The 121896-nt window shown below is 39.4% G+C and overlaps 2 protein-coding genes across 14 annotated transcripts; both read right to left on the bottom strand.

Moving 5' to 3' along the window:
- Positions 1-61317: 61317 nt before the first annotated feature.
- sonb (SON DNA and RNA binding protein b) lies at positions 61318-96573 on the bottom strand. 3 transcript variants are annotated; one of them, XM_083758853.1, is made up of 23 exons: positions 96490-96573; positions 93212-93264; positions 92621-92840; positions 89636-89670; positions 87802-87983; positions 86911-87242; positions 84668-84824; positions 82924-83108; positions 82194-82396; positions 80938-81292; positions 79764-79963; positions 79220-79402; positions 78089-78273; positions 77111-77245; positions 76634-76720; positions 75326-75556; positions 74882-74992; positions 73490-73606; positions 68085-68232; positions 67541-67609; positions 65242-65357; positions 64928-65029; positions 61318-63984 (listed from the first exon to the last, which is right to left on the bottom strand). In XM_083758853.1, exons 1-23 carry the CDS (start codon positions 96570-96572, stop codon positions 63907-63909), a joined length of 3567 nt encoding a protein of 1188 aa, XP_083614979.1. In that variant the 5' UTR covers position 96573; the 3' UTR covers positions 61318-63906. The 3 variants fall into 3 exon arrangements, 2 of the variants coding, with proteins under 2 accessions (XP_083614979.1, XP_083614980.1); XM_083758854.1 differs by lacking the exons at positions 61318-63984; positions 64928-65029; positions 65242-65357; positions 67541-67609 and adding an exon at positions 68768-68842 and having other exon boundaries at positions 68100-68232; XR_014568888.1 differs by lacking the exons at positions 61318-63984; positions 64928-65029; positions 65242-65357; positions 67541-67609; positions 68085-68232 and adding an exon at positions 71232-72537 and having other exon boundaries at positions 72781-73606.
- A 1165-nt stretch (positions 96574-97738) lies between these two features.
- Positions 97739-119016, bottom strand: LOC310854435 (pregnancy-specific beta-1-glycoprotein 8). 11 transcript variants are annotated; one of them, XM_083759087.1, is made up of 13 exons: positions 118933-119016; positions 117732-118046; positions 115622-115855; positions 113955-114062; positions 102917-102994; positions 102509-102592; positions 102163-102225; positions 101817-101879; positions 101200-101262; positions 100869-100931; positions 100437-100499; positions 100162-100201; positions 97739-100033 (listed from the first exon to the last, which is right to left on the bottom strand). In XM_083759087.1, the coding sequence occupies exons 1-12, from the start codon at positions 119006-119008 to the stop codon at positions 100197-100199; spliced, it is 1215 nt and encodes a 404-aa protein (XP_083615213.1). In that variant the 5' UTR covers positions 119009-119016; the 3' UTR covers positions 97739-100033; positions 100162-100196. The 11 variants fall into 11 exon arrangements, with proteins under 11 accessions (XP_083615213.1, XP_083615210.1, XP_083615215.1 ...); XM_083759084.1 differs by lacking the exons at positions 113955-114062; positions 115622-115855; positions 117732-118046; positions 118933-119016 and adding exons at positions 103426-103527; positions 105176-105463; positions 105940-106245; positions 108236-108403; XM_083759089.1 differs by lacking the exons at positions 102163-102225; positions 113955-114062; positions 115622-115855; positions 117732-118046; positions 118933-119016 and adding exons at positions 103426-103527; positions 105176-105463; positions 105940-106245; positions 108236-108403.
- Between the last annotated feature and the right edge of the window lie 2880 nt (positions 119017-121896).

Raw genomic sequence — 121896 nt, forward strand, 5'->3', positions numbered from 1 at the left:
CAAACAACTCCAATTTATGAGTAAAATAATTTTCAACAAAAACGTACTGACTCAAAATTTATGTAATGTTCTCAACTGCATTTCTCATGCATATGTGGCTGAAGAGTAAAATCCAGAGTTCATTTCTGCGACAGAACATTTTCACTGTCCATCTAAATTCTAAAAGGTGGGTTAAATATAAGTCCCAGATTGTACCTTACAGCCCAGCGTGGCTCAAAAGATAAATCTGAGGTTTACAACCCAAAGGTTAATGGTTCAATACTCAAACAAAACAAACTCAAACAAAACTAATAATCAACAAAAAACTCAAACAAAACAAAAAGAAACTCAAACAAAACTAATAATCAACAAAAAACTCAAACAAAACAAAAAGAAACTCAATCAAAAATAATACTCAAACAAAACTAAAAGAAACTCAAACAAAACTAACAATCAACAAAAAACTCAAAAAATATTCAATATAAAAACTGAAACAACAAATCAAAGCCTCTTGAATAACATTGTCCTTCTGAAAGGTGCAGTGTTTGAACCTCCTAAAGTGTGCATTGTTTTTTAACATCCTAATGGAACTCCTAAAGAACCTCTATATTCTGAAAGGTGGGTTAAGTCAGACATTCTCAACTGCATCACTTATGCCTGTGTGGCTCATGAGTAAAATCCAGTGTTTGTACACCAAAGGTTGCGAGTTCGAACCTGCCACAGGACATTTTCAGTCCATTCTTTATTCTGACAGGCTGGTTAAATATAAGTTCCCGATTATACCTTACATGCCTGTGTGGCGCAGGTGATAAGCCTGGGGTTTATAAACAGAACATTCTGGGTTCAAGTCCCCTGAAGTACATTTTCACTGTCCTTCTAAATTCTAAACAGCTGGTTAAATATAAGTTCCCGATTATACCTTACATGACTGTGTGGCGCAGGTGATAAGCCTGGGGTTTATAAACAGAACATTCTGGGTTCAAGTCCCCTGAAGTACATTTTCACTGTCCTTCTAAATTCTAAAAGGCTGGTTAAATATAAGTTCCCGATTATACCTTACATGACTGTGTGGCGCAGGTGATAAGTCTGGCGTTTATAAACTGAACATTCTGGGTTCAAGTCCCCTGAAGTACATTTTCACTGTCCTTCTAAATTCTAAACGGCTGGTTAAATATAAGTTCCCGATTATACCTTACATGCCAGTGTGGCTCAATAGATAAAAACTAGGCTTCATAAACCAAACGTCATAGGTTCAAACCTCAAATAAAACCAATACTCAACCAAAAGGTCAAACAAAAACAAAAACCAAAAAGAAAAAAAAAAAATCAAACAAAACATCTGAAATAAAGTGTCATAAAAAAACTCAAATATCTCAATAAAAACTAAAAATAAACTGGTTCAATCAAATTAATGTGAAAAGTACAAAAATCACTTTGCTTAATATGTACATTTCTTAAGCTCCGCCCCCAGTAGGCAGGCTCATAAAGAAAATCCCGCCCCAGAGGCGGGTTCCCAAAAAAGATCCTCCCCCTCCCACCGGAGCCAAAAGAGGGCGTGAGGAGGGAGGCGGCCTGCCTCGGCACTTTGGCCTTAAAAAGCCAGAAAATTAAGGTTTGCTCTGAGCAAGATTCAAACCCACCACCTTCAGCTTGGGAGACCTATGCTTTCCTCTTGCGCCACTAGGCATTTCACACTAATCAGAATTTGGAGGTTGTATTTAATGTTGAAGGCAGAGGTGACAGGTCAAGGGATGAAAATCCTTTTCAGACACCTCTACCCCTTGCCAGAATGATTGAATAGAAAGGTGATGATCAGGGTTCATGACGACTCAACTGAGATTTAGGTTATTGTTTAAAACCACCTGTGGGAACATTTTTACTCTGTTTCCCACATTTACTCTTTCATTGAGCAAACAAGATGTTTAGTTTGCCATAATGTAATTACATTGCATACCAGTTATTGTCATCTCTTACTCTTAGTCTTAGTTTTAGATGACCAAAACTTTTGCACTTTTAATCAACCAGAAATATAATTGTTTTGTTTAATACATTACTTTTGCTGTTCTCACTCCAGACTTTATTTAAACAATTAAGTTGGATATAAAGTTTTCAACTAGTTTCTCAAACAGTGCTGTGACCACAGCACTTCTTTGATAAGCTGAATAAAATAAATAAAATAAACTACTTTAAAGTGAGAACAAATGCACTATAGCCTGTTTATCAAAACCTAAAGTGTTTGTGACTAGTATATATATTTTTTTACACTTACACATTTTTGTTAAAGAACATTTGCTGTTCTCACTTTAGACTGTTAAACGTCTTTAAAGTTTTCAACTCAAACAGTGCTGTTATGACCACAGCTCATCTTAGAATAGCTTATTTAATTTAAAAAGAAATACCACTTTATACACTCATGGCATGCAGCATGTCAATCAAATCAATTATAGGCTGAGCTCCATACTTGTGAACTGCATTCTGTTTTGAGCTAGTGACGCAAGGATACCTTTTTTAAATTGAATCCAACAAATTCCATTTCATGTATTTATTGCAACAAACACCAAACAATTAAATACAAAAACAAACAACAATTTGGGGTAAGAACAGGACTATGGAAATTGTATACATGTGACCATGGCAGAGTAAGAACAGCTCAGTAAATTCAACTTGATGGTATTCCATCTTGGGAATCCATTAAAAGTGCTAAGGTGACCACACTGTTGTGTTCCACAATGGCAAGAGTAGACAAGCCTATAAGTAGAACTCTGTTAGAACCACAATGGCGAGAGTAGACAAGTCTATAAGTAGAACTCTGTTAGAACCACAATATGAAGGTACAGATCACAAAGGCAACATTTCTGCACATTTGGTCATCAACACTGATGTGTAGAGAAGGGAGGCCTGCGAAACATACATTAGGACCACCAAGTCCAAAAAGAATCAATGGCCTAAACTCAAAAAGTGCTAAAGCAATTACAAGCAGTTTCCTACTTTGCTCAGTCAGTGCAAACAAAGAAAGACCAAACAGGAAAGCTAGCATGGCCAGTATGCTTTATAGGGGAGGGGCTAATCAGTGACTACTTACACCTGGGTAATTGGGGGAAAGGTTAAGTGTATGGTTATCAGAGGCATCTTCCATGCCTTTGTGGCATAAGTATAAAAACAAAGGTATATAAACCAAAAGTGATAGGTTCAAAACTCAAACATGACTCAATATTAAAACTAAAAGAAACAATACCATTGAAGATGTCAAACAACTCCAATTTATGAGTAAAATAATTTTCAACAAAAACGTACTGACTCAAAATTTATGTAATGTTCTCAACTGCATTTCTCATGCATATGTGGCTGAAGAGTAAAATCCAGAGTTCATTTCTGCGACAGAACATTTTCACTGTCCATCTAAATTCTAAAAGGTGGGTTAAATATAAGTCCCAGATTGTACCTTACAGCCCAGCGTGGCTCAAAAGATAAATCTGAGGTTTACAACCCAAAGGTTAATGGTTCAATACTCAAACAAAACAAACTCAAACAAAACTAATAATCAACAAAAAACTCAAACAAAACAAAAAGAAACTCAAACAAAACTAATAATCAACAAAAAACTCAAACAAAACAAAAAGAAACAAAACAAAAAGAAACTCAATCAAAAATAATACTCAAACAAAACTAAAAGAAACTCAAACAAAACTAACAATCAACAAAAAACTCAAAAAATATTCAATATAAAAACTGAAACAACAAATCAAAGCCTCTTGAATAACATTGTCCTTCTGAAAGGTGCAGTGTTTGAACCTCCTAAAGTGTGCATTGTTTTTTAACATCCTAATGGAACTCCTAAAGAACCTCTATATTCTGAAAGGTGGGTTAAGTCAGACATTCTCAACTGCATCACTTATGCCTGTGTGGCTCATGAGTAAAATCCAGTGTTTGTACACCAAAGGTTGCGAGTTCGAACCTGCCACAGGACATTTTCAGTCCATTCTTTATTCTGACAGGCTGGTTAAATATAAGTTCCCGATTATACCTTACATGCCTGTGTGGCGCAGGTGATAAGCCTGGGGTTTATAAACAGAACATTCTGGGTTCAAGTCCCCTGAAGTACATTTTCACTGTCCTTCTAAATTCTAAACAGCTGGTTAAATATAAGTTCCCGATTATACCTTACATGACTGTGTGGCGCAGGTGATAAGCCTGGGGTTTATAAACAGAACATTCTGGGTTCAAGTCCCCTGAAGTACATTTTCACTGTCCTTCTAAATTCTAAAAGGCTGGTTAAATATAAGTTCCCGATTATACCTTACATGACTGTGTGGCGCAGGTGATAAGTCTGGCGTTTATAAACTGAACATTCTGGGTTCAAGTCCCCTGAAGAACATTTTCACTGTCCATCTAAATTCTAAACGGCTGGTTAAATATAAGTTCCCGATTATACCTTACATGCCAGTGTGGCTCAATAGATAAAAACTAGGCTTCATAAACCAAACGTCATAGGTTCAAACCTCAAATAAAACCAATACTCAACCAAAAGGTCAAACAAAAACAAAAACCAAAAAAAAAAAAAAAAAATCAAACAAAACATCTGAAATAAAGTGTCATAAAAAAACTCAAATATCTCAATAAAAACTAAAAATAAACTGGTTCAATCAAATTAATGTGAAAAGTACAAAAATCACTTTGCTTAATATGTACATTTCTTAAGCTCCGCCCCCAGTAGGCAGGCTCATAAAGAAAATCCCGCCCCAGAGGCGGGTTCCCAAAAAAGATCCTCCCCCTCCCACCGGAGCCAAAAGAGGGCGTGAGGAGGGAGGCGGCCTGCCTCGGCACTTTGGCCTTAAAAAGCCAGAAAATGAAGGTTTGCTCTGAGCAAGATTCAAACCCACCACCTTCAGCTTGGGAGACCTATGCTTTCCTCTTGCGCCACTAGGCATTTCACACTAATAAGAATTTGGAGGTTGTATTTAAGGTTGAAGGCAGAGGTGACAGGTCAAGGGATGAAAATCCTTTTCAGACACCTCTACCCCTTGCCAGAATGATTGAATAGAAAGGTGATGATCAGGGTTCATGACGACTCAACTGAGATTTAGGTTATTGTTTAAAACCACCTGTGGGAACATTTTTACTCTGTTTCCCACATTTACTCTTTCATTGAGCAAACAAGATGTTTAGTTTGCCATAATGTAATTACATTGCATACCAGTTATTGTCATCTCTTACTCTTAGTCTTAGTTTTAGATGACCAAAACTTTTGCACTTTTAATCAACCAGAAATATAATTGTTTTGTTTAATACATTACTTTTGCTGTTCTCACTCCAGACTTTATTTAAACAATTAAGTTGGATATAAAGTTTTCAACTAGTTTCTCAAACAGTGCTGTGACCACAGCACTTCTTTGATAAGCTGAATAAAATAAATAAAATAAACTACTTTAAAGTGAGAACAAATGCACTATAGCCTGTTTATCAAAACCTAAAGTGTTTGTGACTAGTATATATATTTTTTTACACTTACACATTTTTGTTAAAGAACATTTGCTGTTCTCACTTTAGACTGTTAAACGTCTTTAAAGTTTTCAACTCAAACAGTGCTGTTATGACCACAGCTCATCTTAGAATAGCTTATTTAATTTAAAAAGAAATACCACTTTATACACTCATGGCATGCAGCATGTCAATCAAATCAATTATAGGCTGAGCTCCATACTTGTGAACTGCATTCTGTTTTGAGCTAGTGACGCAAGGATACCTTTTTTAAATTGAATCCAACAAATTCCATTTCATGTATTTATTGCAACAAACACCAAACAATTAAATACAAAAACAAACAACAATTTGGGGTAAGAACAGGACTATGGAAATTGTATACATGTGACCATGGCAGAGTAAGAACAGCTCAGTAAATTCAACTTGATGGTATTCCATCTTGGGAATCCATTAAAAGTGCTAAGGTGACCACACTGTTGATGTGTTCCACAATGGCAAGAGTAGACAAGCCTATAAGTAGAACTCTGTTAGAACCACAATGGCGAGAGTAGACAAGTCTATAAGTAGAACTCTGTTAGAACCACAATATGAAGGTACAGATCACAAAGGCAACATTTCTGCACATTTGGTCATCAACACTGATGTGTAGAGAAGGGAGGCCTGCGAAACATACATTAGGACCACCAAGTCCAAAAAGAATCAATGGCCTAAACTCAAAAAGTGCTAAAGCAATTACAAGCAGTTTCCTACTTTGCTCAGTCAGTGCAAACAAAGAAAGACCAAACAGGAAAGCTAGCATGGCCAGTATGCTTTATAGGGGAGGGGCTAATCAGTGACTACTTACACCTGGGTAATTGGGGGAAAGGTTAAGTGTATGGTTATCAGAGGCATCTTCCATGCCTTTGTGGCATAAGTATAAAAACAAAGGTATATAAACCAAAAGTGATAGGTTCAAAACTCAAACATGACTCAATATTAAAACTAAAAGAAACAATACCATTGAAGATGTCAAACAACTCCAATTTATGAGTAAAATAATTTTCAACAAAAACGTACTGACTCAAAATTTATGTAATGTTCTCAACTGCATTTCTCATGCATATGTGGCTGAAGAGTAAAATCCAGAGTTCATTTCTGCGACAGAACATTTTCACTGTCCATCTAAATTCTAAAAGGTGGGTTAAATATAAGTCCCAGATTGTACCTTACAGCCCAGCGTGGCTCAAAAGATAAATCTGAGGTTTACAACCCAAAGGTTAATGGTTCAATACTCAAACAAAACAAACTCAAACAAAACTAATAATCAACAAAAAACTCAAACAAAACAAAAAGAAACTCAAACAAAACTAATAATCAACAAAAAACTCAAACAAAACAAAAAGAAACTCAATCAAAAATAATACTCAAACAAAACTAAAAGAAACTCAAACAAAACTAACAATCAACAAAAAACTCAAAAAATATTCAATATAAAAACTGAAACAACAAATCAAAGCCTCTTGAATAACATTGTCCTTCTGAAAGGTGCAGTGTTTGAACCTCCTAAAGTGTGCATTGTTTTTTAACATCCTAATGGAACTCCTAAAGAACCTCTATATTCTGAAAGGTGGGTTAAGTCAGACATTCTCAACTGCATCACTTATGCCTGTGTGGCTCATGAGTAAAATCCAGTGTTTGTACACCAAAGGTTGCGAGTTCGAACCTGCCACAGGACATTTTCAGTCCATTCTTTATTCTGACAGGCTGGTTAAATATAAGTTCCCGATTATACCTTACATGCCTGTGTGGCGCAGGTGATAAGCCTGGGGTTTATAAACAGAACATTCTGGGTTCAAGTCCCCTGAAGTACATTTTCACTGTCCTTCTAAATTCTAAACAGCTGGTTAAATATAAGTTCCCGATTATACCTTACATGACTGTGTGGCGCAGGTGATAAGCCTGGGGTTTATAAACAGAACATTCTGGGTTCAAGTCCCCTGAAGTACATTTTCACTGTCCTTCTAAATTCTAAAAGGCTGGTTAAATATAAGTTCCCGATTATACCTTACATGACTGTGTGGCGCAGGTGATAAGTCTGGCGTTTATAAACTGAACATTCTGGGTTCAAGTCCCCTGAAGAACATTTTCACTGTCCATCTAAATTCTAAACGGCTGGTTAAATATAAGTTCCCGATTATACCTTACATGCCAGTGTGGCTCAATAGATAAAAACTAGGCTTCATAAACCAAACGTCATAGGTTCAAACCTCAAATAAAACCAATACTCAACCAAAAGGTCAAACAAAAACAAAAACCAAAAAAAAAAAAAAAAAATCAAACAAAACATCTGAAATAAAGTGTCATAAAAAAACTCAAATATCTCAATAAAAACTAAAAATAAACTGGTTCAATCAAATTAATGTGAAAAGTACAAAAATCACTTTGCTTAATATGTACATTTCTTAAGCTCCGCCCCCAGTAGGCAGGCTCATAAAGAAAATCCCGCCCCAGAGGCGGGTTCCCAAAAAAGATCCTCCCCCTCCCACCGGAGCCAAAAGAGGGCGTGAGGAGGGAGGCGGCCTGCCTCGGCACTTTGGCCTTAAAAAGCCAGAAAATGAAGGTTTGCTCTGAGCAAGATTCAAACCCACCACCTTCAGCTTGGGAGACCTATGCTTTCCTCTTGCGCCACTAGGCATTTCACACTAATAAGAATTTGGAGGTTGTATTTAAGGTTGAAGGCAGAGGTGACAGGTCAAGGGATGAAAATCCTTTTCAGACACCTCTACCCCTTGCCAGAATGATTGAATAGAAAGGTGATGATCAGGGTTCATGACGACTCAACTGAGATTTAGGTTATTGTTTAAAACCACCTGTGGGAACATTTTTACTCTGTTTCCCACATTTACTCTTTCATTGAGCAAACAAGATGTTTAGTTTGCCATAATGTAATTACATTGCATACCAGTTATTGTCATCTCTTACTCTTAGTCTTAGTTTTAGATGACCAAAACTTTTGCACTTTTAATCAACCAGAAATATAATTGTTTTGTTTAATACATTACTTTTGCTGTTCTCACTCCAGACTTTATTTAAACAATTAAGTTGGATATAAAGTTTTCAACTAGTTTCTCAAACAGTGCTGTGACCACAGCACTTCTTTGATAAGCTGAATAAAATAAATAAAATAAACTACTTTAAAGTGAGAACAAATGCACTATAGCCTGTTTATCAAAACCTAAAGTGTTTGTGACTAGTATATATATTTTTTTACACTTACACATTTTTGTTAAAGAACATTTGCTGTTCTCACTTTAGACTGTTAAACGTCTTTAAAGTTTTCAACTCAAACAGTGCTGTTATGACCACAGCTCATCTTAGAATAGCTTATTTAATTTAAAAAGAAATACCACTTTATACACTCATGGCATGCAGCATGTCAATCAAATCAATTATAGGCTGAGCTCCATACTTGTGAACTGCATTCTGTTTTGAGCTAGTGACGCAAGGATACCTTTTTTAAATTGAATCCAACAAATTCCATTTCATGTATTTATTGCAACAAACACCAAACAATTAAATACAAAAACAAACAACAATTTGGGGTAAGAACAGGACTATGGAAATTGTATACATGTGACCATGGCAGAGTAAGAACAGCTCAGTAAATTCAACTTGATGGTATTCCATCTTGGGAATCCATTAAAAGTGCTAAGGTGACCACACTGTTGATGTGTTCCACAATGGCAAGAGTAGACAAGCCTATAAGTAGAACTCTGTTAGAACCACAATGGCGAGAGTAGACAAGTCTATAAGTAGAACTCTGTTAGAACCACAATATGAAGGTACAGATCACAAAGGCAACATTTCTGCACATTTGGTCATCAACACTGATGTGTAGAGAAGGGAGGCCTGCGAAACATACATTAGGACCACCAAGTCCAAAAAGAATCAATGGCCTAAACTCAAAAAGTGCTAAAGCAATTACAAGCAGTTTCCTACTTTGCTCAGTCAGTGCAAACAAAGAAAGACCAAACAGGAAAGCTAGCATGGCCAGTATGCTTTATAGGGGAGGGGCTAATCAGTGACTACTTACACCTGGGTAATTGGGGGAAAGGTTAAGTGTATGGTTATCAGAGGCATCTTCCATGCCTTTGTGGCATAAGTATAAAAACAAAGGTATATAAACCAAAAGTGATAGGTTCAAAACTCAAACATGACTCAATATTAAAACTAAAAGAAACAATACCATTGAAGATGTCAAACAACTCCAATTTATGAGTAAAATAATTTTCAACAAAAACGTACTGACTCAAAATTTATGTAATGTTCTCAACTGCATTTCTCATGCATATGTGGCTGAAGAGTAAAATCCAGAGTTCATTTCTGCGACAGAACATTTTCACTGTCCATCTAAATTCTAAAAGGTGGGTTAAATATAAGTCCCAGATTGTACCTTACAGCCCAGCGTGGCTCAAAAGATAAATCTGAGGTTTACAACCCAAAGGTTAATGGTTCAATACTCAAACAAAACAAACTCAAACAAAACTAATAATCAACAAAAAACTCAAACAAAACAAAAAGAAACTCAAACAAAACTAATAATCAACAAAAAACTCAAACAAAACAAAAAGAAACTCAATCAAAAATAATACTCAAACAAAACTAAAAGAAACTCAAACAAAACTAACAATCAACAAAAAACTCAAAAAATATTCAATATAAAAACTGAAACAACAAATCAAAGCCTCTTGAATAACATTGTCCTTCTGAAAGGTGCAGTGTTTGAACCTCCTAAAGTGTGCATTGTTTTTTAACATCCTAATGGAACTCCTAAAGAACCTCTATATTCTGAAAGGTGGGTTAAGTCAGACATTCTCAACTGCATCACTTATGCCTGTGTGGCTCATGAGTAAAATCCAGTGTTTGTACACCAAAGGTTGCGAGTTCGAACCTGCCACAGGACATTTTCAGTCCATTCTTTATTCTGACAGGCTGGTTAAATATAAGTTCCCGATTATACCTTACATGCCTGTGTGGCGCAGGTGATAAGCCTGGGGTTTATAAACAGAACATTCTGGGTTCAAGTCCCCTGAAGTACATTTTCACTGTCCTTCTAAATTCTAAACAGCTGGTTAAATATAAGTTCCCGATTATACCTTACATGACTGTGTGGCGCAGGTGATAAGCCTGGGGTTTATAAACAGAACATTCTGGGTTCAAGTCCCCTGAAGTACATTTTCACTGTCCTTCTAAATTCTAAAAGGCTGGTTAAATATAAGTTCCCGATTATACCTTACATGACTGTGTGGCGCAGGTGATAAGTCTGGCGTTTATAAACTGAACATTCTGGGTTCAAGTCCCCTGAAGAACATTTTCACTGTCCATCTAAATTCTAAACGGCTGGTTAAATATAAGTTCCCGATTATACCTTACATGCCAGTGTGGCTCAATAGATAAAAACTAGGCTTCATAAACCAAACGTCATAGGTTCAAACCTCAAATAAAACCAATACTCAACCAAAAGGTCAAACAAAAACAAAAACAAAAAAAAATCAAACAAAACATCTGAAATAAAGTGTCATAAAAAAACTCAAATATCTCAATAAAAACTAAAAATAAACTGGTTCAATCAAATTAATGTGAAAAGTACAAAAATCACTTTGCTTAATATGTACATTTCTTAAGCTCCGCCCCCAGTAGGCAGGCTCATAAAGAAAATCCCGCCCCAGAGGCGGGTTCCCAAAAAAGATCCTCCCCCTCCCACCGGAGCCAAAAGAGGGCGTGAGGAGGGAGGCGGCCTGCCTCGGCACTTTGGCCTTAAAAAGCCAGAAAATGAAGGTTTGCTCTGAGCAAGATTCAAACCCACCACCTTCAGCTTGGGAGACCTATGCTTTCCTCTTGCGCCACTAGGCATTTCACACTAATAAGAATTTGGAGGTTGTATTTAAGGTTGAAGGCAGAGGTGACAGGTCAAGGGATGAAAATCCTTTTCAGACACCTCTACCCCTTGCCAGAATGATTGAATAGAAAGGTGATGATCAGGGTTCATGACGACTCAACTGAGATTTAGGTTATTGTTTAAAACCACCTGTGGGAACATTTTTACTCTGTTTCCCACATTTACTCTTTCATTGAGCAAACAAGATGTTTAGTTTGCCATAATGTAATTACATTGCATACCAGTTATTGTCATCTCTTACTCTTAGTCTTAGTTTTAGATGACCAAAACTTTTGCACTTTTAATCAACCAGAAATATAATTGTTTTGTTTAATACATTACTTTTGCTGTTCTCACTCCAGACTTTATTTAAACAATTAAGTTGGATATAAAGTTTTCAACTAGTTTCTCAAACAGTGCTGTGACCACAGCACTTCTTTGATAAGCTGAATAAAATAAATAAAATAAACTACTTTAAAGTGAGAACAAATGCACTATAGCCTGTTTATCAAAACCTAAAGTGTTTGTGACTAGTATATATATTTTTTTACACTTACACATTTTTGTTAAAGAACATTTGCTGTTCTCACTTTAGACTGTTAAACGTCTTTAAAGTTTTCAACTCAAACAGTGCTGTTATGACCACAGCTCATCTTAGAATAGCTTATTTAATTTAAAAAGAAATACCACTTTATACACTCATGGCATGCAGCATGTCAATCAAATCAATTATAGGCTGAGCTCCATACTTGTGAACTGCATTCTGTTTTGAGCTAGTGACGCAAGGATACCTTTTTTAAATTGAATCCAACAAATTCCATTTCATGTATTTATTGCAACAAACACCAAACAATTAAATACAAAAACAAACAACAATTTGGGGTAAGAACAGGACTATGGAAATTGTATACATGTGACCATGGCAGAGTAAGAACAGCTCAGTAAATTCAACTTGATGGTATTCCATCTTGGGAATCCATTAAAAGTGCTAAGGTGACCACACTGTTGATGTGTTCCACAATGGCAAGAGTAGACAAGCCTATAAGTAGAACTCTGTTAGAACCACAATGGCGAGAGTAGACAAGTCTATAAGTAGAACTCTGTTAGAACCACAATATGAAGGTACAGATCACAAAGGCAACATTTCTGCACATTTGGTCATCAACACTGATGTGTAGAGAAGGGAGGCCTGCGAAACATACATTAGGACCACCAAGTCCAAAAAGAATCAATGGCCTAAACTCAAAAAGTGCTAAAGCAATTACAAGCAGTTTCCTACTTTGCTCAGTCAGTGCAAACAAAGAAAGACCAAACAGGAAAGCTAGCATGGCCAGTATGCTTTATAGGGGAGGGGCTAATCAGTGACTACTTACACCTGGGTAATTGGGGGAAAGGTTAAGTGTATGGTTATCAGAGGCATCTTCCATGCCTTTGTGGCATAAGTATAAAAACAAAGGTATATAAACCAAAAGTGATAGGTTCAAAACTCAAACATGACTCAATATTAAAACTAAAAGAAACAATACCATTGAAGATGTCAAACAACTCCAATTTATGAGTAAAATAATTTTCAACAAAAACGTACTGACTCAAAATTTATGTAATGTTCTCAACTGCATTTCTCATGCATATGTGGCTGAAGAGTAAAATCCAGAGTTCATTTCTGCGACAGAACATTTTCACTGTCCATCTAAATTCTAAAAGGTGGGTTAAATATAAGTCCCAGATTGTACCTTACAGCCCAGCGTGGCTCAAAAGATAAATCTGAGGTTTACAACCCAAAGGTTAATGGTTCAATACTCAAACAAAACAAACTCAAACAAAACTAATAATCAACAAAAAACTCAAACAAAACAAAAAGAAACTCAAACAAAACTAATAATCAACAAAAAACTCAAACAAAACAAAAAGAAACTCAATCAAAAATAATACTCAAACAAAACTAAAAGAAACTCAAACAAAACTAACAATCAACAAAAAACTCAAAAAATATTCAATATAAAAACTGAAACAACAAATCAAAGCCTCTTGAATAACATTGTCCTTCTGAAAGGTGCAGTGTTTGAACCTCCTAAAGTGTGCATTGTTTTTTAACATCCTAATGGAACTCCTAAAGAACCTCTATATTCTGAAAGGTGGGTTAAGTCAGACATTCTCAACTGCATCACTTATGCCTGTGTGGCTCATGAGTAAAATCCAGTGTTTGTACACCAAAGGTTGCGAGTTCGAACCTGCCACAGGACATTTTCAGTCCATTCTTTATTCTGACAGGCTGGTTAAATATAAGTTCCCGATTATACCTTACATGCCTGTGTGGCGCAGGTGATAAGCCTGGGGTTTATAAACAGAACATTCTGGGTTCAAGTCCCCTGAAGTACATTTTCACTGTCCTTCTAAATTCTAAACAGCTGGTTAAATATAAGTTCCCGATTATACCTTACATGACTGTGTGGCGCAGGTGATAAGCCTGGGGTTTATAAACAGAACATTCTGGGTTCAAGTCCCCTGAAGTACATTTTCACTGTCCTTCTAAATTCTAAAAGGCTGGTTAAATATAAGTTCCCGATTATACCTTACATGACTGTGTGGCGCAGGTGATAAGTCTGGCGTTTATAAACTGAACATTCTGGGTTCAAGTCCCCTGAAGAACATTTTCACTGTCCATCTAAATTCTAAACGGCTGGTTAAATATAAGTTCCCGATTATACCTTACATGCCAGTGTGGCTCAATAGATAAAAACTAGGCTTCATAAACCAAACGTCATAGGTTCAAACCTCAAATAAAACCAATACTCAACCAAAAGGTCAAACAAAAACAAAAACCAAAAAAAAAAAAAAAAAATCAAACAAAACATCTGAAATAAAGTGTCATAAAAAAACTCAAATATCTCAATAAAAACTAAAAATAAACTGGTTCAATCAAATTAATGTGAAAAGTACAAAAATCACTTTGCTTAATATGTACATTTCTTAAGCTCCGCCCCCAGTAGGCAGGCTCATAAAGAAAATCCCGCCCCAGAGGCGGGTTCCCAAAAAAGATCCTCCCCCTCCCACCGGAGCCAAAAGAGGGCGTGAGGAGGGAGGCGGCCTGCCTCGGCACTTTGGCCTTAAAAAGCCAGAAAATGAAGGTTTGCTCTGAGCAAGATTCAAACCCACCACCTTCAGCTTGGGAGACCTATGCTTTCCTCTTGCGCCACTAGGCATTTCACACTAATAAGAATTTGGAGGTTGTATTTAAGGTTGAAGGCAGAGGTGACAGGTCAAGGGATGAAAATCCTTTTCAGACACCTCTACCCCTTGCCAGAATGATTGAATAGAAAGGTGATGATCAGGGTTCATGACGACTCAACTGAGATTTAGGTTATTGTTTAAAACCACCTGTGGGAACATTTTTACTCTGTTTCCCACATTTACTCTTTCATTGAGCAAACAAGATGTTTAGTTTGCCATAATGTAATTACATTGCATACCAGTTATTGTCATCTCTTACTCTTAGTCTTAGTTTTAGATGACCAAAACTTTTGCACTTTTAATCAACCAGAAATATAATTGTTTTGTTTAATACATTACTTTTGCTGTTCTCACTCCAGACTTTATTTAAACAATTAAGTTGGATATAAAGTTTTCAACTAGTTTCTCAAACAGTGCTGTGACCACAGCACTTCTTTGATAAGCTGAATAAAATAAATAAAATAAACTACTTTAAAGTGAGAACAAATGCACTATAGCCTGTTTATCAAAACCTAAAGTGTTTGTGACTAGTATATATATTTTTTTACACTTACACATTTTTGTTAAAGAACATTTGCTGTTCTCACTTTAGACTGTTAAACGTCTTTAAAGTTTTCAACTCAAACAGTGCTGTTATGACCACAGCTCATCTTAGAATAGCTTATTTAATTTAAAAAGAAATACCACTTTATACACTCATGGCATGCAGCATGTCAATCAAATCAATTATAGGCTGAGCTCCATACTTGTGAACTGCATTCTGTTTTGAGCTAGTGACGCAAGGATACCTTTTTTAAATTGAATCCAACAAATTCCATTTCATGTATTTATTGCAACAAACACCAAACAATTAAATACAAAAACAAACAACAATTTGGGGTAAGAACAGGACTATGGAAATTGTATACATGTGACCATGGCAGAGTAAGAACAGCTCAGTAAATTCAACTTGATGGTATTCCATCTTGGGAATCCATTAAAAGTGCTAAGGTGACCACACTGTTGATGTGTTCCACAATGGCAAGAGTAGACAAGCCTATAAGTAGAACTCTGTTAGAACCACAATGGCGAGAGTAGACAAGTCTATAAGTAGAACTCTGTTAGAACCACAATATGAAGGTACAGATCACAAAGGCAACATTTCTGCACATTTGGTCATCAACACTGATGTGTAGAGAAGGGAGGCCTGCGAAACATACATTAGGACCACCAAGTCCAAAAAGAATCAATGGCCTAAACTCAAAAAGTGCTAAAGCAATTACAAGCAGTTTCCTACTTTGCTCAGTCAGTGCAAACAAAGAAAGACCAAACAGGAAAGCTAGCATGGCCAGTATGCTTTATAGGGGAGGGGCTAATCAGTGACTACTTACACCTGGGTAATTGGGGGAAAGGTTAAGTGTATGGTTATCAGAGGCATCTTCCATGCCTTTGTGGCATAAGTATAAAAACAAAGGTATATAAACCAAAAGTGATAGGTTCAAAACTCAAACATGACTCAATATTAAAACTAAAAGAAACAATACCATTGAAGATGTCAAACAACTCCAATTTATGAGTAAAATAATTTTCAACAAAAACGTACTGACTCAAAATTTATGTAATGTTCTCAACTGCATTTCTCATGCATATGTGGCTGAAGAGTAAAATCCAGAGTTCATTTCTGCGACAGAACATTTTCACTGTCCATCTAAATTCTAAAAGGTGGGTTAAATATAAGTCCCAGATTGTACCTTACAGCCCAGCGTGGCTCAAAAGATAAATCTGAGGTTTACAACCCAAAGGTTAATGGTTCAATACTCAAACAAAACAAACTCAAACAAAACTAATAATCAACAAAAAACTCAAACAAAACAAAAAGAAACTCAAACAAAACTAATAATCAACAAAAAACTCAAACAAAACAAAAAGAAACTCAATCAAAAATAATACTCAAACAAAACTAAAAGAAACTCAAACAAAACTAACAATCAACAAAAAACTCAAAAAATATTCAATATAAAAACTGAAACAACAAATCAAAGCCTCTTGAATAACATTGTCCTTCTGAAAGGTGCAGTGTTTGAACCTCCTAAAGTGTGCATTGTTTTTTAACATCCTAATGGAACTCCTAAAGAACCTCTATATTCTGAAAGGTGGGTTAAGTCAGACATTCTCAACTGCATCACTTATGCCTGTGTGGCTCATGAGTAAAATCCAGTGTTTGTACACCAAAGGTTGCGAGTTCGAACCTGCCACAGGACATTTTCAGTCCATTCTTTATTCTGACAGGCTGGTTAAATATAAGTTCCCGATTATACCTTACATGCCTGTGTGGCGCAGGTGATAAGCCTGGGGTTTATAAACAGAACATTCTGGGTTCAAGTCCCCTGAAGTACATTTTCACTGTCCTTCTAAATTCTAAACAGCTGGTTAAATATAAGTTCCCGATTATACCTTACATGACTGTGTGGCGCAGGTGATAAGCCTGGGGTTTATAAACAGAACATTCTGGGTTCAAGTCCCCTGAAGTACATTTTCACTGTCCTTCTAAATTCTAAAAGGCTGGTTAAATATAAGTTCCCGATTATACCTTACATGACTGTGTGGCGCAGGTGATAAGTCTGGCGTTTATAAACTGAACATTCTGGGTTCAAGTCCCCTGAAGAACATTTTCACTGTCCATCTAAATTCTAAACGGCTGGTTAAATATAAGTTCCCGATTATACCTTACATGCCAGTGTGGCTCAATAGATAAAAACTAGGCTTCATAAACCAAACGTCATAGGTTCAAACCTCAAATAAAACCAATACTCAACCAAAAGGTCAAACAAAAACAAAAACAAAAAAAAATCAAACAAAACATCTGAAATAAAGTGTCATAAAAAAACTCAAATATCTCAATAAAAACTAAAAATAAACTGGTTCAATCAAATTAATGTGAAAAGTACAAAAATCACTTTGCTTAATATGTACATTTCTTAAGCTCCGCCCCCAGTAGGCAGGCTCATAAAGAAAATCCCGCCCCAGAGGCGGGTTCCCAAAAAAGATCCTCCCCCTCCCACCGGAGCCAAAAGAGGGCGTGAGGAGGGAGGCGGCCTGCCTCGGCACTTTGGCCTTAAAAAGCCAGAAAATGAAGGTTTGCTCTGAGCAAGATTCAAACCCACCACCTTCAGCTTGGGAGACCTATGCTTTCCTCTTGCGCCACTAGGCATTTCACACTAATAAGAATTTGGAGGTTGTATTTAAGGTTGAAGGCAGAGGTGACAGGTCAAGGGATGAAAATCCTTTTCAGACACCTCTACCCCTTGCCAGAATGATTGAATAGAAAGGTGATGATCAGGGTTCATGACGACTCAACTGAGATTTAGGTTATTGTTTAAAACCACCTGTGGGAACATTTTTACTCTGTTTCCCACATTTACTCTTTCATTGAGCAAACAAGATGTTTAGTTTGCCATAATGTAATTACATTGCATACCAGTTATTGTCATCTCTTACTCTTAGTCTTAGTTTTAGATGACCAAAACTTTTGCACTTTTAATCAACCAGAAATATAATTGTTTTGTTTAATACATTACTTTTGCTGTTCTCACTCCAGACTTTATTTAAACAATTAAGTTGGATATAAAGTTTTCAACTAGTTTCTCAAACAGTGCTGTGACCACAGCACTTCTTTGATAAGCTGAATAAAATAAATAAAATAAACTACTTTAAAGTGAGAACAAATGCACTATAGCCTGTTTATCAAAACCTAAAGTGTTTGTGACTAGTATATATATTTTTTTACACTTACACATTTTTGTTAAAGAACATTTGCTGTTCTCACTTTAGACTGTTAAACGTCTTTAAAGTTTTCAACTCAAACAGTGCTGTTATGACCACAGCTCATCTTAGAATAGCTTATTTAATTTAAAAAGAAATACCACTTTATACACTCATGGCATGCAGCATGTCAATCAAATCAATTATAGGCTGAGCTCCATACTTGTGAACTGCATTCTGTTTTGAGCTAGTGACGCAAGGATACCTTTTTTAAATTGAATCCAACAAATTCCATTTCATGTATTTATTGCAACAAACACCAAACAATTAAATACAAAAACAAACAACAATTTGGGGTAAGAACAGGACTATGGAAATTGTATACATGTGACCATGGCAGAGTAAGAACAGCTCAGTAAATTCAACTTGATGGTATTCCATCTTGGGAATCCATTAAAAGTGCTAAGGTGACCACACTGTTGATGTGTTCCACAATGGCAAGAGTAGACAAGCCTATAAGTAGAACTCTGTTAGAACCACAATGGCGAGAGTAGACAAGTCTATAAGTAGAACTCTGTTAGAACCACAATATGAAGGTACAGATCACAAAGGCAACATTTCTGCACATTTGGTCATCAACACTGATGTGTAGAGAAGGGAGGCCTGCGAAACATACATTAGGACCACCAAGTCCAAAAAGAATCAATGGCCTAAACTCAAAAAGTGCTAAAGCAATTACAAGCAGTTTCCTACTTTGCTCAGTCAGTGCAAACAAAGAAAGACCAAACAGGAAAGCTAGCATGGCCAGTATGCTTTATAGGGGAGGGGCTAATCAGTGACTACTTACACCTGGGTAATTGGGGGAAAGGTTAAGTGTATGGTTATCAGAGGCATCTTCCATGCCTTTGTGGCATAAGTATAAAAACAAAGGTATATAAACCAAAAGTGATAGGTTCAAAACTCAAACATGACTCAATATTAAAACTAAAAGAAACAATACCATTGAAGATGTCAAACAACTCCAATTTATGAGTAAAATAATTTTCAACAAAAACGTACTGACTCAAAATTTATGTAATGTTCTCAACTGCATTTCTCATGCATATGTGGCTGAAGAGTAAAATCCAGAGTTCATTTCTGCGACAGAACATTTTCACTGTCCATCTAAATTCTAAAAGGTGGGTTAAATATAAGTCCCAGATTGTACCTTACAGCCCAGCATGGCTCAAAAGATAAATCTGAGGTTTACAACCCAAAGGTTAATGGTTCAATACTCAAACAAAACAAACTCAAACAAAACTAATAATCAACAAAAAACTCAAACAAAACAAAAAGAAACTCAAACAAAACTAATAATCAACAAAAAACTCAAACAAAACAAAAAGAAACAAAACAAAAAGAAACTCAATCAAAAATAATACTCAAACAAAACTAAAAGAAACTCAAACAAAACTAACAATCAACAAAAAACTCAAAAAATATTCAATATAAAAACTGAAACAACAAATCAAAGCCTCTTGAATAACATTGTCCTTCTGAAAGGTGCAGTGTTTGAACCTCCTAAAGTGTGCATTGTTTTTTAACATCCTAATGGAACTCCTAAAGAACCTCTATATTCTGAAAGGTGGGTTAAGTCAGACATTCTCAACTGCATCACTTATGCCTGTGTGGCTCATGAGTAAAATCCAGTGTTTGTACACCAAAGGTTGCGAGTTCGAACCTGCCACAGGACATTTTCAGTCCATTCTTTATTCTGACAGGCTGGTTAAATATAAGTTCCCGATTATACCTTACATGCCTGTGTGGCGCAGGTGATAAGCCTGGGGTTTATAAACAGAACATTCTGGGTTCAAGTCCCCTGAAGTACATTTTCACTGTCCTTCTAAATTCTAAACAGCTGGTTAAATATAAGTTCCCGATTATACCTTACATGACTGTGTGGCGCAGGTGATAAGCCTGGGTTTTATAAACAGAACATTCTGGGTTCAAGTCCCCTGAAGTACATTTTCACTGTCCTTCTAAATTCTAAAAGGCTGGTTAAATATAAGTTCCCGATTATACCTTACATGACTGTGTGGCGCAGGTGATAAGTCTGGCGTTTATAAACTGAACATTCTGGGTTCAAGTCCCCTGAAGAACATTTTCACTGTCCATCTAAATTCTAAACGGCTGGTTAAATATAAGTTCCCGATTATACCTTACATGCCAGTGTGGCTCAATAGATAAAAACTAGGCTTCATAAACCAAACGTCATAGGTTCAAACCTCAAATAAAACCAATACTCAACCAAAAGGTCAAACAAAAACAAAAACCAAAAAAAAAAAAAAAAAATCAAACAAAACATCTGAAATAAAGTGTCATAAAAAAACTCAAATATCTCAATAAAAACTAAAAATAAACTGGTTCAATCAAATTAATGTGAAAAGTACAAAAATCACTTTGCTTAATATGTACATTTCTTAAGCTCCGCCCCCAGTAGGCAGGCTCATAAAGAAAATCCCGCCCCAGAGGCGGGTTCCCAAAAAAGATCCTCCCCCTCCCACCGGAGCCAAAAGAGGGCGTGAGGAGGGAGGCGGCCTGCCTCGGCACTTTGGCCTTAAAAAGCCAGAAAATGAAGGTTTGCTCTGAGCAAGATTCAAACCCACCACCTTCAGCTTGGGAGACCTATGCTTTCCTCTTGCGCCACTAGGCATTTCACACTAATAAGAATTTGGAGGTTGTATTTAAGGTTGAAGGCAGAGGTGACAGGTCAAGGGATGAAAATCCTTTTCAGACACCTCTACCCCTTGCCAGAATGATTGAATAGAAAGGTGATGATCAGGGTTCATGACGACTCAACTGAGATTTAGGTTATTGTTTAAAACCACCTGTGGGAACATTTTTACTCTGTTTCCCACATTTACTCTTTCATTGAGCAAACAAGATGTTTAGTTTGCCATAATGTAATTACATTGCATACCAGTTATTGTCATCTCTTACTCTTAGTCTTAGTTTTAGATGACCAAAACTTTTGCACTTTTAATCAACCAGAAATATAATTGTTTTGTTTAATACATTACTTTTGCTGTTCTCACTCCAGACTTTATTTAAACAATTAAGTTGGATATAAAGTTTTCAACTAGTTTCTCAAACAGTGCTGTGACCACAGCACTTCTTTGATAAGCTGAATAAAATAAATAAAATAAACTACTTTAAAGTGAGAACAAATGCACTATAGCCTGTTTATCAAAACCTAAAGTGTTTGTGACTAGTATATATATTTTTTTACACTTACACATTTTTGTTAAAGAACATTTGCTGTTCTCACTTTAGACTGTTAAACGTCTTTAAAGTTTTCAACTCAAACAGTGCTGTTATGACCACAGCTCATCTTAGAATAGCTTATTTAATTTAAAAAGAAATACCACTTTATACACTCATGGCATGCAGCATGTCAATCAAATCAATTATAGGCTGAGCTCCATACTTGTGAACTGCATTCTGTTTTGAGCTAGTGACGCAAGGATACCTTTTTTAAATTGAATCCAACAAATTCCATTTCATGTATTTATTGCAACAAACACCAAACAATTAAATACAAAAACAAACAACAATTTGGGGTAAGAACAGGACTATGGAAATTGTATACATGTGACCATGGCAGAGTAAGAACAGCTCAGTAAATTCAACTTGATGGTATTCCATCTTGGGAATCCATTAAAAGTGCTAAGGTGACCACACTGTTGATGTGTTCCACAATGGCAAGAGTAGACAAGCCTATAAGTAGAACTCTGTTAGAACCACAATGGCGAGAGTAGACAAGTCTATAAGTAGAACTCTGTTAGAACCACAATATGAAGGTACAGATCACAAAGGCAACATTTCTGCACATTTGGTCATCAACACTGATGTGTAGAGAAGGGAGGCCTGCGAAACATACATTAGGACCACCAAGTCCAAAAAGAATCAATGGCCTAAACTCAAAAAGTGCTAAAGCAATTACAAGCAGTTTCCTACTTTGCTCAGTCAGTGCAAACAAAGAAAGACCAAACAGGAAAGCTAGCATGGCCAGTATGCTTTATAGGGGAGGGGCTAATCAGTGACTACTTACACCTGGGTAATTGGGGGAAAGGTTAAGTGTATGGTTATCAGAGGCATCTTCCATGCCTTTGTGGCATAAGTATAAAAACAAAGGTATATAAACCAAAAGTGATAGGTTCAAAACTCAAACATGACTCAATATTAAAACTAAAAGAAACAATACCATTGAAGATGTCAAACAACTCCAATTTATGAGTAAAATAATTTTCAACAAAAACGTACTGACTCAAAATTTATGTAATGTTCTCAACTGCATTTCTCATGCATATGTGGCTGAAGAGTAAAATCCAGAGTTCATTTCTGCGACAGAACATTTTCACTGTCCATCTAAATTCTAAAAGGTGGGTTAAATATAAGTCCCAGATTGTACCTTACAGCCCAGCGTGGCTCAAAAGATAAATCTGAGGTTTACAACCCAAAGGTTAATGGTTCAATACTCAAACAAAACAAACTCAAACAAAACTAATAATCAACAAAAAACTCAAACAAAACAAAAAGAAACTCAAACAAAACTAATAATCAACAAAAAACTCAAACAAAACAAAAAGAAACAAAACAAAAAGAAACTCAATCAAAAATAATACTCAAACAAAACTAAAAGAAACTCAAACAAAACTAACAATCAACAAAAAACTCAAAAAATATTCAATATAAAAACTGAAACAACAAATCAAAGCCTCTTGAATAACATTGTCCTTCTGAAAGGTGCAGTGTTTGAACCTCCTAAAGTGTGCATTGTTTTTTAACATCCTAATGGAACTCCTAAAGAACCTCTATATTCTGAAAGGTGGGTTAAGTCAGACATTCTCAACTGCATCACTTATGCCTGTGTGGCTCATGAGTAAAATCCAGTGTTTGTACACCAAAGGTTGCGAGTTCGAACCTGCCACAGGACATTTTCAGTCCATTCTTTATTCTGACAGGCTGGTTAAATATAAGTTCCCGATTATACCTTACATGCCTGTGTGGCGCAGGTGATAAGCCTGGGGTTTATAAACAGAACATTCTGGGTTCAAGTCCCCTGAAGTACATTTTCACTGTCCTTCTAAATTCTAAACAGCTGGTTAAATATAAGTTCCCGATTATACCTTACATGACTGTGTGGCGCAGGTGATAAGCCTGGGGTTTATAAACAGAACATTCTGGGTTCAAGTCCCCTGAAGTACATTTTCACTGTCCTTCTAAATTCTAAAAGGCTGGTTAAATATAAGTTCCCGATTATACCTTACATGCCTGTGTGGCGCAGGTGATAAGCCTGGGGTTTATAAACAGAACATTCTGGGTTCAAGTCCCCTGAAGAACATTTTCACTGTCCATCTAAATTCTAAACGGCTGGTTAAATATAAGTTCCCGATTATACCTTACATGCCAGTGTGGCTCAATAGATAAAAACTAGGCTTCATAAACCAAACGTCATAGGTTCAAACCTCAAATAAAACCAATACTCAACCAAAAGGTCAAACAAAAACAAAAACAAAAAAAATCAAACAAAACATCTGAAATAAAGTGTCATAAAAAAACTCAAATATCTCAATAAAAACTAAAAATAAACTGGTTCAATCAAATTAATGTGAAAAGTACAAAAATCACTTTGCTTAATATGTACATTTCTTAAGCTCCGCCCCCAGTAGGCAGGCTCATAAAGAAAATCCCGCCCCAGAGGCGGGTTCCCAAAAAAGATCCTCCCCCTCCCACCGGAGCCAAAAGAGGGCGTGAGGAGGGAGGCGGCCTGCCTCGGCACTTTGGCCTTAAAAAGCCAGAAAATGAAGGTTTGCTCTGAGCAAGATTCAAACCCACCACCTTCAGCTTGGGAGACCTATGCTTTCCTCTTGCGCCACTAGGCATTTCACACTAATAAGAATTTGGAGGTTGTATTTAAGGTTGAAGGCAGAGGTGACAGGTCAAGGGATGAAAATCCTTTTCAGACACCTCTACCCCTTGCCAGAATGATTGAATAGAAAGGTGATGATCAGGGTTCATGACGACTCAACTGAGATTTAGGTTATTGTTTAAAACCACCTGTGGGAACATTTTTACTCTGTTTCCCACATTTACTCTTTCATTGAGCAAACAAGATGTTTAGTTTGCCATAATGTAATTACATTGCATACCAGTTATTGTCATCTCTTACTCTTAGTCTTAGTTTTAGATGACCAAAACTTTTGCACTTTTAATCAACCAGAAATATAATTGTTTTGTTTAATACATTACTTTTGCTGTTCTCACTCCAGACTTTATTTAAACAATTAAGTTGGATATAAAGTTTTCAACTAGTTTCTCAAACAGTGCTGTGACCACAGCACTTCTTTGATAAGCTGAATAAAATAAATAAAATAAACTACTTTAAAGTGAGAACAAATGCACTATAGCCTGTTTATCAAAACCTAAAGTGTTTGTGACTAGTATATATATATTTTTACACTTACACATTTTTGTTAAAGAACATTTGCTGTTCTCACTTTAGACTGTTAAACGTCTTTAAAGTTTTCAACTCAAACAGTGCTGTTATGACCACAGCTCATCTTAGAATAGCTTATTTAATTTAAAAAGAAATACCACTTTATACACTCATGGCATGCAGCATGTCAATCAAATCAATTATAGGCTGAGCTCCATACTTGTGAACTGCATTCTGTTTTGAGCTAGTGACGCAAGGATACCTTTTTTAAATTGAATCCAACAAATTCCATTTCATGTATTTATTGCAACAAACACCAAACAATTAAATACAAAAACAAACAACAATTTGGGGTAAGAACAGGACTATGGAAATTGTATACATGTGACCATGGCAGAGTAAGAACAGCTCAGTAAATTCAACTTGATGGTATTCCATCTTGGGAATCCATTAAAAGTGCTAAGGTGACCACACTGTTGATGTGTTCCACAATGGCAAGAGTAGACAAGCCTATAAGTAGAACTCTGTTAGAACCACAATGGCGAGAGTAGACAAGTCTATAAGTAGAACTCTGTTAGAACCACAATATGAAGGTACAGATCACAAAGGCAACATTTCTGCACATTTGGTCATCAACACTGATGTGTAGAGAAGGGAGGCCTGCGAAACATACATTAGGACCACCAAGTCCAAAAAGAATCAATGGCCTAAACTCAAAAAGTGCTAAAGCAATTACAAGCAGTTTCCTACTTTGCTCAGTCAGTGCAAACAAAGAAAGACCAAACAGGAAAGCTAGCATGGCCAGTATGCTTTATAGGGGAGGGGCTAATCAGTGACTACTTACACCTGGGTAATTGGGGGAAAGGTTAAGTGTATGGTTATCAGAGGCATCTTCCATGCCTTTGTGGCATAAGTATAAAAACAAAGGTATATAAACCAAAAGTGATAGGTTCAAAACTCAAACATGACTCAATATTAAAACTAAAAGAAACAATACCATTGAAGATGTCAAACAACTCCAATTTATGAGTAAAATAATTTTCAACAAAAACGTACTGACTCAAAATTTATGTAATGTTCTCAACTGCATTTCTCATGCATATGTGGCTGAAGAGTAAAATCCAGAGTTCATTTCTGCGACAGAACATTTTCACTGTCCATCTAAATTCTAAAAGGTGGGTTAAATATAAGTCCCAGATTGTACCTTACAGCCCAGCGTGGCTCAAAAGATAAATCTGAGGTTTACAACCCAAAGGTTAATGGTTCAATACTCAAACAAAACAAACTCAAACAAAACTAATAATCAACAAAAAACTCAAACAAAACAAAAAGAAACTCAAACAAAACTAATAATCAACAAAAAACTCAAACAAAACAAAAAGAAACAAAACAAAAAGAAACTCAATCAAAAATAATACTCAAACAAAACTAAAAGAAACTCAAACAAAACTAACAATCAACAAAAAACTCAAAAAATATTCAATATAAAAACTGAAACAACAAATCAAAGCCTCTTGAATAACATTGTCCTTCTGAAAGGTGCAGTGTTTGAACCTCCTAAAGTGTGCATTGTTTTTTAACATCCTAATGGAACTCCTAAAGAACCTCTATATTCTGAAAGGTGGGTTAAGTCAGACATTCTCAACTGCATCACTTATGCCTGTGTGGCTCATGAGTAAAATCCAGTGTTTGTACACCAAAGGTTGCGAGTTCGAACCTGCCACAGGACATTTTCAGTCCATTCTTTATTCTGACAGGCTGGTTAAATATAAGTTCCCGATTATACCTTACATGCCTGTGTGGCGCAGGTGATAAGCCTGGGGTTTATAAACAGAACATTCTGGGTTCAAGTCCCCTGAAGTACATTTTCACTGTCCTTCTAAATTCTAAACAGCTGGTTAAATATAAGTTCCCGATTATACCTTACATGACTGTGTGGCGCAGGTGATAAGCCTGGGGTTTATAAACAGAACATTCTGGGTTCAAGTCCCCTGAAGTACATTTTCACTGTCCTTCTAAATTCTAAAAGGCTGGTTAAATATAAGTTCCCGATTATACCTTACATGACTGTGTGGCGCAGGTGATAAGTCTGGCGTTTATAAACTGAACATTCTGGGTTCAAGTCCCCTGAAGAACATTTTCACTGTCCATCTAAATTCTAAACGGCTGGTTAAATATAAGTTCCCGATTATACCTTACATGCCAGTGTGGCTCAATAGATAAAAACTAGGCTTCATAAACCAAACGTCATAGGTTCAAACCTCAAATAAAACCAATACTCAACCAAAAGGTCAAACAAAAACAAAAACCAAAAAAAAAAAAAAAAATCAAACAAAACATCTGAAATAAAGTGTCATAAAAAAACTCAAATATCTCAATAAAAACTAAAAATAAACTGGTTCAATCAAATTAATGTGAAAAGTACAAAAATCACTTTGCTTAATATGTACATTTCTTAAGCTCCGCCCCCAGTAGGCAGGCTCATAAAGAAAATCCCGCCCCAGAGGCGGGTTCCCAAAAAAGATCCTCCCCCTCCCACCGGAGCCAAAAGAGGGCGTGAGGAGGGAGGCGGCCTGCCTCGGCACTTTGGCCTTAAAAAGCCAGAAAATGAAGGTTTGCTCTGAGCAAGATTCAAACCCACCACCTTCAGCTTGGGAGACCTATGCTTTCCTCTTGCGCCACTAGGCATTTCACACTAATAAGAATTTGGAGGTTGTATTTAAGGTTGAAGGCAGAGGTGACAGGTCAAGGGATGAAAATCCTTTTCAGACACCTCTACCCCTTGCCAGAATGATTGAATAGAAAGGTGATGATCAGGGTTCATGACGACTCAACTGAGATTTAGGTTATTGTTTAAAACCACCTGTGGGAACATTTTTACTCTGTTTCCCACATTTACTCTTTCATTGAGCAAACAAGATGTTTAGTTTGCCATAATGTAATTACATTGCATACCAGTTATTGTCATCTCTTACTCTTAGTCTTAGTTTTAGATGACCAAAACTTTTGCACTTTTAATCAACCAGAAATATAATTGTTTTGTTTAATACATTACTTTTGCTGTTCTCACTCCAGACTTTATTTAAACAATTAAGTTGGATATAAAGTTTTCAACTAGTTTCTCAAACAGTGCTGTGACCACAGCACTTCTTTGATAAGCTGAATAAAATAAATAAAATAAACTACTTTAAAGTGAGAACAAATGCACTATAGCCTGTTTATCAAAACCTAAAGTGTTTGTGACTAGTATATATATTTTTTTACACTTACACATTTTTGTTAAAGAACATTTGCTGTTCTCACTTTAGACTGTTAAACGTCTTTAAAGTTTTCAACTCAAACAGTGCTGTTATGACCACAGCTCATCTTAGAATAGCTTATTTAATTTAAAAAGAAATACCACTTTATACACTCATGGCATGCAGCATGTCAATCAAATCAATTATAGGCTGAGCTCCATACTTGTGAACTGCATTCTGTTTTGAGCTAGTGACGCAAGGATACCTTTTTTAAATTGAATCCAACAAATTCCATTTCATGTATTTATTGCAACAAACACCAAACAATTAAATACAAAAACAAACAACAATTTGGGGTAAGAACAGGACTATGGAAATTGTATACATGTGACCATGGCAGAGTAAGAACAGCTCAGTAAATTCAACTTGATGGTATTCCATCTTGGGAATCCATTAAAAGTGCTAAGGTGACCACACTGTTGATGTGTTCCACAATGGCAAGAGTAGACAAGCCTATAAGTAGAACTCTGTTAGAACCACAATGGCGAGAGTAGACAAGTCTATAAGTAGAACTCTGTTAGAACCACAATATGAAGGTACAGATCACAAAGGCAACATTTCTGCACATTTGGTCATCAACACTGATGTGTAGAGAAGGGAGGCCTGCGAAACATACATTAGGACCACCAAGTCCAAAAAGAATCAATGGCCTAAACTCAAAAAGTGCTAAAGCAATTACAAGCAGTTTCCTACTTTGCTCAGTCAGTGCAAACAAAGAAAGACCAAACAGGAAAGCTAGCATGGCCAGTATGCTTTATAGGGGAGGGGCTAATCAGTGACTACTTACACCTGGGTAATTGGGGGAAAGGTTAAGTGTATGGTTATCAGAGGCATCTTCCATGCCTTTGTGGCATAAGTATAAAAACAAAGGTATATAAACCAAAAGTGATAGGTTCAAAACTCAAACATGACTCAATATTAAAACTAAAAGAAACAATACCATTGAAGATGTCAAACAACTCCAATTTATGAGTAAAATAATTTTCAACAAAAACGTACTGACTCAAAATTTATGTAATGTTCTCAACTGCATTTCTCATGCATATGTGGCTGAAGAGTAAAATCCAGAGTTCATTTCTGCGACAGAACATTTTCACTGTCCATCTAAATTCTAAAAGGTGGGTTAAATATAAGTCCCAGATTGTACCTTACAGCCCAGCGTGGCTCAAAAGATAAATCTGAGGTTTACAACCCAAAGGTTAATGGTTCAATACTCAAACAAAACAAACTCAAACAAAACTAATAATCAACAAAAAACTCAAACAAAACAAAAAGAAACTCAAACAAAACTAATAATCAACAAAAAACTCAAACAAAACAAAAAGAAACAAAACAAAAAGAAACTCAATCAAAAATAATACTCAAACAAAACTAAAAGAAACTCAAACAAAACTAACAATCAACAAAAAACTCAAAAAATATTCAATATAAAAACTGAAACAACAAATCAAAGCCTCTTGAATAACATTGTCCTTCTGAAAGGTGCAGTGTTTGAACCTCCTAAAGTGTGCATTGTTTTTTAACATCCTAATGGAACTCCTAAAGAACCTCTATATTCTGAAAGGTGGGTTAAGTCAGACATTCTCAACTGCATCACTTATGCCTGTGTGGCTCATGAGTAAAATCCAGTGTTTGTACACCAAAGGTTGCGAGTTCGAACCTGCCACAGGACATTTTCAGTCCATTCTTTATTCTGACAGGCTGGTTAAATATAAGTTCCCGATTATACCTTACATGCCTGTGTGGCGCAGGTGATAAGCCTGGGGTTTATAAACAGAACATTCTGGGTTCAAGTCCCCTGAAGTACATTTTCACTGTCCTTCTAAATTCTAAACAGCTGGTTAAATATAAGTTCCCGATTATACCTTACATGACTGTGTGGCGCAGGTGATAAGCCTGGGGTTTATAAACAGAACATTCTGGGTTCAAGTCCCCTGAAGTACATTTTCACTGTCCTTCTAAATTCTAAAAGGCTGGTTAAATATAAGTTCCCGATTATACCTTACATGACTGTGTGGCGCAGGTGATAAGTCTGGCGTTTATAAACTGAACATTCTGGGTTCAAGTCCCCTGAAGAACATTTTCACTGTCCATCTAAATTCTAAACGGCTGGTTAAATATAAGTTCCCGATTATACCTTACATGCCAGTGTGGCTCAATAGATAAAAACTAGGCTTCATAAACCAAACGTCATAGGTTCAAACCTCAAATAAAACCAATAGTCAACCAAAAGGTCAAACAAAAACAAAAACCAAAAAAAAAAAAATAATCAAACAAAACATCTGAAATAAAGTGTCATAAAAAAACTCAAATATCTCAATAAAAACTAAAAATAAACTGGTTCAATCAAATTAATGTGAAAAGTACAAAAATCACTTTGCTTAATATGTACATTTCTTAAGCTCCGCCCCCAGTAGGCAGGCTCATAAAGAAAATCCCGCCCCAGAGGCGGGTTCCCAAAAAAGATCCTCCCCCTCCCACCGGAGCCAAAAGAGGGCGTGAGGAGGGAGGCGGCCTGCCTCGGCACTTTGGCCTTAAAAAGCCAGAAAATGAAGGTTTGCTCTGAGCAAGATTCAAACCCACCACCTTCAGCTTGGGAGACCTATGCTTTCCTCTTGCGCCACTAGGCATTTCACACTAATAAGAATTTGGAGGTTGTATTTAAGGTTGAAGGCAGAGGTGACAGGTCAAGGGATGAAAATCCTTTTCAGACACCTCTACCCCTTGCCAGAATGATTGAATAGAAAGGTGATGATCAGGGTTCATGACGACTCAACTGAGATTTAGGTTATTGTTTAAAACCACCTGTGGGAACATTTTTACTCTGTTTCCCACATTTACTCTTTCATTGAGCAAACAAGATGTTTAGTTTGCCATAATGTAATTACATTGCATACCAGTTATTGTCATCTCTTACTCTTAGTCTTAGTTTTAGATGACCAAAACTTTTGCACTTTTAATCAACCAGAAATATAATTGTTTTGTTTAATACATTACTTTTGCTGTTCTCACTCCAGACTTTATTTAAACAATTAAGTTGGATATAAAGTTTTCAACTAGTTTCTCAAACAGTGCTGTGACCACAGCACTTCTTTGATAAGCTGAATAAAATAAATAAAATAAACTACTTTAAAGTGAGAACAAATGCACTATAGCCTGTTTATCAAAACCTAAAGTGTTTGTGACTAGTATATATTTTTTTTTACACTTACACATTTTTGTTAAAGAACATTTGCTGTTCTCACTTTAGACTGTTAAACGTCTTTAAAGTTTTCAACTCAAACAGTGCTGTTATGACCACAGCTCATCTTAGAATAGCTTATTTAATTTAAAAAGAAATACCACTTTATACACTCATGGCATGCAGCATGTCAATCAAATCAATTATAGGCTGAGCTCCATACTTGTGAACTGCATTCTGTTTTGAGCTAGTGACGCAAGGATACCTTTTTTAAATTGAATCCAACAAATTCCATTTCATGTATTTATTGCAACAAACACCAAACAATTAAATACAAAAACAAACAACAATTTGGGGTAAGAACAGGACTATGGAAATTGTATACATGTGACCATGGCAGAGTAAGAACAGCTCAGTAAATTCAACTTGATGGTATTCCATCTTGGTATTCCATCTTGGGAATCCATTAAAAGTGCTAAGGTGACCACACTGTTGATGTGTTCCACAATGGCAAGAGTAGACAAGCCTATAAGTAGAACTCTGTTAGAACCACAATGGCGAGAGTAGACAAGTCTATAAGTAGAACTCTGTTAGAACCACAATATGAAGGTACAGATCACAAAGGCAACATTTCTGCACATTTGGTCATCAACACTGATGTGTAGAGAAGGGAGGCCTGCGAAACATACATTAGGACCACCAAGTCCAAAAAGAATCAATGGCCTAAACTCAAAAAGTGCTAAAGCAATTACAAGCAGTTTCCTACTTTGCTCAGTCAGTGCAAACAAAGAAAGACCAAACAGGAAAGCTAGCATGGCCAGTATGCTTTATAGGGGAGGGGCTAATCAGTGACTACTTACACCTGGGTAATTGGGGGAAAGGTTAAGTGTATGGTTATCAGAGGCATCTTCCATGCCTTTGTGGCATAAGTATAAAAACAAAGGTATATAAACCAAAAGTGATAGGTTCAAAACTCAAACATGACTCAATATTAAAACTAAAAGAAACAATACCATTGAAGATGTCAAACAACTCCAATTTATGAGTAAAATAATTTTCAACAAAAACGTACTGACTCAAAATTTATGTAATGTTCTCAACTGCATTTCTCATGCATATGTGGCTGAAGAGTAAAATCCAGAGTTCATTTCTGCGACAGAACATTTTCACTGTCCATCTAAATTCTAAAAGGTGGGTTAAATATAAGTCCCAGATTGTACCTTACAGCCCAGCGTGGCTCAAAAGATAAATCTGAGGTTTACAACCCAAAGGTTAATGGTTCAATACTCAAACAAAACAAACTCAAACAAAACTAATAATCAACAAAAAACTCAAACAAAACAAAAAGAAACTCAAACAAAACTAATAATCAACAAAAAACTCAAACAAAACAAAAAGAAACAAAACAAAAAGAAACTCAATCAAAAATAATACTCAAACAAAACTAAAAGAAACTCAAACAAAACTAACAATCAACAAAAAACTCAAAAAATATTCAATATAAAAACTGAAACAACAAATCAAAGCCTCTTGAATAACATTGTCCTTCTGAAAGGTGCAGTGTTTGAACCTCCTAAAGTGTGCATTGTTTTTTAACATCCTAATGGAACTCCTAAAGAACCTCTATATTCTGAAAGGTGGGTTAAGTCAGACATTCTCAACTGCATCACTTATGCCTGTGTGGCTCATGAGTAAAATCCAGTGTTTGTACACCAAAGGTTGCGAGTTCGAACCTGCCACAGGACATTTTCAGTCCATTCTTTATTCTGACAGGCTGGTTAAATATAAGTTCCCGATTATACCTTACATGCCTGTGTGGCGCAGGTGATAAGCCTGGGGTTTATAAACAGAACATTCTGGGTTCAAGTCCCCTGAAGTACATTTTCACTGTCCTTCTAAATTCTAAACAGCTGGTTAAATATAAGTTCCCGATTATACCTTACATGACTGTGTGGCGCAGGTGATAAGCCTGGGGTTTATAAACAGAACATTCTGGGTTCAAGTCCCCTGAAGTACATTTTCACTGTCCTTCTAAATTCTAAAAGGCTGGTTAAATATAAGTTCCCGATTATACCTTACATGACTGTGTGGCGCAGGTGATAAGTCTGGCGTTTATAAACTGAACATTCTGGGTTCAAGTCCCCTGAAGAACATTTTCACTGTCCATCTAAATTCTAAACGGCTGGTTAAATATAAGTTCCCGATTATACCTTACATGCCAGTGTGGCTCAATAGATAAAAACTAGGCTTCATAAACCAAACGTCATAGGTTCAAACCTCAAATAAAACCAATACTCAACCAAAAGGTCAAACAAAAACAAAAACAAAAAAAAATCAAACAAAACATCTGAAATAAAGTGTCATAAAAAAACTCAAATATCTCAATAAAAACTAAAAATAAACTGGTTCAATCAAATTAATGTGAAAAGTACAAAAATCACTTTGCTTAATATGTACATTTCTTAAGCTCCGCCCCCAGTAGGCAGGCTCATAAAGAAAATCCCGCCCCAGAGGCGGGTTCCCAAAAAAGATCCTCCCCCTCCCACCGGAGCCAAAAGAGGGCGTGAGGAGGGAGGCGGCCTGCCTCGGCACTTTGGCCTTAAAAAGCCAGAAAATGAAGGTTTGCTCTGAGCAAGATTCAAACCCACCACCTTCAGCTTGGGAGACCTATGCTTTCCTCTTGCGCCACTAGGCATTTCACACTAATAAGAATTTGGAGGTTGTATTTAAGGTTGAAGGCAGAGGTGACAGGTCAAGGGATGAAAATCCTTTTCAGACACCTCTACCCCTTGCCAGAATGATTGAATAGAAAGGTGATGATCAGGGTTCATGACGACTCAACTGAGATTTAGGTTATTGTTTAAAACCACCTGTGGGAACATTTTTACTCTGTTTCCCACATTTACTCTTTCATTGAGCAAACAAGATGTTTAGTTTGCCATAATGTAATTACATTGCATACCAGTTATTGTCATCTCTTACTCTTAGTCTTAGTTTTAGATGACCAAAACTTTTGCACTTTTAATCAACCAGAAATATAATTGTTTTGTTTAATACATTACTTTTGCTGTTCTCACTCCAGACTTTATTTAAACAATTAAGTTGGATATAAAGTTTTCAACTAGTTTCTCAAACAGTGCTGTGACCACAGCACTTCTTTGATAAGCTGAATAAAATAAATAAAATAAACTACTTTAAAGTGAGAACAAATGCACTATAGCCTGTTTATCAAAACCTAAAGTGTTTGTGACTAGTATATATATTTTTTTACACTTACACATTTTTGTTAAAGAACATTTGCTGTTCTCACTTTAGACTGTTAAACGTCTTTAAAGTTTTCAACTCAAACAGTGCTGTTATGACCACAGCTCATCTTAGAATAGCTTATTTAATTTAAAAAGAAATACCACTTTATACACTCATGGCATGCAGCATGTCAATCAAATCAATTATAGGCTGAGCTCCATACTTGTGAACTGCATTCTGTTTTGAGCTAGTGACGCAAGGATACCTTTTTTAAATTGAATCCAACAAATTCCATTTCATGTATTTATTGCAACAAACACCAAACAATTAAATACAAAAACAAACAACAATTTGGGGTAAGAACAGGACTATGGAAATTGTATACATGTGACCATGGCAGAGTAAGAACAGCTCAGTAAATTCAACTTGATGGTATTCCATCTTGGGAATCCATTAAAAGTGCTAAGGTGACCACACTGTTGATGTGTTCCACAATGGCAAGAGTAGACAAGCCTATAAGTAGAACTCTGTTAGAACCACAATGACGAGAGTAGACAAGTCTATAAGTAGAACTCTGTTAGAACCACAATATGAAGGTACAGATCACAAAGGCAACATTTCTGCACATTTGGTCATCAACACTGATGTGTAGAGAAGGGAGGCCTGCGAAACATACATTAGGACCACCAAGTCCAAAAAGAATCAATGGCCTAAACTCAAAAAGTGCTAAAGCAATTACAAGCAGTTTCCTACTTTGCTCAGTCAGTGCAAACAAAGAAAGACCAAACAGGAAAGCTAGCATGGCCAGTATGCTTTATAGGGGAGGGGCTAATCAGTGACTACTTACACCTGGGTAATTGGGGGAAAGGTTAAGTGTATGGTTATCAGAGGCATCTTCCATGCCTTTGTGGCATAAGTATAAAAACAAAGGTATATAAACCAAAAGTGATAGGTTCAAAACTCAAACATGACTCAATATTAAAACTAAAAGAAACAATACCATTGAAGATGTCAAACAACTCCAATTTATGAGTAAAATAATTTTCAACAAAAACGTACTGACTCAAAATTTATGTAATGTTCTCAACTGCATTTCTCATGCATATGTGGCTGAAGAGTAAAATCCAGAGTTCATTTCTGCGACAGAACATTTTCACTGTCCATCTAAATTCTAAAAGGTGGGTTAAATATAAGTCCCAGATTGTACCTTACAGCCCAGCGTGGCTCAAAAGATAAATCTGAGGTTTACAACCCAAAGGTTAATGGTTCAATACTCAAACAAAACAAACTCAAACAAAACTAATAATCAACAAAAAACTCAAACAAAACAAAAAGAAACTCAAACAAAACTAATAATCAACAAAAAACTCAAACAAAACAAAAAGAAACAAAACAAAAAGAAACTCAATCAAAAATAATACTCAAACAAAACTAAAAGAAACTCAAACAAAACTAACAATCAACAAAAAACTCAAAAAATATTCAATATAAAAACTGAAACAACAAATCAAAGCCTCTTGAATAACATTGTCCTTCTGAAAGGTGCAGTGTTTGAACCTCCTAAAGTGTGCATTGTTTTTTAACATCCTAATGGAACTCCTAAAGAACCTCTATATTCTGAAAGGTGGGTTAAGTCAGACATTCTCAACTGCATCACTTATGCCTGTGTGGCTCATGAGTAAAATCCAGTGTTTGTACACCAAAGGTTGCGAGTTCGAACCTGCCACAGGACATTTTCAGTCCATTCTTTATTCTGACAGGCTGGTTAAATATAAGTTCCCGATTATACCTTACATGCCTGTGTGGCGCAGGTGATAAGCCTGGGGTTTATAAACAGAACATTCTGGGTTCAAGTCCCCTGAAGTACATTTTCACTGTCCTTCTAAATTCTAAACAGCTGGTTAAATATAAGTTCCCGATTATACCTTACATGACTGTGTGGCGCAGGTGATAAGCCTGGGGTTTATAAACAGAACATTCTGGGTTCAAGTCCCCTGAAGTACATTTTCACTGTCCTTCTAAATTCTAAAAGGCTGGTTAAATATAAGTTCCCGATTATACCTTACATGACTGTGTGGCGCAGGTGATAAGTCTGGCGTTTATAAACTGAACATTCTGGGTTCAAGTCCCCTGAAGAACATTTTCACTGTCCATCTAAATTCTAAACGGCTGGTTAAATATAAGTTCCCGATTATACCTTACATGCCAGTGTGGCTCAATAGATAAAAACTAGGCTTCATAAACCAAACGTCATAGGTTCAAACCTCAAATAAAACCAATACTCAACCAAAAGGTCAAACAAAAACAAAAACCAAAAAGAAAAAAAAAAAATCAAACAAAACATCTGAAATAAAGTGTCATAAAAAAACTCAAATATCTCAATAAAAACTAAAAATAAACTGGTTCAATCAAATTAATGTGAAAAGTACAAAAATCACTTTGCTTAATATGTACATTTCTTAAGCTCCGCCCCCAGTAGGCAGGCTCATAAAGAAAATCCCGCCCCAGAGGCGGGTTCCCAAAAAAGATCCTCCCCCTCCCACCGGAGCCAAAAGAGGGCGTGAGGAGGGAGGCGGCCTGCCTCGGCACTTTGGCCTTAAAAAGCCAGAAAATGAAGGTTTGCTCTGAGCAAGATTCAAACCCACCACCTTCAGCTTGGGAGACCTATGCTTTCCTCTTGCGCCACTAGGCATTTCACACTAATAAGAATTTGGAGGTTGTATTTAAGGTTGAAGGCAGAGGTGACAGGTCAAGGGATGAAAATCCTTTTCAGACACCTCTACCCCTTGCCAGAATGATTGAATAGAAAGGTGATGATCAGGGTTCATGACGACTCAACTGAGATTTAGGTTATTGTTTAAAACCACCTGTGGGAACATTTTTACTCTGTTTCCCACATTTACTCTTTCATTGAGCAAACAAGATGTTTAGTTTGCCATAATGTAATTACATTGCATACCAGTTATTGTCATCTCTTACTCTTAGTCTTAGTTTTAGATGACCAAAACTTTTGCACTTTTAATCAACCAGAAATATAATTGTTTTGTTTAATACATTACTTTTGCTGTTCTCACTCCAGACTTTATTTAAACAATTAAGTTGGATATAAAGTTTTCAACTAGTTTCTCAAACAGTGCTGTGACCACAGCACTTCTTTGATAAGCTGAATAAAATAAATAAAATAAACTACTTTAAAGTGAGAACAAATGCACTATAGCCTGTTTATCAAAACCTAAAGTGTTTGTGACTAGTATATATATTTTTTTACACTTACACATTTTTGTTAAAGAACATTTGCTGTTCTCACTTTAGACTGTTAAACGTCTTTAAAGTTTTCAACTCAAACAGTGCTGTTATGACCACAGCTCATCTTAGAATAGCTTATTTAATTTAAAAAGAAATACCACTTTATACACTCATGGCATGCAGCATGTCAATCAAATCAATTATAGGCTGAGCTCCATACTTGTGAACTGCATTCTGTTTTGAGCTAGTGACGCAAGGATACCTTTTTTAAATTGAATCCAACAAATTCCATTTCATGTATTTATTGCAACAAACACCAAACAATTAAATACAAAAACAAACAACAATTTGGGGTAAGAACAGGACTATGGAAATTGTATACATGTGACCATGGCAGAGTAAGAACAGCTCAGTAAATTCAACTTGATGGTATTCCATCTTGGGAATCCATTAAAAGTGCTAAGGTGACCACACTGTTGATGTGTTCCACAATGGCAAGAGTAGACAAGCCTATAAGTAGAACTCTGTTAGAACCACAATGGCGAGAGTAGACAAGTCTATAAGTAGAACTCTGTTAGAACCACAATATGAAGGTACAGATCACAAAGGCAACATTTCTGCACATTTGGTCATCAACACTGATGTGTAGAGAAGGGAGGCCTGCGAAACATACATTAGGACCACCAAGTCCAAAAAGAATCAATGGCCTAAACTCAAAAAGTGCTAAAGCAATTACAAGCAGTTTCCTACTTTGCTCAGTCAGTGCAAACAAAGAAAGACCAAACAGGAAAGCTAGCATGGCCAGTATGCTTTATAGGGGAGGGGCTAATCAGTGACTACTTACACCTGGGTAATTGGGGGAAAGGTTAAGTGTATGGTTATCAGAGGCATCTTCCATGCCTTTGTGGCATAAGTATAAAAACAAAGGTATATAAACCAAAAGTGATAGGTTCAAAACTCAAACATGACTCAATATTAAAACTAAAAGAAACAATACCATTGAAGATGTCAAACAACTCCAATTTATGAGTAAAATAATTTTCAACAAAAACGTACTGACTCAAAATTTATGTAATGTTCTCAACTGCATTTCTCATGCATATGTGGCTGAAGAGTAAAATCCAGAGTTCATTTCTGCGACAGAACATTTTCACTGTCCATCTAAATTCTAAAAGGTGGGTTAAATATAAGTCCCAGATTGTACCTTACAGCCCAGCGTGGCTCAAAAGATAAATCTGAGGTTTACAACCCAAAGGTTAATGGTTCAATACTCAAACAAAACAAACTCAAACAAAACTAATAATCAACAAAAAACTCAAACAAAACAAAAAGAAACTCAAACAAAACTAATAATCAACAAAAAACTCAAACAAAACAAAAAGAAACAAAACAAAAAGAAACTCAATCAAAAATAATACTCAAACAAAACTAAAAGAAACTCAAACAAAACTAACAATCAACAAAAAACTCAAAAAATATTCAATATAAAAACTGAAACAACAAATCAAAGCCTCTTGAATAACATTGTCCTTCTGAAAGGTGCAGTGTTTGAACCTCCTAAAGTGTGCATTGTTTTTTAACATCCTAATGGAACTCCTAAAGAACCTCTATATTCTGAAAGGTGGGTTAAGTCAGACATTCTCAACTGCATCACTTATGCCTGTGTGGCTCATGAGTAAAATCCAGTGTTTGTACACCAAAGGTTGCGAGTTCGAACCTGCCACAGGACATTTTCAGTCCATTCTTTATTCTGACAGGCTGGTTAAATATAAGTTCCCGATTATACCTTACATGCCTGTGTGGCGCAGGTGATAAGCCTGGGGTTTATAAACAGAACATTCTGGGTTCAAGTCCCCTGAAGTACATTTTCACTGTCCTTCTAAATTCTAAACAGCTGGTTAAATATAAGTTCCCGATTATACCTTACATGACTGTGTGGCGCAGGTGATAAGCCTGGGGTTTATAAACAGAACATTCTGGGTTCAAGTCCCCTGAAGTACATTTTCACTGTCCTTCTAAATTCTAAAAGGCTGGTTAAATATAAGTTCCCGATTATACCTTACATGACTGTGTGGCGCAGGTGATAAGTCTGGCGTTTATAAACTGAACATTCTGGGTTCAAGTCCCCTGAAGAACATTTTCACTGTCCATCTAAATTCTAAACGGCTGGTTAAATATAAGTTCCCGATTATACCTTACATGCCAGTGTGGCTCAATAGATAAAAACTAGGCTTCATAAACCAAACGTCATAGGTTCAAACCTCAAATAAAACCAATACTCAACCAAAAGGTCAAACAAAAACAAAAACAAAAAAAAATCAAACAAAACATCTGAAATAAAGTGTCATAAAAAAACTCAAATATCTCAATAAAAACTAAAAATAAACTGGTTCAATCAAATTAATGTGAAAAGTACAAAAATCACTTTGCTTAATATGTACATTTCTTAAGCTCCGCCCCCAGTAGGCAGGCTCATAAAGAAAATCCCGCCCCAGAGGCGGGTTCCCAAAAAAGATCCTCCCCCTCCCACCGGAGCCAAAAGAGGGCGTGAGGAGGGAGGCGGCCTGCCTCGGCACTTTGGCCTTAAAAAGCCAGAAAATGAAGGTTTGCTCTGAGCAAGATTCAAACCCACCACCTTCAGCTTGGGAGACCTATGCTTTCCTCTTGCGCCACTAGGCATTTCACACTAATAAGAATTTGGAGGTTGTATTTAAGGTTGAAGGCAGAGGTGACAGGTCAAGGGATGAAAATCCTTTTCAGACACCTCTACCCCTTGCCAGAATGATTGAATAGAAAGGTGATGATCAGGGTTCATGACGACTCAACTGAGATTTAGGTTATTGTTTAAAACCACCTGTGGGAACATTTTTACTCTGTTTCCCACATTTACTCTTTCATTGAGCAAACAAGATGTTTAGTTTGCCATAATGTAATTACATTGCATACCAGTTATTGTCATCTCTTACTCTTAGTCTTAGTTTTAGATGACCAAAACTTTTGCACTTTTAATCAACCAGAAATATAATTGTTTTGTTTAATACATTACTTTTGCTGTTCTCACTCCAGACTTTATTTAAACAATTAAGTTGGATATAAAGTTTTCAACTAGTTTCTCAAACAGTGCTGTGACCACAGCACTTCTTTGATAAGCTGAATAAAATAAATAAAATAAACTACTTTAAAGTGAGAACAAATGCACTATAGCCTGTTTATCAAAACCTAAAGTGTTTGTGACTAGTATATATATTTTTTTACACTTACACATTTTTGTTAAAGAACATTTGCTGTTCTCACTTTAGACTGTTAAACGTCTTTAAAGTTTTCAACTCAAACAGTGCTGTTATGACCACAGCTCATCTTAGAATAGCTTATTTAATTTAAAAAGAAATACCACTTTATACACTCATGGCATGCAGCATGTCAATCAAATCAATTATAGGCTGAGCTCCATACTTGTGAACTGCATTCTGTTTTGAGCTAGTGACGCAAGGATACCTTTTTTAAATTGAATCCAACAAATTCCATTTCATGTATTTATTGCAACAAACACCAAACAATTAAATACAAAAACAAACAACAATTTGGGGTAAGAACAGGACTATGGAAATTGTATACATGTGACCATGGCAGAGTAAGAACAGCTCAGTAAATTCAACTTGATGGTATTCCATCTTGGGAATCCATTAAAAGTGCTAAGGTGACCACACTGTTGATGTGTTCCACAATGGCAAGAGTAGACAAGCCTATAAGTAGAACTCTGTTAGAACCACAATGACGAGAGTAGACAAGTCTATAAGTAGAACTCTGTTAGAACCACAATATGAAGGTACAGATCACAAAGGCAACATTTCTGCACATTTGGTCATCAACACTGATGTGTAGAGAAGGGAGGCCTGCGAAACATACATTAGGACCACCAAGTCCAAAAAGAATCAATGGCCTAAACTCAAAAAGTGCTAAAGCAATTACAAGCAGTTTCCTACTTTGCTCAGTCAGTGCAAACAAAGAAAGACCAAACAGGAAAGCTAGCATGGCCAGTATGCTTTATAGGGGAGGGGCTAATCAGTGACTACTTACACCTGGGTAATTGGGGGAAAGGTTAAGTGTATGGTTATCAGAGGCATCTTCCATGCCTTTGTGGCATAAGTATAAAAACAAAGGTATATAAACCAAAAGTGATAGGTTCAAAACTCAAACATGACTCAATATTAAAACTAAAAGAAACAATACCATTGAAGATGTCAAACAACTCCAATTTATGAGTAAAATAATTTTCAACAAAAACGTACTGACTCAAAATTTATGTAATGTTCTCAACTGCATTTCTCATGCATATGTGGCTGAAGAGTAAAATCCAGAGTTCATTTCTGCGACAGAACATTTTCACTGTCCATCTAAATTCTAAAAGGTGGGTTAAATATAAGTCCCAGATTGTACCTTACAGCCCAGCGTGGCTCAAAAGATAAATCTGAGGTTTACAACCCAAAGGTTAATGGTTCAATACTCAAACAAAACAAACTCAAACAAAACTAATAATCAACAAAAAACTCAAACAAAACAAAAAGAAACTCAAACAAAACTAATAATCAACAAAAAACTCAAACAAAACAAAAAGAAACAAAACAAAAAGAAACTCAATCAAAAATAATACTCAAACAAAACTAAAAGAAACTCAAACAAAACTAACAATCAACAAAAAACTCAAAAAATATTCAATATAAAAACTGAAACAACAAATCAAAGCCTCTTGAATAACATTGTCCTTCTGAAAGGTGCAGTGTTTGAACCTCCTAAAGTGTGCATTGTTTTTTAACATCCTAATGGAACTCCTAAAGAACCTCTATATTCTGAAAGGTGGGTTAAGTCAGACATTCTCAACTGCATCACTTATGCCTGTGTGGCTCATGAGTAAAATCCAGTGTTTGTACACCAAAGGTTGCGAGTTCGAACCTGCCACAGGACATTTTCAGTCCATTCTTTATTCTGACAGGCTGGTTAAATATAAGTTCCCGATTATACCTTACATGCCTGTGTGGCGCAGGTGATAAGCCTGGGGTTTATAAACAGAACATTCTGGGTTCAAGTCCCCTGAAGTACATTTTCACTGTCCTTCTAAATTCTAAACAGCTGGTTAAATATAAGTTCCCGATTATACCTTACATGACTGTGTGGCGCAGGTGATAAGCCTGGGGTTTATAAACAGAACATTCTGGGTTCAAGTCCCCTGAAGTACATTTTCACTGTCCTTCTAAATTCTAAAAGGCTGGTTAAATATAAGTTCCCGATTATACCTTACATGACTGTGTGGCGCAGGTGATAAGTCTGGCGTTTATAAACTGAACATTCTGGGTTCAAGTCCCCTGAAGAACATTTTCACTGTCCATCTAAATTCTAAACGGCTGGTTAAATATAAGTTCCCGATTATACCTTACATGCCAGTGTGGCTCAATAGATAAAAACTAGGCTTCATAAACCAAACGTCATAGGTTCAAACCTCAAATAAAACCAATACTCAACCAAAAGGTCAAACAAAAACAAAAACCAAAAAGAAAAAAAAAAAATCAAACAAAACATCTGAAATAAAGTGTCATAAAAAAACTCAAATATCTCAATAAAAACTAAAAATAAACTGGTTCAATCAAATTAATGTGAAAAGTACAAAAATCACTTTGCTTAATATGTACATTTCTTAAGCTCCGCCCCCAGTAGGCAGGCTCATAAAGAAAATCCCGCCCCAGAGGCGGGTTCCCAAAAAAGATCCTCCCCCTCCCACCGGAGCCAAAAGAGGGCGTGAGGAGGGAGGCGGCCTGCCTCGGCACTTTGGCCTTAAAAAGCCAGAAAATGAAGGTTTGCTCTGAGCAAGATTCAAACCCACCACCTTCAGCTTGGGAGACCTATGCTTTCCTCTTGCGCCACTAGGCATTTCACACTAATAAGAATTTGGAGGTTGTATTTAAGGTTGAAGGCAGAGGTGACAGGTCAAGGGATGAAAATCCTTTTCAGACACCTCTACCCCTTGCCAGAATGATTGAATAGAAAGGTGATGATCAGGGTTCATGACGACTCAACTGAGATTTAGGTTATTGTTTAAAACCACCTGTGGGAACATTTTTACTCTGTTTCCCACATTTACTCTTTCATTGAGCAAACAAGATGTTTAGTTTGCCATAATGTAATTACATTGCATACCAGTTATTGTCATCTCTTACTCTTAGTCTTAGTTTTAGATGACCAAAACTTTTGCACTTTTAATCAACCAGAAATATAATTGTTTTGTTTAATACATTACTTTTGCTGTTCTCACTCCAGACTTTATTTAAACAATTAAGTTGGATATAAAGTTTTCAACTAGTTTCTCAAACAGTGCTGTGACCACAGCACTTCTTTGATAAGCTGAATAAAATAAATAAAATAAACTACTTTAAAGTGAGAACAAATGCACTATAGCCTGTTTATCAAAACCTAAAGTGTTTGTGACTAGTATATATATTTTTTTACACTTACACATTTTTGTTAAAGAACATTTGCTGTTCTCACTTTAGACTGTTAAACGTCTTTAAAGTTTTCAACTCAAACAGTGCTGTTATGACCACAGCTCATCTTAGAATAGCTTATTTAATTTAAAAAGAAATACCACTTTATACACTCATGGCATGCAGCATGTCAATCAAATCAATTATAGGCTGAGCTCCATACTTGTGAACTGCATTCTGTTTTGAGCTAGTGACGCAAGGATACCTTTTTTAAATTGAATCCAACAAATTCCATTTCATGTATTTATTGCAACAAACACCAAACAATTAAATACAAAAACAAACAACAATTTGGGGTAAGAACAGGACTATGGAAATTGTATACATGTGACCATGGCAGAGTAAGAACAGCTCAGTAAATTCAACTTGATGGTATTCCATCTTGGGAATCCATTAAAAGTGCTAAGGTGACCACACTGTTGATGTGTTCCACAATGGCAAGAGTAGACAAGCCTATAAGTAGAACTCTGTTAGAACCACAATGGCGAGAGTAGACAAGTCTATAAGTAGAACTCTGTTAGAACCACAATATGAAGGTACAGATCACAAAGGCAACATTTCTGCACATTTGGTCATCAACACTGATGTGTAGAGAAGGGAGGCCTGCGAAACATACATTAGGACCACCAAGTCCAAAAAGAATCAATGGCCTAAACTCAAAAAGTGCTAAAGCAATTACAAGCAGTTTCCTACTTTGCTCAGTCAGTGCAAACAAAGAAAGACCAAACAGGAAAGCTAGCATGGCCAGTATGCTTTATAGGGGAGGGGCTAATCAGTGACTACTTACACCTGGGTAATTGGGGGAAAGGTTAAGTGTATGGTTATCAGAGGCATCTTCCATGCCTTTGTGGCATAAGTATAAAAACAAAGGTATATAAACCAAAAGTGATAGGTTCAAAACTCAAACATGACTCAATATTAAAACTAAAAGAAACAATACCATTGAAGATGTCAAACAACTCCAATTTATGAGTAAAATAATTTTCAACAAAAACGTACTGACTCAAAATTTATGTAATGTTCTCAACTGCATTTCTCATGCATATGTGGCTGAAGAGTAAAATCCAGAGTTCATTTCTGCGACAGAACATTTTCACTGTCCATCTAAATTCTAAAAGGTGGGTTAAATATAAGTCCCAGATTGTACCTTACAGCCCAGCGTGGCTCAAAAGATAAATCTGAGGTTTACAACCCAAAGGTTAATGGTTCAATACTCAAACAAAACAAACTCAAACAAAACTAATAATCAACAAAAAACTCAAACAAAACAAAAAGAAACTCAAACAAAACTAATAATCAACAAAAAACTCAAACAAAACAAAAAGAAACAAAACAAAAAGAAACTCAATCAAAAATAATACTCAAACAAAACTAAAAGAAACTCAAACAAAACTAACAATCAACAAAAAACTCAAAAAATATTCAATATAAAAACTGAAACAACAAATCAAAGCCTCTTGAATAACATTGTCCTTCTGAAAGGTGCAGTGTTTGAACCTCCTAAAGTGTGCATTGTTTTTTAACATCCTAATGGAACTCCTAAAGAACCTCTATATTCTGAAAGGTGGGTTAAGTCAGACATTCTCAACTGCATCACTTATGCCTGTGTGGCTCATGAGTAAAATCCAGTGTTTGTACACCAAAGGTTGCGAGTTCGAACCTGCCACAGGACATTTTCAGTCCATTCTTTATTCTGACAGGCTGGTTAAATATAAGTTCCCGATTATACCTTACATGCCTGTGTGGCGCAGGTGATAAGCCTGGGGTTTATAAACAGAACATTCTGGGTTCAAGTCCCCTGAAGTACATTTTCACTGTCCTTCTAAATTCTAAACAGCTGGTTAAATATAAGTTCCCGATTATACCTTACATGACTGTGTGGCGCAGGTGATAAGCCTGGGGTTTATAAACAGAACATTCTGGGTTCAAGTCCCCTGAAGTACATTTTCACTGTCCTTCTAAATTCTAAAAGGCTGGTTAAATATAAGTTCCCGATTATACCTTACATGACTGTGTGGCGCAGGTGATAAGTCTGGCGTTTATAAACTGAACATTCTGGGTTCAAGTCCCCTGAAGAACATTTTCACTGTCCATCTAAATTCTAAACGGCTGGTTAAATATAAGTTCCCGATTATACCTTACATGCCAGTGTGGCTCAATAGATAAAAACTAGGCTTCATAAACCAAACGTCATAGGTTCAAACCTCAAATAAAACCAATACTCAACCAAAAGGTCAAACAAAAACAAAAACCAAAAAAAAAAAAAAAAATCAAACAAAACATCTGAAATAAAGTGTCATAAAAAAACTCAAATATCTCAATAAAAACTAAAAATAAACTGGTTCAATCAAATTAATGTGAAAAGTACAAAAATCACTTTGCTTAATATGTACATTTCTTAAGCTCCGCCCCCAGTAGGCAGGCTCATAAAGAAAATCCCGCCCCAGAGGCGGGTTCCCAAAAAAGATCCTCCCCCTCCCACCGGAGCCAAAAGAGGGCGTGAGGAGGGAGGCGGCCTGCCTCGGCACTTTGGCCTTAAAAAGCCAGAAAATGAAGGTTTGCTCTGAGCAAGATTCAAACCCACCACCTTCAGCTTGGGAGACCTATGCTTTCCTCTTGCGCCACTAGGCATTTCACACTAATAAGAATTTGGAGGTTGTATTTAAGGTTGAAGGCAGAGGTGACAGGTCAAGGGATGAAAATCCTTTTCAGACACCTCTACCCCTTGCCAGAATGATTGAATAGAAAGGTGATGATCAGGGTTCATGACGACTCAACTGAGATTTAGGTTATTGTTTAAAACCACCTGTGGGAACATTTTTACTCTGTTTCCCACATTTACTCTTTCATTGAGCAAACAAGATGTTTAGTTTGCCATAATGTAATTACATTGCATACCAGTTATTGTCATCTCTTACTCTTAGTCTTAGTTTTAGATGACCAAAACTTTTGCACTTTTAATCAACCAGAAATATAATTGTTTTGTTTAATACATTACTTTTGCTGTTCTCACTCCAGACTTTATTTAAACAATTAAGTTGGATATAAAGTTTTCAACTAGTTTCTCAAACAGTGCTGTGACCACAGCACTTCTTTGATAAGCTGAATAAAATAAATAAAATAAACTACTTTAAAGTGAGAACAAATGCACTATAGCCTGTTTATCAAAACCTAAAGTGTTTGTGACTAGTATATATATTTTTTTACACTTACACATTTTTGTTAAAGAACATTTGCTGTTCTCACTTTAGACTGTTAAACGTCTTTAAAGTTTTCAACTCAAACAGTGCTGTTATGACCACAGCTCATCTTAGAATAGCTTATTTAATTTAAAAAGAAATACCACTTTATACACTCATGGCATGCAGCATGTCAATCAAATCAATTATAGGCTGAGCTCCATACTTGTGAACTGCATTCTGTTTTGAGCTAGTGACGCAAGGATACCTTTTTTAAATTGAATCCAACAAATTCCATTTCATGTATTTATTGCAACAAACACCAAACAATTAAATACAAAAACAAACAACAATTTGGGGTAAGAACAGGACTATGGAAATTGTATACATGTGACCATGGCAGAGTAAGAACAGCTCAGTAAATTCAACTTGATGGTATTCCATCTTGGGAATCCATTAAAAGTGCTAAGGTGACCACACTGTTGATGTGTTCCACAATGGCAAGAGTAGACAAGCCTATAAGTAGAACTCTGTTAGAACCACAATGGCGAGAGTAGACAAGTCTATAAGTAGAACTCTGTTAGAACCACAATATGAAGGTACAGATCACAAAGGCAACATTTCTGCACATTTGGTCATCAACACTGATGTGTAGAGAAGGGAGGCCTGCGAAACATACATTAGGACCACCAAGTCCAAAAAGAATCAATGGCCTAAACTCAAAAAGTGCTAAAGCAATTACAAGCAGTTTCCTACTTTGCTCAGTCAGTGCAAACAAAGAAAGACCAAACAGGAAAGCTAGCATGGCCAGTATGCTTTATAGGGGAGGGGCTAATCAGTGACTACTTACACCTGGGTAATTGGGGGAAAGGTTAAGTGTATGGTTATCAGAGGCATCTTCCATGCCTTTGTGGCATAAGTATAAAAACAAAGGTATATAAACCAAAAGTGATAGGTTCAAAACTCAAACATGACTCAATATTAAAACTAAAAGAAACAATACCATTGAAGATGTCAAACAACTCCAATTTATGAGTAAAATAATTTTCAACAAAAACGTACTGACTCAAAATTTATGTAATGTTCTCAACTGCATTTCTCATGCATATGTGGCTGAAGAGTAAAATCCAGAGTTCATTTCTGCGACAGAACATTTTCACTGTCCATCTAAATTCTAAAAGGTGGGTTAAATATAAGTCCCAGATTGTACCTTACAGCCCAGCGTGGCTCAAAAGATAAATCTGAGGTTTACAACCCAAAGGTTAATGGTTCAATACTCAAACAAAACAAACTCAAACAAAACTAATAATCAACAAAAAACTCAAACAAAACAAAAAGAAACTCAAACAAAACTAATAATCAACAAAAAACTCAAACAAAACAAAAAGAAACAAAACAAAAAGAAACTCAATCAAAAATAATACTCAAACAAAACTAAAAGAAACTCAAACAAAACTAACAATCAACAAAAAACTCAAAAAATATTCAATATAAAAACTGAAACAACAAATCAAAGCCTCTTGAATAACATTGTCCTTCTGAAAGGTGCAGTGTTTGAACCTCCTAAAGTGTGCATTGTTTTTTAACATCCTAATGGAACTCCTAAAGAACCTCTATATTCTGAAAGGTGGGTTAAGTCAGACATTCTCAACTGCATCACTTATGCCTGTGTGGCTCATGAGTAAAATCCAGTGTTTGTACACCAAAGGTTGCGAGTTCGAACCTGCCACAGGACATTTTCAGTCCATTCTTTATTCTGACAGGCTGGTTAAATATAAGTTCCCGATTATACCTTACATGCCTGTGTGGCGCAGGTGATAAGCCTGGGGTTTATAAACAGAACATTCTGGGTTCAAGTCCCCTGAAGTACATTTTCACTGTCCTTCTAAATTCTAAACAGCTGGTTAAATATAAGTTCCCGATTATACCTTACATGACTGTGTGGCGCAGGTGATAAGCCTGGGGTTTATAAACAGAACATTCTGGGTTCAAGTCCCCTGAAGTACATTTTCACTGTCCTTCTAAATTCTAAAAGGCTGGTTAAATATAAGTTCCCGATTATACCTTACATGACTGTGTGGCGCAGGTGATAAGTCTGGCGTTTATAAACTGAACATTCTGGGTTCAAGTCCCCTGAAGAACATTTTCACTGTCCATCTAAATTCTAAACGGCTGGTTAAATATAAGTTCCCGATTATACCTTACATGCCAGTGTGGCTCAATAGATAAAAACTAGGCTTCATAAACCAAACGTCATAGGTTCAAACCTCAAATAAAACCAATAGTCAACCAAAAGGTCAAACAAAAACAAAAACCAAAAAGAAAAAAAAAAAATCAAACAAAACATCTGAAATAAAGTGTCATAAAAAAACTCAAATATCTCAATAAAAACTAAAAATAAACTGGTTCAATCAAATTAATGTGAAAAGTACAAAAATCACTTTGCTTAATATGTACATTTCTTAAGCTCCGCCCCCAGTAGGCAGGCTCATAAAGAAAATCCCGCCCCAGAGGCGGGTTCCCAAAAAAGATCCTCCCCCTCCCACCGGAGCCAAAAGAGGGCGTGAGGAGGGAGGCGGCCTGCCTCGGCACTTTGGCCTTAAAAAGCCAGAAAATGAAGGTTTGCTCTGAGCAAGATTCAAACCCACCACCTTCAGCTTGGGAGACCTATGCTTTCCTCTTGCGCCACTAGGCATTTCACACTAATAAGAATTTGGAGGTTGTATTTAAGGTTGAAGGCAGAGGTGACAGGTCAAGGGATGAAAATCCTTTTCAGACACCTCTACCCCTTGCCAGAATGATTGAATAGAAAGGTGATGATCAGGGTTCATGACGACTCAACTGAGATTTAGGTTATTGTTTAAAACCACCTGTGGGAACATTTTTACTCTGTTTCCCACATTTACTCTTTCATTGAGCAAACAAGATGTTTAGTTTGCCATAATGTAATTACATTGCATACCAGTTATTGTCATCTCTTACTCTTAGTCTTAGTTTTAGATGACCAAAACTTTTGCACTTTTAATCAACCAGAAATATAATTGTTTTGTTTAATACATTACTTTTGCTGTTCTCACTCCAGACTTTATTTAAACAATTAAGTTGGATATAAAGTTTTCAACTAGTTTCTCAAACAGTGCTGTGACCACAGCACTTCTTTGATAAGCTGAATAAAATAAATAAAATAAACTACTTTAAAGTGAGAACAAATGCACTATAGCCTGTTTATCAAAACCTAAAGTGTTTGTGACTAGTATATATATTTTTTTACACTTACACATTTTTGTTAAAGAACATTTGCTGTTCTCACTTTAGACTGTTAAACGTCTTTAAAGTTTTCAACTCAAACAGTGCTGTTATGACCACAGCTCATCTTAGAATAGCTTATTTAATTTAAAAAGAAATACCACTTTATACACTCATGGCATGCAGCATGTCAATCAAATCAATTATAGGCTGAGCTCCATACTTGTGAACTGCATTCTGTTTTGAGCTAGTGACGCAAGGATACCTTTTTTAAATTGAATCCAACAAATTCCATTTCATGTATTTATTGCAACAAACACCAAACAATTAAATACAAAAACAAACAACAATTTGGGGTAAGAACAGGACTATGGAAATTGTATACATGTGACCATGGCAGAGTAAGAACAGCTCAGTAAATTCAACTTGATGGTATTCCATCTTGGGAATCCATTAAAAGTGCTAAGGTGACCACACTGTTGATGTGTTCCACAATGGCAAGAGTAGACAAGCCTATAAGTAGAACTCTGTTAGAACCACAATGGCGAGAGTAGACAAGTCTATAAGTAGAACTCTGTTAGAACCACAATATGAAGGTACAGATCACAAAGGCAACATTTCTGCACATTTGGTCATCAACACTGATGTGTAGAGAAGGGAGGCCTGCGAAACATACATTAGGACCACCAAGTCCAAAAAGAATCAATGGCCTAAACTCAAAAAGTGCTAAAGCAATTACAAGCAGTTTCCTACTTTGCTCAGTCAGTGCAAACAAAGAAAGACCAAACAGGAAAGCTAGCATGGCCAGTATGCTTTATAGGGGAGGGGCTAATCAGTGACTACTTACACCTGGGTAATTGGGGGAAAGGTTAAGTGTATGGTTATCAGAGGCATCTTCCATGCCTTTGTGGCATAAGTATAAAAACAAAGGTATATAAACCAAAAGTGATAGGTTCAAAACTCAAACATGACTCAATATTAAAACTAAAAGAAACAATACCATTGAAGATGTCAAACAACTCCAATTTATGAGTAAAATAATTTTCAACAAAAACGTACTGACTCAAAATTTATGTAATGTTCTCAACTGCATTTCTCATGCATATGTGGCTGAAGAGTAAAATCCAGAGTTCATTTCTGCGACAGAACATTTTCACTGTCCATCTAAATTCTAAAAGGTGGGTTAAATATAAGTCCCAGATTGTACCTTACAGCCCAGCGTGGCTCAAAAGATAAATCTGAGGTTTACAACCCAAAGGTTAATGGTTCAATACTCAAACAAAACAAACTCAAACAAAACTAATAATCAACAAAAAACTCAAACAAAACAAAAAGAAACTCAAACAAAACTAATAATCAACAAAAAACTCAAACAAAACAAAAAGAAACAAAACAAAAAGAAACTCAATCAAAAATAATACTCAAACAAAACTAAAAGAAACTCAAACAAAACTAACAATCAACAAAAAACTCAAAAAATATTCAATATAAAAACTGAAACAACAAATCAAAGCCTCTTGAATAACATTGTCCTTCTGAAAGGTGCAGTGTTTGAACCTCCTAAAGTGTGCATTGTTTTTTAACATCCTAATGGAACTCCTAAAGAACCTCTATATTCTGAAAGGTGGGTTAAGTCAGACATTCTCAACTGCATCACTTATGCCTGTGTGGCTCATGAGTAAAATCCAGTGTTTGTACACCAAAGGTTGCGAGTTCGAACCTGCCACAGGACATTTTCAGTCCATTCTTTATTCTGACAGGCTGGTTAAATATAAGTTCCCGATTATACCTTACATGCCTGTGTGGCGCAGGTGATAAGCCTGGGGTTTATAAACAGAACATTCTGGGTTCAAGTCCCCTGAAGTACATTTTCACTGTCCTTCTAAATTCTAAACAGCTGGTTAAATATAAGTTCCCGATTATACCTTACATGACTGTGTGGCGCAGGTGATAAGCCTGGGGTTTATAAACAGAACATTCTGGGTTCAAGTCCCCTGAAGTACATTTTCACTGTCCTTCTAAATTCTAAAAGGCTGGTTAAATATAAGTTCCCGATTATACCTTACATGACTGTGTGGCGCAGGTGATAAGTCTGGCGTTTATAAACTGAACATTCTGGGTTCAAGTCCCCTGAAGAACATTTTCACTGTCCATCTAAATTCTAAACGGCTGGTTAAATATAAGTTCCCGATTATACCTTACATGCCAGTGTGGCTCAATAGATAAAAACTAGGCTTCATAAACCAAACGTCATAGGTTCAAACCTCAAATAAAACCAATACTCAACCAAAAGGTCAAACAAAAACAAAAACCAAAAAAAAAAAAAAAAAATCAAACAAAACATCTGAAATAAAGTGTCATAAAAAAACTCAAATATCTCAATAAAAACTAAAAATAAACTGGTTCAATCAAATTAATGTGAAAAGTACAAAAATCACTTTGCTTAATATGTACATTTCTTAAGCTCCGCCCCCAGTAGGCAGGCTCATAAAGAAAATCCCGCCCCAGAGGCGGGTTCCCAAAAAAGATCCTCCCCCTCCCACCGGAGCCAAAAGAGGGCGTGAGGAGGGAGGCGGCCTGCCTCGGCACTTTGGCCTTAAAAAGCCAGAAAATGAAGGTTTGCTCTGAGCAAGATTCAAACCCACCACCTTCAGCTTGGGAGACCTATGCTTTCCTCTTGCGCCACTAGGCATTTCACACTAATAAGAATTTGGAGGTTGTATTTAAGGTTGAAGGCAGAGGTGACAGGTCAAGGGATGAAAATCCTTTTCAGACACCTCTAACCCTTGCCAGAATGATTGAATAGAAAGGTGATGATCAGGGTTCATGACGACTCAACTGAGATTTAGGTTATTGTTTAAAACCACCTGTGGGAACATTTTTACTCTGTTTCCCACATTTACTCTTTCATTGAGCAAACAAGATGTTTAGTTTGCCATAATGTAATTACATTGCATACCAGTTATTGTCATCTCTTATAGTCTTAGTTTTTTAATCAACCAGAAATATAATTGTTTTGTTTAATACATTATTTTTGCTGTTCCCACTCCAGACATTATTTAAACAATTAATTTGGATATAAAGTTTTCAACTAGTTTCTCAAACAGTGCTGTGACCACAGCACTTCTTTGATAAGCTGAATAAAAAAACTAAAAAACTAAATAGTGTTCTGTGATTAGTATATATTTCTTTACACATCTTCTTACACATGTTCTCACTTTAGACTGTTACAATAAAATGGTCATTAAAGTGTTTTCAACTAGTTTCTCAAACAGTGCTGTTATGACCACAGCTCATCTTAGAGTAGCTCAATTCAACACTTTATACACTCATGGCATGCAGCATGTCAATCAAATCAAGTATAGGCTGAGCTCCATAGTTGATATGCATTCTGTTTTGAGCTATTCTAGTGACTCAAGGATACATTATTTAATTGATTCAAACAAATTCCATTGTATATATTTATTACAACAAACACCAATCAATTAAATACAAAAACAAAGAACAATTTGGGCTAAGAACTAAGTACTGTGGAATTGTATGTGTGGCCATGTGTTAAATTCAACTTGATGGTATGCCATCTTGGTAAACCATTAAAAGTGCTAAGGTAACCACACTGTTTATGCATTCCACAATGGTGAGAGTAGACAAGCCTATAAGCAGAGGCTTGTTAGAAGAACCACAAAAAGGTCAAAGGCAACATTTCTGCACATTGGTCATCGACACTGATGCGTAGATAGGGGAAGGGGACACCTGAGAAACAAACAAAATCGATGGCCTAAACTCAAAAAGTGCTAAGGCAATTACAAGCAGTTTCCTACTTTGCTCAGTCAGTGCACACAAAGAAAGACCAAACAGGAAATGTGGCATGTGCACCAGGCTTTATAGGGGAGGGGCTAATCAGTGACTACTTACACCTGGGTAATTGGGGGCATGGAGACAGAACTCTGCACCATGCATCTCACATGCCTTTGTGTGGGGCTAATCAGTGACTACTTACACCTGGGTAATTGGGGGCATGGAGACAGAACTCTGCACCATGCATCTCACATGCCTTTGTGTGGGGCTAATCAGTGACTACTTACACCTGGGTAATTCAGCTATTGGGAATTATTTACAAAATAATTTGTCAGGCCAGATATTATCGCTGACGAGCCAGTTCTGGCCCACAGGCCACCTGTTGCCTACCACTGTCCAATACTTTAGCTCCATGTCCATGTCATTACACTTCTCAGATAGTATCCATACTCACTCAGAAACTTGTAGAAATGTCTCTCACACTCTCTTCTCTTCCAGGCTAGTTAGTTGACCAGCCACAGTCCATCTTGTTGTTATTCATGTCAGCTGGTTAGGCTAGAAATATAAAGGTGAAAACCAGCTCAAAATACACAAACATGCTAACATATCCACCCTGATATCAATCCCTGGCTCTTCATTTGGTGACAACATGTAACATGCTGTATATATCTTGATTTCAGCTGTTACAATTCCAAACATGCAAGCATGACCCGCTTTAATTACTTCAGTCTATATTAGTACTAGTATGTCCAATGTATTTGCATTTAAGTTCATAAAGTTAACATAAGAACATATAAATGTATTTTAAATAAAATAAAAATGTTACTTTTCAAGATTCCAATTCAGAAATACCAGTAGCTAAAAATAATTCAGGATTCCAATAAAAAAAATTGCAAAGGTAGCAGATAGCTCAAAATGTGCAGTTTGAGCTTGTAGATCAGCTATTTTTATATGCATTGTGTGGCCCTCTGGAGTGAGTGTGACATATAGTGGCCCTCTCCATCATCAAAGTTGCCCACCACTGCCCTATCCAAAAAACAGTTATTAAAATTTAAATGAAGATCTCATACAACAGACACAAAAGAATAATTTGAATAATATGCCACATGCAGTTGAATGCAAGTTGCAAATTGCATTATGCAATCAATAGACTTGTGGCCCACTGCCCACAGGTGAAATGGTTTGCAGTTGATTGCAGTTGGTTGATTGAATTGATGGCAATAGCGCAGTAAAGATGTGTGTAGTTCTTTATAGATCTAACCTCTTAAAAAAAATTCAAAGTGCACCAGATCCAGATTCAAGGATTTTCAGCGCAAATTTACAATTTTTTTCTGGAGCCCATGGGGGGCTGCCGCAAAGGGCACCTACGGACGGCTGCAATTCGAAACTGGCCCCCTTAAACTGAATCCCCACCCCTTTTCCCCCCTCACTGTATGTTTCTTTTCCCTTTTTGACCTCCTTTATGATGAATTCCTGTTCTGTTCTTTGGCTATAAGTGTCTATTTATACGTCTCTAAATGTTTTGATGATTTGAACATGGTGGACCGTCTTGTAAACAAGTGTAATGCTATTGGGTCGTCCACTCACAGTTAACAGTCTTTGTATTGAGTTGTGCTTGAAATGTACTGTAATTCTGCAAACTGTTAATACATATTTCAATCAATCAATATCAATCAATGAATCAACTATTCAGTCTACTCTAGTACGAAGTCAAATCGCAAGATTCATTCATTCATCATTCATAATCATATGTTCGATGAATCCCAAAACAAGTTCTGGCTGCAAGCTAGCTAGCTCAGAAGACTATGTTAAACGCCATTGTAACGTTAGCATTTTCAGCTAACAACAACAACAACCAATATCTCCTGGTTTTCACCTTGAGTTTACGTTCTATGGTTTTTACTCACCTCTGAATGTAAACAAAACTAGAACTGCACTCTGTCGAGTGCATACTTGCTTGTTGCACACTAGTAGGCCATAAATGGCCAACTAGTGCGCAAGCAGAGCGCGCATGTAATGTTTTCGCCCGCTGTAAACTGCCAAATCTCAGTATCTCTGTGAAGGAACGTTTGAAATGATTAATGTTTAGATGTAATTATTTGCTACCTACTATACATGTAAACATTTAGTATTAAGTATGATTCTAGTTTCTATCTATATAAGAAATACTGTTTTATCGTTGTAGATATATTCTGGATCCCTTTTTTTTTTCAGAGAAAAATAAATCACTTATATGTGTTGAAAAAAAAGGTATATAAACTGAATTAAAATATGTTATACAGTATACTTTTTCTGTAAACGGTGGAATCTCAATATCTCTGTGAAGGAACATTTGAAATGTGTAATTATTAGGTGTAACTATTTACTACCTATCTACTTTATGTATGTAAACGCCTATAAAAAAAAGTATATAAACTGAATTAAAAATTTAATTTTAATTTTAAATCTATTTCATGTTAGACTATAGTGATATTAATACTAAATCATGGTCAGAGTAATATGTGTCTCTAACTTCAATTTCTATAATAATACTTTCACATTTGTTAAAATATACATGATCTAAAATATTTCTGTAATCTGTAGTTGGATTTGTATTTAATTGTTTAAAGCCTAATTTTGACATGTAGGTCTTTATACTTCTTTCTATCTTAGTATTATGGTCTTCATTGAAATCTCCTATTATCAAAATTGCAGAAGTCGGAGATGATATATACTGTACCATGTATTCGAGAAATGTGTTTAATTTTGAAAGCTCTGTTTTAGGTGATCTGTACATAAGAATGATATATAGATTTTTATCTTTTACATGTATACATATATGTTCTACTTTCTCTAATATCCTGCTTTCAGTTGGAATTTCTTCAATGGAAATATCTTCTTTTATAGCAAACATAACTCCCCCACCTATATCTTTTTCTCTATATCTTTTCCTCATCCGCAGAAAAACATCAAATCTGTGCCCGTATTGCTGGATCAATGATGACGAAATGACCATATTTCTTACGTCATCATTTAGAGCTAGTCATACACGTATTTCTTACGTCATCATTTAGAGCTAGTCATACATCAAATCTGTACCAATATTGCTGGACCAATGATGACGAAATGACCATATTTCTTACATACACACCACGTACTCTAGTCCCAGCAGATCAGGCACAATTTGGTAAATTATTTTTTTATTGATTATGTATATAGTATACGTATGACTAGCTCTAAATGATGACGTAAGAAATATATATAGTATATATATAGTATACTGTATAAAGTGTGTAGTTGTAAGTTGATTAGCGGTATTCTGTGGTCACTTTGGTCCAAAAACCGTGACAGCCGTTCCGCCATTTCAGGACCCCCCCAGAAAAACATCAAATCTGTGCCCGTATTGCTGGACCAATGATGACGAAATGACCATATTTCTTACGTCATCATTTAGAGCTAGTCATACACGTATTTCTTACGTCATCATTTAGAGCTAGTCATACACATACACACACATTTGAGGCTTACGCAGAAAAACATCAAATCTGTGTCCGTATTGCTGGATCAATGATGACGAAATGACCATATTTATTACGTCATCATTTAGAGCTAGTCATACACGTATTTCTTACGTCATCATTTAGAGCTAGTCATACATCAAATCTGTGCCCGTATTGCTGGACCAATGATGACGAAATGACCATATTTCTTACATACACACCACGTACTCTGGTCCCAGCAGATCAGGCACAATTTGGTAAATTATTTTTTATTGATTATGTATATAGTATACGTATGACTAGCTCTAAATGATGACGTAAGAAATATATATAGTATATATATAGTATATAGGCATATACTATATATGTATACATATATACTCTATACTCTATACTGTATAAAGTGTGTAGTTGTAAGTTGATTAGCGGTATTCTGTGGTCACTTTGGTCCAAAAACCGTGACAGCCGTTCCGCCATTTCAGGACCCCCCCAGAAAAACATCAAATCTGTGCCCGTATTGCTGGACCAATGATGACGAAATGACCATATTTCTTACGTCATCATTTAGAGCTAGTCATACACGTATGTGTATGACTAGCTCTAAATGATGACGTAAGAAATACGTGTATGACTAGCTCTAAATGATGACGTAAGAAATATGGTCATTTCGTCATCATTGGTCCAGCAATACGGGCACAGATTTGATGTTTTTCTGGGGGGGTCCTGAAATGGCGGAACGGCTGTCACGACAAATGGACCAGGCCGATCACATTACTTGCGCGCTCTGCTTGCGCAAGTAATAATCATCGTCAAATGGGTTGCCTTGGGTAACGCAATTTAAACAGCGCGGCACGCTGTTGTAACTATGGCAACTTCCACACGCACGCTGCGGCCGTCTTGTTGACGTGCAACGTCACTCAGGGTGCCTCGATTCGTTGACCAATCAGAATAGATTTTCTTTCTTGTGACGTCAGAGCCCCTCGCTCTTTAAATCTTCAGTTCACCGTTACAAACAGACCGTCTCTTTAGTCTTTACACCTGTTGAACGTTATCTGAAGGAGGAGGTAGACGCTTCTACTGTTTGTACTCTGTAGAGTCTACAGAGTACAAACAGTAGAAGCGTCTACCTCCTCCTAAAAGGCTTTAATATTGCTAAATTCAAATGATCTCTGAACTGTAGTAGAATACTCTCTCTCTAGTGTGGTGTGTTGAACTGTTGTCTACAGTGTAGACAACAGTTCAACAGTTGAACTGTTGTCTACAGTGTAGACAACAGTTCAACACACCACACTAGAGAGAGAGTATTCTACTACAGTTCAGAGATCATTTGAATTTAGCAATATTAAAGCTTTTTATTTTTTGGCAATAACCATCTTCAGTTGATTAGCTCCACTGAGACAGAGCAGCATCATTTGAGAGAGTGTGTCATTAACCGATGTCCATGGATAACGTTATGACACAGCAGCAGCAGAGGTCATCAGAGCTCGACCTCCCCTCGGTCCCAGAGACCCAGGAGAAGAAACCACGTCGCCTACAGTCCCTCCTCCGCCCCCTGTTTGGGAGGACGACGAGGAGTCACCCCCGACCCCGTGACCTCCACCAGGACCCAAAAGCCGAGGAGGAGGCACCACGGCCTCCACTCCAGACCGCCGCTGGGGTGGGTGATGATGCCGACGTCTCTCTCTGCGGTGATGACACCACCAGCGCTACTACTACGGAGTCGGAGCAGCAGGAGAGCAGTTATGACGTCAGGTCGTGTCCTCGCTGTGCAGCCGTCATCATCAGGGATGTCATCAACGCCATCAGGTTCCACACGGACATCCCAGAGACGGAGGACGCCAGAGCCTACGTCACCGTGGTGGACGATATATCGTCCCACATCGTACATGACGTAGAGTTCGCTAGCCGTCATGGTGGCCATACCTGCGGCGTCTGCGGCGCAAGGTTCCGCTGGTCACCTGCGCCAGGCCGTGCCCCAACCCTCGATGGCAAGAAGAGGAAGCCACGACGGAGCAGAAAGAAGGAGATTCAGAGTTTTCTGTGCTCGCTGGGGGCCGCCTCGGTGATAAGCCTCGGGCTGCTTTGGGCTCTTGTTCTTCCACTGGTGTCTGTGGTCGCGACACCTCTGGTGGTTGGTGGAGTCATCCTGTTTACAGCCGGTGTTGTTGCTTTACATGTACTGTAGCTGCAATTTATTGCATAACCGGCATTCTTTAATGGACATTGTTTCCATTGATGGCCTCCATTAGCCTACAGTTTACTGTTTTAAAATGTGAACATATACACATAGTACTTTTGTTAAATGTATATTACTACACGTTAGTCTGTAAATTTGATATTTTGTTTTAAATATTTACTTGTTAAATGTATGTATATTGCGACTGTATATTTTGCACTGGTTCAAGATCTTGTAATGTGAAATATTAATAAATAGAACATTTTGAAATGACTCTGTTATGCCTTATTTACTAAATATTGTATATTTGGGGAGGGTCCTAAAGGAGATTGTTGTATGCTAGTGGGTCGAAGGGTAGCTTGAAGCTCTACAAGACCACAAGGGAATGTTTCTGTCCATGTCCTGTCCATATGTATATCTGTGCTGGCTGTCAGTTAATTCCAGTGACTTCAGTTAATGGAAGAAATACAATCACATTTAATGTCACATGACTCACATCACATGGTTTACAGATGTGAACATTACGTGTGTTGCTGTTTGATCATGTTGCAACATTTACAAGCATCTGTTTCTCACTCTCAGACTGGCTTCCTTCCTGCAATATATTTTTTTAGTTCCACCCCGTCAGAACCTGCAATATGTTGACTAGAGGTACAGTACAGTACAGTACAGTACAGGACAGACACCTGTACCAGATGTAATAAATGTTGTGTCCAGCAGGTGCCAGTGTTGTGTTCAGCACCGGATTGTGAACTTGGGTCAGTCAGCTCAGTCTTAATTAACACGTCAATATACAGCAGAGCTAGGCAACATTGGGCAAAAATATGTGAACATTCAATGTAAATATGTGAACCTTAGGGACCATTCGGTCAATTTACGCAAGAAGACTTTGAACCCAGTCATTTTTCCCATAGACATGTACAAAAATATTTATATCAATTATTTTAAGCCTAGAACCAAGGCATCCAGGATCCTGGTGAGTCCATGATTGATTAATAAAACCTTTGATTCCGTGGGAAAAAACAGAAAAATGCTAAACAAAGGGTAGCCTATGTATTAAATGTAGTATACCAGATATTTAAATATTAATTGGGAGAATTAAATGTTCAAACGAGAATAATACTCATTTATTACATATAACAAATACCGGTATGCACTATGTACAGAAGCAGCAGATCAAATAGATAAAATGGGAGAAAGGAAAGAAAATAACGTTTTTTTTAAATCAGCGACAGGGATTTTGCAAGATAACCGAGTACATTAAACAGTAGCAAGAAGCAAAACATGAGTTCAAAGTAACATCCATCGATCCATGCTTTTTTCTTCTTCCCATTCCCAGCCTTTGCCATCATGGCTATAAGTTATAACATTTTACTCATCAACTTCAGTGCCCTGATTTTGGACACAGGTACATCACTATAGCCTGGCAACAGCCCCTGAATCGCTAGCCACATTAAAAATTTATGTTCAGGCGATTTAGGAGTGAAACGAAATGAAAATTCAGGCTGAGTGTCAGGCTAACATCACTACACAAAACTATCTGAAATGTTTTACTTTTAGTCTAGTTTTTAGTCGACTAAATAAATATGATTTTAGTCGATTAAAACGTATTTTGGCGGGCCTTATGTAATGGCAGATTTTACAATTTGTCGCATGCTGAAAATAGCAGATCGAAAAGCAAGCTTGTAGATCGGCTATTTTCAGAGTGCAACACCCGAGTGCAATCATACACAAAATATCTTGCCTTTTAGTTCTACTGGATCACTTCTACACTAGTCCATCCCTAACCTTTAAGTCAATATATTTAGTCTTAGTCATCATAAAGCTTACTTATTTCGTTTTTATTGAGGTCGTTTTTGGCCAGTGACAAAAGGTAGTCTACGAACATTTTTCTTCTTACTTTTAGTTAAAGAATTAACACAACATGTAAAGTTAGGATGTTTAGTTGTTTTTGATTTAGTGTACAGTGCTTCTCAAACTGTTTAATTTCAAGGACCCACATAACTCTGAGAGTGTACACAATACACATGGAACCCAAATGGTTCCATTTGTACACGCAAGCCCAAATAAGCAATTACACTTTAGACCCCCCTACGCTAGAGCGAGAATGGTGGCCGTGGCCAGGAACAAGGTGAATATATACAATAGTTTTTGACTTTTAGAGTCAACACAGAGGTTTAAAATAGAACTTAATGCAGTCCCATTGTTCTCACGACACATTCGTTCAGGTGCATGTCCACTTCCACTGAAATGTATTGTTTTGGGGGTTGTTTCCCATAACCCAAAGGGTAAAAGTCTCCTTTTGGTACCCACGGCAGAAACAGGGTAAGTCACCTATTCTGGGCCCATGAATGCCCATGAATAGCTTAAATCACACTGCGTGAACTGATGAGAAAAGCACATTCTGAGGGGTGTGTGCTCTATAATAGGTATTAATGCAAGCATCCTAGTTAACCATCTTGTGTACGAACGAAGTACAAACATTAACAAAATGTGAACTGAACTCATAATATAAATTAAAAACCTAAAATGTACTTGCACGGATACATTTAAGTTAACTCTCGGTATCACGGCATCACTCCTGGTTTCAGGAGTCCAAACTTTTACTGGATTCTGTTCAGAAATGAATGATCCAGAAATGAATGATCCAGATTACATTTACGGCTCGTGCAACATTGTTGCGGAATCAGATCTTACGCAAACTCTTCCTCGCAGACATTTACATCCGGATCTGACAAATCAATGACAAACTAAGTTGGTATTTTGTTTTAACGTGACTAGAGAACCGTGCCGTCCCAATTCTGGGGTGAACATTCGCCGAAAAAAGCTGACCTAGTGTACAAGTTATGAGCATGTAGATCAGCTTTTTTCCGGTTTAGAGATTTAAGCCCTCACCCGGTGTACACTGGGTGAACACCGGGTGTTGGGTGTACACCACGTTGATAAATGAGGGCCTTAGTGTGTGGGGAGGACCTCCGGTCAACGAAGTATATAGCGTCTCTAAGTGGTTGAGTTGCATTTACAGCTGAGCTGAATATTATACCTTTTTACACTAACCTATGGATCCTTACTACTCCCCTGTTTTATAAAGTGGATTTAGTTGGTGCCAGTGTTAATTATGACAGCAAAATGTTGATGTAGTTCTAGTCAGTCTTTTGATTAAAATTCCATTCAGTTTTAGTCACATTGTAGTTGACTAAAAGGCATAATTCATACTATCAAAAATAGCCGAACTGCAAACTATTTCGGAGGCATGATATAAATGGCTTGTCTTAGTTCTACTGGAAGGCAGGTATAAATGACTTGTCTTAGTTCTACTGGATCTCTTGTCCACTAGTCCTCCTTAACATTTTAGTCTATTTTGTCGGCGACAAACATTTCTCGTCGTAGTTTTAGTCGACAGAATTATCACTGGTCGGAGCATGATCGCCACAAATAAAAACCACCAACAGGCAGAGGGAAAACAAGATAAATAGTTTGTCTACTTACAGCCTCAGCGAGAGAATGGGGATGCCGTTATCTGAAATGGGACACATGTCCCCAGACTCCCCAAACATGTTTGACAAGAGTACAAATACAATAAAATACAAATGTAGGCCACTATGCAGACACGTGGGTTCATGTCAGCCGACTGACACGGCCCTTAAAGCGAACTTTCGCAGAGTCTCTGAGTGTGTTGTGGAATTTGTGTGTGTGTCTATGTAGAGAACAGGGGCCCGGTCGAAGCAGCAGTGAAGACGGGTCCTGTGTAGAGGCCTGGTCCATCTGCAGAAACCTGGGGAAAGACAGACAGACAGACAGACAGACAGACAGACGCGCAGATAAGCGTCCTGAATCATAGCCACGTTGACCATGTTTGTAATAAACCAACCCGTTTGTAAATCCATCAAGATTTGAGCGAGTTATGACTGTTTTTATTTGAGCTGCCATAGAACATACTGTGAACTACGTCAGAGATTCCACCTTGGGCCATCTAGACTTAATATACCGTAATTTCCGGACTATAAGCCGCGGCTTTTTACCCATGATTTGAACCCTGCGGCTTATACAACGGTGCGGCTAATCTATGGATTTTTACAGCTAACGTAGAGCCATCTCAGGCTCTGAGCTAACGCAGCTGTGGCTTATAGTCCGGTGCGGCTTATAGTCCGGTGTGGCTTGTATATGGGATTTTCCCAAAGTTTGGCTGGTGCGGCTTATATTCAGGTGCGGCTTATAGTCCGGAAATTACGGTATATATCTATGCCTAACACGGCCTGATAACGTCAATTAAGAAAATAATAAAAAAGGTCCATATATGGGCATTACTTACTGGTACTAGTAAAATCACAGAGTATCTTTGTACTTTTTCCTCAAATACATTTTCAATTCCAGACTTTCGCCGTAACAGCGGATTTCTACATTACAGTATTATTACTTTGACTTAACCCATGTTGGGCGGAGACCCCTTTTGGCGTTAGCATCATGTTATGCTTTAGCTATTGAAAAATAGCAGATCTACAAGCACACAGCGCGCCACCGAGTGGCGCGCTACGAGCTTGTAGGTCTGCTATTTTTGAAAAATCAAAGAGCGACTGACATAGAAACATAGCTTTTTCAGAAATCTGTCAGGATGTAGAAGACATTTTTAGAATCTGATCTCAGGTCAAAATGGTTTAAGTAAAACATGCGAGTACTTTCCCCACCACTGCTGCTAACAGACCTGCTAACAGTCTTACCTCCCCCATGGCCTGCAGGGCCACCGTAGCAGCCATAGCCTTGGCGTGTTTCTTATTGGGACTGGCTGACTGGGGCTGGTAGTCCACACCGCTCACCGACACCTAGGGCACAGCACACACACACATTATTGGAGAGACAGACAGGGGGGGACAGAATGAATAAGAAGAAACGTTACAGCGCGCGACACCACTTTGTGTGCTGGAACGCACACTTTAGGTTCCTTAGTGGATGTACCGTAGTACCATCAGGCTGAGATATATACAAATGTTACGTGTTCACAAATGATAATGGACACGCACACACGCACACACACCTTGAAGAGGAAGTTCTTGCGGTGGTCAGGGCCACTGTGGTGAACCATAACAAAGTCCGGCTGCATGATCCTCTTCTTGTTGCACAGCTCGATCAGAGCCGACACCGGGTGCTTCCCTGGACGGATGGACGGACAGACAGACACATTTAACCCATTCTGACCTGAGATCAGATTCATACGAGGTTTCCGCCGGACACACACTGGTCTGATGAACCCATTCTGACCTGAGATCAGATTTAAAAAAATGTCAGTCGTTCTTCGATTTTTCAAAAATAGCAGACCTACAAGCTCGTATCGCGCCACTCGGTGGCGCGATATGAGCTTGTAGATCTGCTATTTTTCAATAGCTAAAGCATAACATGATGCTGACACCAAAACGGGTGCCCGTTCAGAATGGGTTAAGCAGAGCTTCTATAACTCAACAAAAACTGAGAAACTGGTGCTCGGATAAAAAATGCTTTTTATTGAACAACACGTAATGCAAAGGTGCCAATAGCCGACCCTGCAAAAAGCTAACATCCGTGGCACGTTACATATCAAATCTGAACGTTTATGTACACGTTAATGTTGTCAATTTAGCCAGGCGCTCAAAAGAGGGTGAAGTCACGCCGTGAGGGTAGATGTGAAGTAGCCTGGTTAATAAACCAGACCGAATCAGCTGTTGGCAAAAGAAATTGCCTACCGGCGGATTTCGGTCTGGCGAGGCTCAATTGTACGCCCATTTTCTACACACGAGAACGTGTGCGCCCAATAGGGACACGGTATGCAATATGGGCGGGCTTTGGTACAGTGACGTTCAATGCTTGAGACCTTTGACTGACAGTAGCTCTGACCAATTGCGTCAAAGAGAAAATGTTTCCCTGGAAATGAAATCCAAGCTGAGCCTCCCCAGACTAATATCCCGCGTATCCGTGCGATATTAGTCTGGTTCATTAACCAGGCTAGATGTGAAGTACGAGCCACCCTGCTGGTGTTTTTCTTGGGCTTTTCTGTTCCTTTTACAGTGGAGAAAGACATGAACCATTGAGCGAGGGTAGGGGAGTGACATGCAGCAGCTGTCTGGAAAGGGGACCAGGGGACAGAGTCCTGCACGGGTCCAATTTTCGATACCAGCACCCGCCCGCCCGTCAATCATCAGTTCTGCTACCCGCCCGTTACCCGTGATTTATATAAAACTCGAAACCAGATCCAACCCGCCCGTCAAAAAATGGACCTGTTACCCGCCCCGTTACCCGTTCGTATCACAGGCACCGATAGCTATCATTGACTTTATTTCATCCAACACCGCATGTGGTGTGGTGGTGGTGGGCGGCGGCAGTGTGTGAGGCTATTGCATGACTGCTTATTATCACAACATAAAGTTATATCATGATTTCAACCTAAATGGCATATTGGCATAATATATCAACAAGGAGAGGATGATATAAAAAAAGATTAGCCTGATGAGTCGACAGTCTTGATCCAAGGCTGTTTCAAACATGGTCATCACTCATCAGGCTAATCTTTTTAACTTTATTTACACTTAGACAGAGTGGCGCATTAAGCCAACATTACCTGGGTTAGCTTACATCTTGTGTTGAATGTTGGCATTATAAATTATAATTCCTTGGTGTTTCAACAGCGCGAACGAAAATATAGGCTACAGTCTGCAGCCTGGTGATAAAAAAATAAACTCCACACGTGAAATGCTACGATAAGGAAGCAAGCATTCGGCCGTGATGTCACTGCTATGCAACAAGGAAGTAGCATGAAGCACAGCAGCAGAAACAGAATGCCTTTATGAAGGAATCTGCAGTGATGTGACATCACTGTCGATTCCTTGGGCATGTGACGGATTTAACTTGTCTCCGCTGTTGAGGAGAAACCCCAGCTCAGCTGCTGTTTATAACATCGCGCAGTGCGGGTCCACTGATTAAAAAAGGTCACCCGCCCGCGCTGCGTTGCGTTCCGCCTGTACCCGGACCCGTTCATTTATAAAAGGTACATATACCCGCCCGTTCCCACCTGTCAAACACGGGTACCCGCGGGGAATCACAGGTATCCGACCCGTTGCAGGACTCTGCCAGGGGATTCGCTGTCATCAATGTCCAAACTTATCAGGCCGCTGCATTTTTCCCATATTTTGCCATGTATGCACAGTATCTAAAACAAAACGTGGGCTTCTTCCCAAGAGGTGGATGACACTTTTGCCAAACTAGGCGTATGAGAATGGTCAATTGCAGGGCTAAAGTGACATCAATCGTGGTCTCAGTGTTTCTGCAGGAACGTGTGTGTGTGTGTGTGTGTATTTCCATCTCACCCATCAGATCCTTGGTGACCACCAGTCCTCCCGTTTGCTTCAGAGGTTTCTCTCCTTCAGCAACCAGACCTGTAAGACAGTGGTTCCCAAACATTGTCATGTCAAGGACCCCCAAATTGACACTAATCAGCCCACGGACCACCCATTTGAAAAGATATGCCAGGGACCCCCATAAGAGAAGATCTTTACGGCTCTAGCAGTGATTCTCACCCCGTTTAATTTCAAGGACCCCCAGTTTGACATGCATTAGTCTACGGACCTCCATTTAATGGCATTTCTATCTCTGGGACCCCCAATTTATATTGTAAAATCACCGTTTGTTGAACGGGTCCATTTGGTTCCATTTGTACACTCTCAGAATTACAGAACTTACAGAACCATAAGGGTCAATTTGGTTCCAAACTATCATTTAGCTGGGGACCCCCTGGACCCTCAGTGGGAACCACTGCTGTAAGAAGCACGCCGTTCAACGTTAAAGTGCCAGGAATAGTTATTCTGCGTGCACAGAGCCTATTCCGTGTGACCCCCCCCCCCCTCCCCTGACCTTTGCGGTCGATCTTGAAGTCGATGACGATGGGCTCCACGGTGCCTTCACGGTTCCTCCCCAGGCCTTCTCCCGTCCGCCAGCCCATCTTCCTCATCAGGAACTCCCCCACGCCCCCCTGCACCGGAGCCGCTCGCAGAAACTGGTCCTGTTGCGCAGATGCGCACGCACACACATACACACACACACACACAGACACAGAGAAAGAGAGGCAGAGGAAGGAAAGAAAGAAAGAAAAAGAAAGCAAGACAGACAGAGGTAAAGAAGGGTAGTGTGGCACAGTGAGGTGATGAGAGAGAGAGAGAGCGAGAGAAGGAAAGAGAGAGAGCACAAAGGAGAATATAAGTGTTCGGCCAAAAGAAATGCCTACCTGTCAATACATGAAGTTATGTTAAATGACACAGGCAGAAAAGCACACACACATGTACATGCACACTCATGCATGTACACACCCCCACCTCCACACATACTCACGCACGCACGCACAGACACACAAACACACGCACACACACACACACACACACACACACACGACATGTGTAAAGTTAATAAACGTTTTTGCAATACAATCACCATATTTCATTCTATCTGTTCTCTCTCTGTGATTGACACACACACACACACACACGCGCACACACACAGACATTAGCAGTAGGTGAAGTTAGCGTGTTGTTGGTACGTACCTAGCCCCTCCTCTCCGCCCCCTTCATCGCCCCCGGCAACAGAGAGGGGGCCGGTGTCAGCGACTCTGAAACAGTCTAGCATACAGAGAGGTGAAAGTTCACGGGGTCACCGCGCATGATGACCACCGCCAACTTCCACCTCCCCATTCCCCCCCCCCGCTCCCCCCTCCCACCCCTCCCTGTGTAGACTGCACAGGCCCAGACCGGGCCGAGCGGGACCGGACCAGGCCGGGCCGGATCACAAAACCTAAACAGGCCGGCCTAAAACCCGGCCAGGCTAGATTAGGTTACAATAAAGCCACACTCCTAGACCTAGACCAGACTAGACTGGATGGGACTGGATTCAACCAGGCCAGGCCAGCCTAGACTGGACAGAACTTGACCGTACTGTGTTAGATCTGATGCTGGCACTGCCTCAGTAACCCCCCCCAACCACTACACATATCCAGTCTCGTCTCTCCAAAGACTGTTCTCTCATCTCAATCATTTATTTATTTTCCACTGCATAGAACTGGACTCAACTTGACCAGTTTTATTTCCCATAGTATACAATAGGATCCCTCAGTGTAGCTTGACATCGTAGCGGCATCTATGACCATGCGTAGTAAGTTGTGTTAACCCATTCTGACCTGAGATCAGATTCACACGAGGTTTCCGCCGGACACACACTGGTCTGATGAACCCATTCTGCCCTGAGATCAGATTCTAAAAAATGTCAGTCGCTCTTCGATTTTTCAAAAATAGCAGAACTACAAGCTCGTATCGCGCCACTCGGTGGCGCGATATGAGCTTGTAGATCTGCTATTTTTAAATAGCTAAAGCATAACATGATGCTGACACCAAAATGGGTGCCCGTTCAGAATGGGTTAAGCAATGCTAAAGTTAATTCTCATAGGCCTACTAAGGCTAACCAAAAACGATTTCATTTTAGGTTAAAAAATAATAATAGGCCATTCATTTCACAATTACAGCTAGTTAATTAAAAAGTTTGTTAACAGCAATTAGGAACTTACATGCATTTATGTAATTATGCAAAATTGTGCTAGTGAAGAATCTCTCTGGCCAATCACTAATCTGAACCAGGTACTAGTGCGGAACGGAAAACCGAAAAAGACGAGTAAAGTTGAGTCGGTTCTAAGCAATGGAAAAGTGACATTAATTACTTGTGGACAAGAGGACCGGTGGTCACGAATCAATAGATCCTTGTCACAGCAGCCATTTTACAGGATAAAGAAATGTAATATTATAATAAATATATAGCAATATATATTAACATTAATTGTGGCTGTGTTTTGTCAGGTGAATCCTGACTAACAACAGCTCACGAAATGTACAAGACCTAATCATACATGAGTCATAATGAGGACCTAGTCCTGATTGGCTGCCACATGTCATGTATTGGTTACTCAGGTCACATGACCAGGAAGCAGATAACAGAAATCTTTAGAGACACCCAATGTTATGTAACATAATGTTATGATTGAGACCGGCCGGTTGAGAGGAGCGTTTGTTACTAAATAAAGAAACCAGCGCTTCTTTCACCTGACAAATATCACTATGTGATCATTTCTTGTTTTATTTAGGCGTTAACTGTGTCCCAGCATGGATAGCTTCATGCTGGCACACAATAATACCTATAAATTAAATCAACGCTATTAACTTCAGTTGTGTTGACCTGTCCAAAATGGCTGCTGTGAAAAGGATCCATATTGCAATGCTCCTCCCTGAAGTCGCACACAATTTATGGAGGGAAACAGAAGGATGTGTGACACTTTAGGAAAACCAGTCCAACGTTAAACCCCATCAGACCAGAGCAAACCGCCATCATCCCCACAGCTCCGTACCCAAGTCACAGGCCTACATATATCCAGGGACAGCCTTGTTAGCAAGGATCCAGTGGTGGAAGTACTGTACTGGAGTGTTTTCAATACTTTTACTTCCACTCCACTACATCTCGGACCCAAAGATTGTACTTTTACTCTTGAAATGGGACATTCTGCATAATAAGTACTTCTACTTTTGATACCTAAAGGGCATTTGGATGCCAAATTGTATATGTATATCTTTCTTCTACTTAAGTAAATAATGTGAGTACTTTTTCCACCACTGCAAGGATCCCAGTACTGACACCTCTCTCTCTCTCTCTCTCTCTCTCTCTCTCATCTCTCTCTCTCTCTCTCTCTCTCTCTCTCTCTCTCTCTCTCTTCTCTCTCTCTCTCTCTCTCTCTCTCTCTCTCTCTCCTCTCTCTCTCTCTCTCTCTCCTCTCTCTCTCTCTCTCTCTCTCCTCTCTCTCTCTCTCTCTCTCTCTCTCTCTCTCTCTCTCTCTCTCTCTCTCTCTCTCTCTCTCTCTCTCTCTCTCTCTCTCTCTCTCTCTCTCTCTCTCTCTCTCTCTCTCTCTCTCTCTCTCTCTCTCTCTCTCTCTCTCTCTCTCTCTCTCTCTCTCTCTCTCTCTCTCTCGGGAGGTAGTGACAGGCCGCAGTGCTGGGATTGCCTTTAACTCTCAATTCTCCTTTGATGCTTGCTGCCTGCAGTGACTCTGTCCATCCCTCCTTCATCGTCCTACTGGGCTGCCATTAAAAACAGCCCCCAGAAGATGCGCGTACAACAGGATTAAAATGTCGGCCGGTAATTGGCACAGGGCAAGTTCTCTGGGTATCATCTCACGTGGAGGTTTCGGAGAGCTAATTGGAGCTCGTTAGAGGACTAATCAGTGCTGTCCTCAAGGACAAGCAGGGGGAAGACAGTGAAGCTGATCCCACGGCCCCAGAATATAGAGGCCTCTTTCCTCGCTCCTCAGGGCGGAAGAAGAACGTGGCCAGGGTCACTGCACTCGGCAGGCATCGATTCTGGGCTGTACGTCCCGCTCGCCGCAAACAAGGGACGTTGTGGGGATGAGGAGCGGATCTGTGTCTGGATTAAGACTTACTCTGTCACCTCTCCGCCTTGTTCCTTCCTTCCTGTTCCTTCCCTGCCTCACTCTCTCAGTTTTATCTCTCTCCGAGCCTCCCCTCCCCCTCCCCGACCCCCTTTTCCGAGGAGAGGGGCTCCAGAGAGAGCGGCCCCCCGCCTAGTGGCGGTCAGCCCGCACTGTAGCAGCCGTACCTGCTTTGGCGAGAACACAGTGAGACATCTGCATTGGTCAACGCCTTTTCTTACGAGGAGCAACCCGGAGCCGCACGGAGGTCTGAGCCTGAGAGTCCGATAGAATACGTATTTTTGCACCCTGTGGGTGCTACTGGAGTGTAATATTCTCCTGTTCAAATGCTCAAAACGGATTTGTTTTGTTTTCTTTTGTGACACCGCAACCTGGACCTACACCTGCTTTTTTAGGTGCCCCAGAATCAGGTCAGGTGTTTCTCGACCAAAGCGACACATTCTGGAAGCTACTCAACAAACCAAACCCAAACAAATCCTCCCTTCAAATCCACCCAACGCCAATGAGTCATCGATTATAATCAATTTGACAATTTCACTTGGACAAACCATTTGGCTGAAACAGGGGAAGTTTATGTGGTGTTAGGGTTTGGTTTGGGGAGTGGGCTGGCTGACCATATCGGTGGTGACAACTCACTCTATTTTGCGGCTCTGGGTGCAAGGCGAACTGGGCGTGAGCAATGCAGGCGCCTGCAGCGTGGAGCGGACAGCTGGGATATGAAGTGAAAGGCAGTATGTGGATGGGAGTGCATGTGTGGATACATGTGGATACGTGTGGCTAGATGCAGATCTGTCTCTGCATAGGTAGACTCGACCGTGTATGCGTTAACCCATTCTGACCTGAGATCAGATTCATACGAGGTTTCTGCCGGACACACACTGGTCTGATGAACCCATTCTGACCTGAGATCAGATTCTAAAAATGTCAGTCGCTCTTCGATTTTTCAAAAATAGCAGACCTACAAGCTCGTAGCGCGCCACTCGGTGGCGCGCTATGAGCTTGTAGATCTGCTATTTTTAAATAGCTAAAGCATAACATGATGCTGACACCAAAACGGGTGCCCGGTCAGAATGGGACTTATTTTCTATCAATTGTAGATCCCATGAAGCCTTGCATTCATGGAGATTTTATTGTTTGTTTTTTCTCACATTCGCAAGCTAATAAACTGATGACTGGCGGAGTCTCCTACAGAGTCTCCTATTGACCAATGACCGTCAGATTATTGGCTCGGGAATGCGACAAAAACAAACAAATCTTGGGGTGAACTACTCCTATAAGAGGATGCAAGCACTACTCAAGTTTCTTCTAGTAATAGTTACTGGTTGCACAGACTAGCAAAGATTTATACCTGTCAGAAGGATTACCAGCACTCGACAACAGAAATGTCTTTCAGGCACTTTTTGTATTTAGTTGGCATTCGGGGAACATACAATGTAAAATGTATGGTTTCGGCACAAAGCCTTCCTCAGCATTATACAGTCAGTGAAACTGTATGAATTTGAAGAAGGATCTATTATCGTGTATGCAGCCCTATGCCAACTAAATATAAATAAATATATTTCCAAGAGAAGAGTGCTGGTAATCGTTATACTGTATTTGTATATACAAGATATGTGCATGTGTGTACTACCTGACACCTGTACACTTACTTGTGCTGTTAGGCATGTGCGTGCGTGTGCATGAATCAAATTGTGATGTGTGAATCCACCTTGCTGTGTATGTCGAGTGTGAAAGAAAGAAAAACGGTTGACAAGTGTGTGTGTGTGTGTGTGTGTGTGTGTGTTACCTTTTTGAGCCATGCCTGGGGCCCACTGTTGGACAGCTCCTCAGAGCTGAGGACCTGAGCTCCAGTGGAGCCGGTGAACAGTCCTGGGATGGTGCTGGACTGGGCCCACGCGTCCACCTAGGGCAAGGGGGTCGAAACACTCATTATCCCATTCTGACCTGAGATCAGATTCATACGAGGTATCCGCCGGACACACACTGGTCTGATGAACCCATTCTGACCTGAGATCAGATTCTAAAAATGTCAGTCGTTCTTCGATTTTTCAAAAAATAGCAGACCTACAAGCTCGTATCGCGCCACTCGGTGGCGCGATATGAGCTTGTAGATCTGCTATTTTTAAATAGCTAAAGCATAACATGATGCCAACACCAAAATGGGTGCCCGGTCAGAATGGGTTATGCAACAACATGTAGAGGAACAGTAGACCAGTGGTCCCCAAAGTGGGGTAGATAAATGATAATTAGGAACCAAATGGACCCTTAGAAGTCTGCAAGACCCTAACGGGTCCATTTGGTTCCATTTGTACACTCTCAGAGTTAAATTAACTTTGATTTTTACAATATACGTTGGGGTCCCAGAGATAGAAATGCCATTAAATGGGGGTCCGTAGCCTAATTCAGGTCAAACCTGGGGGTCCTTGAAATGAAAATTGGTGAAAAGCACTGCCAAAACTTCTCTTAAGGGGCTTCCTTGGCATATATTTTCTAATGGGGGTCCGCGGGCTAATGGAGTGTCAATTTGGGGGTCCTTGACATGAAAAGGTTTGTGAACCACTGCAGTAGAGGAAGTAATCTGATTGGTTGAAATAGCTCTCTATCCGTGCTGCTTCAAACGAGCATGATGGCACACCTAATCCAAACATAAAAAGACTTTTGGCAGAATTTTTAACGAATATCTTAATTAGAATAAAATTGAGTTGACCTGTTTTTTTTTAAGGGTAACTGTATAATCGCAATATTACACCCGAGGTTGTGTGCGTTGCTGTCATTAATGGCACTTCTGCGCTGCCTAAAGTAGGGTGCAATCGTGCCATTAATGATGGTAATGCACACCCTCTCGTGTAATATTGCTTAATTGAATGACATTTGACTAAAATTAAATTATTGTCTTCGTTTCATCCAATAAAAGGAAGCCATGTATTTGACTGCAGTGATAATGATATTCAGCAATTTTCAACACGTCTGTTTGGATTCAGATGGCAATGTTGAAATAAGACAGGTTTCAAGGTTTTGCAGTGTTTGAGCGAGTACGTGTGCATGAAATGGCATGGATTAAAGTAAAGCTAAATCAAATCTAACCTATGCTCTTGTGAAATATCCGAGACCTGTAGGGTTTTATGGAAGATGCTTCAGAACATAATGCTACGAGTTCATCCATGAAAGAGTGATTTACCTGCTCTTGGGCACGACTCAGCATGCAAATGGCGCTGACGTCGTAGGGGTTCTCGGCCAATCGCCTTTGGGCCTTGATCCTCTCGGTGACGGCCTGTGAGATGTCCACGGGCTGGAGAGACAAGGAGAACGTTTACAGGTGAGATCCAACAATGTTTCTTGTGCAGTTCGTTCTGAATATACATTCAAGGGTCACATCTTGTAGTCATGGAAACACACAGGGCTGTACATGGGAACAACATGGCTTGATTGATTGATGTTTTTATTGGCAAAAATACATAAATGACCATGTATTAGTACTATTAGAATAGACTCTCTGTCGGGTGGAAACCTCATATGTCCAAAAATAGCAGTTCGACAAGCTCAAAACGTGTCGCTTCGCGGCAGGGTTCAAGCTTGCCATGATCAACACACACACACACACACACCTCCTCCAGCATCTCACCTGTTGTGGAGGCTCAGGAAAAACACTGTCGGTGGCGGCCACGAAGGTCGGTTCCTTGACTGCGGTCGAAGCCGTCTCCCCGGACGATGGCGCCGTTGTTGCCACGGGAACGGCTGGCGTGGCCTTGCTGCCGGCAGGTGTAGCAGCAGTGGCAGCAGAGGCTTTGGTGGTCTTGTCTGTCGTCTTCTCAACCGCAACCCAATCCCCGTACGCACTCGGAGTATCACCCTCCTGTTAGATCCACAAAGACCACATAATCGTATGAGTTTCACCTTTGTTTTACATAATATGAATAATAACTGCAGTATATGTTTTCAAGAAATACATTTTCTTGAAAACGGAGGCACTCAGGGGGACACTGGGGAGGTACTGGGGAGGCACTGGGCAGACACTGGGGAGGCACTGGGCAGACACTGGGGAGGCACTGGGCAGACACTGGGCAGACACTGCAGGGCAGACACTGGGGTGGCACTTGGGGAGGCACTGGGGAGGTACTGGACATTTCATATCACACACACACCATTATTCACTAGCCCCCTCAAAAAACAGCTTGGCATGGCGCGATTTATTTCAAGCATGGCGCAGCGCCATGCCAACAACATTGTTCAGGAAACCCTGTTATTTGTCATACGATGACATTCGTCAGGGCCTTTCAAATGCAACCAAATGGTTCGACAATATTCAGACACATCTATACGTATCTATCCAGCCTTCCTCACTGACTGCTAAATGCCAGCCATTTCAGGAATTTGGGGGATTTTTGGTTCGTCTTTTACATTTTTCTTTTAGCATTTCATTTAGCAACTGTTAGGCTGCTGAACAAAACCCTAGGCTCTGTGCTGAGGTGATTTGCACTGCAGTATACTATACGCCTGACATCATTGTACCGGAAGTTATACGGGAACGCCTACTGAACAACTTTCTGGCCTTGAAAGCACATACAAACGAACAGAAAGGTGCTATCTGATTGTATTAAACGGCGTCAATCTCACCAAAATTAGAGCTGTATGGAAAACCTTCTTTTCAAACATTTTCATTGAATAAAAAGCCGGATAGAAGACATATTATGAGCTACTTTCTGTAGATAAATGCCATGTCAAGAGTTTGGAAGCACTCGTTTCCAATAATGCAATGTCCTGCTGCCTTCTGCATTACGTGACATTTAGACACAGGTGGTGCGCAGGACCGTTGAGTGATTTCCAACGAGCGCTTCCAAACTCCCAACGCTCCATGCTGATCAATGTTTTGCCACTCAGTCTAGATGAGGGGCGGTTTGACTCCAATTAATGAATGAATTTACAACAGTACCTTCTTGCGATGCTGAGACCCTGACGACACAGGGAACTCCTTAGCCATGCCTGCGTCACTGCGCACGGCCGGGCGAACAGGCATATTCTGAAAGAGAAGAGAGGGGACTTGTCTTAAGTTGACGTGTTACGTTAAAAAGAGAGTACAGTATGTGCATGTCTATGTTAGGGATGGGACATTTAAACGGTTGACAGGATTAGCTCTGAAACAGTAGCTGATAAAGAGACCTCAAGGAATCCATACAGCAATGGAAAACATTTCCAATAAAAAAAGATTACTTTATTTGGACACCGTTGTGTTCACCTTGTCTGTAATGAGATGGTTGGCTTTGTTTGCTGGATTCAAGTACTTATATCAGTTATAAGATGAGATACAGTTGCTGTTAAGTGTGTGCCAGGCTCATGATATGAGCTGTGCCATGAAGAAAACATCCAAACACATGTCCCAAGTGTGTGTGAGTGGTTGTTATAACCTTACACCAATAATGAAGCTGATGGCTTTAGTCTCCTTCAGGGCGGTACTCCCAAATGGCTTCCCTTCATCCTCCTCGTCTGAAACGTGAGGCTTCGCCACCGCCAGCTCGCCTTTACTGTCCACAATCATCTTACATTTCTGCATGTGCAGGCGCACGCAAAGGAACACACGGACACACAGACATAACTATGGTTGTCGTCTTGCTGAATCACTCACACAAGTTCACATTATTTGCACCGACACCCCCATCGGAATTGTGTCCTCCAGGGCCGCCAGCCAGTCATTTAATACGGCGACACCTTTAGTTTGAAAGCCGTTTCACTCAGAGGTCAGGAAATTAATTATCGCTATGCAACGGGTGCCGCCCTTGTTATTTAAATCACCCAAAACATACATTTTGTAACCGGGGATCATATCGTTTCGAGAAATGAGGCGCAAATCAAGCTTGTTTCGAGACAAAAAGAAGAATCCAAGATATTACGATTCTAAAAACTGCGTTCCTTTTTTTTCCTTTTTTCTCCATCACACATAATAGACTGTTGAGCATCTGAATACTGGTTAAAATATTGCTCATGGGCCCAGGCCGTAGCGTAACGGTCTGGGCACCGGACTGGTAATCCGACACGGCCTTTACTGCATGTCATCCCCCCATCTCTCTCCCGTTTCCTGTCAGCCTACTGTCTGTCCCTTCAAAAATCAATAAAAGGCGTAAGCCGCAAAAAAATATCTTTAAAAAAAATATATATATATTGCTCATGTACTCTCTGTTTACTGTTGACATACAAATCTGCTCTTTATTTATTTATTATTCAGCTAAAAAACAAATATAAACATTCTCCGCCTAAATCAGGATCTGAAGATCACCACTTGTGTCCATAGAAGCTTTCAAACAACGTGTTTTGCTATTTCAGTTACAAAACAGTAAAGTCCCAAGTGCTCATTGAAGTGGGAAAGTGATTGACACACCACTGGTGAACTTACTTCGGTGAACTCCTTGATGCTGATGCTGTTGGCCTGCTTGGCTACCTTCCTCTTCACCTCCTCCAGGCTGGCCAGGGTGGCCATGTTGGGCTGGGGCGGACCGGGAGGGGGCTTGTTGGTGATGGAGGGCAGAGGGGGCAGCTGGGACATGGCACCCATACCGGACAGGGCTGCTGTCATCGTAGCTACCGGAAGACACCGAGAGAGACAGACGGATGCAGAAACACAGATGGAGATGTGAGGACGGAGAGAGAGACAACTGGGAAGGAAAGTTATTCATTCTCATCTCACTGCACAATGGATTAACCCATTTAGACCTGGGAACGATTCTACAAATATCTTCTAAATGCAGTTTTCTGAAAAAATCATGTTTCTATGTCAGTCTGAAAATATGTCGTTTCAGGGACCCTCCCAGAAGCAAAGATTTGAGTTAAAAAGGTTCGCTCTGAAATTATATTCAAAGATTTGCGACACATTTTCACGTTTTTTCAAAAATAGCAGATCTACAAGCTCGTGCCACGCTATGAGCTTGTAGATCTGCTATTTTTTAAAACCACCAAAAGGGGTTCCCGCCCAAAAGGGGTTAAAGCAAGTCTCACTACGGAAAAGGTTTGTATGGCCAAGTCCAAATGTGCTATTTGTGAATCAGTGTGAAGGAATAATAACTGGACGCTCTATACTTCTTTATACTCTATGGTCTCCCCCCCCCCCCCCCCCCCCCCCATCTCTCTCCCAGTTTCCTGTCCACCTACTGTACAATTATCAAAAAAGACGAAAAAGGCCCCCAAAGAAAATCTTTAAAAATGAAAAAGCTCTGCTTGTGACGTTCTACAGTTAATATCACAATTATCACAGTCAATATCCTGTCAAAGCACTCCTGAGTGTCATTCTGTGTATCATGATTCACGACCCTGGCTGTAGATCATACATTTTTACGATTTTTCAAAAATAGCAGACCTACAAGCTCGTAGCGCGCCACTCAGTGGCACGCTATGAGCTTGTAGATCTGCTATTTTTCAATAGCTAAATTATAACATAATGTTTAAAACACCAAAAGGGGTTCCCGCCCCCACCCAAAACTCTGAGCGGAGCGGACGGCCATCCAGGGGGAACCATGAAAACGAGACATACCAGCGGTCATGCTGGCCAGGGCAGCGTTCATGGCCAAGGCAGGTAAGGGCATCATCGGCATCGGCATGAACTGCTGTTGCTGCTGCATCATGCTGGGTCTCAGGTTATCAGGAATGGGCATGCCCGCCTTGGCACACATAGCAGCCGCGTTGGCTTTGGCGATCTCCAGCAGCTGCCCCTTGTCTGAGGGGAAGAAATCACACAGGAAAACGGGGGACAGAATGGTTCGTCATTTAGAAAACTTGATTTGAAGCTGTAGCTAGCTTTCTTCAAAACACGAGAGGATGTCCGAGATTGTATGCGACAGCATACAAAAAGCTCTGATTTCTTATTCCTAAAACCTTCCCGAGTTCCAGTTCCAGTTTCAAACTGAATAAAATAGCTTTAATTAAACATAACCATGCGAGATTATACTACATTCATTAATTGAATGTGTAAAGTAAATGAAACGCATTACACATTTAAATCACCTTGCTCCTTTGGCATTCATTTGCTGAACCGGACCAAAAGCGAATAATCCGAAAATAAACCACCAAAATCTCACCCAGTTCTGTGATGCGCGGGGGGCTCTTGCTGCTGCTGCGTTTCTTGCGCGGCGGGGACCTGTTCTTGCGGAGGATGAGTACGGGTGAGTGGCTGGGCTCTCGCTTCCAGCGGTCCCTCTGGCTGAGGCTGTACGCAGCCCTCCGCCGACCCCGGGACCCCGAGCGGGAGCGCGACCTCCGGGACCTCCGGGCCGGAGACCTGTCCAAATAATATCACGTAACTCACATGTCCGTGGGTTGTTTTTGATATTGTTAACGTTGGGCAGAAACCTCAATATCTCCATATTCTTTTAAAGGTATATACAGTGATTTCACTCAAAAAACCTTAGGTTTCGTTTTTGGCTGGGACCTAAGCCTTTCATCCAATCAGGATAGAGAGCCAAAAACGAAACCTAAGGTTTTTTGACCCCCAGGGGTTAACTGGGGACAGGGAGGAACTCCTTATATGGTCAGCACACTCTATAGTAGAGTGGATTATCACAACAAAACAAAAAATAAGTGATATTTGAATTAAGTGAAATCACTGAATATACCTTTAATGTAACGCCCTACTTGATCATTCTACAGCGTCACATGTGGTGCGAAGCGACGCGTTTTGATACTTTTGAAATGAAATCCTGATAAGTACGTTTTGGACATGAGGTTTCTACCCGACACATATGGTCACTGTGCAGCAGAATCCTGGTATCACCAACAATATTTCATCTTTTTATGTTATTTCATAAATTAGTTATTTTATTACTTTCAACATGTGACATGTGTCGCACACAAGAAGCAAATTTGAGATGCGATGAATTGTGAGCATATATAGATCTGCTGTTTCAGCTATTTTGGAAATTCTTTGAAAAATGTCCGTCTATGCCCAAAATAGATTCTGTCCGTGGGTTTTATTAACCAATGAAAAGTATTAACAGGGACACATTATATTCTTATTTAATACTCTATACTCTAATAATCTATAAAAAATTCTCGTGGTTTGATATCACCCTAGAAATGTTCTAGGTTTTCTGTCACCTTCTAGTCTCTCTAGTATAAACCAACTAAATAATTACCGAAACAATACATTCATATAAAAGCCCACCGCTGCTCGGTCAGATGTGGGCTTTGATCCAGAAACAGTTGGGAACCTCAACCGCTGTTTTGGGACGACTGTAAAACCAGGATCTCCCTTACCTGGACCTGCTTTTGGTGCGAGACCGCCTTCTCCGCGGCGGGCTTTTGCTTCGGGACCGGGACTTCTTCTTCCGGCTCCGAGACCGAGAACGGGACTTGGTCTTTTTCTTCTTCTTGGACGAGGAGGACTTCCCGTCTTTCCTTTTCTGTGACACTGGGGACTTTGACGCTTTCGTGCGTTTCCTGGCTGTCGGTGACTTGGTCTTCCCAGCTGAGGTGGTGGTGGTGGCGTTGTTGGGGTCTTCTGCGGCGCGGGGAAGAGAGGAGCCGGTCGCCGCGCTGCCGCCTTTCTCTCGAGAGCCGGAGCGGGTCGGGGACGAGTGCGAGGTGGCAGAACTCGTCCCTTGCTTAGATCCTGCTCGGTTTGTAGGGAAACACAAATACCGGCAAAGGTTCGGATTATAACCTGGACTTTGTTTTCTGCGAATTTCTACAGAATTACTTACAAAATAAATAAATTTGTAAAAATGTTTTTTTTGACTGAAGGTACAGCTTTCTATTAAAGATTTGTATGAAAGAAATATTCAAATTTACACTTGGTCAAAACGTCCCCATGTAAACAAAGTGTTTAACCACTTGAACACCAGCGTCTCCATATTGGGGCAAAGATTCGACAAAAATACATGATCTATAAGCTCTCAGGGTATTTTCAACCGAGAGCTTCAGTGTAGAGGGAAATACTAGCATTCCTAGTATAGGGAGACTCCGGTAAACTAAGTACGGTAAACGCATGGATAAAAGCTAATTAAAACCGCACGACTGAGGCCAAGACTTCAACAGCTTGAAAGGAGCCAACCACACACTAGGGCTGCATTTCATTAAACATGCAAAATATGAAGAATTATGATGTTATAGTAGCCATAGAGCCAGCCAGTTGAATTACAAGCTTACAATGCGTTGCAGACATGCATTGTAAGCTGGTAGCCTATTTCCTATTAGGGTCCAACTGACAGCTGTGCTGACCGAGAACATTCTGACCGGGCACCCATTTTGGTGTCGGCATCATGTCATGCTTTAGCTATTTAAAAATAGCAGATCTACAAGCTCATATCGCGCCACCGAGTGGCGCGATACGAGCTTGTAGGTCTGCCATTTTTGAAAAATCGAAGAACGACTGAGAATTTTTTGAATCTGATCTCGGGTCAGAATGGGTTAATCAGACCAGTGTGTGTCCAGTGGAAACCTCGTGTGAATCTGATCTCAGGTCAGAATGGGTTAAAGAGGGCATTCTTCAGTTAGTGTCACAACGTGAGTACCTGCTCTCTCTTTAGTGTCCTCTGCTTTTTGTCCTTCTCTCCCCGTTTTGGAGCCATTGCTCCGTGGTGGATCCGTGCTGGCGTCTGTGTGCTCCTCTGCGCTCTCTGCTGCCTCAGACAGAGCCACCGCAGGCTGGGGAACTTTGGAGGCCGATTCAGAGGACTGAGCGGACCCCTCCGGCGCTCCCTTCTTCTCTGAGGAGCTGGTGAGAGAGCAGGACACCAAGGAGTTCAGTAAATACACAGTAAAATGTGTAAATGAATAACTTTTGTTTTGTTTTTGGATAACACAGACAAGAGGTAGGGCAAGGACAGTAGAATGAAAGCAAAAAAAAACATTCAAACAATTTTGAATAAAGTAATTGTGGTTCGGAAAGTACTGGGAGCTGATGGTAGGTGTGGGCGGCGCTCCACCTCAACAATCCATCTCCCAGGAGTCTGGTGCGGGGCGGGGACAGACACCCGCGGGACACGGACAGACACCCAGCACCTGAGCTGATTTGTAACTCTATAAGAGCAACTTGTATGTCTGTGATCCACCCTCATAGCACTGGCGAAGGTCCCAGGACCGAAACGTTTGCTAACTTTAAGTCACTAGCACAGAGCACTTCTGACTGTCTTACAAATCGAATGGTAAAACTCATGTTTGTTTTCAACCAAACGCAACTGAAGGTTTTTGTTGTGCATTCACCGTGTATTCACTATTCAATAAACGTCTTGGTGAAATTACCTCGCGGTGCTGCAGACGTCTTGGAGTGGAAATGGTTTCCATCCTCCTGCCGTCGTCAGTGCCTCAGCAGCAGTGGAGTCAGAGTGAGGAGGCGGAGATGTTCGCTCCTCTTTGACCACACACTCTTCTTTGACCACACGCTCCTCTTTGACCACATGCTCCTCTTTGACTCTGATTGTGTCAGCCTGTAAAACGGCAGAGCATCGATATATAAATTATTATTACACTATTTTCAAAAGGCAAAGTACCGCTAGACCAGCTGTCTTCAACGTTTTTCTGGACCCCTTAGCTTAGAGAAAGATGGAAGCCCCACTACATATTGTGTAAAGTTATGTTCCATATTAACCTTTTTCATATAGCTTCATAGACGATGTTTGACAGCACTATCCTCAGTGTTGTGTAAATTAAACATATTAATTATTTCTCTGCTATGTACAAATATGTTCATAACCCCCAGCTATGGGACGTTATTTTCAACGAGGCGTTGTGGGCTTGTAGAATCTGGTATTTTTGGCTAATGTTCTCCTTAGAATAGGCGCCCCTCTAGTAGTAACTCTGAGGACCCCCTGATACCCTGTTCAAGACCCCTAAATTAGACCATTAGACTCTCTCAGCAACATTCAACTGAGTGCACCCAATGTGTATGGTGAATGCAAAGCATAACATTCTCCTGCAAAGTCTCATCCTGTGCCTCCTTATTTGTCCAGCAGGTGTCGCCTGGTCTTTGCCTATCACCTCTACTTTCTATTAGAAATAAATCTAACTGAAATGTTCACTCAATTAAGAAACACACATGAGCTGCAGCCCAAGAGTAAACGCTCTGCACACCTGCCTCCAAGTCTGCGCTTCCAGCTTAAAAGCTTTGTCCAAAACCTCTGGTAGTGCAGTTTCTTAAACAATTAACACAATATTTAAAATTATGATTATTATTAGTAGCATTGTTCCTACATACTGCCAACCAGGTGAAGAAATCACCAGGGCTTTAACCTCTGCTTCTATTAAATATCCGAGACCATTGTGGTTTTATTCTTCTAAACGAGAGAGTATATCACTACTTTACTTTATAAATAAAGATTGGGGAAGCATGAGGTCAGTCCACTGCCCCCCCCAGGTTGGCAGAGGAAGTGTAGCGCCCAGGATTACATTAGATAATTGACACTGGGTGAAGAAATCTCTCTCTAGGTCGTTCTTCTACGGGCTGACGGCCTCAGCCTGGAATAAACTCCCACTGCACCTTAGACTGGCACCCTCTTTTGTGAACAAATGAATATATAATTTATCAATTTTGAGCTACACATTAAGCAGCACAGTGGTTGACATTAGTTATATATAAAAAATATATATATTATATAAAAGACCTTTAGAAGATCCCTGGCCTGACCCAGCTTGTAGATTCCATTCTATTCACAGAGAGATTGTGTGCACATCTTGTACCTGAATTTAATCCAGAATCAAGGAGCTCGTGAAACATCCGCACACTGGTTTAAAAATGTAATTTATTTTATTAAAGGCGCAAAGCTTCACCCTTTAGGTGTTAATCAGGCATATTTGCCTGATGAACACCAATAAGGTCGAAACGTTGTGGCCCTACGTCCTCCCGGTGGGGGCTCCTCTCTGGTAGGTGAGTCAGTAAGATACAGCAAGAACAGCAGCGACCACAGCAATAATGTGTGTGGGTCACTGGGGTGGAATCAATTTACTACATTGGGTAGTAAAAGTGGTAAAAAAGAACGATGACACATACGGTAGATTTGCTGGAAGGCCGGTCCTTATTGGAGCCAGAGCCTCTGTCTCTGGATCCTGAGCGCCTACGGTGAGAGGGGGACTGGGATTTGGACCCAGACCGCCTCCGCCTGGGAGACCTGGACCCACTTCTTCTGGATCTCCTGTCCGACCGCGACCTGTGGGGGAGGTACAGGGTGAGATGGTTAACACACATCTGTGCGGTTTTCTGTGAACTCTCTCCCATCCCCAAAAATGGAATTTTCTGTAAACTCTCTCCCATCGCCCAAAATTGAATTTTGGATATTTATCATGCTTAATAATTCACACCAGCAGCAGTATTATTATTTTTTTCCCACGTTCTAAGAGAGTGGCAAAGTTTGACACTGAATATGACGCGGAATGATCGACTGACTTTACCCACTGCACAAGTTGGGAAAGGTTCCTCTTTGCCGCTGCCGTTGTGTAGCTAGATAGAGCGTTAGCCAACCAGGAGCATGCTGTGCTCTGTGTAGGCCTGGACTAGATGTTGTCAAATAATTCTGAGATATATGAACTCTCTCTCTCTTTCTCTCCAAAGTTGTGTACGAATTGGGTGAGAGATATAAGGGCATTTACTTCTTGACCAGAACAGCTGTATAGATTAGATCTCCTTGTCCTGTGTTTACTGTCTCAAACCCCTCATTATAGATGACACTTGGATCAGGAGGGGGTTTGAGTCGTAATCTTTGTTGGTTTCTGCCCGTTCTTGCTTCTGGTATGTTAAGCTGTGATCACATATTTTTCTGGGAGTCAGACAGGCAGTTCCATTGCAAAATTAACTGCAACTACATTAACTGAGTACTTAAATATCTCATACTTTAATCTGAGCTGCTGTTTTAATTTGTCTCCTTGTGACTTCTGAGTAACCCCCAATACAGATTGCCTTGACAATGTACAAAAGTGACACCACTTGAGATGGACAGTGAATACTGCTTTTAAACATAGCAGTTGTAGATGTGAAATTAACGTACAACAACAAGCTGCCAGAGACTATCACTTATTGTCTGTACTTCTCCCTGCTTGTGAGCTCTCCTGCCAGGCACACCTGCTTGTTTCCACCGTGCTTCTCAACACCGGTAACACAGAATCCAACCACTAGATGGCATTGATCCAGAAACAAACTACAGCAGCGCTTGCAGTTGCACTTCTAGATCTAATTTCCAAAGTAACTTAAGGTCGAGGCTTTAGGCAGTATAGGCAGGCATGGTCAAAATATACAACTAGAAGATAAACAATCCAGCAGAACTCTTTTCATCATTTTACTTTCCTCACCGAGACCAACAACACACACGTGGATCAGCTCACATAGCCTTCATCACCAGCGTTGATCAAGATGCTAACAGGAAATCATTACAGGATGAATTGAGAGCGCACCGTTGCTACAGGTTATTGTGAGTAAATAAAGCACTAAAACATTGTGGAAGTATAAGCTCACCGCACTGTAAGTCCAATGCAGCCAAGACCTGTCACCAAACTAAAGCCAAAGTGAAATCTGACACCATGCTGGTGTGTGCTCAGCTCCGCTCTGGCTGTTGCCTGCCTGTAGCCCCGTTGAACAGCAGCTGTTATCTGACTAAAGTATTGATAATCTCGCTTATAAGCCCATGGGTGCCACACGAAAATGAACTGTAGTGGTTTTATAGGGTACACGAGAAAATAAATAGTCTAGTATTAAAAAAAAAAAAACAAACTGTGCTATCGGTGTGCAAGTAATTACTTGGTGGCGTGCCCACCCACCAGTAACAACAGACTCCTAACAAGCAAGATTATATCTAGACTGACCGGTTGCTGCTGGTGTGAATTCAGCTTTAGAGTCAAATCCTCTTTGCGTTCTTTACATTGAAAGACATGCCATTACAAACAACCTTCATTCCCCTCAAAAGTCAAATCATCATCGTTAAAAAAACAATACAGATTTTCAACACTGACCATCTTTGTACACTTCCAAAATGTCTTCACTTCAAACAATTGTGAAGTTGCTAAAATCTCAGTATATGCAATTATGCAAAGTATATACTCTCTATACTATATATATATGTTGTCTTATATGACAAATTTCCCATGTATTTAGTTTATTCAGTCAAAACAAACCCTTTAAACCCTGCTTACACAGATTTAAAGAAAATAATTAAAGAAACACAGTAATAGCAACAGCTACTGATGTTATCTCTGTGCAAGAGAAACAGTCAACCAAGTCAAGCGTGCTTTACGCAGAAAAGGCACCTGGATCTGGATCTGGACGCGGTCCGTGACCGCCTGCGGTGCCTCGACCTGGAACGGGAGCGAGTCCTGGACCGGCGACACCTCGACCGCGAGCGGGAGCGGTGGCCTCTCCTTGCCGAGCGGGAATGGGACCGCGAGCGTTGGCCTCTCCTTGCCGAGCGGGAATGGGACCGCGAGCGTTGGCCTCTCCTTGCCGAGCGGGAATGGGACCGCGAGCGTTGGCCTCTCCTTGCCGAGCGGGAATGGGACCGCGAGCGGGAGTGAGAGCGGTGCCTAGCCCGGCCGTCTCTGTCACCGCCCCCTCTTCCTCCTCCTCCCTTCTTGGAGCCATCCTGTTCAGGAACAATGACACCACGTCCATTTATACTCTCATATAATGTAGTGATGCCATATTGCTATATCCTAGTCTTCTAATTCAGTGGTTCCCAGACTTCTTAGCCTGTGACACAAAACAGGAATTAGACATTCTGCCGGGACGCAAACTAGTTCGTAAAAAATTGCAGATCTACAAGCTTACAACATGTCACGACACAATGCATTGTGATATTGTAGATTGGCTATTTTCACTATTAATTATATAATTTTTCTTTTATTTGTTCATAAAGTTACTGAACAAATCATTTAATTTTGGTTGAATTCATGAAAAGTATTGAAATAATAATAAGAATTAAAAACCAAATTTAGGAAAAAAAGAGTTAAGGGGACGAATAACAATGTGTCCATGACCCACAAATGGGTCGCGACCCAGTGTTTGTGAACCAGTGCCATAGATAATGTCATGATGACTGAGTGATGTCACAGGCTGGTCAAGTTGAGTTCCCAGCCCCACACAGTCCCCATATGGATCCCCAGACCCATGTGATTCAGTTTGTATTGTTTTGGTTTTTTTACCTGTTTAGGGATGATGTCGGGCAGGGCCTCTCGGTGCCGTGACGACGCGCCGCCGTCCTTGTGTTTCGACTCAGACTCCGAGTCCGAGTCCGACGAGCTCTTCTCGCCGTCTTTCCTCCTCTTCTTTTTCTTCTTCTTTGCCAGGGCGTGCCCCTTGTGTCGCTTGGACTTGTCATCTTGATCTGGAAGGGGGGGGACGGACGACAGCCTTTTATTTTCACTTTGTTCTTGTTTTATTTTTACTTGTGTAACGCCCGGGATGTTGTGAAAGTCCAACATCTTAACCACTAGACCAAAGGTGGAGATATGGGGGGGAGACTGGGGGAGCCACTCTGCTACACTTGGAAGGTGTAACTCTTCGCCTGAGCCCACCGCACGACAACAAACCATGTCCCAGTACAGACTACAGAGAAGTGTTTATTTTGACAGCTAATTTTGGTTTAGTCTTAGTCTTTTGAATAACACACCATTTAGTATTAGTCCTAAAAAGCTAAACAGTATCCAGGTCTGGTGAGTCGCGAGTCAATTTGTTGCGCGTGTGCTCGTTTCGTGCACACGCGCAACAAATTCACGGGACCGCACTTTCAATGTTTGAAAGGCCCTTTAGTCTTAAAGAGTTCATTTTGGTACAGCGGAACTTAAGCGTAGGGTTTGTTTGTGTTTGCAAACACAAAGTGTGCTTCTGTTTTGTTGCTAAGTCTTTCTTCCTCTTTACGGGTGCTTCTATTACTGGAGAAGGAAGTCAGCACAATATTTCTGGGCTCCCAGTAGAAAAGTTATTAGAAAACGCATGCAGGTCGCAGTCACAAACAATGGCAGCTGTTGTACTGATTAACCACTGACTGTCCTCTGTTTTTGTGTACAACAACGTACAACATTTTCTACTTGGAGCTGAGCAGATGTCCCTTCCTTGTCCCGCGTACTTATTGCAGTTCAGCACCTGTACATTTGTGTTGGAATGTGCGTGGTTCCCTTTGGACTCTGCTTCCGATTTCTAGCTGCTATAACCTCCTCAATACACAGCAAAACACTGTTTACTGTTAGCTGGTGGTACTCTGTGCTTAACCCATTCAGGACTGACGTCGAAATAAAAAAAAAAGTCTTCTAAAATAATATATATATATTCAAAGATTTGTGCCACATTTTCACGATTTTTCAAAAATAGCAGGCCTGTAGATGTGCTATTTTTCAATAGCTAAATTATAACATAATGTTTAAAACACCAAAAGGGGTTCCCGCCTAAAATGGGTTAATGTCTCGAGCCACATTGTTTTAGTTGATTCCCCTGCACTTCCTAACACTTCCAGTCCACCGTATGCTAGCTAGAAATGAAGACATTAAAGGACCACTTTTCAACCCATCTTCAGTAGGTCCTCACAAATAATCATGAAAACACAGCGCAATCTTTTGTGTGTCTCATAGGACTGGGCAGTTCAGAAACCGTCTTCCAGTGACATCATCGATGGGGAATACAAGCTAATAGAAACAGCAGGCTTACTAGTCCTGAAAAGTTGCAATGCGAAAATGGAAGCCATCGTTCTCACAATAATGAAAATCTAAACATTTTTGTAAAAAAAGTCTTGTTTAAAAAAAGGTCTGCCTAATGATGATGTCACTGGAAGACGGTTTCTAAACTGCCCACAGCCCTCCTATGAGACACAGACTGAGTAGAAAAAAATCATGCCATTTTATCATGATTATTAGTGAGGACCTATTATATGAAGATAGGTTGAAAAGTGGTGAAGTGGTCCTTTAAGTCAAATGAAGGAGAAAGAGAAAAGAGCACAGAAGGAGAAGAGAGAGAGAGTCAGAGATACAGTGAAAGCCTCCTTACCTTGTTCCTCCTTCACTTGCCCTAGCTTGTCCGCACTGTAAAGCAAAGAAAACCACAAGACATCAGTCGGGTTTGACACGTTTCTTCAATTTCTGAAATTGTACATAATTTAAAATTAGGCATGAAAAATAGAAAATATGAAAAAGCTACTACTGTGGAAGGGTTATCCTATGTTAATTTACTTTATTGACCCTATAAACAATGTCATATCGCTATGGTTTTGCCCACTCAATTCATAATTAACGTTCCAATTTTGGAGCTCTGGCTCATGGACAAAGAGCCGGTTCAACCCTGGTGGAAAAAGGGCCGTAGTGTTTTGAGCTTGCTACTTTTGATGCTTGTGTATGACGCCGTAGTGTGATTGTGAGAGGGAGGATGACTGATTTAAGCAGTCACACATGGCCTGAGTCAAACTAGAACTGGACTCAGAGCTGGGTGTGGCTGCGCAGTGCGCACCTGTTGTGCATGGACTTGATCAAGGCACAACAGGTTAAATCAGTCATCTCCACAAACATTGAGGAGAGAGCCTCTGTCCGGACAGTGGAGAGCCATCTGCTCTCCTGTGTAAACTGACAGTGGCTGCGGTTACATGAGGGCTTTTTCATTCAGAATGAAAACTTCTGAATTAATTAATTCAGAAGTAAGTTTTTTGCTGCGTGTTTACATGGGAAATGGTCATTCCGAATGAGTGTTTACATGGACAATACTTTTAAATCCCATTATTTCATTCCACATCAGGATTGGGGCTGGGAAGGCTTCTGATTGGATAGGGGGTGGGGCGGATATGTTTACGTCCAGTGGTGGAAAGTAAATAAGTACATTTACTTTAGTACTCTACTAAAGTAAAAAATTGAGGTATTTCTACTTTACTTGAGTATTTCCAATACTTTTACTTCTACTCCACTACATTTCAGGTAAAACAAAATAATAATAATAATAATATTAATATTAATAAAACACTTTTATGCCATATTACTTTATATTTGATGTATCCTGTAGCCCATGTCTAGTTTCTTATAATTAATCGCAAAACAAGAGCATAATATGGCCATACCAATTACATGGAAACAAGCATGGACAGAAAGACCGGAATGAACTTAAATCCGAATGAGTGTTTACATGAGTCCACAATTGTTTCAATAGGATTTAAAAATGGAATAAACCGGTCAGTTACATCAGATCTAAGTTTAAATCAGATTGGCCATTTTCATTCCAATTTACATGACAACTTTTAATAGGATTTAACTTTTATTCTGAATGAAAAGGGGATTTAACTGTCCATGTAAACGTAGCCATTGTGAATTTGTGAGGCTTTCAAATTGTTATGCCCTGGCTTAAGAGGAATAACTTGAGAACTACTGCCTTTGTCGTGTCCTTCCTGGCCCTGGGTAGTGACTACACTGTCACAGTGATCAAGCAGAAAGCTTCTGAAAACTGTCAGGATGTTAATACAGACATGCTTTTCTTACATATAGATTCGACATACTAACCGAAAACACTGAGAGGGCATTTTTTTTGTGTGTGTGTGTGTGTGTCTTACTTAAACTGGTTACTTCCTGTTGAGTCAAGTTCACAAACCACCACATCACTGGTGGTTAAAAAACCAGTAGCACCATGGTTTTGCATGTGCGGTTGTCAACAGGATGCAAGCCTGTTGTTCACTTCAAACTTCCTCAAACTCAATAAAAACCTTATTGGTTCTAAATCCACACTCACCAAGCAACCCAGTTTCACCCTCACCAACTCCTCGGTTTCCCCTTCCCCTCAGGTTAAAGGGTAAGACCACTTTTTTGGAGGTTTGGGTTGTTTTCTTACCTTATTATAGTCAAACTAGTCCAGTCCAGGAGTTATTTCGCTCCATTGTGCAGTTTTATAGAAAATATTTATAAAAATACCAGCCCAATGAGCCCATTGACTTACATCGTAAGTCAGCTCATTTTAGATACCTACAAGTACGGAACTATGCTCGCTAATCTATGCCCAAAGTCACTCTTTTAGCACATGAACGAACGCAACAAAAGCTGATTCTGACAGTTTATGACATCAGGAAAACTCATGCGGTTTTATTTTCGTGTTTTAACGTATATTTATAAAGGTACTATTTTGTTTGGAGAGACACTGAAGCTGCAATGCGGTCTTCCGTTTCCGGTTTCATTTGTAAACAAGGAAGCACGCTGGCTGCCTGTGTTGTACGCTGAGAGCACCCAATCCATCTGCAGTCGAGCAGTACCCCCGACACAGACACCCACGGCAAGCAGTCATAAGTTTGTAGGCTGGACTAGTTTGACCATAATAAGGTAAGAAAACAACCCAAACCTCCAAAAAGTGGTCTTACCCTTTAAGAGTCTGAGTACCCTGAAATGCGCCTTATAATTAAAACATATTATTATTATTAAAGCACAGTTGGATATTTCACGTCGCGCAGCAGTGATTTTTTGTATTTTTTTTTTTATAATAATGAGGGATAAAACATATGTGTGATCTTGCTGTATGTTAAAATTCTAAAAATAAAAAAGTCCTTCTCTAGCTGTAGCTCTGAGCAGGGAGGAAGTGTTTATCGGCCAATTTTCAAGACTGAAAATTATTTTTTGCAAATCTGCAGTGATCTCATTAAATGACCCCTATGAAATCCTCAGGACTGAAATCAATCCCCAGGACTGAGAACTTTAAGCCCTGTAGACGGAAGTCCATTTGGGACAAAACTCTGTGGACACATTTCCGACATTATGAAAGACAGATGTAAACAAAAACAAAAATTATTGTCGACCGATCAAAATAAGCATAGGAGATAAACCCGCCGTGCACGGTCGGACCTGAGGTGCATGGAGTTATTATCTGCCTCTACCACTGGTTATTAATGGTTATAGCATCATCAGAATTCTGTAAAAAGAAACGGCTACTCCGGAATTCTCCTTTAAGAATGAATTCCAGGTTTTCTTCCGTGGTGGAAAGCCTGTCGACACGAGGTTATGTCATACGTCTCACCTGGACGGACGCTTGGCCCCTCCTCCGTCCGACTCCGCCCCAGACTCTGTGCTGCTCTCCTCCTCATCCCCGTCCTCGTCCCCGGTCCCCTTCTTCCTCTTTTTCTTCTTCTTCCTCTTCTTGCTTTTGTGTTTCTTGTGCTTCTTGTGTTTCTGCTGTGTTTCCTCACCGGCTGCCTCTCCTTCCCGGGCGCGTGGCTCGGAGATGCCTCTCGGCAGGGCTGTCACGATCACAAATTTAAGTTGGCGATTAACGTCACACAAACAGTTGCGATAAACGATTTAACTGCGTTTTTGGCATTAAACATTGGAACTTTGAATCAAAAATAAATTTCAGATTGCCTTTAAGGCTTCGTAATAAAGAATTGCACAGGGTAGATATGACAAGTAACTTAAATATATGAAGAAATTACTGACATTAAATTGTATACATATATAATATATTTACAAAAAAAAGTAATAGCGGAGATCTACAAGATCTGTGTAGATCTGCCATTTCTGCTTTTTTATATTTTGACAATTATGCTAAATGAATTGTGATTATCTCAAATAATTGCATTAGAAGATTATGTAATAATTGTGACAGGCCTACCTCCCCGTGCTACCTCCCCATCATCTCCTCTGGGCTTGGGTTCTTCAGCGGGCCTGAAGGGATTGAGAGAAAACCCAAAATTAGTTCATTATTAACCCATTTTGACCTGAGATCAGATTTAAAAAAATGTCTTCTACATCCTGACAGTTTTCTGAAAAAGCTATGTTTCTATGTCAGTGGTTCTTCGATTTTTCAAAAATAGCAGACCTACAAGCTCGTAGCGCGCCACTGGGTGGCGCGCTACGAGCTTGTAGATCTGCTAACACCAAAAGGGGTTCCCGGACAAAATGGGTTTTAATGAACAACTTTACATCTTCGTTTTGTATCGTAATATAGAACATAGAACAGAAAGTTTTTTTATTTTTAAATTAACCACTGGAACCCTAGCATCCCTATTCTGAAGGCAACATTAGCCAAAAATCGCAGATCTACAAGCTCGTAGATTGGCTATTTTCGGCAAAGAGGTTTGGAGTAGATGGACAAAAGAGAAGACCACGTACAGCATTAACGTCCAGTATTGAGGCTTAAGTGGTAAATTAACGTGAATCCAACATATTCATAATCATAGAAACGATCATGTGTAAACAAACAAACACTGACAGTGCTGTCAAACAAGTCTATGAAAAAAAAGGTCTAATTTGTAACACAATGTTATACAATTTGTAGTGGGGGTCCCGCTCTGCTTCATATCTCTTTCTCAGCTATGGGGTCCTTAATTCTGAGCAGTCTCAAAATCTGGCAACAAATAAAGAAGTATAGTAAACTACCAGACCCATCCATATACACTCCAATATACAATAACCATGCATTTCCTCCATCCCTCTCAGATGTGTCTTTCAACAATTGGAGACTCAAAGGTACTTTACAAGACCTGTACATTGACAACCATTTTGCCTCATTTATACAGTTAAAAAATAAGTTTTCTCTCCCCACAACCCACTTTTTTAGATACCTACAAGTACGGAACTATGCTCGCCAATCTATGCCCAATTTTGAGTTTCTCCCTGAAGACAATTTATTGTACAAACATTTATTGTGTCCACCTGGGTCAAAACAATTACTTTCTAAAGTGATAAATACACTCTCTGAACAAATCAACTCTGATACACATTCTTTGAAAAATGCTTTGGAGGAAGAACTAGGTTTGCAGATTGGGGATGATGTCTGGGAGGAGGGTCTTTGTAGAATTCGGTCTTGTTCTGTTAACACTCGACATCAATTAATACAATTTAAAGTTATGCATAGACTCCATTACTCAAAAACTAAATTACACAGGATATTCCCAATTACATCCCCACTATGTGATCGTTGCGGAATAGCAGAAGGTACCCTGACCCACCTCTTCTGGACATGCCCAAAATGGTATACATTTTGGTGTGATATATTCAAATATATTCAGATGTGTATAGAACCTGACCCAGAGACCGCACTTTTTTGTTCTTCTCAAATACTGTCAAATCACAATGTCTCTGTACAAAATACAATGATGTATGGTATGGTAATTGCAAAAATAAAGTCATTCTAAGACTCTGGAAATCGGAAAAAGTACCTCATTTCAAGACCTGGTTAACAGAACTTACTTGTATATTACATATGGAGAAAATTCGCTATGACATGGTGGACAACTCAAATAAGTTTGATGTTATATGGCAGCCATTTCTAGATCACCTTGCGCAAATGTCACATTGAACCTCAGCATTTAGTTTATGTCCTCCACTCTACACAATCTAGCAGTGTAACGTAATGTAATGTAATGACTCATTTAGAATGAAATCATTTTTTTGTCTTGTCTTTTTTATTTTGTATCCGTCTGTCTTATTTTGAAAAAGCTTAATAAAAATATTAAAACACAGCTATGGGGTCCTTGGTCTGACAAACGTTGAAGACCATTGCCCTGTTATAGAAGCTGGGACTGTCAACAATACAATTAATAATAACCAATGGTTGGTGTGAGTGAGAGTGAGAGTGAGAGTGAGAGAGAGAGAGAGAGAGAGAGAGAGAGAGAGAGAGGGAGAGAGAGAGAGACTTTGTCAATAGACACGGTATGCCCAGAGAATTCAAATTCCTTTTCTGTGGTTCATCAAACTTTATATGAGGAGACATGGTGAGCTGACATATTGTCTTTTTCAATCTCTGGTTCCTGGATTTTTAACATGTTATTTTTTACTATTCATGTTGATTATTAAAAATGTCGAGACCAGTAGGTCACCTCCAGAACCACACATGCAATACATAGACAGATAAACAAAGTAAAACCCTGAGTTCATTTAGAAACTGCAATCCGGAAAATATTTAACCAATATGGTGTATGCAAAGGCTGCTTCTGAACTGCCCACAGCCCTCCTGTGAGACACAGACTGAGTAGAAAACATTTGTGCCATTTTACCATGATTATTAGTGAGGACCTATTATATGAAGATAGGTTGGAAAGTGGCCCTTTAAGAGTGTCTGCTAAATGTCTAAATTATAATCTCTAAAGCAGTTGAAGTATTATGATGACTACTGTATGCACTATGCAAGTACTGTAATGCCTGGAGATCACCAGGACAAGGAGCATTGCCTCTTATATTAGCAGTAGATTAGTTTGGTCTACTGTGCAGGAGACTGAGTTGATTCACTGATGAATTGATTTAATACGTTATTAACAGTTTGCAAAAGAAAAAGCACTGGGGGGTAAAGTTCAACAGTGAAAACACCAATCTACAGCAAGAGGGCGTGTGTTTCTGTAGGTAAACACTTAAACAGCACTACACCACTCACTTCTGGGAAATTATTGGTGAAATTTTTATTTGTTGTTTAGTTTTGTTGTGTAAACACAGAGCAAAGGTACCCACTACTATGCATTTAAGTTTAAGTAAAATGCAACCAAATGGACACTTGCGTGGACATTTGGTTCCATTTGTACAACACTCAGTAGTTTAGAGTGCAGCCTTTTGTTAAAAAGAACATGCAGTTCACTTCAGTAGCTATGGTGGCCATTATTGTTCATGATTCACTGTATTTGGTTATGATACCTAAAACATACACATACTGATAGTTCCTACGATGTTTTCAAAACACCGATACATATTAGAGTATTATTATTAGTGGTGTATTTTGGGACACGCACAGAGCAACCCTACGTTGATCATTGTTAGCATTGTTAGCATGTCGGCTAACGTTGTGTAAAGATGTCTCGACGCATTCTGAAATGACTAAATACTAATTAAAGGCTTTGGAAAAAATAAACGTTATGAACTGGCATACATATAGAAGTGTTTCATATTGCGTCAACGCACCCATTATCGCCATGCTGGTCCTCAATTTCTCTTATTTTATTCAAAATAAAATCCTGGAAGATGTGTTCTATGTTGGCCGCCATGTTTGTGTCATTGTGTGTAACTAGGATACAGACCCGTGTTGCTCCACATACCTGCTTGCTTGGTTCCATGCTAACTCTGGTTCCTAGTAGTTAACAGTAGGTTCCTAATACTTCCTTCCCTGGATATGGGTTTACCACATAGTTATAAGGTTTACCAGTGGTGTAAAAACTTTTTACATTTGAGTACTTTTTACTCAACATTACTCAAATGTTTTATCAATAGTGCAATGTAGAAATACTCTGGTTACAAAGTAGAAGCCTAGAATTTATAATTTACTTGAGTATAAGTAGGTTACAAAAGTATTGTTATAAAATTCAAACTGTAAAGTAGGCCTACCAAAAGTGTAAAGTACTCATTGTGCAGAATGTCCCGTTTCACAAGTTTCCGAATGTATAAAAATCTACAAGCTCACAATGTTTTGCATCGTGGCACAATGTGAGCTTGAGCTTGTACAGATCGGCTATTTTCAAATGGACGGAATGTGTATAGCTATAGTTTTGATAGCTTATTGATGCATATGTTATTATTACAGATGTAGCAGAGTGGCTCTCAGCCTCAGCCTGATGGCTTCAAATATCTCCCCCGGTCCACAGAGATATTGGTCTAGTGGTTAAGATATTGGACTTTCATGTGGGAGACTTGAGTTTGAAACCAGGGTGCCATTATGACCTGGATTTGGTGTTCCCGTGGGAGGAGGTCAAAATGGGGGTGAGTGTAGCAGTGTGGCCTCAAAAGTCTAATATCTCCCCTGGTCCATAGGGAATCGGGATATCTCTTTGGTCTAGTCTCTAGTGGTTAAGATGTTGGACTTTCACGTGGGTGACCTGATTTCAAATCCCCGGTCTGACACAGACACTCAAAATTTGCAGGCAATTTATGGTAATAGCCTACATGTTACAGGTAATTTATGGTAGGGATTATTTACTCCCATCAATAAGGTAACAAATACCATGCCAGAATCAAGTCTGTCAACAGATGCAAATAGCTGATTCAGAGGTTACGTGAAAGTCACAGAACACCCTCATTGCTTCATCAAACTGTAAATACTGGAAGGTGTCCAAGGGTGCTACAGAACGCCATTATTCCCCTTTTGCAACTACTGTCAACATTTAAAGCTTATATTTCCATTCCTTATAAACAATATTTATATTCAGCCCCATTATTTTATTAAAACACATTATCTCTTTGCCACAAATCCTTAAAACAATATTTTACAGTAATATTACAGACTATATCAAGGCATTTATAGTTTTATACCATTATCATTATATAATATCATCATTTATATCATGGCATTTTCATACAAAACAAATACACAACTGAAAATCACACAAAAATGTATACAAAATGCATCAAATAATAACCCCCATCATTACTGTCCTGATCTCAGTACAATGTTAGTGGTATTATTTACATAAGGCACCTTTTGGACTGCTCGAGAAAAGGGTGTAGCTACATTTTAAAATACCCCGGCCGGTGCACTTAAACCTGATTCTTTTGAGCACTAGGGGTTTGATGACCTCAGCGCACATAAAGTTGGATACCACACGTCACATGCACAAAATATGCTTTCATAATCATACTATATGAGAGACAAAACAAAGACATTTAACATAATACAATCAAAACAGTCTTGATTGCTATCCAACTCCCATCATGGATTTCACATGCATCATAAAAGGTTTAACAGATAAAATATTTTTCTTGCCTGCCCTATTGTCAGATCTAACTCTTCTGTACTCTAGTCCATAAGTCCAATAGGACTAAGTACACAATCATAAAGACCATCAAGCCTGAAGATCACAGTTTAAGATGTGGCAGCTCAGTGATGGAGTTTAAGGATTTACAATAACGTTACACTCCAGGCCAGCAGTGTGACCACACCATCATGTTTTTTTTGGGGTTACACATGTTCTCTGGATGGACACATCTTTGTCTGATTCAATAAGTGTTCTATGACTCCTAAAGGAAACTTCACAAGCATTGAGTAATAGGAAAAGGCCCTGGATGGCATGTCATCTACACAGGAATGCTATGAAGGCACTTTGTGTCTCTACCGTTATCTATGTTTCGCCTGTGATAACATTTACTCCGTGCACACACACACCCCTCCAAAAAAATAAATTACAGAAATATACCACACATTTAAAAAACACAATACTCTTATGAATAAAATAAGACTAAAACAGTGGTTTTAGCACATACAGATTGAAGGTACATTACATTATAGTTAAAAAAATATGATTTAACTGAAACTTGTGGAAATAATGTGACATTTACAGACTAAAACATGAACCATGAAGTTTAAAATTCATCTTCACTGTATGGGAAAGGGCTTGTTGATGATAAATCACAGAGGGCCCTATCTTGCGCAACTCCTTACCCTTATGCCTAAACATGTTCTTTGCCTATTTTGAAAATCATTTTAAAATAGTTCAAATAATGCTACAGTTATTTTCACAATTTACAACGTTTTTCAAAATAGGTCAGATTAAGTCACATAAGGTAAACCACATTACTAGCTTCTGAATCAACCACCTTCTGTACACATGAACCATTTTGGTATAGATTACAAGCGATGGTAAATGGTAATTCTTCAAGACAGTTTGTCTTTTCCAAATGGCTGACTGAATTGACATGATGATGGCACATTACTGAAACTATGTTAAAGCAGCGCTATGCAGTTTATCAGTGGCCACTTGGCACTTAATAACATGGCAGGCAACGTCTTTGGGCCGATTCATACTCCTATTTTACCGCTGTTTCGGTGCTGTAGTGCCGAAATGATTTCGGCTCGTCAGACATTTTCAGTAGCACCGAAGAGCCAACTTTAGGACGGTACCCGCCCCCCCGAACCTCAAATGACGTCAAATTGTAGGCTCTACAGTGCCGAACCGACTTTTATTCGGCTCTAAAATAGGAGTATGAATCGGCCCTTTGACTTCATTACCCAAGAGTTTTTCCTGAGATACATTGTACAATTTGTGTTTTGTTGTTTCTAATCATTTGAATGTTTCTTGCTATTTTTTATTTCTGTTGTATGTAGTAAAGCACTTTGTGAGTTTTCTGTGAAAACTGCTATACAAATAAAATGTACTTACTTACTTAAAAAGTTACATTGTGCTGCTTTAAAGGTGCTCTGCTCTCTAAAGCATGGGAAGAAATGTATTTTAAAAGAAGGTTCCTGAAGCTAAGATCAGGCTGGCAAACGGCGACAACGCGTTTGTGTAACAGTCTGTGTGGTCAAGCAGTGATTTGTGACTCATCAAAACTTTTCAATTTCAGATGCTGCTTTTGTTATTTCAACGGTATAACAGTCATAATTATGGAGGGCAATGCTCCCGATATAGGTTTATATAAACCTTGCCCCTAGGGACAAATGCATTTTTAAAGAGGTGTGTTGCTTTGTTGTTCAAATTAATTTCATTGTGATACAACATCCCTTGTCAGGAGTGGCCACCTGGAACAGATATGAAAGAGAGAGGGGGTTTGGTTAATTGTTGGAAGTATGGAAGTAAGACTGTGACAGAGACAAATTAAGAAAAAACAAATTGAAAATGGTGGTAAACAGAAGAGAAACAGACATACCACAGCAGTGAATCAGGATCAATCTGGTCTGGTGTTCAAGCTTCACACACGCACACGCACACGCACACACACACACACACACACACACACACACACACACACACACACACACACACACACACACACACACACACAAAACAAAAGTCAGCTATTTTGATGAACACTTGAGAAGCAGTTTTCTAGGTATATGATGCTTATGATTGTAAGTGTGTGATAAGTGTTATAAAAAAAACAAAGACAAGAATGAATGAATGATAGAAACCATTAGGACTTACCTCCATTTCCTTCCACTGGTTTATCTCCATCAACGACAAGGGCAGTAGTTTCTTCTGCTCTCACTGAGTAGAGAGGAAAAGATCTGATTCACTTCACATTGTTATACATTCAACATACCTGTCCCTGTGCTTTTCCAAATAACACTAGTTAACACAACACAACTAACATAATAACGAACATAAATTGTCAGAGAGGGAACAAGCGGGTGAGAGGGAGATGTGGTAAGTGAGTGAAAGAGAGACACATGAAGATGAACCACAACACACACACACACACACACACACACACACACACACTCAAAACAAAAGTCAGCTATTTTGATGAACACTTGAGAAGCAGTTTTCTAGGTATATGATGCTTATGATTGTAAGTGTGTTATAAAAAAAAACAAAGACAAGAATGAATGAATGATAGAAACCATTAGGACTTACCTCCATTTCCTTCCACTGGTTTATCTCCATCAACGACAAGGGCAGTAGTTTCTTCTGCTCTCACTGAGTAGAGAGGAAAAGATCTGATTCACTTCACATTGTTATACATTCAACATACCTGTCCCTGTTACCTGTCAGCTATTTTGATGAACACATGAGAAGCAGTTTTCTAGGTATATGATGCTTATGATTGGATCTCTGTGTCCAGCAGAAATACAAGTGTGTTATAAAAACAAAGACACGGATGAAATGTTATTCCTTGTGGAGGAATGTCCTTTTAGCAGACCAGCCTCCACATGGAGGGACATTCAAGAATTAATGAATGACTTACCTCCATTTCCTTCCACTGGTTTATCTCCATCAATGACAAGGGCAGTAGTTTCTTCTGCTCTCACTGAGTAGAGAGGAAAAGATCTGATTCACTTCACATTGTTATGCATTCAAGTTTTGGGGCGTGTACTTCCGGATTTGTTGTCTGATTTATAAAACACAAGCACCTATGATTTATGAATGCTCTCTATAATTCTACTCTTATAATGAGCATTAAGGATCAAATAATATATGAAGATATGGTTGAAATTGGGTGAAGGGCCCTGTCAGCGGGATTAAGTGATTGGAGGTGTATTATGAACACACAGATATCATGTGTTATATGGCTGGTATGCTCATCCCTATGGATACTATTATTATTTTTGAGTGGTGCAACCACTCCTACAACCAGCAATCTCCGTATGTATCATGAGCAGGGGGGGGAATTGCACCACTCGGTTCACACAGGTGTGATTCTTTTATACACACACACACAAAACAAAAGTCAGCTATTTTGATGAACACTTGAGAAGCAGTTTTCTAGGTATATGATGCTTATGATTGTAAGTGTGTGATAAGTGTGTTATAAAAAAAAACAAAGACAAGAATGAATGAATGATAGAAACCATTAGGACTTACCTCCATTTCCTTCCACTGGTTTATCTCCATCAATGACAAGGGCAGTAGTTTCTTCTGCTCTCACTGAGTAGAGAGGAAAAGATCTGATTCACTTCACATTGTTATACATTCAACATACCTGTCCCTGTTACCTGTCAGCTATTTTGATGAACACATGAGAAGCAGTTTTCTAGGTATATGATGCTTATGATTGGATCTCTGTGTCCAGCAGAAATACAAGTGTGTTATAAAAACAAAGACACGGATGAAATGTTATTCCTTGTGGAGGAATGTCCTTTTAGCAGACCAGCCTCCACATGGAGGGACATTCAAGAATTAATGAATGATAGAAACCATTAGGACTTACCTCCATTTCCTTCCACTGGTTTATCTCCATCAATGACGAGGGCAGTAGTTTCTTCTGCTCTCACTGAGTAGAGAGGAAAAGATCTGATTCACTTCACATTGTTATACATTCAACATACCTGTCCCTGTTACCTGTCAGCTATTTTGATGAACACATGAGAAGCAGTTTTCTAGGTATATGATGCTTATGATTGGATCTCTGTGTCCAGCAGAAATACAAGTGTGTTATAAAAACAAAGACACGGATGAAATGTTATTCCTTGTGGAGGAATGTCCTTTTAGCAGACCAGCCTCCACATGGAGGGACATTCAAGAATTAATGAATGATAGAAACCATTAGGACTTACCTCCATTTCCTTCCACTGGTTTATCTCCATCAATGACAAGGGCAGTAGTTTCTTCTTTGGGGCGTGTACTTCCGGATTTGTTGTCTGATTTATAAAACACAAGCACCTACGATTTATGAATGCTCTCGATAATTCTACTCTTATAATGAGCATTAAGGATCAAATAATATATGAAGATGTGGTTGAAATTGGGTGAAGGGCCCTGTCTGCGGGATTAAATGATTGGAGGTGTATTATGAACACACAGATATCATCTGTTATATGGCTGGTATGCTCATCCCTATGGATACTATTATTAATTTTATAATGACATTAATTATAATTATAATGTGTTAATATGAATGGAGGTTCAACTCCAGACCAAGTCACATCACAAACTGCTCAAATGAAGTTCTCAAGCTCACTCACCTTTAGGAAAGATCCATCTCTTCAGAGGCCCAGGGAATTTATCGCTCACAGTGCGAGGAATCTTAGTTCTTAAAGTCTCTGAGATTCAAACACAGCGACAACATAACAATGTTAGAGATGTGCCATCAGTGCCGATAGAATTCTTCCCTTCGTGATACCAATCTTGATACTTGAGCTTGTCTATCAGTAACGATTCAAAAAATGTTTTAATCTAGCACTGGGCATCACCTTAACCACTTTGACCCCATTTGAAAATATATATTGAATCAAAAGAATCAAAAACAAGATTCACACCCCTAGGATCGGTGCTTAGACTCTTGATCCAGAATTTTAGGCTGCAACTGAGTAAATTACTCAGTTGCAGCCTAAAATTCTTCAGAACAATTCTGAACATAACAAAAGTTATGAGCAGCAAATGATTTGACAATGCACGTAGCTGCTGAGCACGAGCAGTAACTGGTAAGCACGTTGTATGTTATGTGTAACCTAAAATTGGTAGAGAAACTTACCAGATGTTTTCAAAGCAATCAGTCCGCCGACAAGGGGAAGAAGCAAAACACCAACCACTCCAAAAACCACAGCAACAGCTGATATAGGTTGTGTAGGATCCACTAAGGAGAAAAACATTATTACATTACTGGGTTTCATTTGCTTTCAAGTAAACAGTTAATTACACCTAAATGTGGGAGACACATTCATGATTTCTGTCTATCTGTCTGTGTGTATATACTGTATGAATGATATGGAATGAACTAGGGATAATGAATGGTTAGCCACACAATACCACATATCTGAAGAGGCTTATTGGTTCATTTAAATACTTAACACAATGGGCAATAACAAAGTAATATCCGACAGCATGTCAGGTAGGTCTAATGAGCTAATGTTAGACACAAGAAAATTAAATGCACAAAGTGTACTTTTAATGGGCTCTATGCACTGTGGTGGAAATTTAGAATGCCATAAGTGGAAAACAATTATACAATTGAATATACACATGATTGGTTACTGTCTTATCATCTCATTTAATCCATCATTCACTATTGCCTCATTTTCAAGTGGCACTGTAGCCTGTATTCTAGAAATGGAAACAAGCACCATGAGCCATTCCCTCTCTCCTAGGGGGGTAGCCCATGGAGTGCAGGACCCAAACCTGTCAGTTGTTTAGCTAGACCACTGTATTTGTGTAAGCTACTCCATTTAGAATCAGACCAGCTTCCTATAGTACGTGCCACATATATCCTGTTGTTCTCTCTCCTCCCACAAACCAAGGAAGGACATGTTTTAGTATGATCACCTGTTACTGACTGTCAATGCTATTCTTGTGAGTGTGTTTGATGAGAATAAAGAGGGAAGGGTTTTCATGGATTGGGAGGAGGGATGATGGAAGTATGCTGTTGCTCTGCTGTAACTTGACGGGAAACATGAAAATAAAGAACGATGCCTGAAACTATTGAGATGAGTCCTGTGTCCTGATATCCTTCACTCTGCTGAGATCGTGAGACTGATAAATGCTCCTACAGCACACATGCCATTTTGGACAGAACTTGGGCCCCTTCCCTACTTCCTTCACAGGTGTTACCGGTGATACTAATGAAGGCTCGGTCCATTTTGGTCAAACAGAATCAGGATGCTGCTATTGTGCATGTTGGCTCACTGGAAACACTCTGCTACACCAGTGGGTCTCAAAGTGTCCTTGAGTGGGTTCCAAATGGCCCTGTACGGGTGTGTAATACTGCGACTGTACAAATGGAACCAAATGGTACACTCTCAAGAGTTATGAGGTCCTTGAAATAAAAAATATTTGAGAACCACTGCACACTATATGGAACAGCCTTAATTAGTATCATTGTTAACGCCTGTGAAGGAAAGACTAGAAGTACAGTAGGAAGAGTTAAAGCCTATTCATAGTCCAGTTCTCGGTGAAGAGGTGACCACCAAGAACTATCACGTCCCGCCACGGTGGTCACCACTCACCGCAAATGTACTCAACATATCTCTCAGTTTTTACTAACCACCGTTTCGGTGTTCACCTCTTCAACGAAAACTGTGTGCATATATAATATTTTTGAGATGGCGGTCCGTGGTAAAATACATATAATTTTGGGGGTCCTTGACATGCAAAGGTTTGAGCACCACTTATATAACAACATACTTTTAAAATATATATATTATCAGAAAACACTCTTATTATCAGAAAACAACTTAGATTAAGAGAGAGTGATTAAATTCCTACACATCGTGGAGTAAAGTACATACCATAAAATAGGTTTGTATAGGGGTCACTCAGCATCTCACCGACCGGGTTTTTCATTTCACAAGAGAATGTTTTGATCGTTTTCCCTTCTTCATTGTTGAAGATAGTCAACTGTTCAGGAGTCTGTGCAGAGTCAATCCATTTCACTTCACCATTCACTTTCATTGTCTTCCAGCGATAGGTTACCGGACCTGCATCTTTGATGTTTCCTTCACAGACCAGAAAGCAATCGGGACTATCAGTTGAACAAGTCAGTGGCTTGTGTTTCACCTCTGGCTTTGGGACATCCACTGTTGAGGAAAAAGGATGAATGTGTGTGAAAACAAAACATGTTAGCTGGGTGATCTTCCTCAGGTTATGGTTATGACACTGATACTCATAGGGGAAGTGTGCTGATTTATTTCTCCCCCCAAAAGATTCCCATTCATGTTCTATGGAAGCAGGCAGCAAAGGACAGTCAAACAGTTGAATGCCTCAACCTTGAGAAGTGAAATGCTAGAAAGCTATGGACCAGAGCTAGGGATATAATATACCCTCTTCAGCTGCTCACAAAGTTCCATTCTCCCGATTTGTAAGTATGACAAGCTGTCATTATTAAAAACTTAAAGGGGTTGGAGTTCTATGTTTTTTTTTACATTTTAAACACAGCTTGTATTCTAGCGACACACACAACAACCACCAGCATCAGACAGTTGGTGGTGAACGTGACTCTGCTTGTATACACTGTACAGTACACCTATCTTTCACTCCCCCAATTCATACTTACCAATGAATACAGTCTTGAAAGTATGGCGCTGCATTCGACCGTTTATCTCCACAGAGTATATGCCACCGTCGATTATGGACATATTCCGGACGACCAACTTGAACGTTGTTTTATTCAAATGTGTGCGGTGCTTGTAGGGCCCGTAGTAATCCACGTCAGGACCATCGGCCTTGTCCCATTCTACTGCCATATCTTGTCCATGTTTCCACATGATGCCAGTGATGGGTCCAGTAACACTGCCAGGGGGGATATTTGGAAGCACTTCAAGCGTTCCTCCCAGTTTTACATATTTCTTTTCTTCCTGGGCTGTGGAGAAAAGGATTTCAGTCAAATTAAACCGCTGTGGTAGCCAATAATCATAATGAACTGTTTAGCAGTAAACTACTCTAGTGTACAAATAACATAATCATAAAATAAACCAAAACACAACAATCTCTTCATGACAAAATCCAAAAGACCCATACATTAATGTGTGTCTTAACTAGTAGGCAGTAGCCTACTAGACCCCAGAATTGAGTCAGGGTAATGGGTATAGACTCTGGTCCATAGCCCTAATGCCTTTGCATTAGGGGGGCTATAGTATGGACCTCAGGGCTATGGACCAGAGCTAGGGTATACTATTCCAATTTCCTGGTCAACTCAACTACAAGTGATTACTCAGCCAAAATGTGTAGGCCTACTTGAAGAGTTCAAGAACTGGAGTAGAAAAAAGTACATGCTTTAAAATATATTTTTTTATAAACTACTGGGTGCCCGTGGGGTTTGTTACACTGTTCAGTGTTCAGTCATTCTGACTGACCAGTGACCACTGTGACCAGGGGGAATTTCCAACATATTCTACTATGCTAAAAAATAAATGATATGCTCAAGTCGGTCTGCTGATGTCAGCTATTTGGAGGAATGTAATATTATATTTATAATTAACCATTCTTCACATTGTCAGTGTTATAAACGATTTAACAGATACAGGCACGCGAGACTCATAATTCACGTGAATATAGCCTGTTAACTTACAATCAAGGAATTCAGCTTACATACCAAACCCATTTACCAACCCCGCCCTCCCCCCCCCCCCCCCCCCCCATTTCAAGTAGGCCTACAACTCAATACAAAAACTGGTAACAGTGAGTGGACACCATAAAGCATTACACTTGTTTACAATATGGCCCACCATTTTCAATTCATCAAAACATTAGAGAAGTACAAATATACACAACTATATAGTCAAAAGGAAATCATCCTAAAGTAACCAAACCAAATAATGCTTGAACGGTTAAACCTAACCTAAATCCTAACCTTAACCAAACCTAACACTATTCCTAAACTTAACCGGATAGCGTTATACCCCAGTCAGTAAAACTATACGCCTAACCCTAGCCATGATTCATGACTCTCGTATTCATACGAGTCATGAATCGAAACTGAAACTGAAGACGAAACTTCACCCTGGTTTTTGCGAACGCTACATTTACAAAGAATTAAAATATATAAACATTCGCATTTCAAATATAAAGTACTCACAAAGTGTCCCACGGGTGTTAGTTAGTAGCAGCGCCAGCGATTAGAATTTCTGCATCCCGCGTTGTTTAATAAAAAGCATTTTTATCCGAGGTGTTATTTTGCCATTGGCTTTCAACTACGCGCCCCTATCGGTCGGGAGGAGGGTGGCACTCGGTGTGTTCGATATAGGTACGCTGACTGCCCTGCCAATACAGACTAATAGGCGAGTGCGCTCCCGGTGTGCAACTGTGGATTTCCCAAACGAACCCCGTTTGAAAAAAGTAGCCGGGGAGCTCGGACAAAAATGCTTTTTATTAAACAACGCGGGACGCAGCAATTCTAATCGCTGGCGCTGCTACTAACTAACACCCGTGGGACACTTTGTGAGTACATTTGAAATCTGAATGTTATACGGAATATATACGGAAATCTTGTAAATGCAGCGAGCGCAAAAAACAGGGCAAAGTTTCTGCATGATAATCATCATGGCAGTCATGTTCCAGGGCTAGCCTAACCCTAGCCCTGAAACGGAAACATGCATTTCTAACCTTATTCTCAGTAAAACAAAATAAAGAATGGATATATAATTACATTTGTTCGCGCATTGTACACTTACTGTAGGCTACCGTGACTGCAGCCGATAGCCCATTTGGCTGAATTTCTTAAGCAAAGATTATTACAATAATTGAACTTTTGTGGGGGGTTTTAAACCAGAAAGACCCGAACATGAGTAGGGTGTGCCCATGGCTGCAGAGCCACATTAAAAGTATTGTAGTGACTTAAACTTCTCCTATACCTGATGTCGGGATGAGTCCGGCTGCTGTCAACACACAGACGAACCACACAGCTCTGAGGAGACGCGCCGTCATGTTGATGATCGATCAGTAAAACATCAATGCATATTACTAGTTACTAACAATACACAACACAACCATACAGGGCAGGCACACACAAACGTTAATGGCGGACTAGTGTCTTCTTGGGTAAGTTGGGGAGGCAATATGGTTTCCTGTGGGGGTTAGTCTCTTCATTGTGAGAGGCGTTCCCGCCCCCGGGGGATCGAAACCGAAAGTAAACTAGAATCACTATGTTATAACAAAACAATATCCAGTGGTGGAAAAAGTACTTAAATGTTTTACTTAAAGGACAACTTTGGGTTTTTTCAACCAAGGTTCATGTTTTAGGTTGTTATTAGTGTGACGAGTGTTATTTTCTCCGAACAGTTTGACTTTGAACCATACATTATTTAAGTGCCCCATCTAGTGTCCAGGCAGAGGTACTACAAATACTGTACACCTGTTTAATCATAATTTTGTTTTATCAGTTAAATCAAATGTTGTTAACCACAGCACAGACCCCAGAACAGTTTGACGTGCCTTGAGGACCGGGCTAATTTCTAGATACTGAGCAAAGAGTTCATAATTGGAAGTTGGGAAGGGGCAGTTACGGTTTCAGAATCTCAACAAAAGATGCCAGTGTTTAAAGATCTGTAGGTGACTGATTATTTATTTGAACGAGATTTTCCCTTGAAAGAGAAATACAGTACATACATACAATAAAGTCAAAGTCTTATGTTATGCATTTCCATTGTGATGTGGTCCTTGGTCTATACAAACAGCCCACTCTAAACTATACAACTATAAGATCTTTTAACAGCATAAATAAATAACTTTAACTGAAAACTGTGTTAATCTACAACACTATCTAAAAGGTAGGAGCCACGTTTTGTCGTTTTTTAGTATATGATTATACTTACGCTCTTGATGGGCAGAAAAAAAAAATCCAATTAACTGCTCCACATCTAAAAGAGCATTTACCCATATTTATTCTGCACTTGGGCGAGTAAATGCAATGCTGGCTCTGGTATAATGGGTAATCCATAAAATACTCTGGGCCCTGTGAGTGTAGATGTTAAGCATCATATTAAAGGACAACTTTAGTTTTTTTCAACCAACGTTCATGTTTTAGGTTGTTATTAGACAAAGTAAAAGATGAGTGTTAATTTTTTTTCATTTGCTGCTTTCTTTCGTTTTCGAGCATGGGGCTAAATATGTATTTTTTCACAAAATGTTATGGTGATTTATTTGGTTACAGAAGATCAAAGGATCTACTGAATGTGAAGGTAGCCTACTGGGGGAAGGCTTATACTGTGTGTATAGGCTCAATATGTCAGTTTGACACATTCAGTAGATCCTGTGATCTTTTGTGGCCAGATGTAATTTCTTGGGGTTTATTAGGACTATAGTAAATAATAAAATAATAAATCGACATAATATTTTGTATTTTTTTTTTTACATATTTAGCCCCATGCTCGAATGCCCCCGCCCCCCTGTCAAAAACTTCTAAAATCCCCAAAACGAAAGAAAGCAGCAAATGAAAGAAAATTAACACTCACCTTTTAGTTTCTCTAATAACAACCTAAAACATGAACCTTGGTTGAAAAAAACTAAAGTTGTCCTTTAAGCTGGAGTTGGACAAACCTAGCTTGTATTTTTTAACCCATTCTGAACGGGCACCCATTTTGGTGTCAGCATCATGTTATGCTTTAGCTATTTAAAAATAGCAGATCTACAAGCTCATATCGCGCCACCGAGTGGCGCGATACGAGCTTGTAGGTCTGCTATTTTTGAAAAATCGAAGAGCGACTGACATTTTTAGAATCTGATCTCAGGTCAGAATGGGTTCATCAGACCAGTGTGTGTCCGGCGGAAACCTCGTATGAATCTGATCTCAGGTCAGAATGGGTTAACCCATGTGCTCTCTGGAGGCTATAGCCAGTTCACTTGTGCTTTGTTGCTTTGACTATGTAATCTGTCCTTGTTATGGTGATCTGACCAACCTTTTAGTTGTATACGTTTGTTTTTGGGGAAACCTGCAATTTCAGATTGCCATAACAAGAACAGATTACATAGTCAAAGCAGCAAAGCAGCAAAAGTCCTGTTATAATTGTGTTCTGCCATACGTGCTTCTGTTTAGCACGTCCGATTGATAACATACACTGTACTGTACTGTACTGTATGATGAGTAACATCAGTAGTCCACGCGAGGGTCCACGCGTGCTAGAATGGAAAAATGTCCAAGGGTTATATACAACTATCCTGAACCAAACATTTTAAAGAATATAAAAATAGCACAACAAACAGCATGCAGAGACAAATCAACACAGTATTCTATACAATTCTGATCCAAGGAATGAATTAAAATGTGAATTATTAATATTCAAGCCCACCTTGACCCTACTTCTTCAGGACAAAAACAGGGAGAAATCTATGTAGGCTACTGTAGAAGCAAGGGGTCCATGCAATAGGGTGGGTTTGTTTTCACTACCTGTTTTTTCTAGGCTAGAACCTTTTCTTGCACCTATCCCAAACCCAAAATACAATAGTACAGGCAATCTATGGAATAAAAAGGGGTCAACCTCAAACAAATTGAAAAATAAAATAAAATAAACTCAGCTGATTTTGTATCTTCAAAATATCCTGAATAACAGAAAGAAAGTTGCCCAAATGTGCACTGACCTCTTACATATTTTGTCAAGATGGCTATTTAGCCCAAGGAGTGTTTTTCGTGCAAAACTAATGGTTTCAAAACTTTCCCCTCAGACAATTCCAGGCAACTTTTCTTCTGTTATTCAGGATATAGTGAAGATACAAAATCAGCTGAGTTATTTTTTGTTGCAATTAGTTTGAGGTCAAATTACATTATTACTGGACTACAGTGGGATGCAATGGAAATATTACGTTGGTCAGACCTGGCAGACCCTCCGATTTGGAGCGGGTGTATTCCACATAAAGTTAGAGAATGAAAACCTACTAGTTTTTATGACTGTAGTCACTTTAACAGAATTAATAAACCCTACAAGGGAAGGTTTGACCACCATTCCAGGTCCCTCTTTGTAAAATTATGTTGTAACAATAACATGGATACCTAGGTATGTAAAGTGTTCTTGGTCAACCTACGAACTGATTGTAGGTATTTTGCTTAACTACTGTAACAGGGAATAGAAGAGAGAACAGCTTCAGTGTGTGTAGCCTAAGATCTTTTCAAAAGAGGTCTCTATGTCTAAAGATAAAGAACATTAATTGTATGTGTTTTGTTATTCTTAGAGTTCCATGACAAAAACAAATCAGTATCAAAATACAATATTCTCTGTGTATGCATCCTCTTCTACCGCAATAGTGTCAACCATTGTATACCATGTACCGGTAATCCAGTAGGTCAGTAGTAGCAGGTATACAGACCTCAGAGTAACAGATGGGTTTCATAGTATATCGCAGGGTTGCAGGATTAGGAAAAGTGCATGAAGGAGAGTCAAATTAAACCCGGTTATGTAAACAAGCATGTTAGCCTGTAGAATGTTCTGGGAGTGCATCACACCGATCATGGCTTTGGAGAGTTTCTTTGCGCTCAGAGATGTTCAGATCACCAGAGTCAGACTGTTTTGGAGAAACAGCCTGCTTATGAAGTGCTCCAGGTGAATTCTCAGGAGGTGTAGTGTTGGTGGAAGCGGTGTCAGGGAGGGCTGCATTTTCACATGCTGGTGGGGTTCGGGGCGGTGGCAAAGTCTCCGTTTTGGCTGTGTCAGAATGGTACACCTCCTCTCTGTCCTCCTCCTCTGTCCTCATTATCTCCTCCCTCCTCCATTCTGTCCTCCTCTGTGTTGTCCTCCTCTCTAATCTGCTCCTCACTTGCAGCCGCTGCGCTGGGACAGCGGACGTGTGCGCCCGGCGAGACGGGGGCAGATCCACTCAGGCTGTCCTCCGAGGCCGGCCACGCATCACCTGCTGCGTCCTCCGTCCCGTTTTGACGTTCACTCCCTTCCGCCCGCGCTACACACTCGCCTCCGCCGGACGCAACCTGCACCTCCCTGAGCTCCCTCGCATCCTCTGTGACTTGTCCTCCTTCACTCACCATCCCCTGCTCCTCAGCCTCTCCTCCCGCGTCCTCTCCTCCCGTCGGGTTCTCTGGTGTTGGATCCTTGTTGGGCGCGTGCAGAGAGAGCCTCGGGGGTTTCGGCGGGGCGGGTGACCTTTGAGGGACATCCCTCGTGCCCTCCGGCACCGATGTGTCATGTGCGGACACGTCGTCCCTCGTCCCGCTGTTCAGGTGCAAGAACGATGTCCTTTTGACTTTGTGTGTCCTTTGTCCATTATTGTCGTTATCTTTCGCCTGTGGGTCATTGTTGGACGTGTTCTGTAACAATGGTACATTTTCACTAGCATTTTCTAGCATTTTAACCTTTCCTTTGTTGGCAACAGCAGGTGAACTGGACTGATCTTCTCTTATGGCTTCAGGATTGGATGGGTCAGTACCACTGGAACATGTATCTGTGGTGGTACATACAGTAGTTGGAGAATAAATAAAGAACAAAACAAATGTCAGCTATTTTGATGAACACATGAAAAGCAGTTTTCTAGGTATATGATGCTTAATTGGATCTCTGTGTCCAGCTGAAATACAAGTGTGTTATAAAAACAAAGACACCGATGAAGTGTTATTCCTTGTGAAGGAATGTCCTTTTAGCAGACCAGCCTCCACATGGAGGGACATTCAAGAATGAATGAATGAATGATAGAAAATGATTGGTGGATCTCCATCACCGACTGCTGTCACTGAGTAGAGAGGAAAAGATCTGATTCACTTCACATTGTTATGCATTCAAGTTTTGGGGCGTGTACTTCCGGATTTGTTTTCTGATTTATAAAACACAAGCACCTATGATTTATGAATGCTCTCTATAATTCTACTCTTATAATGAGCATTAAGGATCAAATAATATATGAAGATATGGTTGAAATTGGGTGAAGGGCCCCGTCTGCGGGATTAAATGATTGGAGGTGTATTATGAACACACAGATATCATGTGTTATATGGCTGGTATGCTCATCCCTATGGATACTATTATTAATTTTATAATGACATTAATTATAATTATAATGCGTTAATATGAATGGAGGTTCAACTCCAGACCAAGTCACATCACAAACTGCTCAAATGAAGTTCTCAAGCTCACTCACCTTCAGGAAAAAACCATCTCTTCAGAGGCCCAGGGAATTTATCCCTCAAAGTGGGAGGAATCCTATTTCTGAAAAGCTCTGAGATTCAAACACAGCGACAACATAACAATGTTAGAGATGTGCCATCAGTGCCGATAGAATTCTTCCCTTCGTGATACCAATCTTGATACTTGAACTTGTCTATCAGTAAAGATAAAAAATGTTTTAATATAGCACTGGGCATCACCTTAACCACTTTGACATCATTTGAAAATATATATTGAATCGACCCCAAGAATCAAAAACAAAATAAGATTCACACCCCTAGGATCGGTGCTTAGACTAGACATTTTAGGCTGCAACTGAGTAATTTGCAACAGTGGTATCAGAACAATTCTGAACATAACAAAAATGATGAGCAGCAAATGATTTGACACTGCACGTAGCTGCTGAGCACGAGCAGTAACTGGTAAGCAATTTGTATGTTATGTGTAACCTAAAATTGGTAGAGACACTTACTAGATGTTTTCACACCAATCAGCCAGCCGACAAGGAGGAGAAGAAGCAAACCACCAACCACTCCAAAAACCACAGCAACAGCTACTGGTATAGGTAGTGTAGGATCCACTTAGGAGAAAAACATTATTACATTACTGGGTTTCATTTGCTTTCAAGTAAGTTAATTACACCTAAATGTGGGAGACACATCCATGATTTCTGTCTATCTGTCTGTGTGTATGAATATATATATATATATATATATATATATAGTATACTGTATGAATTATATGGAATGAACCAGGGATAATGAATGGTTAGCCACACAATAACACATATCTGAAGAGGCTTATTTGGTTCATTTAAATACTTAACACAATGGGCAATAACAAAGTAATATCAGACAGCATGTCTAATGAGCTAATGTTAGACACAAGAAAATGAAATGCACAAAGTGTACTTTTAATGGGCTCTATGCACACATGCCATTTTGGACAGAACTTGTCCCTTCCCTCCTTCAGGTGTTACCGTTGATACTAATGAAGGCTCGGTCCATTTTGGTCAAACAGAGTCAGGATGCTGCTATTGTGCATGTTGGCTCACTGGAAACACTCTGCTACACCAGTGTGTCTCAAAGTGTCCTTGAGTGGGTTCCAAATGGCCCTGTACGGGTGTGTAATACTGCGAGTGTACAAATGGAACCAAATGGTTCCACTTGTACACTCTCAAGAGTTATGGGGTCCTTGCACACTATGGAACCAAGGGGCCAGTGAGGCGCTCCAACGTTGAAGCACTGGGCCCTAGTGGTAAGAGGAAGGACTGCAGGCGGACCCGTGGATTCATGACGAGGAAATCCCGTGCAGCTGGGCTTTAACATTGAGCGCTCGGTTGCACTTCCGCATTTGGGTGTCCAAATCGAAAAAAGGCGGAAGTAGACAGTCCTTCCGGGTGCTTCAAAACGCCACTGAGCAACTTCCACTGACATGAATAGCGGAGGGGGCGGAGCTTCGCGCCAGATCAGTCTCTATCCTTTTAATACTCTATGTATGGAACAGACCCTTAATTAGTATCATTGTTAACGCCTGTGAAGGAAAGAGAGTTTAATGTTGAGTTCCCAGTGTTCATCTGCACACATCTGAAATGATTCGGTTCATAAACGTGTGGCCCACATAACTGTGTCCACACGCATCCCCACTTGACTGTCAAACAGCAAACTAGCTGTTGCAGGATCACACTTGTTTATGCGTATGTCCTCTGTCTTACTGACAGGCATCTGTCTGTCCATTAATGGGCTATTATCTATGACAAGATTCCCCCCGAGCAAGAAAATTATGTCCCCCTCACTCATTGTAAGCCTGTCTGGCTGAAAGCATCTTATAGCACAGTAATTCACGAACCTATTAGCTCAGGACCCAAAAAAAGAAAATTGATATTTGCACTGGGACCCAAACTAGTGAAAATAGCAGATCTACAAGCTCACGTTTTAAAACATTTGTGGATTTCTTTCTTGTATTTCATCACGATTGTCACGAATAACGCATGTTATTAATTCATGGAAATTTAGATTTTTAGAAACCCATAAAAATGTGTCCGCGGCTCACAAATGGGTCCTGACCCAATGTTTGGGAACCAGTGTTATAACAACAGACTCAAATGTTATAACAATCATCCTTGGGGTTCTTTCTTACCACACTCCGACGTAGTGTTAAAGTTACGTCGTTCACGACTGACCGGGTTCGTCACCTCACAGGTGTACACGCCCTCCTCTGTGGTGGTAATAACCACAGACTCCTGCTGTTCTTTGCTCAGGCCGAGCCCTGACCAGCGGTACTGCAGCTGACTGCCCTGGGCTGCTGAGCAGCGGAGAGTCACTGCAGTGTCGTTGGAGCGGTCACACGTGATCTCAGGCTTGGATGCCGGCTCTGTAGAAACATTCAGAGAGAGAGATGGTAAGACATAGTTAGAAAGAAATACATTTACACCCTACTACACGAGTGGTTCCCAAACGGTTTTAGCTCAATACCAAAAAAAAGAACTCATGAATGGATGAAATATATATTTATTGAATATAAAATGAGCAATATATTTATTATGGTTGTCAAACATTGTCAAACAACTGTTTCCTGAATGATAATGTTTATTTATTTATTTATATAGCGCATTTCTAGACAAAGTCACAAAGTGCTTTACATCAAGAGAAAACAACAAAAGAACAATCCATGCAATAGCAGGCATCAAAATACACAACATACACAATACAAAAATGACAATTAAGAAAAGGCTTTAACATAAAGTTGGGTTTTCAGGAGAGATTTAAACGTGGATACTGATTTTGCATATCTTAGGTTAGTGACAAGCTGAGCTGCAGGCGTCTCCAGGAGGGCCTTGTCTCAGGACCTGAGTGGGCGCACAGGCCTGTAGGGTTTCAGCATGTCAGAGACAGCTAGGAGCTAAGGAGGAGTAAAAAATTTAAATAAATTCTGAAACTAACGGGTAACCAATGGAGAGTAGCTAATATGGGGGTGATGTGGTCGCGTCTTTTGGAGTTGGTTAACAGTCTAGCAACTGAGTTTTGTCCTAATTGTAGGCGGGATAACGATTTTTTGCAGAGACTGGAATAAATAGAGTTACAATAATCTAGACGAGAAGAAATAAAAGCATAAATTACATTTTCTAAGTCCACAGGTGACAGGATTTTTTTTTATTCTGTCTATATTCCTTAATTGTTAGTAGCATGTTTGAACGACTCGTGTTATTTGGGGAGTAAAGGAGAGGCCAGAGCCGAACAGCACACCTAAATTACCTCCTTCACATTGGGTGATAGGCTACCAAGCTCAGGAACGAGTGCCTGTGTGGAGTTCGGGGGACCAAAGATGATGATCTCCGATTTTGTCTCATTCAACTGTAAAAAGTTGAGGGTTAGGGCTACATCCAGCCCTTAATGTCAGTGAGACAGTCAGTGAATGAACTTGCTTTGCGCATGTCTGTGACAGGCGCAGCGCTCATATCTACAAGCTCACAATAGTGTCGCTTCGCACCATGTTGTGAGCTTGTAACTAGTAACTGTAACTTGTTCACTAGTAACCACGTCATTGGGAAACAGTGGGTCGGGACCAATTTGTGGGTCACAGATAATTTGTTATGGTGGACGAAATCAACAATGGAATGATGAAGGAGAAGAGGTGTGAAAGAACAAAGAAAACAACTTAAATCAGAGAGAGAGAGGGGGGGGGGTGTGAGTGGGGGAGGGAAGAGTGCAGGAGGGAGGAAAGATGTCTGGAATGTAGAAATTATTAGAGGCAAAGCTAGTGAGATTCTGATCTGATGAGTCACTTGTGTGTGTGCATGCGCACGCACGCACACTCCTTATCTTGTGGTTATCTTTGTGGTTATTGGTTAACTCGACTGATTGAACCTCATTACAGCTGTGTATTACTTAAACGTTCATGTTTCCACAGACCACCAGCCAGGTACTCTGGCACAAAATATTTTAAGGTGGGGGTCCAAATACATACAGGAGAAGGCCTAGTCTGCACACTGTTTTGCGGACAACATCTCCTTCTCCTGTACCGTATCTTTTTGTTCAGCACTTGAACGTTTTTTTTAGAGATGTGAGTACTTTCTTTTGGATTTAGGTCCAAATACATACACACATCCTTGACATGATCTTTTTTGAGAATCACTGACAGTAAAGACATTTTGGCGATGGCATGTGTTATGGACGTGATGTTATGGATTGCACGTGTGGCCAGCTAAATTAGTTATGTTAATAAACAAATGGTTCTTCTCAGCACTTACCAAGCACTTCCACCAATTCACTGTGGCGATGGAGCCTCTTATCAACGGTGTACTCTATCTCATACAAGCCGCTTAAGGCTGTTGTCAGCCCCCTGATGGTGAGCTCTCCTGTCGCGGCGTTGAGAGTGACTGTGCCCTTGAACTTGTTGTATTCTCTGTAGATGGGTTGAGCTGCAGGGTCGCCAGGGTTGCCCTCCCACTCAACGGCCTTGTTCTTGCCGTGAGTCCAGAGGATGTCAGTAGGAGTCCCGGTCATCGCAGGACTCAGGGTAACACTCTCGCCTCTGGAAACGTAGCGAGGTTTGCTGGACTCAGCTGTGGAAAAGATGTATCGTTTGTCATTCTTTTAGACCTGCAGGGAATTCAAGAGCAGTGTGTGTGTGTGTGTGTGTGTGTAGAGTTGGAGACCAAGTTACGAGGTCAAGTTAACATGGTTTAAGTGTCTGAAAGTACACATTAATCCAGAATATTATTAGAAAATAAGGATGAGCATAAAACAAACGAACAAACATGCATTACACAACACCAATGATGGTGATGAGTGTCAACCACGTTTTGTGGCTATCTATGAAATCTATGAAAAGCCGGTTCTGCAAGTTTACACAATACACAATGTTATTCAAAATATTGGTATATGGTAGGTCCCTGTTCCATCTCTCTCAGCTAAAGGAGAACTGAAAAACTCTAAAGACCCCTGCTCTGAATACCCCTCCCCTCACAGAGCAAGTACATCATGCACATAACCGGCTGAAGGGCAAAGCGCCCCTCGAACTGATAAAACTGGCTTTTACCAATGAAATCTCAGTCAGTTAGCGACTGAGGAGCGTATAAATGATACATGGACTTTGGAACTTGGACTGATAATAGCTAACCTACGTTCAGAGAGCATGAAACTATATCCTGGCTGTACCGACGCCCCTCGGCCTATATGTTTCTTTTCCCTTTTTACCTCCCTTTAATATGATGAATTCCCGTTCTGTTCTTTGACTATAGCCTATAGAAGTGTCTATATTTGTACGTCTCTAAATGTTTTGATGAATTGAACAAGGTGGACCCTCTTGTAAACAAGTGTAATGCTTAATTGGGTCGTCCACTCACAGTTAAGTCTTTGTATTGAGTTTGTGCTTGAAATGTACTGTAATTCTGCAAACTGTTAATAAATATTTCAATCAATAAATCAGGCTACTAGAGGCCTACTCACCATTGTCGGCTTCTCCAAAAAAGATGTAGAAAACGATGATTGTTATTACTACGACCGGAAAGCTTCCAAAAGCCATATTGCACACGCTGCCACAGTGATGCCCAAAGTGAAAGTGAAAGTAAACATGCATGCACCTGGTCCTGGTGCGGTTGCCTTTTGATGGTATGGCCATAGCCTACTAGTTACGTATGAATTCAAGTCAAGATCAGTCTGGTTCACAAGATTCGATACACCAAAGATACCCATGTACCTGTCTAAATACTTACGAAGTCCACACGCACAACACCAGAGGGAGTTCAACAAACCATGTGCAACACAGATTCGGCACAAATGTAAGGGTCTAAATTCATTTCGCTCCTATGCCACCAAAATGTGGAACGCGAACGCCCCACCAACAGTCATTAAGACATGCGAATCCCTTGACTCCTTCAAAGGGCCCGCTCTCAAAGGGCACCTATCCGGACGCTGCAATTCGAAACCCACCCCTTTTCCCCCTCACTGTAAGTTTTTTCCCCCTTTTTATAGCCTACCTCCACTATGATTTCCTGCTTTTGGCTATATATTTGTACCGTGAGTCAATGGCAAAGCTTTTGGAGTCAATTTGAGACAGCAGACAAAAACACGAGTCTCAGTAAGTCTGATTAATTCACATATTTAAAGTCATTCTTAAGTGGCACAGCGGCTATGTAGTCGCGGGATTGGCTTTATCAGACCAGAATTAATGCCATTACAATGCTTACCAGTCGTTTTGGGCGCAAAGATCTAATAATTAATGCCCACATGAACAAACTGTTAAATCTGACTCCAGTTAAAAGGGCCACAGATGTGATTGCATTACGCAAACTGTATGATGACATTGAGATACAAGTATTAAAGAAGCCTAGATTCAATGGGAGTTGTATCCGACACGTATGGAAACGTATTGTGCCCAATTCTCATGAAAATGATACCGCAGGAAATCACGTTCACTCGTCAAACTGGCGGTGGTGAGGATGGTGATGGAAATAATACGTTCAGTGTAAAAACCTAATGTCATTTGTACAAAAAGGAGTGGAGAGCCGTGAGAGAACGGCCAATATTACGCAAGGAACGCATGAACCCCCATGATAATCAAGAGAGCGCTCAGAGCGCAACTGGGAGAAAAGAACGGAAAAAGGAAAACCTACAGCGGCGGCGCTGCCTCCACAGCTGCATTCCATGCTGCGAGTTTCAGAGATGATTCAAAATGCATATTCTGTAATGGTAAATGGTAATCACAAATCCAAGAACTGTACTGAACTAAGAAGAGAAACACTGAGGAAACAAGGCAGGTGTTTTGTTTGTCTGGTAGGCAGGCATGTCGCGCGTAATTGTAGAACGCAGGGCATTCACTGTGAAGAGTGCGGGCGCAGACACCACAAAACAGTTTGCAATCAAACAGCCAGTCAATATACAGCGCATGATAGACGCGCCGACCACGGCAACGACAGACAGGCTGACCACAGTGTTGCAGTCAACTAAAGAATATTTTATTGTTGTATTCTGGACTCTTAGATCTCTAACTCTTGACAGTGTAAAATGAAACCAACTGGTTTCATTTGGTCCATTTGGTTTCATTTTACACTGTCAAGAGTTCGAGTTCTCACTAGAGCAGAAAACCACTGCTCTAGTGACAACATAGAAATATAATGTTTGCAGCTGATCTGCAACAATCCCCATTCATTCCCGATACTTTCTCTTTAAATAGAACATTGTTGCCACCTACTGGGCATGTGCTATTACTGCAGCATTAAACCAGTCCAGCTCAGTCATGATAGAGATGCTTGGTTTTTGGAGTTGGAACTTAACCCATCTTCTGTGGGTGAAAGTAACTCACCGATGTTCTGTTGTAGTCTTAGATGCATACAATGTATTATTAGCCTATACTTGCATATTACTTCATCAAAATATACTTCAAGTACCAAAAGTAAAACTTTTTAGGCAGGTCCCATTTCACAGGTTTTCAAATGTCTAAAAGTTCTTTGAAAATGTCAGAGCTACAAGCTCACTTTGGCAATTTGAAAATAGCCGAAGTGAGATTGAAGATCTGATCAGAGCTAATAAACAAAATGTACAAAGTAACTATAACTAAAGTTTTCAAATAATTAAGATCATTTGTATCACTCCCTCAGCTCTTGTCCAAAAATGAGTCAGTTGTTCTGCATACTGCTGGATTTATTGAAACCACCGTTGAACTGGTAACAAACACATAAATGCTTAGACATGGCATAAATATAATACAGCACATAATTATAAATGAAAGAAAATACATAAACATTTGTCAAGTGACAGGTGTGCACCTATGTCTACCAATCTACCCGACACCAGACGGCCATATAAAGGGTTCCACATTAGCCAAAACAACGGCACTGCCGGCCCAACTTTGACATGCATTGAATAAGCATATGAGCAATAACTGAAATTAAATACAAAACAAATGACAGCAGTTTATACAATTCGCCTCTGGCTGTGGAGTAGAAGTAAAATACTCAGCATGTCTGAAAGAAATTCTTTCAATAATCTCAAAGTTCACAGGCCAACGTACAAAAATAGCATAACTCTGGTAAGTGCTGTTGGGGATACAGTAGTCTCACGTAGCCAGACAACTATTCCACAATCTCCCAAAGCTATAAATATGACAAAAAAAAAATGACAACTGAAACGGCTACTGTTGATTTAAAGGAGCAGAATATCTGACTTTCAACTGAAGACGGACATTTCAAAGGCAGTACAATGTACAGTCAAGTGAAACTGCATAACTAACAAGTACTGTAGGTTATGACAAAAACCTGGTTACAGCCAGGGTTCCCCGTTTGAGAGATACAGCCAGTTTAGGACACAAACTTGAGTCAGATGATTTGCCTCCTTGTGAATAATGCATTCATACAGGGACATCCAGAAAGAAACACTAAACACACAAACCGTATCAGCAGTCCGTTTCTGCTC

Source organism: Protomyctophum parallelum, assembly GCF_964188405.1.
Source record: "Protomyctophum parallelum genome assembly, chromosome: 23".
In the NCBI taxonomy this organism is placed as follows: domain Eukaryota; kingdom Metazoa; phylum Chordata; class Actinopteri; order Myctophiformes; family Myctophidae; genus Protomyctophum; species Protomyctophum parallelum.

Excerpts from the sequence above, each read along its gene's own strand:
- sonb (XM_083758853.1), bottom strand. The coding sequence starts at position 96,572 with ATGGCGGCCAACATAGAACACATCTTCCAGGATTTTATTTTGAATAAA. Across the intron at positions 75,557-76,633 it reads GGTCTCAGCATCGCAAGAAG|GAGGGTGATACTCCGAGTGC; the intron begins GTACTGTTGTAA and ends TGGATCTAACAG. Across the intron at positions 73,607-74,881 it reads TGAGTCGTGCCCAAGAGCAG|GTGGACGCGTGGGCCCAGTC; the intron begins GTAAATCACTCT and ends CCCTTGCCCTAG.
- LOC310854435 (XM_083759084.1), bottom strand. The coding sequence starts at position 108,308 with ATGACGGCGCGTCTCCTCAGAGCTGTGTGGTTCGTCTGTGTGTTGACA. Across the intron at positions 101,880-102,162 it reads ACCAGTGGAAGGAAATGGAG|TGAGAGCAGAAGAAACTACT; the intron begins GTAAGTCCTAAT and ends CTCTCTACTCAG. Across the intron at positions 101,263-101,816 it reads ACCAGTGGAAGGAAATGGAG|TGAGAGCAGAAGAAACTACT; the intron begins GTAAGTCCTAAT and ends CTCTCTACTCAG.